Raw genomic sequence first — 144179 nt, forward strand, 5'->3', positions numbered from 1 at the left:
TGTATCACCCAAATGCCCAGACCTTAGCAACCTGTGATTGCCAAATAAGATAAAACAAAAAACACTAACTTTGAATAATAATGAAGTCCTCAGCCACCTCCCACCTTTTTCCTTCTGAAATGAAAGCCCAGATCAGTAGCTCCTCTTTCAGGTATTTTGAGGCCCATGATTTACTCTTCCTTGTCATTCATCAGCTTCTCTGCTCAGAATGGTGCTCAATTACGGCCCTGGCAGCCAGACTGCAAATGTCTGGCCAACCTTGCATCAGGTCTGGGTTCTCTCCAAAGTACGTGGTAGGACTGTGCCCTGAAAAACCAAGGCCCTGCATACAGAGCTCCCAGTGTTCTTATATAGAAATGGTTTCTCTGAAAGTCTGTAAGATGCATCTTCCTTTGAAAATAGGCACAAACTCCTCCTTTCAGTCTGAGAAGCAGTGTTGGGAGCACCCCTAGAGGTGAACTGAAACAATGCTGACATCACTTCTTTCTCCTGGTGAGGTCAATCCCTGCCCCACTAGGCTGGTCATAACCACAACTCAAAATGAGGTGGACAGGAAAGGCCAAATTCTGGAAATGAGGTCATGCCAGTTCTTGACAGTTTTAGCCTCACCCGGCTGTTTCAGATGCACACTCAAGTGTTTACAGGTGACTCCACACTCTCCAGTCCCCAGGGAGAAGACAACCATCACTCAAGTCCAGCCAGAATCCTACTGGAAGTCTGAGATGGCCCATGTCTAAGGTGGATGGGTTGGGCCAACCCATAAGACCTCAGAGTTGTCATGCCCCTTTGAAGATTCTGTGGATCCCCCACACTCTCCAGGCCTTTGGCACTCAGGGGCACTTCTGTCACTGTCAGCTGGCCCTGGGCATTAGCACCTACACTCCAGTGTCAGGTCCTGAGTTCCATTCCAAGCTTTCAACCATGCTGGCTTATAGTTTGGCCCTCTTATGTCTGTACTGGAGATCTCCTCAACCATAGAACTGGCTGGCACCCCCACCCCAAATACTCTGCCCCAAAGTAACACATCCCACACCATTTTCTGCACTCCTTTTTGGCACAGTCTCCTTTTCCTTGGCCGCAGCAAGTCACAAGCCCTTGCCAGGGACAGGCTCCAGCATGTTAGCAGGTGGAGCTCTGAGGCCAAAGCACAGCGCAACAGGACATAGAGATATCTATCAGTCTTTCAGGGAGTTTGCAGCATTTAGGGGAGGGGCTGAGGGGTCTCCATGATGAGGAGCAGTGGAAAGAACCTCCAGAGGCTGCACAGGCCTCCTTGGGTCACCAGCAGTCTTAGTGGCATAGGAAACACAGCTCTCCACTGTATGCGGAGAGACAGCTATACTCACTGCCTGCAGCTGCCTCCCCCAAGGAGACAAAAGGGAAGTCTGAAAACTTAAGGTGTGTGATCACTCTCGTGGTAGACCAGGAGTCCCTTCCCTGGGCTCCTGTGGCCCATATTCCCAGAAAACTTCAGTACCTAGAACAGTCCCTCCAAGACCTCACATGGTGCTTGACACATAGTGCACACTCAGTAAATGTCTGTCGAATGAATGCAGGATTCTGGAAGTAAAGCCTGCTCACCCACAACAACTGCTTTTATGGAAAACAGGTGCTTTGTGTATTGGGAAGGCACCCAGTTCCCTATAGTATCTCAGCAAGAACGCTCTGCGCCTGCCACAATTTCTGCCTCCCCTGAAGGAAAATAGAGTGAGATTTGGGACTCCCCATGAATCTCCAGACTGGATATAATCCTGACCTCACTCTCATCAGACTGGTTTAGGTGACTTCATTTCATGGCACTTGCACTCCTCCAAACAGCATCCTAAATGCTTCATGGCATCATCTCTGCCATAGCTCGGCCTCTCTATCCTGGGGCAGCTACTGGCTGTGGGGGAGACAGAAGCAGAGCAGATAGCACTATGCAAGGGGCAGAGGCCTTCTGAAGCATGGTGTCACACAGGTTCTGAGGAAATGTGGGCAAAGCTATTTCCCCTCTGAATCTTAGGGCAGGAGGAATAGACACCTTCCTGTGATGAGCTCATCCTTCATTCTCCTTAACCCCTGCTCTAGTGTTGTCCAGGAGCTGGGGAGCCACAGGAAACAGAACCAAGTCCCTGCTCTCGTGGACCTTATATTGTAGTGCAGGGAGATGACAATAAATGAATAAACAACATTTTAAGGTGGTAACAAGTGCTAAGAGGAAAAATCAGAGTAAGCAAGTAGAAAATGGCTGGGGAGGATCTGAATGTGGATGTACTATCTGAGGAAAAGCATTTGAAGAAGGTGGTCTTAATAGGGAATTTGAGCAGAACCCTGAAGTGAGGAAGCGAGCTGCGTATGGCTCCAGGCAGAGGAACTAAAATCACAAAGACTGTGAAGCAAGCATATCTGGCATGTTTGAGGCTCAGCACCATGTCCAATGTGGCTTGAGTGAAGGTCAGAGAGATTTGAGAGGTAACAGGGAGCTAGATCATGAAGCCATGGTAGAGATTTTGGGCTTGTTCCAAGTGACAAGAAGGGTTTTGAGTGGAGAAGTGGCATGACCCAACTTACCTTATGAAAGGAACACACTGGAAAAAGCCAGACGCAGAAAGAAAAATCTGCACATTCTCATTCGCAAGTGAAAGCTGAGAGCTGATCTCATAGAAGTAGAGAGTAAAATAGTGCTTACCAGACACTGGGAAAGGAAGGAAGGCCTAAAGAGAGGTTGGTTGACAGTTACAAAATTACCTTCAGATAGGAGGAGTAAATTCTAATGTTCCATAGCACTGTGAAGTGGATATAGTTAGCAATGATATATATGCATTTCAAAAGAGGTAGAAGAAAGGGTTTTGAATGTTCTTACAACCAAGAAATGATAAATATCTGAGGTGATAGGTATGCTAATCACCATGATTTGATCCTTATATATTGGATATGTGTTTAAAATATTACACTGAACCCCATGAATGTGTACAATTATTGTGTCAATTCAAAATAAAATAAAAATAGGGCTGGGGATGTACCCAATTGGTAGATTGCTTGCCTAGCATATATGAAGCCCTGGGTTTGGTCCCCAGTACTACAAATAAATAAATGAAATAAAAAAGAAAATCCTTTATAAAAAAGAAAAAAATCAGAAAAAAATGCAAAGAAAAGTTAGTATAAAAAAGATGTTGAAAAGTGTGAAAAAAGTCAATTCATGAATTTAAAAATGAAATGCACAAAATACCTTATCTAAAATTATACCTTAGAGTGGTAGTAACAAAAACAGCATGGTATTAACATCAAAATAGACATGAAGACCAATGGAATAGAAGACACAGAGACAAATCTACAAACCTACAGTCATCTGATATTTGACAAGTTGCCAAAAATATATCTTGAAGAAAAGACAGCCCTTTTTAACAAATGGTGATGGGAAAATTGGATAGCTACATGTAGAAAAATGAAATTAGACCCTTTCACCCTGCAAAAACCTCATATCAAAATGGATCAAAGACTTAGGATTTAGACCAGAAAATTTACAACTATTTACAACTATAAGAAAACATAGGATCAACACTTAATCATATAGGTGGTAGCACTGACTTCCTTAACAAGACCCCAAAGCACATGAAATAAAGCCAACAATCAGTAAGTAGGATGCCATTAAACTAAAAAACTTCTGCACAGCTAAGGAAACGATTAAGAGGGTGACAAGAGAGCCTGCAGAATGGGAGAAACTCTTGGCCAGTTACTTGTCCGAGAAGAGATTAATATCCAGAATATACAAAGAACTCAAAAAACTTAGCACCAAAGAACCACAAATAATCCAATCAATAAATGAGCAAAAGAACTAAACAGAAACTTGTCAACAGAAAAAAAAAACACAAAAGGTCAATAAATACATGAAAAAAATATTCAAGATCTCTAGGAGTCAAGAAAATACAAACCAAAATTACAACTAGATTTCATCTCATTCCAGTCAGAACGGTAATGATCAAGAATACAAACAACAATAAATGCTGGCAAGGTTGTGGGGAGAAAGGTATACTTGTACATTCTTGGTGGGACTGAAGACTACTACAACCACTCTGGAAAACAGTTTGGAGATTCCTCAAAAAACTAGGGATGGAAATGCCATAGAACCCAGCTATATCCCAAAGATCGAAAAAGGCATACTATAGTGACAAAACCACATCAATGTTTATAGCAGCACAATTCACAATAGCTAAATTAGGGAATCACCCAGATGCCTGTCAATAGGTAAGTGGATTAAGAAATTGTGATATATGTGTGTGTGTGTTTGTGTGTGTGTGTTTGTGTGTGTGTGTTTGTGTGTGTGTGTGTGTGTGTGTGTGTGTGTGTGTGTGTGTACAATGGAGTTCTTCTCGGCCATTAAAAAGAATGAAATTATGGCATTTGCTGGTAAATGGATAGAGAATATCATGCTAAGTAAAATTCGTCAAACTGAGAAACTCAAAGGTTAAGTGTTTTCTCTCATATGTGGAAGCTACAGTAAAATAAAAAAAGGGAGAGAGAAAGAACCAATTAAATACATATTAATAGATGAGTAAAAGGAAGTCTACTAGAGTACGGAAGGAGTGGGAGAGAATGGGAAGGAAAAGGGGTGATCATGAACTGAAATCGATTTCCATGCATGTCTGAGTTTGTTGGGATGAACCTAACTACCATGTACAGCCATAAAGATCTAATAAAAAAATAAAAGGGGATACACTGGTTGTATATGAACTAAGCTAGAATTAGGTGAGTTTGGGAGCAATGAGACAGGGAGCTTTACAGTAATCCAGCTCAGGGATGATGGTGGCTTGGATTAAGGTGGTCATGGTGGAGGTAGTGGGAAATGGACACATTTTAAAGGCAGAGCCAACAGGAATTTCTGGTGGATTGTATGCAAGGCTTTAGAGGAAGATAAAAGTCAAGGATGACTCCAGGGATGACTCAGATCTGAGAAAATAGGAACAACAAAGCTGTAGAGAGGAAATGCTTTCAACCCTGAGATCTTGTATTATTTTGAAAAGAAGATGAAAATCAGGAAGTGAGGAAATGACATGAAAAGGACCTAGGCAAAGTGGTCATTAGCTCACTGAAGCTGATAACACTACAAATATGCATTCTGGTGGACACAGTGAGGATCATACTGCTGATGGTAGGTATGTAGGTCCAAGTGCACATGAGTGTGTTGCATGCACAGAGGTGCTACTTCGGTGTGCACTGGTATGTCCAAATACCATACAGCACACCCAGAAGAATCCTGGTAAAATAACAGCCTGAAGGCAATTGCTCACCTTGTTTTGACCACTGTATGTGCTAGGCTTTTGACATGAATTATTCAGTAAGAATTCAGCTTTAATATCTTCTATGGCAAAACCTTGAGGTTTTTTTGGGAACCTTGTGTATGAAGAATTCTCTCCCTGAAGGAGAACCATAATGGGTTTACTCTAAAATCTCATAGATACTAAATTATAAATGCTATACAGAAGGGTTTAATCCAGTTTCTCCTCACTCAGAAGGAGATGAAAATCCATAAGTAGTACAGCCAATTGTATAGTTATTTCCTCTCAGGTTTCCTCTCCCTGAGGATTCTTCCAGGTCCTCTGTGGTGGGCACTACACTGAGATAGTCCCACATGGTGGAATTTGCTCTGGGATATTTATTTCTTGCTTCAAACTATTGCTCCCATGGTCAAGGATTCTTCCTTTTTGCTTACATTTATATTCCAAAGAGGCTTGGTTTCTCTCTAATATGCTCTATAAAATGTTCTATAAAATGAAAGTTCTACTTTCAACCTGAGAAGGCCACACAGTAGGGTAGTTCTATCTTCCCTGACATACTGTTTGTTTCTGGATTTAGTCTTCTCTGTGACTTGGGCAATGGGAGGAATATCTTTTCTCTCCCCCCCTCCCCGTGGTACTGGGGATATAACCCAGGGCCTTGCACAGGCTATATGAGAGCTCTACCACTGAGCTATATCTCCAGTCTTTTCTTAAAATTTTATTTTGAAACAATGTCTCACTAAGTTGCCCAGGCTGACTTTGAACTTGCCATTCTCCTGCCTCAGTCTCTTGAGTAGCTGCGATTACAGGCATGTGCCATCACATCCAGCAGAAGGGATATCTTAAATTGCTTCAGCTATTGTGTAGATAGGGTTTGAGTGTGTTCCCAAAAGATCTTATGTTGAGAAGTCATAGAACATTTACAAGGTGGAGCTTAGTGCAAGGTAATTAGGTCATTGGTGGCCCACTTTGCAAGGGACTGATATTGGTCTCCTGGATGAGTTAGTTTCCATGAAAGGATTGTTATAGAAGAGCAAGACTGGCCCTCCCCACTGTCTGGCTTCCTGTTTTGCCATGTGATCTTTCCTTCTTGCACATGCTCTCACCAAGATGCATTCCACTGTTATGTGACATGGTCATGTGATTCCTCACCAAGCACCCGTGCTGTTTTGATTTGCAGCCTACAAAACCACAAGCTAAGTAAACTCAAGCATTTCAATACAGTAATGGAAAACTGACTAATAGACAGATGCATTGGTACACACCTCTGCTCCCAGCAACTCAGGCAGGAGGCTTGCAAGTTTGAGGCAACTTATAAGACCCTCAGCAACTTAGACCCTGTCTCAAAATAAAAAAAAAAAAAAGGACTGAGGCCGGTGTGGTGTTGGTACTGCCTGTAATTTCAGCAACGCAGGAGGCTGAGGCAGGAGGAGAACAAATTTGAAACCAACCTCAACAACTTAGCAAGACGTTGTCTCAAACAAACAAACCAAAAAAAAAAAGGGCTGGGAATATAGCTCAGTGGTAAAGTGCCACTGAATTCAGTTCTCATGAAAGAAAGAAAGAGGGGGCATGAAAGAAAGAAAGAAAGAAAGAAAGAGAAGGAAGGAAGGAAGGAAGGAAGGAAGGAAGGAAGGAAGGAAGGAGCGAGTGGGTGGGCAAGCTGACTGAGAAAAGCCATTCTTATATACAGTACAAGGCGATCATGAACACTGAAGCCAAGCCTGCTGCAGAAGCAGGAAGTTTTCAGTATTTTATATATTTTTTCCCTGTAGGAATGTATCTCCAGTTTAATAACAAAACAAACAAAAAACACAAACTACTTCCAAAATGTCATTCCTAGCAATCTATGAAGTAGAAGGTACCAGTAAGTTTTCCTTTACACCATGGGTTAATGGTGATTTATTTCTTAACTTAAAAGCATAACTTGATTCCCTGACTCACCTTCTCACAAGCTGAGAATCACCTCAATGGTATGCAGGTTGTGCTCTGGGAATTTAGGAAGTGTTGGGTATGAGATAAGGTCTCTGTCAAGTTTTGCTCTTGCCTTAGAGACATTGGATAAGGTCATAGATTTCCATGTCTAAAACCTACAATCTTTATTGTAAGCCAAGAAAAGCCAAGCTTTTTGCTATGCTCAAATATAAGGAAGAGCCAGGATTTCCCCCTTGAGAAACCATAACAAGTTGGGAAAACCCACCCTATCCAGGCATGCTTGTACTCAGGGAAATGCCTCTGGCTTTCCCTCTAATATTCGGTTGGTCTCTCCTTGAGGGTCAACAGAACATAGAGGATTATAACAGCACTAGCCTCTGTAAGCTAGAAAAAAAATGTTCCTAGAACCACAACACAGATATCAGATCCCCATTGTTTTATTATGTCATGGAAGAACAACAGATAGTCCATGTTTGGCCCACAGCAAAATCTTTATTTGGTGTAGGCTTTCCTTAGAATACCATCAGAATGATAGAAAGACATTGTGGAAATTGGAAATAAAAGCTTTGGAGAAAGCTTTTATTTTGGAGAAATCCTCTACTTTAGACTGGAGTTTCACTTGAAGAAGAATAAGGTATTATTCAGTGTTGTGGAAGTTCATCAGACAATGGACACTAAGAAATTTCCTCATAATTTGGAAATGAGAAGTTGATATAAACCAAACTGCACAGATATACAAATCCTGAAGCAATCAGGCTCTGTCTTGGAAGAAGAAGGAGAGTTATGGCAGCTAAGCATTGCCTGGTTCAGCATACTTGCTTTATTTTAGTATTGAGATGGGACTCTAACATACCAGGTTGCTATGGTGGGATAAACCAAGAAGCAAAGCAGATGTCAATCTAGATTGACATCTTCAAGGGTACTCTTAATTAACAGAACATGCTGAAGCCCATGGGAATGAAATAGACCTGTGACTTGCTGGACTGGGCCTTGGCAAAGAATGTTCCAGAAGAGCTCTACTAAGATCTAGGTCCAGAATCTAGGTTCTCCAGCAAAAATTTAACTTAGTGCTGAGTAAGCTCTCCCCCCCTCACCACCACCACCACAGTTTCCTCAGGACTCAGAGAAGTAGCTGTACCTATACTATACTCAGGACTCAAATTCTAGCTCTGAAGGGAAGATACACTGGTTCCAGATGAACAAAACAACCAACAAAAAGATTTCACTTGTACTAGCTCAAAGGAAAAAGAAAGCGTGTGAGGTCTGTTCCTGCTAACTTTGATTAGCAAGATAAAAACAAAAAACAATGACCTTTCCATTAAGCAAACATACCTCAAAGCGGAGGAACATATCACACAAAAGAAAGAACGGCATCTGAAAGAAACCATACTATAAGAACAAAGGCATGCCACACAAAAACCTGTACATGAACAGTCATGGCAGCATGATTTATAATAGGCAAAAGGTAGAAACAACTCTAATGTTCATTAATTGATGAATTAATAGCAAAATGTGTAATAGCCATGTGATGAAATATTATATGGCCATAAGAAGAATAAAGTATTGATACATCCTCCAACATGGATAAATCTTTAAAAGATTATGTTAAGTGAAAGAAGCCAGTCACATAATATCACATTTTATATTATTCTATTTATATAAAATGTCTGGAATAGGCAAATTATCTATATAGATAAAAAGATTAGTGGTTGCTTAGAAATAGGGGTTGGGGAGATAGGGGAGCAATAGCCTAAAGGTATAATTATTTGTTGTTTTTTTTAGATTTATTTTTTAGTTGTAGATGGACACAATATATTTATTTTTTTTTAATGAGATGCTGAGGATCAGACCATATGCCTCACACATGCTAGGTGAACACTCTACCACTGAGCCACAAACCCAGCCCTATTATTTGTTTTTGAAGTGATAAAAAATATTCTAAAATATTTCATGATGGTTGCATTTATCTGTGGACATACTAAAAACCGCTACTAGTACATGTTAAATAGATAAATTATATGGTATATCAATTATATGTATCAATAAATCTGTTTCAAAAATAAGCATTAGCAATATCATCTAAAATAGGTTCATTTAAACAAACAAAAGATGCAGAAAATTTGATAATAAAGGTGTATGAGCAACTATTTCACCAAAAAAGTCACATTTTCTGTAGATGCTTATTGTAGAAACGAATTTAATAACATGACTTCACATGATATTATATGTGAAGACATGACTTCAATAGAAAAAGTTGGAGAAGATTATGCATTAGTTAAGGTCCAACCAGGAAAGCAGAAATCATACTGAGTACTTTAACAGAGAGCATTTAACACAAGGAACTGGTTAAATGGGCATTCAAGAACTGACAAAACAAAAAGGGTCAGTAAAGTAACAGAGTTGATAACTGCAGTAAGAGCTACCACTCCTAGAAAAACAAAGTGCAGGAATTGGGGAGACAAAGGAAAGAGATGGATGGTATCCGAATTTATAAACTTGGAGGAGGAGCCCCATGCAGCTGGGACATATACTGCCAAAGAATGGGTGATTTTGTTGCTCCTGATTGCTCAGGAGTTTAGAAAATCAGCTCATGGAATTTGGTCCTAGACTCTCAGGAGGGGTACTTCTCAGCTGCTGCTCAGCCTTCTGAGAGGGTACCATGAACTAGTTCTAGGAGTGTGCAAAAAAGTTAGACATGGTACCCAGCTACTGCAGTGGGGGTGATGTGCTGTTTGGAGGTCATTCTGAGACCTTTTCCCTGCCTTTCAATGTCTCTACGGCTGTCCACTGACAAGGAGCTAGTTGGTAAAGTGTAGTTTGCAGAATCCCAGCTTTAACATTGCCAAGTGTGGAGCTGAGACACAACAGAATAATAATCAGTACAAATGACTTGACAAAACCTCAGAATGAGATGAAAAGGATGACTACAGGACTAGGATAACACTGAAATCAAAACATTACTATGAGTTTGCACCACTGCATAATTTGGCAATGAATCATTATTAATTCACAAACTGAATTAATAACATGGAGAAAAGATTGATTTAATCATTGTAATCTCAGAAGAAAAAAGCAAAGATACTAAAGCAATTAGATGATGATCTATGTGGAGGATGAATATATTTCAAATAAGAAGAACTGTCATCCCTGAAGAAGACAATCTATAAAAGATCAAAGAAAATAATATTTGGAAATATTTTATTGGAAAATTTCTCTAAAATGATGTTATTTTTTCAAATATAAGGGTTATATTGTAACACCAGGAAAATCTGTTAGAGAATGACGAATATTGAGACACACTGTGGTTAAGTAGGGGAAAAAATCTTACGTAGGTTAAAATAAAACTAGCCTCAACATTTTCATAAGAGCAGTGTTGAAGTTCTGAGGATAATTTTTTTAAAGCAAGACCAAATAATATTTATTATTTCAATAAAACAGGAAGGCGGGCTGGGGATGTGGCTCAAGCGGTAGCGCGCTCACCTAGCATGCGTGCGGCCCGGGTTCGATCCTCAGCACCACATGCCAACAAAGATGTTGTGTCCACCGAAAACTAAAAAATAAACATTAAAAAATTTCTCTCTCTCTCTCTCTCTCTCTCTCTCTCTCTCTGTCTCTCTCTCTTTAAAAAAAATAAATAAAACAGGAAGGCATTTTCAAACATGAAATAAGTTAGTGAGTATGAGATTGTCATGAAAAATTGCAAATGGACATTTTTTTTTTTTTTTGGTAGTTCTTCCATCAAACAGTAGTCTGTTTCTTTATTTTTTGAATCAGGGCTAGATTTATGCTTTGTTTTAACCAATAAGCTGTAGCAAAAGGTGTGGGAAACCATTCTCGCACGTGATTGGGCACCTCCCTGACTGGGTGTGAGGCGTTCTGGCTAAACTGTGTCAGACTAATCCCTACCCTTTCTAGGTGCGAGAGCCCATCCGTGTGGGGTGTGACTGACCATTGACCCTGAGACCAATCACTGACCCTGACCTTGGAATGCTGTCCCCCTTGACCTTCATTGGATGGAATTTTTCCCTGAATTTCTTGTTCCCCAATAAAAGGCCATCCTCTGACGTGCTCTCTCTCTCTCTCTCCTGATAGTCTCTTGTGTAACCTCGCTGCCCCACCAGGTGGCTCGAGGCAGGAGCCAGAGGGAGAGCCATCTCAGACCTGGTCAAAGAAAAAGGTAATTTGAGTTTATGTGTGTTTATTTTGATCTCACTGGTTAACTTCTATGCTTAGAACCTCTAGTATGAAGCTAGCGTTCTGGGCGCAACAAAAAGGGACACTGTATGAATTCCAAGCCTAGGTTTTACAACTTCTATTCTCACTTTCTGCTTCCATGTAAACAAGCCTAAACTGGTCTGCTGGTGTGGGAGGTGGGGATGTGTAAGGTTCCTTCACTGATAGTTAGACCTCAACCATCCAGCACAGCCAAGCCACTAGCCAATGGCAACTGTGTAAATGAGCAAGGAGAGATCCACAGAACTTCCCAGTTGAATTCAGCCCAATTCACCAAGCCACAGAATTGTGATCTAATAAATGATTGTTGAGGTAAAGGCTAACTAATATGTAATAAAATCCATATAACCAAATCAAAATGAAGTAAGAAATAAAGAACCAGTGAAGAGCAAATACAGTAAATACTGAAATTTAAGAAATGATGGATAAAATTAAAAATAAATATATAAAGCCTGACAGAAAAAAAAATCATATAAGGAAGACTTAGAAGTCTGAGAAAGAGGTAGCAGACAGTGAGAGTGTTAATTATCTTCAGTAGCAGGGAACTCAGTACTAACCAATGTTGAAACATATAGTTTGAAGGTATTCTGTCCTACTAATGATTTTTATAATTTTGTTTAATCGTTGAAAAGTCTTTTATGAATCACTTTTTCCTGTGAAGTAACATGCATCTGAGCAGTTTCTCCAATATTTTTTTTTTGCTCAATTCAAGTAAAAATAAATTTGACACTGTATTTTAAAATAGTACTTGCAGAAGGAGCCTATGAATACTAATGTCACCTCATGTATCTTTTTTTCCATCCTTCTATCTGTATTTGTATAATAACATTATTCACCAAACATGGACAATTTAATTTCTTGATAGTAAAATCGAGATAATTTGAACTTTTCTGTATTTCTGGAACTTTTTATAAAGGGTTTATATTATTTTTATAAAGATAACAGTTGTAAAATGAGTTTATAAGAAGTTTCACAAACTGTCTCAGTGGGAAGGAGGCATTTGCTTCAGGAATATTCAAATGGCATTATGCTCTTGGATGTGATCTGTCTAAATTGCTGGTTCTCAATTATGGCTACACATTATAACCACTGAAGAGCTTTTTAAAAATCTCAATGTCTAGGCTTCAGCCCAGACCCATTAAACAAAAATCTCAGCGGGTTGGGCCTGGGAATTGATAGGTCTTAAATGTTCCCCAGGTGATTTAGATGTGCAACTCTGGCTGAGAATAACTTGACTCAACAGGCCATAGAGACACATTCCCAAAGTGTAAGGCTTATGACTGGAAAGCCAGAATACTCCATTCTGTCGCTCCTCCACCCCAAAGGAGGATCTGCATCAGGACCAGTTAGTGGTAAGGAAAAGAGAACAAATAACTACTTAGGTTACTAGTAGTCTCTGCCTCAGCCACAACCTGATTTCTCTTGCATAAGATGCCTGTCAGCAGGAACCGAGGCAACATGTGTTCATGTTTACATCTAGGAGAGAGAGAAAGATGGGCTTTCTTTCCCCAGAGGCTCCAAGTTGGCACCTCTTTGTGCCTCAGTGATTCAAAATGGATATGGCACACCCATTACAGAACTGATTTCTAGCCAAGTAATTGGCTTACTAAAGCTTCTCAAACTTTATTGTGTATAAGTATTGCCTAGGAATCTTGTTAAAATGCAGATTCTGATTCAGTGAGTCTGGCAAGGGGCCAAGATTCCCATTTCTAACAAGCTCCCAGGTGATTAGAATGGCTGTTGAGGTGTCAATTACAATGTCCACCTTAACTACTAAGCACACAGGATATTAATATTAGCCGAGGAGTACATTCTTTCTTTGTAGGTAAATCTAAAGAGAAGCCAATTATAATCAGAAGTGCTTAATGAGCATGGCAGATTGCAAAGCATATGTGAAGGCACAGAAGCAAAAACTGCTTGCAGAGGGAATCATGAGCTACAGAGATAGGGACAAGCAGAGTCAGATCAATAAAGGGCTGGGCTTTAATCTGTGTCCTACAGAACACAAAACCATGAGATTCTCTGAAAAGGAGTCTTCTAGGGTCAAATTTGGTTGGGAAGTTGCATACTATGTCCCTCACTTGGATATTTAGAAGGTCTATTTTGATTTTAAAGGTGCTAAGAGTCTACCTGCGGTAAAGAAACCTTTTCTCAAATAGACAATACTTCATTGGCAGAACAGGCTATTATCAAATTTCAGTGCAAAATGAAAATGAAGGGCTGCTTTTCCAAAAACCATTAAGACTTTTTGGATGTGACAAGAGCATTAAATCAATTATAGAAGGAACCCTTCTAATTGAGGCCTTGTGCAAATACCTATAGCCAGCCTTGCTTTTGGGGATACTGGTGGCATTAAATGACAAGTACCTGCATGCTCTAAGCATCAAATAAATAATAACTATGATGCACAGAATGGCTTTCAGCTAGAACTCTTGGTTGTAGCAGAAACCCACCTTATCAAGCTTTAGCAAAAAAGCAGAATTTGTTATAAGGATCCAGGCATGTTTTCAGATTCCAACTGCAGAGGCAGCCAATCAGGCAGAGGAACAAGTAGAAGTGAAACACTATCAGGACTCTATTATTCTCTCTCAATTCCACTCTTCTCTACAGGTTCTCTACTTATATGGTGGGGCAAGTTAGTCTAAAAGATCCCAGATTCAAGTGACTTCCTAAGTGATATTGGGGTCTCTTGGTCCCAATTCCATATTCTGAGGGATAGGTTCTGATTGGTCTACGTATTTCCACCCATACTAAACAACTGTATGTAGACTCTTCTGCTTTAGCAGCCCAATGGAAAGGGAAGAAGGCAGTCAAAATGTATATGTCCCAGAACCTCCCACACTCATTTGATGACAGGACAGCTTTTTCTTTTCCATTATTGGGGACTGAACTCAGGGGTGCTCTATCATGGAGCTACACCCCATCCCTTTTAATTTTTTCTCTTGATAGGGTCTTGCTAAGCTGCAGAAGCTGGCTTTGAATTTGTGATCCTCTGGTCTCAGTCTCCCGAGACACTAGGGTTACAGTAGTGTGCCATTGTGCCTGGTTGTGGGGCATTTCTTAAAACATCTATCACAATGAACAGAGCACACATGGGAAATTTTAGTGCAGATGTTAGAAGATGAAATGCTTGCAGGAGGTAGTGCCATGAAATGGATTTGCATATATACATGGCAGTGAGCAGAACTGATTGGAGGGAGTGAGACCAAAGACAGGAAGGCTGATTACAGGCCCACTACAGAAATTCAGACCTGGGAAAGAAACTTCTATCAGTGGGAAGACTGAGGAAGACACTGTCTCTACAGAAATATTTAGGAAGAAAAAATCTGCAAGGTTTGGCAAAGTTAATTGTGTGGAGAGTGCGGGAATAAGAGGAAGAAATAAGGCAGGTTCTGAGGAGTGATTTGGGAGATGAGTAGGTGAAGATAGTGCAAGAGTTGGGCTTAAGGGATGGGTGTAACTTTAGTTCTTAATGTGTTTTGTGACAGGAAGAAATGGTTAAATGGAAACATCTAGAAGCCTGAAATTCAGGCTGGAGATGAAGACTTGAGATGATGTTATGCTTTGCATGGGTCTCCAATTTCATGTGTTAGAAACTTAATCCCCAAAGCAACAGGGTTGGGAGGGGAAGGCCTAATGAGAGGTAATCAAGTTATAAGTGGCCTGTCTTCATGAAAGGATTAATGTCATTATCAAGGGAGTGTGTGTTATCTAGAGAATGGGTTGTTATAAAAGCAGTTGAGTTCCCATTCTCTCTTGGCCTTTGGTATTCTACCATAGGATGCCACAGCTCGAAGGCCTTTGTCAAATGGCAACAACTTAGTATTGGACTTCCCAGCCTTCAGAATTGTGAGAAAATTTTTTTTCTTTACAAATTAGTCAGTCTGGCATTCTTTTAAAGCAACACAAAACAAAGACAGATGGATTTCGATGTCAGTCATTTCTTATAAAAAAAATCTAAGTGGCACTAGGGGACATAACATGGAACAAAATGCACATGACGCTTGCCCTGGTGGAGCTTACAGTTGCCTGGTGAAAACTGTCCATTAAGCAAGGTATTTACAAGGCCCTGGATATTTATGAAGTACAGAATGTCAGACTCGGGAACTGTGCAAACCATAGAGAACAAGCTCCACACATGCGTGCCCACGCCCATGCCCCTGATCTCCCACACTACAGTTGTGACAAGGAGTGGGCACAAGTTGGGTCCAAACCGTTAACCAATCACTTCTCTGCAGATTCTAAGCCAGAAGGGCTACACCTCACCAGGGCAGGTTTGGAGTCTCCAACTAGCTCGTAAACTGGGAAGGAGAATTCATTCAATCTGTGGTGAATACACAGCTCAAGTAAGAACCAGTGAACAAGCTGGAGACCTCTGTTACCTTTGTACTTAAACTGGTCAAACACATGGGGCCCACAATTTGCTCAGAGCTGGATCCCCTTGTTCAGGGAGCAGCCACCAGGAGAGTGACAGTTCACTTACAAGGGTGCAATTTTCAACCCATATGCATCTCCAACATCTGGGTGGAGGGAGAGGTAAAGGGTCAAAACTAAAGCCTTATATTAACGTCCAGCTTTTGTGGGAACCAGCATCCCCAAGGCGAAATCGCAGTACCCCCCGAGTTGGGGGCGTGAGCGCCCACACCTACGGCAGTTGGGGGAGAACAATGAACTACAGGGGAGGCAGCTGAACTACAGGGTGAGCGAATTCGGAAATCCAGGCCCCACGCGGGCAGACAGCGGAACACAGCGTTCCGAAACTCCACGCCTGCGCCGTCCGCGTGCCCCCACTGGGAGTCGTGGCTGGGCATAGGAAAGCGCAAGTAGCCAAGGCCCAGACTCAACCGCGAGCCCGCAGGTGGAGGGCGGGGGAGCGCGCGAGCGTGAACGTGCGCACGCGCAGAGCGCCGTCGGCCCGCGCCCGGAGCGCGGGAGAAGAGACGCAGACCTCAGAGAGGAGCCGCGCCTCGGTGAGTGCTCCCCCCTCCCCTTTCTCCCGGAGTGCCTTGCGCGCGCCGGTGGGCGGGGGGGAGGGGAGGCGGCGGTGGCAGCCATGTTGTTGTGAGTCTCTGTGTCTCACCCTCGGTACTTCGGTGGTTCGGAGGAGGAGGGGGAGGAGAAGGAGGAGGTGGGGTGGGGGGGAGGGAGGTAGGAGGAGAAAGAAGACATTGCCGCCACCGAAGGCGGAGGAGGGGGAGGACGGCCAAGAGCGACGCCGCCGGTGCCCAACGGTCGGTGTTCCCGGCTGAGGCAGCGCGGCCGCAGCAGCCCTGTAAGTCAGCCCGCGCGTGCTTCCTCGCTCGTCCTTCGGCGCCGCGGGGGCTGGCTCCGGGCTTTGTGTGGCGGCCTCGGCGGGAGCAGACCGCCGGCGGGAGGGCGGACGGGGCCTGCGGGCGCCGGTGCCGACGGCGGCCTGGGCCCGCTCGCACAATGCAGGGGGAGGGGATCCGGAAGGGGGTGTGCGCGGCGCGGCCCTCCCGCCGCCTCCGCCGGCCGGGCCCGGGCCGCCACCGTTTCTCGCTCGGCTCCCGTGCGTCGGTGTCGGAGACCCCGAGTCTGCCCGCCGCCCGCCCCGGCGCTCGGGGCTCGGAGAGTGGGGGGAGGCTGGGTGGATCGCGAGCAGCGTGCGAGGTGGAAGTGAAGAGGAAGAAGTGGGTTCGTGAAAACAAGTGTGGGGATCCTCGAGGGCCCCGCCGTCCAGGAGGAGCTTGGGGCAGACCGATGCGGGTATGAAAGAAACAGTGACTCGGGTTCGTGTTGTTTAGGTGCCACTCGTAAGGAGTGTTCTGTTTTGTTCGAGGAACAGATTTCCATACTCAGAAAAATATTTAAATCAAAACCAAAGGCAAGGTAAGCGGCTTCAGGTACTGGAGCAGTAGTTTTGTGTCTGAATGGGGTCAGATTTGGGGGAAATCCATTGTGAAAAGTTATGGCCACACACGTGCAGGTTGGTGTTAACTTCTGGGAACACAGCGGGAGAAAACCCACTTTTCTTAGCTTTACATTCTAATGTTTAAACTTTTGGGGGAAGGGCATGAATCGCCGACATGTTAGGTGCAATAAGACAAATCACCTCGAGACTTGGTACTTTGAGCTTTATTACTTAAGAAAACTAGTGGCGGAATTTTTTTGATTAAAAAACTTTAAGGAAAATGCTTAAGAGAAATATAATACCAGTAAAGATATTGTATGTCAAGAGAGCAATTTTAATAAAGGGAGCTACCCTTAGAATTTTCAGGGCTTGTTCCTTGCTTAGGTTTGTGTTGCATAGGAGACTCTTCACCATGTGACCAGGAGTGTTAGTGTATAGTTGAAGAAATTCTGGCCAGGAATCCTGTTAAAAATAGAATGATGAATATTTTTAATTGGTTAGTAAGTTTTTGTTTTTATTCACTTAGTATCCATTCTGCTTTTTAAAACTATTTACTTCATGAGTAAATAAAATAATTGATGGTATTTCCCTCATGTCAAGACTGTCTTTCAAATTCCAATATTTGATGAAGTTGAGTTGTGTAGATCTATCCAGTTTTGTTTTTGGTTTGGTATTTTTGAGGGCAGTTATTTAATACACCAAAAAAGTTACACTAAAATTAAAGTTATATATCAGAAACCTTCAGACTAAGTTCAGGTTTTTTTTCCTTCTAAGTTTTCTTATTATTGGGTTCCTGTATAAGTCTAGCTATTTTTACCTTCCAGGTAGATTTGCCATTAACAAATTTAAATCCCCTATGTTTAGTTTTAACATAGTCTCCTTAATTTGTCTAGAGTTCACAATTCCCTTAAATGTTTCAATGTTCAGTGAGATTTCAAAGTAACTTTTTAAAGAATCCAAAAATTAAATACATTTAAATTGATTTTTACAAGGCTAAATTTTCTTAGGCCTTACAAATGTATACAATTCAGTCAACACAGATATTGATATTTGAATTTTGTTTTTCTTAAATTTTCCAAACTTGTTTACAAATCTTTCTGATGGTTAAAGATAATTTATCTCCCTGACTATGCACTTATTCAAGTTAGCAAAAGTATTTATGAGCAGAAATTTGGGCCAGGTGGTGACATTCAGAGCCAATCTTTGTGATCTGACAGCCAGCCTCTTTTATGCTTTCCTGGTGCTAGAAATAGAAGGAACCCAGGGCCTTGCACATCCTGGGCCAGAGCTCTGCCACTGAGCTACATCCCAACTCTGCCTCCTTTTTAAAATTAAGAAGTCACTACCAAAGTCTTCATAATTTTAAGTGGAGGTTGGTTCCTATCTGCTGAACTCAGGTTTATGTATTTTGTGGTTTAAAGATTTTGTTGAATTTCGAGGATATGAAAATATTCTGTATTTTTTCTTATTAAAATTAATGAGTACAACTAAGTTAAACAGAATTTTTTTAAAAAAATAATAAAGGACAATATCTGAATATTCAAATCTCACATGGCTTTGTTTGACTTGAATTCACAGCTTGAGGCCATTTTGCTAACAGGTGTGATTAAGATAAAAATTGTACTTCTATCTGGGCAAATTGATTTGTGACCTATTAAATAGGTTTCTTGCTGTTTATAAAAATGCATAACAAGTCCGACTTGCCTCCTATTATCCTTCCTTCTCATTCTTCCATTTGGTGAATTTTTAAGAGGGAACTGATCCAGTATGACTGAGGCCCTTCCTCCCTTTCTTTTTGGGAGCCTGCCCCTGCAGAAAACTTTGTTTTGCCTCTTCCTGTATCCACAAGGGATAGACTCCCTTTTTTGTAGAGCAGAGTATAGTAGTTGTCCAGTGCTACTCATGACTGGATTAGAATAATTAGGGGACATGATGTTAGGAAACCCACTTGGCGTATACCTAATTTAAGCCTTCCATTGTGGCTCTATCTGGAGTAAAGGAGATGCTTGCATTACCCTCAGTCTTTTGTCTTTTACTCAGTTATGAATTCTGGTTTGGTAGAAAAAAAGTTTCCTCAAATCCTATTATTCAGAAGCTAATATTTTAATAGTGATTTTTATCTCTGACAGTATATAGACAGAAAACAGTTTTCATTAAAAACTTTGTGCTTTGTGTGTTGAAAAGTGCATTTATGGAGAGAGATTTTTCAAGCTTTTACAGTAAATGAAGCACTACATTTATACAGGAAGGTGTATGATAAATGAATTTTCTTAAAGAGTTTTAGATAGCATTATGTTTAGAGACAGTTAATAGTTTTTAAGTGATTTTTTCCCCCTTCCAATAAGTCAAAAGACCAAACTTCTTTATAAGTGAAAAATTAACATTTGGCATAATTAACAAGTATCACCTAGAGAGTGATTTTAATTCTTAGTGGAATTGTAGATAACATTTGTCTTTCATTGACCTTTTTTTTTTTTAATGGAAAGTTTTGTTTGATTCTTGGCGGATTCATTTTTATATTTTGCTGTGTTTTAAAGAATTTTAGATGATTGGTCATTCAAGCATGTTGGCAAGAGGATTGTTTTCACTCTGCATATTTAGCTACTGTAATCCTACTGATTTTCAGGTTACATATCTCTGGTTTTCACTTAAATTCTTTTCACTTGTGGAAGGACATAAGACGTGAGTACTAAGAAACATCCACATATGCACACATTATATCTCCAAAAAAAGAAAGTAATATGAGATGATAAAGGAAAAGAGGAATAGTTGACAAGTCAATGTTTTGATTTAATGCAAATAAGACGGGTAGAGAAAATCATTATCTATCTACTTGACAGAATATATATTTGAAACATGGTAGCCTTGAAAAAAGAGTTGGTGGGCTTGGCTATACAATGGTACTGAAAACTATCTAGTTAATAATATCTAGGAAAATAGAATGTTAACACTCAACATCTACAATGTGTGGTGGAATGGGAAAGAAAGGAAGGATTGTGTGTGAGTGTATATATATATTCATTCCTGAAAACACCAATAAATATGTAGAGGACTTGGTTTGAGAATAGATGTTTGTGATTTCTATTTTAGTGGTAGACATTTGAAGAATACAAATTCTAGTTTTTAATCTGATTCTTGATTTTAGGCATTGTTTCGAAAGACTTATTAGGGATCAATGAGATTGTTTTAACTATGCACTATTTTTTATCCATTTAAATGTTAAAGAAAGTAAAAGACCTTTACTAGGTAGTCAAATGAGGCAAATTGTAGGTAGAGAAAATATGGTCTGTTTTGGATTTTGTTAACCACCAGGGAAACTATATACAGAAAAGGAGATAACTTGAATATCTCCATAGTATTTTACCAGAACTGTCTGTGTAATTAAATGCAAAGCATTTAAGTTTTCTGTAATAAAACTCAAAAAAATCTTTAACACCAATTCAACATGAACCAGTTTAGTTTTAACATTACGAGAGGAATGATGGCTCCAGGTTTTACCTGTTTCTTTTTCTTTTTCTTGTTTTTTTTTTTGTACCAGGGACTGAACCCAGGGGCACTTATCCACAAATCCACATTCCTAGGCTGCCCTCCCACCCGACCCTTGTTTTTAAATTTTGAGACAGGCCTTTCCTTCCTAGGTTGCTTTAGGACCTTGCTAAGTTACTAAGGCTGGCCTCTGCCTCCCAAGTTACTGGAATTATAGGTGTGGGCCTCCATGCCCTGTTCTTTTAATTTCTAAATTACATGATTTTTACATCAGCAAAAATAGAAGTACTCTAGGCTCTCACTAAAGATACATGGCCATTTTTTAAATTATAATTCTTACCGAGGAAATATTCATAGAGTATTGTTTGAAGAGCATTCAGTATATTTGTTAGTCTGAATATTGTTAAGTTGTATCTCTTCATCAGGATGGACTACTGAAACCTGCACACATATTTAAGGTTGCAGGCCTATCTTGTGCCAAATTGTCCTTGGGTTTTGGTGATAATATGGTCCTTGACCTTGAGGAATTCACAGTAAAGTGTAGAGAAAGAATTAAACTTTTAATTATAGTGTAGTACACTACCATTATATCTACACATTATATCTCCAAATACAAAAAAAAATATAAAATGTGAAAGGAAAAGAGGAATAGGTGACAAGTCAGTGTTTTGATTTAATGTAAATAAAGACGGGGGTAAAGAAAATCATTATCATCTACTTGATAGAATATATGTTTGAAACAGTAAAGGGTGCTGTTCTCTTTTTTTTTTAAAGAGAGATTTTTTTTTTTTTTTTTTTAGAGAGAGAGAGAGAGGAGAGAGAGAGAGGGAATTTTTAATATTTATTTTTTAGTTCTTGGCGGACACAACATCTTTGTTGGTATGTGGTACTGAGGATCGAACCCAGGCTGCACGCATGCCAGGCGAGCGCGCTACCGCTTGAGCCACATCCCCAGCCCCAAGAGAATTTCTTTTTTAATATTTATTTTTTAGTTCTTGTCGGACACAACATCTTTGTTTTGTATGTGGTGCTGAGGATCGAACCTGGGCCGCACGCATGCCAGGCGAGCGCGCTACCGCTTGAGCCACATCTCCAGCCCCAAAGGTGCTGTTCTTACCTTGGTAGAGAATGCTGGATCAGGAAAAGCTTTTGATAAGGGGTAAAGCTGAATCTTAAAAAAAGTATAGAGAAGTTACTTTAGCCAAAAGATGAATGAACCAGAGAGACTAAAATATAAAAGTGATCTTGATGGGGGAAATTGACAAGAGTTTAAAGTACAGATATATAAGTAGAATTGTCAAAAGGTATAGAGTGATAGGAGCCCATCAGAATGAAGGGCTTCATTTAATATGAACAGTCCTGAAGACTTGGAAATCAGGATTTAATTTAGGAAGATTTAGATCATATTCTCTTTTAATTCATTACATAATTAACTATGGAATTTCTAGATTATGTTGGGAATTAGGTATATAACTTTCTGGAGGGACTAAGAATAGTTAGATTATGAAACCTTGTATCTGTTATGGGTATGTTGTTGAAGGTATTTTCTATTTACAGCTGTATTTTATAATATCCCATATAAAAATTTTGTTTTAGTGCTTAATGCTAGGAGTAAATTTGCCTTTAGGGAATTGGTCTCATTTCTTTTTGTAGATGAGGTTGTATATAACAGTGTTTTTTTCTTCTTTTGTCTTGGATCATCAGAAGTAAGATAGTAAATTTAGAGTTTATGTACTACTTTTGTTGTTCAGTTCTGCTTTATGCCAGATGAGGTGATGCACTCCTGTAATTCCAGCAGTTCAGGAAGGTGAGGCAGAGGATCACAAGTTCAAAACTAGCCTCAGCAACTTAGTATCTGCTTTGTTATTTTAAACAAGAATTTAGTTTTTGTTTTATTGTGTGTATTTCTTATGAGGTAAGTTGTTAACATTTTTCCATTTAAATGAGTAGAGAGTAAATTTTACTTAAATTATACTAAAGAGTCTTTCTACCACAGAAACTTTAAAAAATATATATGAATATGTAGTTTGCTGCTTAATCTTGAAAGTAACCTAGATTCATTTGGTTTATTTTTCAGCCAGTCTGTCTAGTTGTTTGTTGTTTGGTTTTTTGTGGTACTGGGAATTGAACCCAGGACCTTGCATGCACTAGACAAATGCTTTACCACCAAGCTATATCCTCGGTCCTTTTTGTTATCTAAGCAACAACTTTCCCTTTTTTAAACTTAAGTGAGTTTAGAAAATTGGTTTGATTTATTGGGAAACAAAGGATTGTAAACTTGGGTTGGGGTTGTGGCGCAGTGGCCCAGTGAGGCACTGGATTCGATCCTCAGCACCACATTAATAAATAAATAAATAAATAAATAAATAAATAAATAAATAAATAAATAAATAAATAAATAAATAAATAAATAAATAAATAAAATAAATAAATAAAATAAATAAATAAAATAAATAAATAAAATATAGATATTGTGTCTGTGTAACTAAAAAAATTTTTAAAAATGATCACAAACTCAAGATTTAGTCTTTGAATAACGTGAGGAACTTTAAAAATAAAAATTTGTGCTCAGTGCAGTGGCTCATGCCTGTGATTCTAGCTGTTCTTGGCAAGAGAATTCCGACTTTGAGGCCAGCATGGTCAATTTAGCAAGACCCTGTCTCAGAATAAAAAGGGGTGGGCATATATATAACTTGTATATTCTTAGACTATTCATAAGTCATAGTAAACATTTTAAAGCCTTTAGCTGTCACAAGTTAGGAATTTTATAGACAAAAATTGAATCACTGTTCTACCTAGCCTACACGAGAAAATTGAAATACTTAATATAGGTCACATTCATTTTTCTGTAAGTTGTTTTGGGAATACTAAAGTTCTTTATTTGTGTTGTTATTTACATAAAGAGTTAAGATCATACTGGGTTAAAGTTAAAACAGTTTTAATTGGAGGCCTTCTTAGAACCTTTACTGTGATACTAACAGTGACTGGGAGGTTGAGCATGTGCTCAGCTTGCCAGAGAGTTAGGGATTCAGGGAAACAGCATATTCTAAAGGTATTGGACAGGGAACTGATTTTTTTTTTAATTGATTCTCAAAAACATTACAATGAACTTGACATATATCATACATTTGGTTCAAATAGGGCATGAATTCTTATTTTTACCACGTGTACAGATTGCAGAAAAATTAGTTGGTGTTCGTCCCGGGACATACATCTGTAATCCCAGCTGCTTGGGAGCTGAGGCAGAAGGAACTCAAGTTCAAAGCCAGCCTCAGCAACTTGTATTGTCTTGAAAAAATTTAAAAGGGCTGGAGTTGGGGTTCAGTGGTTAAGTGCCCCTGGTCAATTCCCTGGTACCAAAAAAACAAAAAATAACCAAAACAGAGTTAGTGAATAAAGACCATGCTTTGAAAAATTCTAAAGAGAGCATCCTTTTAAAAATGTATTAAAGTGCTGGAGGTTTATTTAGCTCAGTGTAGAGCATTTACCCTGCACAGAACTATCCTAGGTTTGATCCTTAGCATTGCCCGAGGGTGGGGGGTGGAGTGTGCTGCTTCAAGTGGTTTTTATTTTTTTTCCATTTATCTCTGACCATCCATTCAAACAGCCTAATTAACATTGCTTAAGTTATTTTCTGTTTCTGTGTTTTAATTGATAATATGTAACAGTTGCAAATTACTAGATAGCCAAATGAGACAAGTTTTCACTTGTTAAGCATTCAGCCTGGTACTAATAAGAACTAAAAGTAGCACAGTATTTCTACTATCACTCTTAGGTGATAAAGCTCAGAAACTGTAGTGCATTTAAGCTATGGTGGATATAGGACCTTTTTTTAAAAAAAAAAAAAGTTTTTTTTTTTTTTCCTAACATCAATGAGCCTTACAACACGAGAAATACAAAGACCTAGCAGTCTTCTCCTTTACTAAAGTTGAATTATGTATTTATTCATATTTCCCACAAGAGTCATATATTGTCCCCCTCCCTTTCCTGAATAAAAATGGGGTTCTATATATATCAACCAACATGGTATTTTTACTTAGCACCATGGACTTTTAAAATATTAGTACATATAACTTTTTTTTTAATCAGGGATTGAACCCGGGGGCACTTAACCACTGAGCCATATCCACAGCTCCTTCCCTCCACCCAACCGCGCCCCTTTAAAAATATTTTATTTAGGGATGGTGTCTCACTAAGTTCTGAGGCTGACTGAACTTGTGATCCTTCTGCCTCAGCCTCCCTCCCAAGCCCTGAGATTACTGGCCTGTGCCAGGGCACCTGGCTGAGTATTTGTACATATAACTTTAGTAATAACTTTTAATGCATGATCTTTTATTGTTTTAATATCATTTTCCTGATGTTGAGTTTAGTTTTTTAAAACCATATAAGCTGTGGTCTAGTAAATATTCTTATAATAGTCAATTTTGTTATTTTGACACTGCTGTTTGTGTGAGGTAAACTCCCAGAAGAGAATCTTTCGGGTCAAAAGATTTTATTTTGATTTTAAACAAACAAAAAATGTTCACCTGTTGTGGTCAGTCATTAATTAATGCTTTAGGAAGCAATGTATTACTTCTCTTGGTCTTTGGTAACCCTGTGAGGGAGGTTTTACTGATTGCAAATCTGGAAATATGATCAGAGGGTTTTTTTTTAAAAAAAAGAGAGAGGTTTATTTATTTATTTTAGTTCTTGGCGGACACAACATCTTTGTATGTGGTGCTGAGGATCGAACCCAGGCCGCACGCATGCCAGGCGATCGAGCTACTGCTTGAGCCACATCCCTAGCCCCTGATCAGAGGGTTTAAGTAATCCCAGTTCATTCTGCCAGAGACAGCCTTGAAACTATAATCCAGATCTTTTGATTCTGGTTTCTTTTATACCATGAGGAAAATTACCAACCTTTTTTTTTTTTTTAAGTTGAAAAACTGCAATGTTGTGTATATTTTCCTTAGCCACCTAATGATATGTAAGGGTTACATCCCTTAGTCACTCTGGCAGATTAAAAAAATTTCTGTGCCTGCCTATCTCCCCACCCAGAGTAATTTATACATGTGCCTTGGGCAGGTGGGATTTCAGCATCTGTAGGTTTTTTTGTTTTGTTTTGTTTTTTGGTACCAGGAATTGAGCTCATGGGCACTCGACCATTGAGCCCCATTCCCAGCCCTATTTTGTATTTTGATTGGAGACAGGGTCTCACTGAGTTGCATAGCACCTCTCCATTGCTGAGGGTTGCTTTGAACTCAAGATCCTCCTGTCTCAGCCTCCCGAGCTGCTGGAATTACAGGCATGCATATACCACCGCACCTGGCATCTCTGGTTTTTAAAAGCCTAGCAATCTAGATTCTGATGTAATGTGATCTTAAAATTGTAGTGTTTATAATTCTTGGGGCACATGAAAAGTTTCAAAATGTCTGCATTTGGCTTTCTGGGAATCAATTACAGGTCCTCATCTTGTGTACTAAGAAAGCCGTAATTTTGATCCATCCCAAATTTACTGTGGTATATTTGACCCAGATGCTTAAACTTTCTAGATACCAAAGGTTACCTTTCTTTAGTTATTAATCCTGTCTTATGTGCATTGCTGTGAGAAATGAAACAGAACAGCAGAACCAGGAGTATTTTGGCCTCCATTGGTATCTTCCAAATTCACATCAGTGTTAGTCATGGGTACTAGGAGTAATGAAAACATTTTTAAAATTTGCCTCTTCCTGGTGTGTCTTCAAAGAACAATACCAAAATATTTTCAGAAGTATATGAATCACATATATAATGGCATACTGTCAAATATATTTGAGTTTAAATATATGATTCATTTGATTCCATATTTTCAGTTTGAGGAATGTAACAAAAGACGAAGGCAGAATTAATTAGGATGTAACTATTCCTTAAAATTAGGTGATGGGAGAATACTTAGATCTACAGTGCGGTTTTTGCTTTGTTAAAACCAAATTGTCATGAAGGTATGGCTAGAGATATTTATGATATAATAGGTACTAAGTGTGCATGTAAATTCTTTTATATTGCCTCTAAAACTGCTGGAAACTTACAAATGAAACTAAATGAGAATATTTTTAAGTGATTATTTATTGAAGAGAGATTTTTTTCTGTCCTTTATAAGTCATGATACATGGTATGTACAGCAGTATTTATGTTAGGAAAAATATAGTCTTGTTTGCATATGGTAGTAACATACATATTCCTTTGAGAGAAACTTGTTTTTAGTGTTCAGATGTAGCATTTTACTAACTACCCTATGAGGTCGTTGATTTTCAAGTTAATATTGAAGTGGAAGCTGTGTAAATGTGTTTGGTATATATTTTAAATGTTTTCAAGAACACAAGTAGTCTGGGGGAAATAGGCTAAGATTAAAACACAGTAAAATGTAACAATCATGTATTAATTCCCAGATGTGACCTCTGTTAATCTTTTAAACATCACTGTGATTATTTTTTATGTGTGTACATATGTACATGCAGTATCCTGTTTTTAGATACGTGTTTTGTTTTTTTTTTTTTTTTTTACTTTGGTGGTACTGTGGATTGAACCCATGATAGACAAGCAGTCTACTACTGCGCTACATCTCTAGCCTTTTTAAATTTTATTTTTAATAAATTTATTTTAATAAATTGCCCAGGCTAACCTTAAACTTGGGATCCTCCTTCCTGTAGCTGAGATTACACACTTAGGCCGTCAAGCTCAGCTTCCTGAAATATTTTATCGGTTTTTCCTCCATCCTAATAATAATAATACTCTCAGTATCCTTCTTTTTGCCTCCTCATAACTATTTGAGCCAGACTTTGAGGAATTTGTGGGATTTGCATATAAAGAGATAAATAATAAAGAGCCATCCAGGTGGTTGGTACAGTGTAAATTAAAGGGAAATAGGGAGAAAGTTCTTACCACCAGTGGCAGTTTGTGCTTGGTATGGGAAAGAGCATGAGCCTTTTGGAGTCTTCATAATATTGAATCCTTTGCCATGTTAGTAGCTTTGTCTGTTAGGGTAGAGAAATAACCGCAATTTCTGTATTTGTAGAGTAGAAATACAATACCTACGTTGCTACATAGTATGAGAATTAGGTAATAAAGTATTTGGTGTGATCTCTTGGCTTAATATTGAGTGCACCATATATTTTGGTTTTTGGGGGGGAAATTGCCTGATTACAAATTCATAAAAAAAAAAGTCTGTACTTATTTGGAAATCAGTTTGTAGGGGAAAATTTCACATACTAGTCAGAAATATGACTGAGGAAGAAATAAGTGAAATTAAGTTCTTAGAACAGCTTGGATCCTGAGCCAGTTAACCTGGAGGAGAGTAGTCTCCTCCGCAAGCTGAAGTTATCCATGCTTTGTATTTAAAATAAAAAATTTAAAAAATGAATATTGTCTGAATTATGTACCTATTCTTCAAGGCCCAGTGTAAATACTTCATTCACATGTTCTTCATAATACTTCTGCCACATGTGGTTTTCTTTTGTTATTGTAGAAATTTTCAAATTTAGAAGTGGACAAAATAGAGTGAACCCCTGAATATCTATCATTCAACATTGTGTGAAATTTTTATTTCCATTTTCAAAATTTATATCCATATTTTAAAGGAGTATGCATTTTTCCATATTAAAGGAGTATTTAAAAGCCTAAGTTTTCTTACTAATAATGAGGACTTATGAAAATACAATCCTCTGGGTTGGAAAAAGACGGTAGAAAATTGGTCATAGAAAGAGATTTCTGACTTCTAGGAATGTGTATGTTGACGACACTTTTATGCCAAATTGCATTCAAAACATAAAAGTTGACTTTTCTTTAATACAGTTGAGCTAATAATACTGTCCCCCCAACCCTGTAGTGTTTTTGGTTTGCTAGTGAAATGAGCATATATTCTCTCCCCATGGAGTACACAGATAAGTAGAAAATGTAAAAACTGATGATGGGGTTCTTTTATTCTTCAACTAAATGTTAGTTAACTTTGTGTTAACTAACAAAATACTCAAGATAATCAACTTAAAGGAAAGTTTTGTTTGGGCTCATGGTTTTAAAGGTTTCAGTATGGTCAGTTAGCCCTGTTGCATTTGGGTATATGGCAAGGCAGTAGTACATCATGGCACGAATGTGTGGCAGAGGAAGCTGCTCACCTCATAGCAAGCCAGGAAGTTCACCTTAGAGCAGCCTAGAAGCAAAGAGAAAGGAAAAAAGGTACAGGAGTCCCTGAATACACTTCAAGGGTATGCCCCCAGGGACCTAAATTAGGCTTCACCCCTTAAAGGTCTCATCACTCCCCAAAACCCCACATGGGCTAGGGGATCAGGCCTTTAACACATGGGCCTTTGGGGGAATTTTCCATATCCAAATTGTAGCACTAAGTGACCTATTCAATGACTTTAGGAAAGTTGTGATTCAGTTTTTGCCCTTAGAAAAATCTCAAATTACTAGATGTTGATAATGAGTAGAAACTTCGAATGTTAAATCATTTTTATTTTTACTTTTTAAGGCAGGGTCTTGCTAAGTTGCTGATGCTGGCCTCAAACTGGCAATCCTCCTGTTTCAGCCTCCTAAGTAGCTGGGATTATAGACATGCCCCACTACACCTGGCTCTGAATGATACATGAGGTTCTGTTATAAATACCTAAATTGGATTTGTCACGTGGATAATGAATTACTAAATAAGTTGATTTTTGTTGGCAGATTTACAAAAATATTTAACATGCTGGGAAGGAAGTTTTCTTGAGGATTTTAGTAATGGATGCCACTGATGCTCAATGGTTAGGTTTATTAAAAAGTGTCCAAGGAGGTTAACTGCCAGGAATATGTCATAAGCAGCTTAAGTCACTTAGTTTACTTTTATTTTTATTCATCAGTTAGGTTTTTATGTAATTTTGTTGTTTTTGTAATTGCTTTAAAAAGTAACCAGGCTCTAGGAATAGAGGATCAGTTGGAAAGTAGTGCCAATGGGAAGTTGTACTTATTAGTCATTTGTTTTAGTAAATGTCTTTAGCAGTGCAAAAGATTTGAGGAAGAACATTGTTTATTAAGTCTTTCTATTAAAGCAAACATTGTGTATTAAATATAGTCATTATCCAGATATGAGTTGGTTTCATGATCTGAATTCACATTTTTTAAAGAGCTCATCTTGAGTTTCTTTATATATTGAACATTTAGAAGGCAAGTCCCTTTGACTCCAGAGTTTTAATTTCTATCTTGAGTATAACTAATTATATAAGAGTGATGAAAATATGATTAGTGGTATATGTTTTAATACCTTTTATTGTGACTTTAAATGCTTTCACCATTTCTCAGCTTATTTATTTGTTTATTTTAGTTTTTGGTGTGCACACTTTATTTTTTTATGTGGTGCTGAGGATCGAACCCAGTGCCCCACGCATGCCAGGCGAGTGCGCTAGTGCTTGAGCCACATCCCCAGCCCCCGTCTTATTTTTATAGTAGGCATATGGTGAAAAGTTGACAGAAAGATCAGTTTTCTCGGTGATATGATAATATTAATGCACATTCTTGGTTCTTGACAAGTTATTTGTAAACCATTTGGATTATGCTTTAGTAAGTATGCAAACTGTCACAGGACCTAAACAGGTTATTTGAGGTGCTTTATTTTTCTTACATAATCAGTAATAATCTTCCAGATAAATTAGATAAATTAGCTAATGTTTAGACTGAATGAAATGAGACATTGCCATTTCTTGTGTCAAGAAACAATCTAGAATCTCAAAAAACTCTTCAAATTTACCTCAAGATTATGCTGGGTCTTGATCATAGAAAAGTTTCTATGATGGTAAATTCTAGTTGTTCATTAAAAGAAATAATATTGGTGAATTTCAAGCTTTAATGACACAAGAATAAGCTGAAGACGATTTACACTCTTAACTCCTGAATAAATTTTCTTCTAATGAATGGTTAATTCAACATTGTGTAACCAATTACTAGAAAGATTCTATTGCTTGTTAGAAGAATTGTCTCCCTAAGATCAGCCATTCAACTTGTAAAGTCATTAAATTCATGTCCAAATTTTAACTTTGTCATTTAATGATACCAGCATTTATAGCTTAAAAGACAGAAGATTGACATTTCATTAAAATTTCTTTTGAGTACCACTTAATAGCAAATGTGTGATTCCCTTCCCCTTTCAATTTTATTATTGTCAATATGGAGATTATTATAGGAGAATTGAAAAAAATGTTTTATTCTTGTCCTACTGACTTGCCCACATTTTCTTCCTCATGATTGAAATACACAGTAACACTTTAAACTGAAAAGCTAATTCTTAAGAGCTGCTGTATAGGGAAGGCAGAGGTGTTTATTTAAAAATTTTAAAGTCATTTCCCTGTAACTACCCTGGCCATTGAAAAATAATGAAATCACCTGCATTTAGATGAAATCTGAAATTCCCATTTTTTATAAGGAAAAAAAATGGTGGGAGTATTATAAATAAAAAAGTTAAAAACCGAGCCCCGATGGTTAACGTTGGCTTGGCACTCCTGTGTGTCTGGATTATATATAGCCAGCTATCATGATTATGCCATAGTGAGCTTTGGGTCCTGTATGAGTCCTAATATGCTCTCCTGTTGTAGCATTTAAAAACAAATATTTATTTAAAAAAAAAACTATTGCTCCTAAATTAATAACTCAGAATTCATTTTAGTAATTGCTCCTCAGGAAGCTGGTGGTACTTGGGTGTAGAGTAAAAGACAGTTTTGGAATTAGTGAATGAAACTCAGATTCATTGATATCTGAGGTTGCTCTAGCATCATGGTCTGACCCAGCACTTCATTTAATTTAATTTTAGCTGTTGTAGATACCAGTATTTTTTTTTTTTTTTTGGCTTTTATCCTGTTTGCATTTCCTTAAATTTCTAGTGAGCCAGCTCCCTGGGAGTTTGATCTATCTCTAAATTCCATTGGTAACTCAACCTTTAGTAACCAAGCACAGAATAGCTGTTGCTTCCGTACATGGAGCCACCTAGAAATCAAAAGTTTCTCACCCCTCAACCTTTCACCTTTTCTATTTCCAAACCATGTGTTTCTGTAAGCCAGTGTTGTACTTGCACTTCTAACACCAAGGTATAAGCTGTAGGGGAAAAACCACATTTAATTTCCCTTACTGTACTCTCACAATGCAGAACATTATCTGTGACTCCACATATTTGGGGGACATTTCCCCATACATCAAGCAATCAGTTCTGCAGAGGATTCTTAAGTAGTTACCAGCTATGTGTTCTCCTGAATTTGAATGCTATATCAAATGATGGCTTCGTATCCCACAGGTAATGGCTCAGTCCCATAAGAATGTCCCCCATTTCTTATACTAGTCACAAAAAGGAAGTTGTCACATATACTTCTGACCAACCAGCTATAAATCAGGTTTTCTTGAACTTCTCCTTTGGTTTTATCAGTTTGCTGGAACAGCTTACATAATTGTGGAAAACACTTCATTACCCAACTGTTATAAATAATATTACCAAGGATTCAGGTGAACCAGATGGAACAGATGCATAGGGTAAGGAACCTTGAAAAATTCAGTTATCTGGAAGCCTCCAGAATTCCATCATTTTAGTTTATTGTATAAACCTCAGTTGGGTAAGCATTAATTCCTTGGCCATTGAACAGTTCAACCTTCAGCACCTCTCTCTGTTCCCCAGAAGTGGGAGTATGTAGAACTGAAAGTTCCAACCCTCTAATCACATGTTGGTCCCCTGGCTACCAGTCCCTGTCCTGAGGCCAAGGGCACCCAGCTACCACTCAGTCATCTAATTAACATACAGAAGACACTTATCCCATCATAGTTTTCCAGAGCAAAAAGCTCAAACTATATATTTCACAATCCATTCCTGCACTGCATATGGAATGACATTTTGGTCAACCACTGGCCACATATACAATGATGTCTCCATGAGAAGGGACGAATGGATAGTCAGTAGATTAGACAAAGGGGAATTAAGGGAGGGGAGGGGAGGGGTAGGAAAAGGAAAGACAGTGGAATTAATCCAAAAATAATTTTTCTTTGTACATAATGAACACACAATAGTGAATCTCATGGTTATGTACAGCAACAAAAACGGGGTCTTAGACTAAGATTTCGTGCTTACATTATTATATCAAACAGAATTCTGCCATTTATAACTAAAAAGAACCAAGATGGGGAGAAAGGAAAAAAAAACTGTCTCATAAGGGAGAAAAAATATTCCAAGAACATAAAATCAAAGATTAAGTATTAAAGAACTATGGGTGCTTATTGTATTTGCAAGAATTTTTGAAGTGTTTCTTCATTGGAGGAGAGAGAAAAATGTAAGTAAAAAAAGTTAAGAGTTCTGGGAAATAAGAAATAGAACAGGTTATAATGAAAAATCCTGCAAATTTAATTCCGAAGGGCAGTGATTTTTTTAACCAGCTATGATTTACCTCCCACTACACCATACCCCTAAAGCATATAGCAAAGTGCAGTGACATTTTTTTGGTTGTCGTACTTGGAGAAAAGGCGTGATTGGCACCTAGTGGGTAGAAGCTAAGGATGCTGCCAAATATCCTACTGTGCAAAGGTCAGCCCCATTGTCACCACCACCACCACCACAAACACAACAAAGACTCATCTCTCTGCAGTGCCAATGGTGTACCTTTGAGAAACCTTGCTGTTTAACATTTGTAATAGTATTCAGGCCTCCAGATTTTGCCAAAGATATAAGGAGGAGTCAGAATTTCAGAACAATAGATTTATGTTTTCAATTGGCCAAAGAGATTCTGTATATTTTTTCCCTAGACAAGCTATTTTATGTATGTATGTATCTCCTATGATCCTATATGCAAAATTGTTGAGAAGTGAAGATGAGAGGTATGAGGAAGTTATAACAAAGAAAAGCAACAGTCACTATTTGGGAATTAGTCTAGAAGAAAGCATTCTTACCATTGGAGATAACAACTCTGCAAGTGTTACTGCCCCTTCCACACACCAATGGGACAAGAGGTGGAAGATTCTGGTATTGTAACTGAACCTGGGTTCTTTTACTAACCACTTTGAAAAAGGTCAGTGACTTGGTGACAAGTTGTTGGGGCAAGAAAAAAGGCTTTTTAGAAAGCTAGCAAACCAAAGGTGGGAAGTTATAACCAATAAAGGCCTTCTTAGGGAACTCTGGGGGCACAAAGGGCTTTTTGGGGGGGGGGGCAATGGGCAGGAAAGCCAAGTACTGTACAGGATCTAAGTCATCCAGGGCTTGTGTTTTATATTTTAATTAGGTATATATGATAACAGAATGCATTTTGATTCATTGTATACAATTACAGTACAACTTTTCATTTCTGGGCACACAATGTAGTGTTGCACTATATATACAGTGATTTTTTTTTTTTTTTTTTCTTTTTAGGGGGATACTGGGGATTGAACTCAGGGGCACTCTACCACTGAGACACATCCCCAGCCCTGTTTTGTATTTTATTTATAGACAGGGTCTCACTGAGTTGCTTAGTGTCTTGCTTTTGCTGAGGCTAGCTTTGAACTCTAGATCCTCCTGTCTCAGCCTCCTGAGCTGTTGGAATTATATGTGTGCACCTGCATACCAACTAAAATGATTTTATTTAAGAAATAAGATTAGCTAATTCTTGGCTCATACTTTGATATTAAAATCTGAAGACCCTTAGCTGAACTTCTTGGCTCATGCCTGTAATCATAGTGACTCAGGAGGTTGAAGGAGGAAGAATCCCAATTTTGAGGCCAGTCTCTGCAATTTACACCCTGTCTCAAAATTTAAAAATGGATTTGGGTGTGTATGTAGTTCAATAGTAGAGTGCCCTTGGGTTCAATCCCCAGTACCACAAAAACAAAACTGAAGACCACCAGGTATTTTAAATTCTATAAATCTACAGAAAAGTTGCAGATAAGTAAATTTTATGATTGGTATCATTTAGTTTTTCAAAGAAATACCTAATTTTGCAGTCACTTGTTTTGGGGAGGAGGTATCGAAAGGCAACCTTTCAGGATGCTCCAGTCAGAGGTGTCATTTACAGTCATCTATGGCCAAGTTAGTGGGAGGCTAATAATATATTACTCAGCTGCATGACCTCCAAAATTAGTGGTTTTTAAAGTCAACTAAACACAAAGCTTTATTTAGATTTTTCTTTACTAACAGTATTGATCATCCTAGGGTAATGTGTTTATGTCTTAGTTTTTAATCAAATGTTTAAAATGTTAAAAAGAGAAAGGAAAACTGAAGAAAGCTTATAGGACATAAATTATTTTTGTACAGCTGTATAATGTTTTTGTTTTAAACTAAATTTTAAAGAGGAAACTTTTATTAGTTATAGTAATAAAAGTTTAATTTTTTATTGAAGAAAGGAAAGGCCATTTAGTGCAGCCCAAATTAATTTTGTTTGTAATGTCTCCAGTATTGTAAGTAATGTTTTAGGCTTCCACATTAACTCACCACTTACCTAGCATCTTTCAGTCCACAAGCTCTCTTTGTAGTTAGGTACCTTACATAGATGCATCATTTTTTTTTATCTTTGATACCATACTTTTATTATACCTTTCTTATATTTTGGTATGTCTGATGCATAGATACTTACCATTGTATCACAGTCGGCTGCATTATTCAGTACACTTACATGCTGTACAGGTTTGTAGCCTAAGAGTAGGAGGCTGTACCGTTTAGGTTTGTATATTCTGTGATCTTCCCACAATAATGAGATCACTCAGCAACTTATTTTTTTCAGAACATATACCCATCATTAAGTGACACATGATTATCACAGTCTTTATTCTTTTAGAATATTTTTACCAGATAGAAAATTCTGACTTGCATTTTTTTCTTTTTGCACTTTAAAGTTTTGTTCTGTATAATCTAGACCCCATTGTTTCTGGTGTGAAGTTAGCTGTTGCTCAAATTATTGTTCCCTTTTATGTAATTATGTTGTTTTTCCTCTGACTGCTTTCAAGATTTTCTGTTCTCTTTGCTTTTTACAGGCATACATGTGCGATTTTTTTTCTATCCTTTTTTTTTTTTTTTTTGCCAGGAATTCACTGAGTTTCTTGAATTTGTAAATTTACTTCTTACAAAATTTAGGGGAAATTTCTGGTCATTGTTTTTTCAGGGTTTTGTTTTGTTTTGTTTCTCTTATTCTCTTTTCTTTCTAGAATTCTAGTTACTTGTAAGTTTTATCTTTTAACCTTGTCCAAGTTCACTGACCCTTTCAGCTAGTAAATTACAGTGACAGTACTAGTAAAAAACTATGGAGATGTTCAGGTTATCTCCTTATCTGTGTATAGTTTTTCTGGTGGTTAACAAAATCAAATACAGCCCACATTTTCTCTACTATTTACTTTCTTTAACATCTGAATAGGTAAAACCAATTGTGCAAAGTTAGGGCCCACCTCCATACCCAGACCTGGCCTCTGACAAAAAAAACCAAAACATTAAAAAACAAACAGAAAACCTTGGAGCTGGGGATACAGCTCTGTTGGTAGAGTGCTTGCCTTGCATGCATGAAGCCCTGGGTTTAATCCCCAGCACCACCACCACCAAAAAAAAAAAAAAAAAAAAGCTATTAAAAAAACCTTAGTACCCATTCTTTATTTTAAGTGTAGACTATCTTCCGTTTTCTGGTTTTTAATACTTATTTTCCATTGCTTTCTATTGGTTTGTTTTTATTTTGTTTCTAAAATTTATAGTTAGTAGACAGTTTTGGTCTGCTGCAAGCTACTTTACCATTACCAGGCAATGTAGGAAACTACATAAACTCTTTCCGAACAGTGATCCTGTTTGAGTTCATTTTCTTCTCTAATGTCTTGCTTGAAAGTGCTTGGTGAAAGCTTACTAAATAATGGAAGAATGAATGAAATGTTTACTTTGTTAGATCTGTTAAAGAGCTTTTCCAGCAAGTTCATGAGAAAAGAGTAGCTTACTTTCTATCTACATATCTACTTTGTTATTGTATCAGTTCTGATCTTTTGCCAATTTTTTGATTCTGTTCTTTCCTCTTTTTAAAAATTTCTTTGTATGTTCTAGACATAAGTCCTTTATTAGATATATAATTTGCAGGTATTTTTCTTCTAGGATATTGTCTTATTTTAACAGTGTCTTTTGTAGCTAGTAGGTTTAATTTTAATGATGTCCAATGTGGTTTTTTATTTATGGACTTTGCTTTTGATATTGGTCTAAATTCATTACAAAACATAATGTCACCCAGCCTTTTCTCTTGTGTGTTTTAGAAGTTTTGTAATTTTAGGCTTTATATTTGGGCATGTGATTCATTTTGATTAATTTTTATGTTAAGGTGTAAGGTAAAAAAAAGTGGTTTTGTATGTTTATATCTTACTATCCCAACACTGTATGATGAATAGAAGAAAGCTCTTTTTAATAGCTGACTTTTGAATACTTAGATGCCAGTCAACATGTTATCTACTTCATTGTTAAAGCAAGTCAAGTCTGTATGGTGGCTGCTGCTGTTGTCTTCATTAGAGGAAGTTGAGGGAAAAAAAAAAATTTAGATTTCTTGTCCAGAATTGTAGAACTTCCAGGTATCAGAAATACAGTTTGAATCCAGTTCTCTCTCTTATAAGCCATAATAAGGAATTTGAGCTTTATCTTTAGTGAAAGATTAAAATATGGGAGTCACTTGTTCAGAGTACAATTTAGAAAGATGACTGACATTTTTGGAAATTAGATTGTAGGATGGAAAGATGGGAAGAGGATTTGCATTGATTTAGGTAAAGGTTGAGGTCTCAACAACCATACTTGCTAGATAAATTATGGATAGATTTAAGTGAGGTAGGAGTTTGACTTAGCAGAACTTGGTAAATGATTGGACATTAAGTGTAAGAGAGAAAATAATTAAAAATGGGAAGAAAGAATAATAAAATTGAAATTTCCTGTGATATCTAGGGAACGGAAGGAGAATAGATAATTAGAAATTTTGAAAGATTTGATAGATACAAATGGTTGGGGGCTAATATGTAGATAGCTCTCAAAGCATTGGTGGTAAATGAAATTTCTCAAAGCGTAGAGAAGAGAGTATCTTAAGCAGAATACTGAGGAACAGTAGCATTTAAAGAGTGAGGAGACAAGTGGGAGTTTGATAAGAAGCAACTGGAGACCTAGGAAATTAAAAAGAATAATTGTCATAAGAGACAAAGTAGGAACAGAGAGTAGTACTAATGGAAGGGAGGCGTGCTTTCATATATCAAACACTAGAGTTTTTAGAGTGAAAGAACTGACTGGGAAAAATTAGAGGATTTTCCCAGTAGAATTTGAAAGCTATAAATTTGTGGTGGTTTAGTCTTCAGTGGTCTTCCCACGCTCAGCATTATTAATGTGGGAGTCAAGGAGCCACTGACTCAACACTATCACCTATAAAAGGTAGAAAACACTTTTTAGACTCTCAGGAATGGAAAGATATAGAAAGAGGCTTTAGTTTGAAGAGAACGGGAAAGAATTATTCTTAAATTGTAGTACTCATACTACAACTATTTGCACAATAATTTATATGTTTCTTTTAGAACTAGGTCTAAAAGCAACACTTAAAGCAATCTATTGATTGAGTGTATTTTGCTACTTAAATATTGAGTGTACTAATTTTAACATTAAATAATAAAAAGCAGAGAATTTTTGAAAAATCTTAAAAGGATTAAGTAATACAAAATAATAATATAAAGGAAAACATAAAAATACACCAATTTCAATGTTTGAGCTTGCTTTTTCTTTGTTTCCACCTCTTTGGGGATTGAACTCAGGGATGCTTAACCACTGAACCACACATATCCCCCGCCCTTTTTTTTTGATACCAGATCTTGCTAAGTTACTATGCCTGGCTTTGAATTTAGGATCCTCCTACCGTAGCCTCCCAAGCTACTGGAATTATAGTTGTGCTTCACCATACCCAGATTTCATCTCTTGCTCAAGAATAAAGTTTTCTGTTAGCATGCAGAATAATTCAAGAACTCTTGATCTCATAGTTTTAAAGTAGATTACTCTCATGTACTCTATTTAGGAAAACCTGTCACACAGAAATCTGTTCTTGCCCATCACATGCTAATATTAGTAATAGCAGCAATATAATGTAAAAACAATTATACTTTGTTTAAAATTTTCTTTCTAATTTTTGGTTTTGTTATTCAACAGGTTTGATCTGTGGATGAAATGAATCATGATTTTCAAGCTCTTGCACTAGAATCTCGGGGAATGGGAGAGGTAAATATTTACTAATACCAAGAACTTATACCTCACTTTAATTATTTGAGCTGTTAAGACTCATTTTTTTTTAAAACTGTAATCTTGAAAAAATAGTGGTTATATTTTCTAAACTATTTGGGTTTTATTTTATTATTTTAAATCTCTGGTTGTGTGAAATTATGTAGTTGTGATTTTTCAGCTGCTTTGTTTTTAAACCTATAGCAAGTAATTTTCAGTGATTTATTTAGTGTGATTTGATTCACTTGGATAGATGTATTATATTTTGGTAATGAATCATACATCATTAGCTTTATACTCAGAAGAAAAACTTCCTTTATCCTTGTTCTGCCGTTTTATGTATGTATGCTGTGTTTGCTTATTGTTCATTATTCTCCCTTCCCAAAATCTCTCTTGTTCACCAAAGCTGTTTGCTTAATAAACTTCTAAATTCTTGACAGGACTCTACTGAAAAGACTTACCTATTGTCCCGTTGCTATCTATAGTAGAATGAATTATTTTCTCATCTGACTTTCCCAAGATCTTTATAAATACTTTTATTATATTACTGGTTACAGTTTGTATTATATTTGTCTCTCCTGTAAATTGCTAGCTTTGAATGCCTAGCATAATAGGTACTCCACATTTTAAAATTAATTTTATCATTCCTGTTAATCTGTGATTTTCTTTGAGGCATCAATTTAACCTCACCATTACATATTTTAAGTCAGCTAAAATACAGTTTTCCATACACCTAATGAAATTTTAGAACATTTTAATTATGGAAACTCTTGTGGTCATCTTTATTTTTGTCATGTTCTATACTATACTAACATAGTGTGGACTTTGGTAATAGAAAATAACAGTAAACAGACCTAAGATGTGTAATTAACTGCTTGCACCTGGAGATTATTTTACTTTGGTAGATTAGAGACGGCCATGAGACTCACTCCATCCAATGCTGTGCTCTTCAGATGCAGAAAAAGAGTCCAGTCACTCCTTTGGGCCACAAGAGGGCACCCTGCAGCTAGCTAACCCTCCCTTTCTTCAGAACAGCGTTTTCCAAAGAGTTTGTCATTTTCAGAGGACTGATTTAAGGGTGAGTTAAGGTGCTTAAGCTTAAGTATTACCAAAATAAATTTGTTAGTCCAGTGCACAAGGTAAAATTCTGGGCCCTAAGATAAATTTGAAAGAGAAAATAAGTTTTTTTTTTTGTTTGTTTAAAAAACTATACCTTCACTGCAGCACAGTGACTTGCTTAGGCATTATTTACATTATGGGAAACAAAAGAGGCAGAAAGGTCTTATATTCTTTCTTTGCCACTTGTTTCTGTGGTCTTTAGAGAAATAGAATGATGTATCTATCTTAAAAGCAGGTTTGAGCAGTTTTTCAGCCTTTTAGTCTGTGACAGACTTGAACTTCTCTCTTAAGAGCAAGTAAAGTCACAGTCCTACATTAATTCTGATATTTATACTTTACCTACCAAATGTATATTGTTTATGTGTTTACAAATAGATTCTTTTTCCCCCTTTCTAACTAATATTTGATAAATCTAAAGAGCTTTATAATTCCAAAACTTGTCATCATTAGAAATGGTAGTTAAAAGAGTATTTGGGGATGCAAAAAGGTTTTAGAAAAAGAGGAGGTAGTTTGAATGTATATTATATAAACTTAAATCCAGACTTTATTAATGGACTTGTCAGATATGCAGAACAAAAGTGTAGTCACTTAGGTGTAGATTGCTTTTACTACCTGTTGGATAGCAACCAGTCAGTGTATCTGTGACCTTTAGCCAGTAAAAATGTGTTCTTAAATAAGCTGTTTTTATGAATTTTTTTTTCATAATAGTTTACCAATTACTGTTGTTACCTCTAAAAGATAACTAAGAAACCTCAGATTTCTGTCTCTGGGTTTTCTCCCACAAGCCTTTCTATCTTTCCTCATCTCACAGGCAGCAGGGAACCTTCTGGGATTTCCTTCTTTGCCTGTCTCTCTCTCACCAGTCTTCTCCTTTCCTGACAGGTGAGGTTTTTTTGGTTTTGTTTTATCCCAGAATTATTCATTGGAATAAATAAAAGCAGCCTTGAGTTTCTGGCTCTTGTGTTTTCTAAAATTGCTTGTTTGGTTTTTGATGTGTGTTTTTTTTTTTTTAATGGTAATGCAAAATCCTTTTTTTAATGGATTGTTCTATTCTTTTTATGATAAAGTTTTGCTTATTATATTTTAAGTGTTGTAAATTTCTAATGTACAAAGCACTGCATCTACATATAGGATTCATTTCAAATGTACTGTTTTTTGTAGATCACAGTAGCTTTACAAGTCATCAGAAGGACGATCTCTTGGTTGTTCATCCAGAAATAGAAACAGATTTGTATTCATCTATTCATGCTTGCCCTTTCTTTTTTAAAAGCCTAATAGCAATTTTTGTCTAAAGTTCTGCTGATTTGCATTATGTCACATGGATTAAAAAGAGCAAAGCATGCATAGGAGATATTCAGCATTGTTAATATACGTAGTACACTTCAGAGGCATATTCCTATTGTCATCTCGAGGCTATTAGGCTGGGTACTTGTTTATTTTTTACATAATGGAAAAAAGGACCTTGCCTGAAATTTCTTTAGGGAACTCAGAATTTAACTTTAAAATCATTGAATTAGTATGTTTAATTTTGAGAATATTTTCATAGCTTAGTACGATAAATAATGCTCTTTCCTTTTTCAGATACAATAATTTTTAAAGTAAATTTTTGCATCAAGATCCTAGGTAGTATAGTAAAGTGGAAAACATTAGATAGGGTAGTAATGAAACTTCTCTTTTTTCAGATCTCTCACTAGTGCTATGAGCTTGAGTAAGATTGACTTATTTTGAAGCAGAAATAGAAATAATGTGTTGTATGAGTCATATACATCTCTCAAATGCTCTAACTTTGAGCAGTTATGGATAGCTTTTAGGGATAGTGTTTATAAAGTTGATCATAGTTTATATAAATCCTGTCTCAGTAATTCTATACTAAAAGTTTGTCCATGATAACAGGAAGAATATCACAGTATCTTAAACTGCTTTCATTTTTAACTAGTGGAAATTTTCAGAAATATCAATGAATTAGACTATAATTGAAAAGAACTCTCTGATAGTTAAATGTAAAGAGAAAGACCTTAGAATTAAATAGATACAGGGTTTCCAATCAGATTGTTGCCATTTACTAATTATATGTATAACCTTGAACAATTTAACTTTTGACTCTTTTTTTCTTATGCAGAATGTAACTATAGCAACTGTCTTTCCTAAATAATAAGGTTTAAACTTCTCCCTAGAATAGTCAAACAGACTCAAGAAAAAAAGAAGGCATATAGCTCTTAGACAAAATCTTTGTAATGAATGATGTAATTCTTTGAAATAATCAGCCCAGCCAGTTTAATGTTGCAGATGAGTAGTTGTCTCATGTATAATATTAAAAGATTTCTATTTTGAGGTTTGTAAAAGCTTCTAATATTTATGTAACTGCTGTGTGTTGGTTGTGTTAAGTGGTTTACTTATGTTATTTCATTCTAGTTTTATAACTTTTACGACCAGGGCTTATTATCTTTCCTTTTGAGATAAGGAAACAAGTTCAGAAAGAATAATTAACTGGCCCAAGGCCACACCACATAATAATACCTGAATGCAGTTTGAACTCCTGCCTGTCTTGACTATTTATAATGCTATTTTCCTTTGGAAATGTCTATATTTGTTGTTAGTTGGTTAGTATTAAGGGATATTAGGAATGGAGAAGATGGGGAAGTGATATGAATTGAAAAATCTAAAAATATTAAAATATTATATTCTTAAAAAAATGAAATCCAGAAAAGCACCATTCTTAGGTTTTAGGAAATTGCTTTCTGTTTTTTGTTCCCTGTACAATTTGGGTTTTAGCATCTGTTTTTGTCTTTTATGAACTTGTATTTTAAGTAGAGAGACCTTGCATCATGATTTGCCCAGGATAATCCAGTTACATATCTGTTACAATATAATTATTATAATAGCATCCCTTTTTTCAAAAGTGTCCTAGTTTGGATGATGGTTATATGAGCACTTAATTTAAAACAATAATGTGGGCATTTAGTTTTAAATTCTTGTAAGTCCTTGGATTATCTTTATTTGGCTGTCTTAGGATTTTATGTAACTGTTTATATTAGAGAACTCTGATGTATAAGTGTAATTCAGTAAATGCTAGAGCGGGAATTTTTTTCTCTTATAAGTGCGGGAATTTGATTTAATTTTATTTTTGAAACAATGTGCTGGGGTGCCTTTTTTTTTTTTTTTTTTTTAATGGGGAAGGCAAGCCATAAATACTCTTGAAGGAAAGAACATTGTATGTACTCAGTCGTATCTGAGATGAAGGATAGGTCAGGTTGACAAGAAATACTGAGTGTACTGACCTTAATTTAGAGTTTCTGTGAATTAGGGAATAAATAAAAAGTGGTAGTGAATAATATATTTTACAAATATTTAAGGATTTTAAGCCTTGTTTTTTATATTTCTAAGAAAAATCTCTGGGGGCAAATTTACATCAATTTATTGTTTAACCTCTAAAAACTTTTTTTAAACGGATCTTTTTTTCTGAATTATTGCCTGCTCTTAGATTTAGTCCATTTTAACCTGTTCCTCGTCAGAAGATAGTGATTTCTCGAAAAGTATTTGAATCACTATCTGAATTGCCATAGAAAGCAAGTTCTAGAATGTTTAGATCTTTGGTAGAAGTATTAAGTTTAACTACTAAATTTGTTTCCTATGCACGATAACTTGTGTTAACAAGAGAGTCGTAGTACAGTGCTTTACAAAAATATTCACACTTGGTAAGTGTTAACAGATTTTTTCCCCCATGTTTCTGTTTTTTATACCTATTTTGGATTCCTTATTTGTTATTCTTGTTTTGACACTGAAATGTTTTTCTTCATGAAGTATGGGCAAAACAATTCTTTATTTCAGGGATAGTTTTCATCCTTCTGAAATGACTTGCTTATGCAATGTTTTTAAGAGATTAATTTGGGTTTTACTATGAATAAATGTTTATTTAAATATATCAAATGATGCTGTAATATTAGTATTATCAGCTTTTTATTTTGTTTGAATGTTTACGTGAATCTTTTATAGTGATTTTTTTTTTAATTGAAGGAATGGAGCTATTGTAGTTTAATTACTGTGAACTTTGGTAAGAGTAGATGATTGTATAAAATATCTATAATTATTCATAGCCAAGAAGATCCTAAATGCAAAAACTTTTCTATTTTAAAAAACAGAATTTTGTTTCCTTTAAAAATTTGCTTATTTAGCAAAAGATCTGTGAAATGGGAACGAGGCTAAATTGATATTATCCCCCTATCTTCAGAGCTGCTTCTCCTGATCTACTCCAAACATCACCACAAACTCCTCCACCCCCCTAATTTTAGTCAATGACACCTATCATTATCTTTTTAATCCAGCTACTAAGGTTGTATCCCTTTTATCCACCTTTTCCCATTATCCATATTCAGGTCCAAATTTGACTGTCTAGAATGCTTCTAAGATCCATTTTATTTTCTCAGTTCTTTCTGTTAGTAGAACCCTATTTCAGTTCTTGCTGCTTTGACTCTATTGTAATTTTCCTAAACTGGTCTCTTTGTCTCTAGTCTTTCCCCTTCTATCTCTTATTCCTTACAACTTGAGTTGTTTTTCAAAACAACTGTCTTGCCAACCTGTCTTGATTTCTCTTGTTATTAAGTATAACATCCAATTTACTTAACATGTCTCCTAAGAGTCCTCATAATTGACCTGTTAGCTTTACCAGTATTAAGTCTTGGCCTTCCAACATCTGTTTCTCTTATATGCTGTTCTCCACATGTTACATTTTCTAAAGTTTTGCCTTCGTTTGTGCTTGACTGTATTTTATTTATGCTTTTTTTCCTTACCTTGCCTTCCCACTTTCAACCTCTAGCGCCCCCCACGCACAGTATATTCTCTCTCAGACCTCAATTCAAGTATTAGTTATATTTTATCATAGTCTATATGTTTATGAGCTCTGAAGATGTGAGCATGCCCTTAAAGGAGCACACATAGGTAATTTAGTATGATATGTATTTTAGTAGAAGTCTACACATGTTTGATTATTAGCACTGAAGGACTGGGCACCTAATTATGGGCTGAGAGTGTCTTATTTATTTAAAATATCAAATGTATGTCTCAGAAAGATTGTGTATTCAAACAGATATGCCAAGGCTGTCTCCTGAGCATCACGTATAGTAGCAAAGAAAGACCTGAATGGATATTAAAGAATAGCTAGGAATTATACATTTTGATTAACTCAATTTTTACATGGTGTATATGTCACCATGTAGACTATCTAGCATAGGGCCTTAAGATTGTTTTTTCAAAAGTATCTTAGGTTTTTTTCTGTGTGTGTGTTTTCTATCATCTATAGCTTTCTGATTTGGAATTGGTGGATTCATAGTATTCAGAAGCTAGTAAGAATTGTGAAATTCACTGTCATTGAATGGCTGAAGTAAGAAAGAAAAAATATTTTCTATCCTGGATGTTGTAGGATAGGAGGTTGTCCAAAGACAGTTCTTGAAAGTAAAAGAAAAATGTTAATCATTCTTTTAATGATCTCTTTTTGAGTAAGAAGTTTAATAGGCATTTTGAAGAAATTTACATATAAAGAAAACCACATAAGAAAAATGTTTGAAAAACAGTAGTCAGAAGTGGACTTTAATTTATTGTTTAGATTCAGAATTATTAGAACCAGTATGTAAACATAAACAGGGAGTTATTTTACTGTTAATGGAAAATTTAGAAAAAATCATTCTCATTTTCATTAGCATCAAAAACTAATGTGTACTATTAGTGATATGTTTGCTATTCCCTTTGTATTCTTTGTAATTTGAATAAAATTTAAATGTGAATTTTTCCTCCCAAATAGCTTTTGCCTACCAAAAAGTTTTGGGAACCTGATGATTCAACAAAAGATGGACAAAAAGGCATATTTCTTGGGGATGATGAATGGAGAGAGACTGCATGGGGAACTTCTCGTAAGTTATTGTTGTATGCATGAGAATTATGAATAAACTCAATGTTTGTTTTGTGTTTTTCCAGTCCCCACCCTGGCCCTGGCCCTAGGGTGTCACCTGCCTTTCCCCCCACAGCCCTCCACCTCAGTGTTTTTTAAAACCTTACCTATCCCTAAATAGTATTCAGAGAAAAATAGGATCTTGTAAGTCATTATAATTCACATTTTCTTGTGGTAGTTAACCCTTGTCTGTGGCATACTTACTTGATTAGTATGGTTAATTGATTAGATGTGTTTATCACATTAAGGCCTTCTTAAGGTTTTGTTAGTTTTTTTTTTTAATTCACTCTGATTATAAAATTTGAGTTACCACTAAAATAGAGGACCTATTTGTTGAACCATAAGAAGTTTTACTTTTAAACGGTCTTGTATGACAATGACTGATTTATCTAGTTGTTGCCCAGTTAAGCTTTATTAGACATTGGCCACATCCAGAAAGGAAGTTAATTGTCTTAGTGACATAAAACTCCTAGAAAAGTGCAGATGAATGTTTTTGATTTCCAGAAGGAGTGAGGAGACAGTTTGAGCTAAGAAACTCTTAAGGAGAAAAGGAACTGGCATGTAAGGAATATAACTTGTAGGAGTTTTAGTATTTATTGGTAAATTGAAAAACATAGTTGTAAACCATTATATATTGGAAATGTTTTTGATTAGTGAAATTTGAGAGTTGTACAGACAGAACTGTTAACATAAATTTTACAAATAAGTTTTCTCTTTTTATTGCTGGGTTTAATGCAGCTTGCTTTACCTATGCAAAATGCCCAAAGTAATAAAAAAACAAATTCTCCAATAAAACTATTGCCTAAAAGCTAAAACTCAAAGGTTAGGAAGATCTAAAAGAAGTTTTAATTTCATTTTCAATCAAATAGATCAAAAACTTTTGGTAATAGCTAATTTAGGCTGGTATTTCCTTAAAATATTGGAAATTTTCTTTTAGTTTAGTGCTAACAAACAGGTAATATGCCAGGTTTGGGGAACAGAAACATAATAGACCCATAATGTATTCACATGCAAAGCATTCTGAGCAGAACATGGAAATGAAAGATTATTTTCAGGATGGAAGATAGAAGAAATATCAAATTTATCATTTTAGTCAGTTCTTCTATCGCTTCTCCCAAGTTTAGTTGCATAGATTAAAATTTTGATGATGAATACTAGTCTTTTAGCAAAAAAACATGAGAAAACTAGAAATGAATGGAATTTTATTTACCTAACAAACATTTAGTAGATTTCAAGCACATACAAATATGAATAATACATTCCTTGTTTAAAGGATTTGTCATTCTAAGATTTTCCATGAGTGCAGGAAACCTACTCCTATACCATACTCATTCTTTGCTATTTTAGTCAGCTGATTCTCTGCTGCAACTAAAGAACCCGACCAGAACAACTTTAGAGGAGGAAAGGTTTATTTGGAGGCTTATAGTTTCAGAGGTCTCAATCCATAGACCACAGGCTCCATTCCTTGGGGCTCCAGGTGAGGTAGAACATCATGGTGGAAGAATGTGGCAAGGGAAACAGATCACATGGTGATCAGAAAGCAGAGGTCTCCACTTTCCAGATGAAAATATAAACCCCATAACCACACCCCACCTGCCTCCAGTTATCACTCAGTGAATCCCATCAGGGAGTAATTCACTGATTAGGTTAAGGTTGTAGACCAATCATTTCTCCTTTGAACTTTTTCATTGTCTCACATGTGAACTTTTGGGAGATGCCTTACATCCAAACCATAACATCAGCTAAATCGATATACTTGTGATTATCAGTTTCAGTGTGTTCTCCTGGTACTTTCAGGCCTTTGAAAAGTGGATTTCTGTAACTGAATTGCTCTCACTTTCCCCCACACTTTAAACTATTTACCCTTCATATTTGGCTTAAATATAACTTCCTTTGAGATTCACTCAAAGACTGGGAAGAATCAAAGCTCCATCTTTTCTATTGCCATAATATCCTGGATTATTTTTATTGAAGCACTTTTATCCTATTATGATTGCTTTCTATTAAATCTGTGCTCTTTGAGGACAGAGATTATCTTGTTTGTTCTTGAATTTTCCGAATGTAGCATAATGCTTAGCATACAAGGAGCAGTAAATCAGTATTTTAAACTGTGGATGAATGTTTGAATGAAAGGACATAATGGCTAATCTCTCCTGGATATACATAGTGAAATAGAAATGTTTTTTAATATAGTTCAACAAAAGTAGCAATCATTGAAAGTTATGAATTATAGTTAAATGAAATGATAATTGAATACCACAGTGATGCTCAACCTGGATAGTTGAAGAGCAAGACATAACATCCAGTATTGTACCTGTTTGTGAGTGAACCAGAAGTAACTAGTAACTTACTGGTTCCTTTGAAAAGATTTCAGCAAAAACTATTTGAATGTTGCCTCCCATGTGTTAATTTTATTTGTGTTCCGATAGCTTTTATTATTTTTCTTTTCATCATAGAAATAATGTAAAAATAGAATTTGTATCAGGTGAATAATTTTTTTTGAGAATTACCAGGGAATAACCGAGGAGTGTTTTGTTGCCTCGACTGGCCTAAAATTAGTGAATCCTGCCTCTGCCTCCCATCGGTTATAGTCATCTGCCCCTGCGCCCAGCTAGAAAAGATTTTTGTTTTTTTTTTTATCTTTTTAATTTTGGGGGTGGGTTGGGGGTATCTGAGCTTGAACTCAGGGGCTCTCAACCACTGAGCCACATCCCCAGCCCTATTTTGTATTTTATTTAGAGACAGGGTCTTACTGAGTTGCTTTAGCTAGTGCCTGCTGTTGCTGAGGCTGGCTTTGAACTCTTGATTCTCCTGCCTCAGCCTCCCAAGCTGCTGGGATTATAGGCTTCCCCATGCCCTGACTGTCAAAAGAGGTGTTTTTAAAATAAAAGCTTAAGGTGATATTTAGCCTTTTCACCAAGGAAATACTGTGGTATTATTGGTTTTTCCCTACTCATTCATGTTTCTAGTGTGACAGCAGTATGAACTATGAAAATGCTGCCAGTTTGGAAGGTGTTTTCTGTTTTTTCCCTTAAAAATAAACAAAATAAAAACTGATTTCATAGGACTCACCAAAAGAATATTAACTTTTTGACATAGTGCTTATAAGCAACTTTGCTTTCAGATTAATATTTCCACTTCCATTAACCTTTTTGGTTTGATTTTTCTTTCTATAGGCTTTTCCTATTTTTTTCTAAATTGTTCTTTTCATTTGTATTTTCAAGAGATGTGCCCCAGCCACTGACTCTTAACAGAATGAAAAGCTGTTTACAAGATTATAATAATAATAATCTTCAAAATAAAATGAAGTGCTGATTTTTCTTACTTTAGTATACTTGTGAAACTCCGTTTTGTTTAACTTGAAAGTACAAATTTATAATTCTAATCTTTATTCCAAAACAGATCATTCAATGTCCCAGCCTATTATGGTACAGAGAAGATCTGGACAGGGTTTTCATGGAAACAGTGAAGTAAATGCAATATTGTCTCCTCGATCAGAAAGTGGAGGCCTTGGCGTGAGCATGGTAGAATATGTACTAAGTTCTTCTCCTGCTGATAAATTGGATTCTCGTTTCAGGAAAGGAACTTTTGTAAGTATTTTGAATAAAGTCTTTTTTAAAATATTTGTTTGTTATTTGGTTATATTTTATTTTTAAGTCAGTTTATTTTTCCCTACTTCTTAAAGGAAATTTTAATAGCTGTTTGGACCCTTGTTTATTTCTCGATCTGGAAGTAACTAATGATATTGCGTATGCGTTAAATATTTTAATCTAGTTTGTGGTGTTACTGCTTTTCTAGCACCGCTATAGTTAAGGTTGCCTTAGCCCTTCTGTTATAAATCACTAGCTGTACTCAAATTTTTTGCTATTTGCTAAAATAGTTGACTATGAACTTAAAATATAAGTTTCAATGCTTTCTCTCGTTAACATGCACAATAGTGTAGTTTTAGGTCACCAAATGGTGCCTTTTTTGTGTGTTCTATTAAGTATTCAGAATCAAACAGATTCTTTTTCCTCAGGGCACTAGAGATGCTGAAACAGATGGACCTGAGAAAGGAGATCAAAAAGGCAAGGCTTCTCCATTTGAGGAGGACCAAAACAGAGATCTTAAACAAGGAGATGATGATGATTCTAAAATAAATGGCAGAGGTTTGCCAAATGGAATGGATGCCGATTGCAAAGATTTTAAGTAAGACTTTAACTTTTTTGAGAAGAAAAGGTTATCTCTTTAAGGATTATTACTATTAGTTGATGTGACTGATTTTGACATTTTTCCAACTTCTGTTTATTTCCTTTGTACCTGGTGTTAATCTGGACAATTATTTTTTCATAAGAAAAAATAGTTAATGATTATGAACAATTAAAAATAAATCTTTGAAGCAGGATCTAAAGCAGTATATTCTATTGAAGGATTAGTGTCAGAAGCTGCTGTTAATTTTCTGCTGATATAGTCTAAATTTGAACTTTTTCCTCTGTTAGAATTTAGTGAGACTTGAGACTTCAAAAGTTAGCTCTGGGCTGGGGTTGTGGCTCAGTGGTAGAGTGCTTGCCTAGCATGTGAGGCACTGGTATTGATCCTCAACACTGCATGCATATAATATATATATATATATATGTATGTATATATTTATGTATATAAATTATATATGTATATGTACGTATATATTTATGTGTATATATACACATAAAGTTGTTATGTCTATCTACAATATTAAAAAATTTTTTTTAAAAGTTAGCTTCAAACTCAGAATTCTTAACACTTTTTTAGTGTTTTCTCTGTCTTTTTCTTGTGCATGGTACTAAGGGTTGAACCCAGGGCCAAATGCTAGGCAAGTGCTCTATCACTGAACTACATTCCCACCCTTTTTAAAATTTTGCTTTTGAGACAAGATTTTGCGTATATGCCAAGGTTGGCCTTGAACTTGTGATCTTCCTGCCTCAGTTTCCCTGCTAGCTGGGATATTATAGGCATGTGCCACCATATCCAGCTGTAGTTGTCTTTAGGCATTTAGTACTTCTTTAACCTTTTACACTAAATTAGACAGTGTATCTTTATCTTAGGAATTGTTACTTCATACTGATTTAATATACTTTTACACTATAGTAATCAGATATTTTGAAGACTTTACCTGAAAACGAACAGTTCCTTTGAGATCTTGTGAACCGTGGAATGCTAGATAACAAGAGTTTAGGTCAACGGTTGGTTGCATTTATTACCTTAAATTACCAAAGCAGAATAACATTGCTTCTTAAAAGCAGCAGTGTTTCTATCTGTTCAGAGTGTAAAAAAGCATCCAAAACCTATAAACCTCTTTAATGCGAAATTTTGTGCTGTTTGTTTAAAACCTTTTCATTTTCTGATTTTGTTCTTTTCCTAAGTTTTAGTAAACAGTCTGCACTTAATATTCAGTTAATTATAAACCCTTCAGATTAAACATTTATAATTGAAGTGTTAATACACCACTAACTATAGCAAGAGCACCACTTGATAGTACAATGATTTTTTTTTTTTAATGCCCTCTGCTTTTGGTATTTGAGTTGTTTTGTGTGGAAGTTTTTACTTTTCCCCTTAAAATATTAATACCAAATTTATAAGCATTCAAATTTTATTTTGGATATCTGTTTAAAATCATTAATTAATTTAAATACAATATTAATCATTACTTGGCAATATAAAAAAATGTTTCAAAAAATACTGTGGCCATCACGATCACTATGTCAGCATGTCATGAATCTGTATGTTAAATGATGTATCAACATACACATTCCTATAGTAGAACTGAAATGAATGAAAGACCCAAGGAAACTTGTTTTGTTTTTAATTGGCTGGTGTTAAACAAAATCCTTTCAGTTTTGTTTTTTTTTTCCTGGTATGGTCCAAATGAAAAAATGAAACTTTGAAATTTTCCTATGCAAGTGGATATGGCTAAAGAGGAAAGGAGTTTAAAATCATCTAATATTGCAAGGACAATGCCTGATTTTTAAGTAAAATGTATATTCAGTTAACTATCTGGAGAAGAGTTCTTATAGTTGGGTATTGGCTTTGCAAACTGCTCTCTGCATGCTAGCATATTTATGTCATTGTGGAGCACCTGAATTTAGGGACAGAGTTAGATGGACATAACAACTCGCATTAAAAGCCAGGCAAAATACTTATTGCCATTAACTTAATAACATTTATGTTTGAACATACCATGAATGCATGGTTCTCAGAACAGTAAACTGATTGTTTTTTGTAAGTGAAAGAGTTCTGTATAAATATTTATGATGAAAATACAGACTATGAATGAAGATTAGAAAAAGGTAAGAATAGAATTGAGACTGTGAAGAGTGTTTTTGCAAAGAAACTGATGTTTAATTTGTTTCTAACTTGAATTTCTTGGGGAAAATTAAAGAGGCCATGGTATAGTAGAGAAAGGTATTGTGTTTTTATTTTAAAATATTTTTGTATGATAGGGTTTGAACCCATAGTTTTCTAGAATTAAGCTATATATCCAGCCCTTTTTTGAAACTCAGATTGACTTTGAACTTTCAGTCCTCCTGCCACAGCCTCCAGGGTTGCTGGGGTTAACAGGTGTGTACCACCATGCCCAGCAAGAGAGTTTGTAGGGGGATAATGAGGGTTGAACCCTGGGGGCCCTTCAACACTGAGGTACAGCCCCAGCAGGGTTTTTTTTTTTTTTTAAATTTTGAGACAGTGTCTTGATAAGTTGCTGGGTCTGATCTTCAACTTGGAATCCTCCTGACTTCTGAGTCTGTGGGATTATAGGCATGTTCTACTGTGTGCCCTGCCTTAATTTTTGATACATATGTTACACATTTACATTTCTTTCTGGTGATTTAGACTGAAACAATTTGGTATGATAAAGATGGTCTCTGGATACCTGTCATAGAGGACTTTCATAAACAGTTTCTTTTATTCTTGTTATTTGGAACCACCAGGTCCATCATTTATCATCCTTTCTCATCATAGAGAAATGGACCTGAGATAAGAAATGATTTACTCAAAAGTCACTTTAAAAGAGTCAAGAGGGCTGGGGATTTGGCTCAAGCGGTAGCGTGCTCGCCTGGCATGCATGCGGCCCGGGTTCGATCCTCAGCACCACATACAAACAGAGATGTTGTATCTGCCGAAAAAACTAAAAAATAAATATAAAAACTTCTCTCTCTCTCTCTCTTTAAAAAAAAAAAAAAGAGGAAAATTATTTTAAAAAAATAAAATAAAAGAGTCAAGAGTCAGCCTTTTTGGTCTTCGTTTGGTTTCATTTTCTGTTGTCTAGCAAGTTTCACCCTCTTAAGTCATGAAGACCATAATGGTCTATGGCCAGGTTTTTTTCCTCTAAATAATAGTAAGCAAGATGTTATGACAAAATTACATGCTGGTGGGCAGGATAGCAGAATGATGGATGAGTTTTGATTTTGAATTTTCCCACATTTGCTGCATAATAATTTGATTTTCATATCTACCATTCATTTTGTCTGTGATTTGAGGCCAAGGTTTCAGATTGTATTAGCCTAGATCGTAATTCTATATAGTTTTTCCTACCGGTAAAATTGAGTTGGTCATTAGAATATTGAAATTGAGGAGAGTGATTATTAATAATATAAAAACTACTAAAACCATGTCATCCTTTTTGAGTGGTGAGTAGTGGGAATAGAACTTCGGGGTGCTCTTATGACTGAGTTACTTCCCTAGCCCTTTTTATTTTTTGAAACAAGGTCTTACTACCTTGCTCATGCTGATCTTGAATTTGTGATTCTCCTGCCTTAGCCTCCCAAATAGCTGGGATTATAGAAAATCTCACCACACCCGGCTGAAACCATGTCACCTCTCAAGTTACATTAGGGGGAAAATGGGATAGAGTAGAATGTTAGTTGTTAGTTGGAACCACCAGGTCCATTATTTATCATCATTCCTTATCATCTTTCCTCGATAAGGAAGTGGACTTGAGATATAAAATGATTAGTGACTCAGAATGCCTTATTTGCTTTCATATTTTATAACTATTTGTTTTTGATTATTTTCATACTTTCTCATTTTACCTTTTGACTTGTATTTACACATAATGCTTTTCTTCTTTTTTTTTTTCCCCAGTCGTACTCCTGGAAGTCGTCAAGCCTCTCCAACTGAAGTAGTTGAGCGCCTCGGCCCCAATACTAATCCCCCAGAAGGATTGGGTCCTCTTCCTAATCCTACAGCTAATAAGCCACTTGTTGAGGAATTTTCAAATCCTGAAACTCAGAATCTGGATGCCATGGAACAAGTTGGTCTGGATTCCTTACAGTTTGACTATCCTGGTAACCAGGTACCCATGGACTCTTCAGGAGCTACTGTAGGCCTCTTTGAGTACAATTCCCAGCAGCAGGTAAAGCATACACCTTCTTTCTTTAAGAAAGTCCTTGTAACTATATAGTGGTGTATAACCAATGTAGTATGAGGCATTGATATGAATGGTGGAGTTTCTTGAACATTTAATGTTTTATTGATTAAAAATGTCCTTGCATTTGAGTGCTTCTGATACGTGTTTAAAATATTTTATTCACATGTGAAATATTTTGAAATTAATATTTGTATTAAATATTTTTCCTAATAGCTCTTTCAGAGAACTAATGCACTAACAGTTCAGCAGTTAACTGCAGCTCAACAGCAGCAATATGCATTAGCAGCAGCTCAGCAGCCACATATAGGTGAGTCTGTAAATTGCTTTTTTTGACTACAGTGTTAGAAAAATCTTGTTTAAAGTTATTAGACTGTTCCTCTTTATTTTCCCATTTAACAATTGGTGCTATTTTGTTTATTTTTGAAACATCCCATCATCCTGTTGATATCAACAGTAATAGATATTACATGGCAAGAGTATTGATTAGAGGAAGAATTATTTCTAGTTTATTTTTGTTTGGCATTACCATGGATTGAACCCCTGGTGCTCTACCACTGAGCTACATCCCAGCCCTTTTTATTTTATTTTGAGACAGGGTCTCACTAAGTTGCAGAGGGCCTTAATAAGTTGCTGATGCTGGCCTTGAACTTGTGATCCTCCTTTCTTAGCCTCTTGAGCTGCTGGAATTACAGGTGCATACCACTGTACCTGGCTTATTTTTAATTTTGAGACAGGGTCTCACTGAGTTACCCCTGCTGGCCTGAAACTTGTGATCTTCCTGCCTCAGACTCCCAAGTATGTAGAATTACCAGTGTGCATCCCCAAGCCCTACTCTGATTATAATTTGCATCATTGGTTAAATAAAGATCTCAAACTTGATAAAAGTTATCAGTGCTTAAGTGTTGTGTTGTCTCCCTACCCCTATTCCCCATGTGAAGGCTAGAGTTAAATGTCTGGACATTCAAGTGTGGTTATTTGTATTCACTTTCATGTAAAAGTGTTCATTTTAAAAATTGTTTAGAAATAGGAATTCCAAGAAAATTTCTCAAAATATTTTTTTTATTAAGTTATGTGATCTCTGACCTTTAGATTTGTGAATTATTTATTTGTAACCTACTAGAATTCAAGCTTGGCACATATTATGTTGTTTATATTGGGATTTTGTTGTTCTCCCTACTCCACCCCCCCATCAAGTACAAATCTTTACTGCTTATTAATACATATAAATCTTGTTAATGCATATAAACCTTACTAGTAGGGGATTTTCCTTTTTATTTTTAAATAGTTATAAATTCACAGGGAATTTACAAAGAGTGCAAAGAATCCCATACTCCTTTGTTTAGTTTCCCTTAATGGTTACATCTTATAATTACAGCACAGTATCAAAACCAGTAATGTGACACTGGTACTGTATATAATTTAGTCATTTTATTACATGCGTAGATGTTGTGGAACCATATTTATTTTATCTGACTTTAACTAAACTTCAGTTATTTTCTAGTTAAAGGACTTGTGAATACTGTATCAGAATCTGTGGAAGGAAGGGTCCATAATGCTAAGTTTGTTCTCTTCCCTTAATTTCTTATTGTTTTGTATCAGTGCAGTAAGGTTTCCTAGGTCCCACATTTCTCTTTTGTTTTTAATCAAAGGTGTCCACATTTGTAGTTGACCTTTAATAGCAACATCCACCCAGGCCTTGTTTTCTTTTGTCTTTTTTTCCTAAATTTCTTTTATCCATGTACTTAATCTTTTCTTCTTGTAATGTTAAAAATGTACTGATTCCTGTATGTTCATGCCACACACAGTTTATATTACTTGGGGCTTTATGATATGTATGTTTTAATGTTGCTCTTTGGATTCTTAAAACTTTTTTTCATCATTTGCCAATTTACCATTGTGGGGTTTTTTTTTCCCCACATAACAACTTCAGAATCAACTTATCTACTTATATAAGATCAGATTAAGTTTTTTAATTAACTTATGGAAAATTAGTATCCTTATATTAAGTATTCTTATCCAGGGCATAATGTCTCTTTACTTGATTATTCAGGTCTGCTTTGGTGGTGTTCATGAGTGCTTTAAAGTTTGTCATATAAGTTTAAATATTTATTCTTAATATTATATTTTGCCATCAAATAACCTCCTGTCATTCATTAAACATGCATGAAAGATCTTGAATATCATATATTAGATTTAATGAATGGCATTTTCTAAAATTAAATCATGCTTTAATTAAAATAAAAATGACTTGTATACATTCATTTGTTCTTTTAATGCACTTTTTCAATTTCTAATATTTTAAGATTTTTGCATCATTTTATTTTTTTTAGTTTTAGTTTTAGGTGGACACGATATCTTTTATTTTTATGTGGTGCCGAGAATCGAACCCAGTGCTTCACGCATGCTAGGTGGGCACGTTACTACTTGGGCCACATCCTCAGCCCCTTTTGCATCAATATTAAAGTGACTTTAGTCTCTCTGTTTTTGCTGTTTTTTTTAAGTTTTTGTATCAACATACTGCTTCATAAAAAAAATTTCTAGAGATATTCTATTTTTTAAAATCATGTAATGCATTAAGTAATATTAGATTTACATGACCTTCAAAGATGTGGCAAAAGAACTCTGAAACCATATAGATAATTCAAATGAATTTGAAAACCTGACTGAGATAGAATTATTCTAAGAAAGCATAAGTTATCTAAGATGACCACCACATCTTAGTTCCACCCTTAAAAAGGACTGATTGTAAAAATTAATACATTTTATCAAAGTTTGCTCAGTCATGTCTTGGCTGGTTGATGGCTCATTTAGCATTAACCAATAGAAATATAATATGTAGTTTTAAGTTATTTGGTAGTCAGATTTTAAAATCTAAAAATACGTAAAATTAATTTGAGTTGTTTGTTACTAATGGATTATTTTAACCCATTATATCTATTATCATTTCAAAAAATAATCAGTAGAAAGCTTGTAAATGAGAAATTTTGTTTTCTTCAAATTAAGTGTTTGAAATCAGATATGCATTGTCCTACTTAGAGCTAATCTCAAGTTACACTACACTTGAAATGCCCAGGGATTATATTGGCTAGTAACTGCCACATTTGTCAGTGCAACTGTAAAGATTATGTTAGGATGGGGGTTGATAAAACTTTTTCATATATTAAGGGCCATCTAACTGGTAACTATTTTTAGCTCTGTAGGCAATATGATTTCAGTCACTACTACATTGTGCTGTTGTAGCATGAAAGTGGCCATAAATGTTTCATGAATGAGTATCATTTACTGGCACTAAAATTCGAATTTCATATACTTTCCTTTTAGCAATTTTTTCCTCAACCATTTAAATATGTTCAGACTGTTCTTAGCTAATTTGTAAAACAAGGAAAAAATTAATGGATTAACAGGGCGCACTTAGCCCATAGAGTGGGCCAAAAGGTGATATAGATGCAGTATATTTTTAAAAACAGACATTGACACTCTGCTCATCTGCTTATGAGCTCAAAGAAAAAGATAAGGTTTTGTAGACAGCTGGGAATTTTTACAGCACAGGACATTGAATGAAAACTGATAGCAGTAATTGGCAATAAAGCCTGTGAAGACCTACAAGAGAAATAAACTACCAGGATTAGAGTTTGAGTAATGCTAATTATATAAATTAAGAATCCCAAACTATTAATAGAATGCTTGATTTGGAGGTTAGTTTCTAGGATGTAGTTGAGGCTCTTTTGATACCAAATGTCGACAGGTGAATGCAGGAAAAATTCACAAAAGATAGTATTTCAAACAAAATAATAATAAAAATAAGGAAGATCGGCTACAACAGTCATGCAACAGAGTTCACACTCAAGGTATAAAAATAAAGGGACTTTAAATTTTAAAAAGAACTTTGAAAACATTCAGAACATTAAAAAAATAAAAGCCTTAAGCTGTCAGACATCCTTAGAGGTCTTCACATCATAAAATGATGCAAAATGAACCATTTCTGGATCTTGGAAGTAAAAACTATTGGAAAAAAATAGTTCTATGTAGACTGCATAACTATGTGGCTGTTATTATTTAAGACAAAATGAAATAGGAAGCAAAACTTTAAAAATCTTCCAGAACACTGAAGCATTGCATAGTAATAAGGATATGAAAATAACAAGCTATAGAGTGAAATAGGGAATAACTAAAGATACATAAGGCATTTGTAAGGAAAACTACAAACTTTTCCAGAACTCTTGAAAAAATGGAGACACAGGCTTTTGGGAGAAAACTCGGCATCATCATTGTAAAAATGTCACTTCTCCCAAAATTGACTCTTATTTTTATTTATTCTAATTTGTTATATATGACAGCAGAATGCAATTCAATTCATATTATACAATAGAGCACAGTTTTTCATATCTCTGGTTGTACATTTAATGAATGCTTAGTCAGAATTCCAACAGGATATTTTTGTTTGTTTGTTTGAAACTTAGAAATTTGATGTTTGTGATAGAAAATTAATGGAAAGCTAAAATTGTGGAGCAGGACTTGCTTATTGTTATTTATAGTAATTAAAACAATGTGGTATTAGCCTAGGAATATACAAGTAGTTTAGTGAACGAAAACAATCTTAATTTTGTGTGTATGTGTATATGTGGGTGTGGGTGTTTGTGTGTTTAGAGTATCATGATGGCATGAATTTTAATCTGATTGACATTTCAAATCAATAAATAAAGAATGTTTATTTGGAAAATAGCTTGGTAGGATAATTGAGCCTCATTTCTTTTGGATTGGAAATTTAATGAGAAAAAAGTATAAAAAGATTGATAACAATTTTGCTTTATTGAGAATCAGAACCACAAATTAAGACAAAATGATTACTTTTGTTTATTTTAATGTTTTACTTTACCTATCTGGTTGGAAATTGTTTAAAGTTTATTTTGGTCTTATTTTGGAGTGTGAGTGGCATCCTCCAATACTCTTAATAGAAATGTAAATTGGTACAATTTCCTGGAGGATAGTCTGGAAATGGATTAAGAATTTATGTGTTTTTGCCCATTTAAATGAATTTTCATAAGACTATAATACTATAGAGACCCACATAGTTTAAAAAGAAAACTATTTATAGTAAGAGATTATGAATCATCAAAATGTATTTTTTAGTAGGCTATTTATGTTTCTTCTATACAATAGCATAAATACTTTGTGGCCATTAAAAAAATGAGCTAGATATGGTCTATGACTTAAAGATCTATTATTATTTGGCAAGTGGAAAAAGCATATTAAAATATTATAGACTACAATATTAAATGTTAAAAATAGAGAAGGGTATAAACCAATTATTTTCTAATTCATAGACTTCAATAGTAATTTGAATGTTTTAAAACAATGATTTTTATGGTAAACCATAAAATATTTTTCCATCAAGGATGGCCTAGCTTGTAGAATTTTTTTTAGTATTAGTTTTTACTAATATAGAATTCTCTATTATGATAAATTCCTGACAGATGAGAATAAGAATATGACTGAGCAAATGAAGGGGATTTTACTGAGCCCACACTATAATTTTTAATTCCTTTATAAAACAGTTCTTGAAAATGGCTGTTTGTACTTGTACATGAAATCACTGTTGTGGGTTGTGGCCTATATTTTTAAAAAATCAAATAGATAATGTGGAAAGTAATAAATTAAGAGCTGCGCAATATAGAGTTTATTGGGATTGCAAAAGGTAATTTTTGTGGGTGTTGGGAATTGAACCCTCGGCCTTCCATGTGCTAGGCAAGCAAGCACTTTACCACTGAGTCTCATCTTCAGTCCCAGTAAAATCTTTTCTGCTGGACTTGTTTGTGGCATTATTCTCTATGTATAAGTTGATCTGAAATGTATTTTGTATTGTGGATCATAGTCATAGACACTTTGAAAGCTAATAAGGTTTTAAAGTAATTTCAGAATCTTGATTTTTTTTTTTTAAGGCCTAGATAAGATATATTTTACATTTTTTTCCCCTTTGGGTAAAATTAGTTTACATTCATCTACTTATACCCATATCCCCCATTATCTTTTAAACTTGAACAAACTTGATCTCCTTAAGCTTTGAATACATCCTTATTCACTATTCCCTTACTATTCACTTATCTCAGTTACTTTCCAGAAGAGAAAACCCTGACAACCCATTTTCAAAGAATTTAAAAGTTCTGTAGGGTAGTAGGACATAATAAATGTTTAAAGCTAAAACTACTACTGTTCAGTAGTAGTTTTTCATTCAGTCTTTAGTAAGCTATACTGTGGCTTAGGAATTCAACACAGGAAGGAGGATTAGATCTGTCCTGACAAAGCACTCTATCCATCAATAAAATTACCAATTAGAAAACAGTATAGAAAGTCCTATGGACATAGAGAGGAGGGATATTAAATTTGGGAAAGGGTTAATGGGATGAATGAGCTGTAGAATAAAATGAAATAAAACTGGTGTTATAACCAAAATGAAGTCTGCCAAACTTCCTGATTCATACTAAGTGGTTTTGACTTTGTCTTCAAGTTAATAGGGAACTAAAGAAGAGTTTAAATAAAGTGACTTTAAGTTCACTTTTATATTTAGTAAAGGCTAAAAACAAGCAAACAAACAAAAAAAAATGTGAACATACACTTGTAGTACTCCTGAGTATTCCACGGAGTGGAATTAATTCTCACAAAAAAAAAAAAAATACAGGGTAATTGATGGTATACCGGCACCTTAAACAAAAAACTTTAGAATCAGTTACTGTTACATACACAGGGTCACTTAGTAAAAAATTGAACCATTATAATGCTGCTTTGCTTCCCCCTCTCAGATTCAGAATAGAAATGTTTTTACTTGATGAAGAAAATATACTTTGCATTTTTATTCATTATTTCTCCTCCTTTTAAATGTAGCTGGTGTGTTCTCAGCAGGCCTTGCTCCAGCTGCATTTGTGCCAAATCCATATATTATTAGTGCTGCTCCTCCGGGGACCGATCCATATACTGCAGCAGGATTGGCTGCAGCAGCAACATTAGCAGGTAATTTATTGTTCATCTTTGTTGTTTGTTATGAATTTAGTTTTAATTTTGGATTAAGCTTTATTTTTATCTGTTTGGGCAATTTGCAATTCCTAAGAAAAACTGAAACATCCAGAATGGATTGAAATTTTCAGGGAGTTTTTTGGTTTTGTTTTTATTTTTTTTTTTTAATATGTTGATGGACCTTTATTTTTTTATTCATTTATTTGTGTGCTGTGCTGAAAATCGAACTCGATGCCTCTCACATGATAGGCAAGCTCTCTACCACTGAGCCACAGCTTCAGCCCCTCTGGGAGTTTATTTTTATTCAATTGTAATGTCACGGAAAGTCCTAAGCAATAACCCTTTTATTTTTCTTTTCTTTATGTAGTTGTTTTGCATTTTCATTTTTTAATTTTAGAAATCTTCTATTGTTGATTGTGAATCTCCATTTTAATACCTACAGAGACAATGGAAAGTAACGTATTAGAGGTGTAGGTAGTGTGAATATCCGAGTCAGGGGTAGTATAAGATCTTTAGAAGTCTTGAGAGAATATAGATCTTAAAGTTGAGTAATGTTAAAATGTACAAGCCAGCTGGGAAAAAAGTGTCGGACAGAGCTGGGTGCTGTGACGCACACCTGTAATTCCAACAACTTGGCAAGATCCTATCTTAAAATTAAAAAAAAAAAAAATCTTTTTTAAAGGTTGGGGGTATAGCTCCATGGTAAAGCACCTCTCTGGGTTCAGTTCCCAGTACCAGAAGGAAGGGGAAAAGAACTTCCTGAAAATTTTCAAAGCCCAAGATTACCATTCAAAATCTGACATAAATTTATTGATTGATTGTATATCTTCTGAGAAGTGTCTGTTCAGTTCCTTGGCCCATTTATTGATTGGGTCATTTGTTTTTTTGGTGTTAAAATTTTTGAGTTCTTTATTCTAGAGATTAGTGCTCTATCTGACATTCGAGTGGTAAGAATTTGTTCCCAATTCATCTCACTGATTGTTGCTTTTGCTGAGAAGAAGCTTTTTAGTTTGAATCCATCCCATTTATTGATTCTTGATATTCTTGTGCGATAAAAGTCTTATTAAGGAATTTGGGGCCTAATCCGACATGATGGAGATTTGGGCCTACTTTTTCTTCTAATAGACGCAGTGTCTCTGGTTTAAATTCTAGGTCCTTGTTCCACTTAAGTTTTATGCATGGTGAGAGAGAGAGGTTTAATTTAATTACCATAAGTACGTGTATAAAAACACGAAGGATGTGACTCTACTTTGTGTACAACCAGAGATATGAAAAATTGTGCTCTATACATAATGTAAATTGTAGTGCCTTCTGTTGTCATATACAACAAATTAAAATTTAAAAAATTTTAAAAACCTGACATGAAAACTAGTGTATTGAGGATGGGGATACAGTTGGTAGAGTGCTTGCCTCACGTGCACAAGGGCCCTGGGTTCAATCCTTAGTTCGCGCGCACACACACCTAATGTATTTGTTACTTATTTCAGTGAGAAAGAGTTGTGAGGTGCTCAGACACAGTCTTAGTGAGCAATGCTATTTGCTGATTTTATGTAAGGTTGTTGGGAAATGTTTGTTTTAGATTAAAATGACTTCAAAGACAGAAATGAGTTAAGCGTGGTTTATGTTGTTTTTAGAAGCAAGAATGGGTTGCTGTTGGCCTTAGAAATGTGTTTGTTGGAGTGAGTCTGCTGATGGGCTGTATTCCAAAACTTGAGACTGGGGCTATTTTTTTTTAATTTTTTTGCTTTCAAAGATATCATCTCTGAAGTGATTATCACTTATCAATCTGATATTTTTAATATAATACCAGGTATTTATTTATTTGTTATCATGCCTGTTGAACAGTCTGCTTTTCCTGGGAAGTTGAACTTTCAAACTCAAGATCTTTTTCAAACAGTGAGCGAAATATATTAATTTCAAAATCTTGCTCTATACTTAACTAGTAGACTAAAACTAACTTCTCATAGTCAGTGACTTTTGGTGTAGAAATAATATATCACGCAACTCAATAATGTGAGCTTTTCTAGTGCCGTTTAACTGGATGTTAGTGCATAAAGTGCTGGTATAATGCCATACAGAGAACCATTTACTTATGAAACTGAAAGCAACAACTTTAAGAGGTCATTTAGTTCGGGAATAGGCATACCTCACATTCTGGACTCAGGTAGCAGTGCTATATAATGAAATGCAGTGTAAGCCAGAAAATGAACTTTAAAATTTTCTGGTAGCCACACTGTAAAAGTACAGAATAGGTGAAATTTATCTCAATAATACATTTGATTTAGGTCAACAGATCTGAGATATATTTGAGCATATAATGAATATTTTTTAATAATAGATTTTTTTTTTCATGCTGTCTTCAAAATCCTGTGTAAGTTTATACTCTTAAAGCTCATCTTAGTTGGTCTTTTCTTTTAATTGTTCAGTACCCACAAGTGGATTCTGGCTATGTTAGCGAGTTTGGATCTAGGTAGATGTGTGACTATTGTTTTTACAGTGTGTACTTTTTTTTTCTTAGGAGTTTGAGGATTTTGAAACTTAAGATTTTTTTTTTTAATGTTTTAATACTCCATGCTATAGGTTGTATTCGTTAGAAATACTTTTTGCATTTAAGTTCACATAATTTTTCATTTTAGTTATTTGGTCAGTACTATTTGGCTTCATTTTCTTCTATAACAAATGGAAAGTGAGAGTTTGACTTTTTAAAAATATACAAAGCAAATGTTCTAAATTTTGACTAGTAAAGTTTTGGAGTGTTGTATAAATTAGAAATCGTGATATTTTATTCATTTTAATGATATCTTTGAAAGCCAAAAAATTCATCTTATTGTGCATATAATTCTATTTGCTCTTCACAAATCAAATATCTTGAACAAAGTAGAATAGAACAGGACCAATTTCTTTTGTATTTTCTAATTTGCTTTTTTACCTCAGGTTTTCTCTGAGCTTGTATCTAGTTCTTATCTTGACTCACTAGTCTCATTTTTCTAACCACATAAACAAGGATGTCTCATTTGTTTTCACATAATTTTCTATTGCTTTGTGAGAATTGTGGCTAATTCTGTTTCAAATATGAAAAATATTTTTAAATTGAATGCTTGCAATTCAGATACTTTTGTAGCAAGCTTGGTACCCAAATATACCCTAGTTTTATGTTATATTTGGAAAAGCAAAAGGCGGGGGGGGGGATGTAAATGTAATTCATTTCAGTTATCAGAAAGTATTTGTTTTCAGAGAAGTAACAAATTGACCATAAGAAATTCTAACAAGTTTTGTTGTCCAATGTTCCCTGAATGTGTTATCTGTGTTCATCTGTATCAGGCCATAATTGGCAATATGTATATGTTGAATATAAGACTAAGTGTCCTATCAGTTTATTGGTAGTATTTAGCTGTGCTTCACATATCTCCATTAAAACCATAGCTGTCATTCTTGAATACTTTCCTTTCTCAATAATCTGAACCTGAATGATATTTGCTTCCTAATAGAATCAGAAAAAGGAGAAAGGATATAGCTCATGTAAGTGGGTAGAAGAGTCTAAGGACATATTCTGCTCTTAAGTCTTATACCTGTTCCCTTTTATAATCCAGTGGTAATATAAAATCTAGTTGTTGGGTTTTTTTGTTGTTGTTTTGTTTGGATGGGGTTTAGGTCCAGCCGTGGTTCCACCTCAGTATTATGGTGTTCCATGGGGGGTGTATCCAGCCAACTTATTTCAGCAACAGGCTGCAGCTGCAGCAAACAATACAGCCAATCAGCAAGCAGCCTCACAAGCTCAGCCTGGACAGCAACAGGTAAGCCTTCCTTCATTAAATAATATCTGAGAATTCTTTGGTGTTGAAGGTGTTTTTTCCTCTCTCTCTTTTTTCCTCTGTGAAACATAGTAGCTGTTGTATAGTTGGTATACAACTATTTTTGCATATTTTCCTGATTAGTATTATATGAATTCAAAGAGTTGGTTATATTTCATTTCTGTTATTAAAATATCTAGCAATTTTTAAGTTTCATCACTTAAAAGTGCGGTAATAATTTTACTATCAAAATAATTACACCTTCATTTTTATCCAGGTATTTAAATTACAAGTTTAAATATTAGTATGTTTCTAATGTAAAATTAGATTATTAGGTACATTGTTATTTTCCCCCCTCCATACTGGGGATTGAACCCATGGATGTTCTACCACTATATCCTTAGCCTTTTTTTTTTTTTCTTTTGTAGTTGTAGATGGACAGAATGAATGCCTTTATTTTATTTGTAAATAGCAAGCCCTTTGCCACTGAGCTATAGCCCCAGCCCCTCCTATCCCTTTTTATTGTGAGATAGTTTTGCTAATAAGTATCACTGGCTGGCCTCAAATTGCTATCTTTCTGCCTCATCCTTAATTTCTTAAAACAGAAAGAAAATGTTTATCATGAGATTTTTTTTTTTTATATCAACCTCTTTCTTAGGTAAATGCAAACAAACTATTTGGAAAATATCACAATTCTGACTGTTAACATTCATCATATTTATATCAAAGAAGCAACTTAATGCAATGGCATTGCTTACTTGACTGTTAATTTTTTATTCTGAATTTTCTTTACTATATTTTTATACTGTATTGATGCTCTGTTGGGTTAGTCCTTGTACATCATATCACAACATTATTTAACACACCTGTGTGTATTGCTGACGAATGTGGTAAATTTACAGTGAACCTACTTATCTACTCTGTCTTGAATTGTTTGTGAACTTTATGATTAAGCTCATCATGCTTGTATATCAACACTAAAACAGCTGTGCATAGCAAGTAGTAAAACTTGACCTGCCTCCAGAACTTTTCACTTTGTTTTAATGTTATTTTGGTGGTTTTTTTCACTTACGTTTTATGTTTAGAAAGCAGCTGTTTTTTGTTTTGTTTTGTGTTTGTGAATTTTGAAAACTTGATTTGAATTTTTTGCTCTGTATCATAATCTCATAACAGATCACCAGAGTTTCTTCTTATAAGCTTCCTGTGTTTCAGTTTCAATCTTAGAAAATAGTTTTAATTTTTTTAGTCTTACTCATTCATTTTCATTCCTCCCCGCTCTCAAATCTCAAATATCCATATCTCCCCCACCAACAGTCACCACCTTGGTAAGAATATTGATATTAGAAACAATTTTTACCCTCAGACCTTCTAGAACCTCCATGTTGCTTTATTGATAAAGTTGTCAAGAGCCAGTGATATTTTTTATGTGAAGTATTGTGTAATTTTCATGCTAAATATAAATTTTCATTGTATAAAATGTGTTCACATAATTGTCTTTGGTAAATTGTTACTATATGATAATGCTTTTAAGAAAGCCATCTGTCCTTTATAGGTTCTTCGTGCTGGAGCAGGCCAGCGTCCTCTTACTCCCAATCAGGGTCAGCAAGGGCAGCAAGCAGAATCACTTGCAGCAGCTGCAAATCCAGCTTTGGCATTTGGTCAGGGTCTTGCTACAGGCATGCCAGGTATATAATTGGTTAATTGTAGTTTTTTGGTTTTGGTTTTTTGGGTTTTTTTGTTTTGTTTTGTTTTTTGTTTTTTTGCAGGGTGCTGGAATTTGTAGATATTTGAATAGATTTAAAATGATATTTGTGGTCTGTCCATCCTGAAGAGTGAATAAATCAGAAGTGTCTTTGAAGTCTTCCCTACCTTCTAAAAGATTATTTAGAACTCACATGCTAATAGTTTAAATCAATACTGAGATCATGAGACTTAGTGACTTGAATAGCAGATATGTATATCAAATTCTTTGTAACATGAACCACAGCATCTTTTCAGCTGAACCTAGCCCAGAATTTTTGGTATAATGCTTAGAAATTAAAACTAGTTGGTTAGAGTTGGCATATAAGACAAAAACCTATTTGCCATTCCTACCTTGTGAGAATAACCATTTAATTAGTCAATATTGAAAAGTTTGCAACTAATATTTCTAATTTCAACATTGTCTGATCATGTTTAACCTATTTATACCCATTTAAACTATTGTTATTTATAATCTGATAGCAACATTGTCTCTAATATGCTTATGAAGACCTAATGTATAGAAAATCACAGTATAAAATTTCTGTCTATTGCCACTTACAACTTTTTTTCTAAAAGGGCAATTAGAGTGATTTGTTTTTGATTTGTTTTTGGTGAAACTAGATAGAAGATTACTGTAATAATAGTGGAGGAAGGAAAATGTTTTCTTTAGACCAAAATGCATAATCAGGATGTTTTGTTTATACTGTGATTAATTTGGGGGGGATCCTGGGGATTGTACCCCTTGTTTTATTTGGGGAGGTTGTTTTTGTTTTTTAGTTGCTACAGGTCAGGGGCTCATTCACTATTGTTAAGGTACATCTCCAACCCTTTTAGTTGTAAAGGTAAAATTTAAAGGCCACATTTGAATATCAGTAAGTGTGCTAATTTTCACTTTTGACATATGAGTGGTTACTTGTGTGTTAAGGATTACTTATTAATGAAATGTGAATTCCAATTTCCATTAATTGTAAGATTATGACATTTTCTATTCAGATCATTTAGAAAATGTGTTGAGCATTGGAAAAGATCTTTAATAATATCAAAAGTTTCTTTTATGCAGACACATATTTCTATGTGTTATTTTAAGGATGTATATATTAATTTGCATTTATTCTGTTCTCTAATTCTGAGTCTAACATCTCGTCTAGTTCTCTGGATAAAAGATAGTTTCATACTTTTTACCCTTGAAGTACCAATAATAGTAGACTAGGGGGCATTCTTGAATTTTATTCTTTTACCACAGCTATATATATTTCCTTCCTGGGAAGCTACTGTTGTGGAGCCATTGTAGATTAGAAACCTTGGCACAAGCAACCTATTGGGAAATGGACTGTGAAGCTGACATTATTATAGGCATCTGGAATCAGGTCTTAAAAGAAGTGAGTCAGGAGTTTTTGAAAACTATTAAAACTAAGACTACTATGGTTCTTCTTAGATTTTAACTATCCATAGATAGGGGAGTCATAGAGAACAATAGTGCTTCCTGTCTAACTAGGTTCTCAGTGGATCCTGGAATTCAGAACATGCTTCTGTCCTATGTATATTTGCTGCTGCCTGTGAACTATTACTGATCAGTCTAGGTTCTTGATGCTGGTCCTATACTTATTTCTTATAAATGTCTTTGTTCTTTTTTCTTCATATTCAGCTAGCTGATAGTCTTTACTTCTTTCCCTTTTTAAAAAATTTTTATTAGTTATTGATGGATCTTTGTTTGTATACAAGTGGTGCTGAGAATCGAACGAAGTGCCTCACACATGCTAGGCAAGCTCTCTACCCCTGAGCCATAACCCCAGCTCCAATCTTATTTCTTCTCTTATTTATTTGTTTGTTTGTTTATTTATCTTATTATTTCTTATCTACTTACTTATTATTTCTGTTATATTTTATCAACTTTAATCTTAGAATTTATTTTTATATTTACTTTTGTTCTTTCTATTCTATGAGAAACCTCTTTATTGTTAACTTTTCTTTTGGTAGTGTGAGGATCAAACCCAGTGTTTCATTCATGTTGGACAAAAGCTGTACCACTGAGCTATATTCTCAGCCTCTGCTTTATTTTTTGTTTTGTTTTGTTCCACAGTGAACTCTGTTGATAATTCTAGAAGAAAACATTCTTTTAATACTGATATCTTTTTGGAGTAGTGATAAAAGTTGGTAAAACTTGTAGGATATGTCTTTACAGTAAATTATTTTACTTAACCTTTTGGCCTACCACATTTAGCCTTTTTAGAAATAAGAATATAAAAATCATGAGAAACCTTACTAGATTTAGTATTTGTATGTCTCAGTAACTTGTGGGCTGTTCACATGATTCCCACACTCAAAGCCTTTCTTTAATGCCTTCTATATTTCCATTCTGCATGAAGTGTCTCCAGCTTTCCATATTCATCTACAAGTATAAAGCTATTAAAAAGAGCTCACTTGATATTTCTTCAAGTCTTATTCTTAACTCTTCTGCCTTCTACCTTTTGCATTTATCTTTCACATTCTGATCATTGTCTTCTATTTAATCTTTCTGCATAATTATTTGTGCCATCTGTATTATCCCTCTTTGATCTCTTCTTCCCTTTTTTTACCACTCATACAATCACAGTTACAAAAGGATAATACAATGGAAATTAGAGACTTTTGAACTGAATTACAGTAAATTATTAAAATTTAAACTTGTGGAGTGCAACTAAAACTACATAAAAGGGAAATGTCTAGATTTAAAGCATATGTCAGACTAGAAATCAGTGAACTGTGTATCCATTAGAAAACTAAAAAGAGGAGAATAAAGCCAAAGAACATAAGGAAGAGCATAATAAAAATAGATGCTGATGTGAATGAAATAGCACACATACAATCAAAAGGATCAATTATCTCAGAACTATTTCTTTCAAAAGACTCAGAGTTGTAAGCCTCTGAACGGCTCATCAAAAAGAAGGGTTGGGGATATAGTTCAGTTGTGGACTGAGCTATATCTTACAGGGAGCTGCTGGGTTCAGTCTTCAGTACTTGGGTAAGGGGGCGGTGGGATGACAGAAGCCATAAGTAACTAGTGTCAGGAAGATTAAATAATCATAAGATACTAGGCAGAATCTCATTAATAAATTACAAAAATGTAGACTGGGTAAATGCCTTGTGTTGTCCATCTCCACTGCATAGTAAATAGCAACTCCATTGTTTTAAAACTTAGGCCAAACATAGGAAGAACAGTTCATTCCTTTTTTTCCTAACACTGCAAGTCTAGTCTCATGTCTAGCTGCTGGGTCTCACAATCTAACTCTTCCCTCTTCTCTAATCTGGTCACCATTACATCTCTCACCTGGATTAGCTTTCTGTCCAGGTTCTCCTATTTCATATTGTCCCCTGATCAGTCATTTTGATTAATCAGCTTCTATCACTCTATCATACTGGCTTATTTTCTCTCTTCTCCAATTTTTCTTCATAAATAATTTTGTTATAGAGGTTCTTCTTTAACCCCAGTTTACAATTATCAGAACTTCTATGACTACTCAGTACTTCTTTTCCACTCTCCCTATCTGATTTTCTGTAATACTTAACATACTCTTTTGACTTTTTTTTTTTTTTTTGGTCTGTTTGCAGTAGAAAGTAATATCAAGAGTAAAGATATTTCTCTTTATTGTTCTTTGCTATATCCCAATACTCAGAAGACTCCCTGGTATTTGGTAGCTACTTGATGAATATTTTGCAAATGAATGGATGTATAAACAATAAATTAAGCTAAGTTGGGAATGGGAGAGGGAAAGAAAACATCTATGGGAGGGTTTCAATACACTGAAGCCCTATGGTAAAAGGAAACAAGATGCCCTTGAGAAATTTGAAACTTCCTTATTCCCAGAGTGTAAAATGGTATGAACGTGAAACTAGAAAATGGCCAACATACCAACAAATTCATTGTGGGTTGGATTCAGAGTTGTGATTTTCATTTTAAACCCATTGAAAGATTTTGAACAGGGTGTGATATTAAATAAAGATTGCTCTGGAGATTCCTGAAAAAACTATGCATGGACCATCATATGACCCAGCTGTACCACTCCTCGGTATTGAAGTCATTATATAGCGATACTTATATACTCATGATCATAGCAGCACAGTTCACAGTAGCCAAACTGTGGAGTCAGCCTAGGTCTCCACAATTAACAGATGAATGGATAAAGAAAATGTTACCGATGTTTGTACACAATGGAGTCTTATTCAGCCATAAAGAAAAATGAAATTTTCATTTGCAGGAAAATGTATGCAACTGTAGAACATTGTGTTAAGCAAAATAAGCCAGACTCAGAAGGTCAAGGGTCATATTGTTTTCTCTCATGTGGAAGCTAGATAGGAAAAAGGAGGAAGAAAAAAGGTGGGGGCAGGGTGTCATGAAAATCGAAGGAAAATCAGTAGAGGAAAAGGAACAGGGAGAGGGAGAAGAGGGAAAGTACTAGGGAATGATACTGGCCAGATTATATTGTTATAACGTAACATCAGATCCCACCATTATTTTCAACCAATTAAAAATACTGGGGGGGGGCAATCACTCTTGAGAATGGGGAATAGAATTGGGGCAAAAGAGCACATAGATCTAGTTGTATAGGGTAGTGGCAATCAGGAGAATGAATGGGTTTGAGAAAGATTGAGGAGGTCAAATAAACTGTCTTAGGGACTACAGGCAAATTCCTTTGTTTGGGAATTTATACTACCTTGTTAAGTAGAGTATTTGCAGTCAAATGTTCGTATGGATTAACTTTTATTTCTTAATTAGGATTTAATAAACAATGATACTTTTTAACAAAAGTTATTTTCTTTATGTCGTGAATTTAGGACTAGGACACGTGTACCCCTTGAAACTATCAATTGGCATCTACAGTGTGAGATTACTAGTAATGTGGATATTAGCATTGTGCTAATGCTTTATACTTGGTCAGAATTGCTGTATTTACTTAAAATGCATATGAAAATGTCAACCTTAGTGCAGTGTTTATCCCAGCACAGTTTATTATTATTGAATTGAATTTATCCCACTGTGTTTGAATACATTTTCATACTGCCTTATAACTATAATTTTACAGTGACTTGCTTCAGCATAGTGTTCACAAAATAAAATTCAAGAATTGGTGTTAGAGTACAATTGAGTATATTCTGTTTTTGAAAACTTTTATTAGAAATTGCCAATACATCAGGTGTGAATTATTACTGTGTAAGGCGCCCTTTTTCAACCTGAATTCCAGGAGAGAAATAAGCTTTATTCCCCCTAAAGTAGCCATCATTATTTATAGCTCCTCTAGAACTGTACTTGTAGTGTACTTACAAAATAGTTACTTGAATAATCTTGGGTTCAGAGGAGGGATTTCTGTGAGAAGGGCTGCTAAGAGGTAAAATTGACTCTCCTAATAAGAATTGTTACCTGCCTTGTGCTCAAGCCTACAACGGAACTAATACATGTATGATTTTATTCAAACTTCAGTTGAGAACCTTTACATATAGACTTATGATGGGGGGGGAACTGGGGATTGAACTCTAGGGCACTTGACCACTGAACCATGTCCCCAGCCCTATTTTGTGTTTTATTTAGAGACAGGGTCTCACTGAGTCGCTTAGTGCCAAGTTTTTTCCTGAGATTGGCTTGAATTTACAATCCTCCTGCCTCAGCCTCCCAAGCTGCTGGGATTACAGGTGTGCACCACTGTGCCCGCTAACAATTACGATTTTTAAGGTATCTTGTCAGTTTGTATTTTAGGTTTTTGGAGAGATGCTTACAAATGAAAATCTAAGGGAATGTTCTCAGTGAGGCACTTAGTTTAGAGCTTTTCTGAAATTTCATAATAAACATTTTTATAGTGTTCCTCTACTCTTCCTACCTATGCTATCACAAGTGACTAAATGGTTATATTTTTCTACTGTCAACCCTTGATAGCCTATAGTTTCTGTATTAAGGAAAATAATTCTTTTTGTGGTTCATAAGTGAAAGGCATTTTTGCTGAAGGTAGCTCTTAAAAATTTAGAGAAAAAAGGTTTAATTACATTCTAGTAATTTTCTTTAGTAACACCTTCTTAAATGTGTTGTTTTTCGTATGGTAGATATTTAAGGGTTTTATACTGATAATACAAAATAGCTGTTGTGGTTGACAAAAAACAGAAATGCAGGGGAAAATAAACATATTTTCTGTAGTAAGTGTTTTTATTAGTAAACATTTACTTTATGTTATCTAGGTTATCAAGTACTAGCTCCAACTGCCTATTATGATCAGACCGGTGCCTTAGTGGTTGGCCCTGGAGCAAGAACTGGCCTTGGAGCTCCAGTTCGATTAATGGCTCCAACACCTGTTTTAATTAGTTCAGCAGCAGCACAGGCTGGTAAGTATAACTAACATCTTGAAGGATAATCGTTTTCTGGTTGTTTGAGATATGATTTTTTAAAATAAAGAATGATTTTCTAAGTAGTTTTTTGGAAATTTGTTTTACAGCAGCAGCAGCAGCAGCAGCTGGAGGAACTGCAAACAGTCTTACAGGCAGTACAAATGGTCTGTTTCGGCCAATTGGCACACAGCCACCTCAGCAGCAGCAGCAGCAGCAGCCAAGCACTAATCTGCAGTCTAATTCATTTTACGGGAGCAGTTCTTTGACTAATAGCTCCCAGAGCAGTTCTTTGTTTTCTCATGGACCTGGTCAACCTGGAAGTACATCTCTTGGATTTGGAAGTGGTAGTTCTTTGGGTGCTGCTATAGGCTCAGCTCTCAGTGGATTTGGTTCATCAGGTAAGTTTGTAAGTTGAGTTTGCTCTGCTAAGTGGACATGAGGTATTTGTGTTTTTAATATTAAGATAAGCAATAATAGCATATAGTATAGGAAGGACACAAAGTATTTGATTATTGATTTGATTTTATGAAAGAAAAATGTCTGCTGCACGGCTTTTAAATACCTTGAGTGTTTAGCTCATTTATAGCAGCACATCCTTCACTCAAATATAATACATTTCCTTTTCCCACAGCTTTAAGAATTTATTACTGTATTTTTCATTTTTAGTAAGGTTTGTTTCAAATGGTGTTACATGCTAATTATTACTCTTCCTTATTCTCCATGTAATGTTAATGTTTGAGGAAATACGTTACCATCTTAGAATTTGAATTATAAAAATAATAATTGTGTGTTTATGGAATGATTCCTTCTAAATGCTTGAGATTCATGTGGTTTACTTTATTTGGCATAATGCCTAAAATATATTTGATATAGTGAAACATTCTAAATAAGCCCCTAGAAAGTTAACAGTGAACTGGGCATGGTGGTACACATTTGTAATCTCAGCTACTTGGGAGACTGAGGCAGAAGGATCACAAACGGAGGCCAGCCTCAGCAACTTTGGGAGACCCCGTCTCAAATTTTTGCAAAAGGAATGGGGATATAGCTCAGGGATATATGCCCCACTTCTGCAAAAGAAAAGAATCAAGCAAACTACCAGTGTACTTACCTTTATTTTAAATTAAAAGTTAGCATTTGTCACTAAATATTTATTTATTTAAAACTACATCTTTTAGCTTTAAATAACACTCAAGAAATTCTAATTTTAAATGTCTTCACATAAGGAAAAAACAGTTTACCCTTAAAATTGACAGCCTTCACAAGGCAGAGAGATTAAATTTGGACCTTCAAAGATTTTCTATTTCTGTAACATCATGTCGTAGATTTTTTTTTTTTTTTTTTTAATACTGAGGATTGAACCCAGGGGCACTTTACCACTGGGCTACATTCCAAGCTCCCCTCCCCTTTTAAAAATACCTTTATTTATTTTTATGTGGTGCTGAGAGTTGAACCTAGTGCCCCACTTATCCTAGGCAAGCGCTCTACTGCTGAACTACAACCACATGTCCTAGAATTTTTAATATCTATTTCTTATCTATATTCCTACCACATCAAATTTACATTCTTCTCTGGTGTGGAAAATGACAAACTAATACAATGTCAGTCATCAGATGCTTGAGGAAGTGTGTTCTGAGCTCTTATTTATAGGAGAGGTGGCCTAGAACATCTGTAAACTTATAGGTACAGAATGCTTACTCTCTAATAATAAAACATATTAAGGAAATATGGTCATACTTGGCCTGACAAAAAATTTTCTAAAGAATGGGCTTAAGAACTTCTGAGGGAAAATCCATTGAACTTGGAGGCTCTTCGTTCTTTTAATTTATCTACTTTTTTCGTTCCTTTTGGAGTTTAGCAGTACAGCTTGAACATTCCTATAAAACTCATTGTAACACAATTGGTATGTTTTCCCCAAAGAATTCTAAATATTCTGATGAAAACTGAAAGAACATATAACTTCAAAAAATAAATAAATAAATAAACTTTGTGGAAATAATTATTTCCTCAACTTGAGTTTGTTGAACCAAAATAGTCCAGGGGGTAAAGCGCTGTTAAAAGCTCTGTGTTCCCTTTCTTATTAGTATGTCATTGATGGTCTGGTATAGGTTTGAAGGTCCCCCTATTCAATTCTTCCAGATTCTCATTTGTTAAAAGTCTTTTTTCCTCTATGTTTTGGAACTGTTTGGCATGAACATTTTGTCCCCTTCAGTTGCCTCTTTTTCGAAAACTTAACTTTCATGCCTTCCTTATTTGTAAGCATTGCTTACTCAGTTCCAGTGTCCAGGTCCCGAAAGGTGCATTGTATCTTGTTTGAAGAGGGCTTGAGCAGTTGCCACCTCTAACAGTCACTTAGTATGCTGTGTATCATCTTCTCCTTCCTCTTGGATTTTTTTCTGAGAGTTCATTTAAGTGCTGCACATATGTCCCCTTATAATAAGTCCACTGCCATTTCACATTGCAGCAATTGTAAATTTATTTTTGAAAGCTAAAATATAATAGGGTTGTGTGCATATGTACACACACAATCATTTTTTTACCTATGATGAAATATTGTTGAACAGTGTTCCCAAGTTTGTAATATAATTGGCCAAGAAGCTTAGCCATTCTAATATAGGAATTAAATCATCATCCTATGACCTTTATTTTTAAATTACTATTAATCAAAAGTTTGTAATTTAACATCTTATACATAGTTAATGAGTGATTAAAATTTCCATCATGTGTCTAACCTTAGATATTTTAGGTAGATTTTGTTTCTTATGTAATGAAGTTGCAGATAATTTAGACATAATAAAACCTGAAGAGCCAATTTTTTAATGTGTAAAGTAATTTTCAAATTATGTTTTGAATGCTTGGCTTGACTTTTCCCTTCTGGAAGAAAGAAATACTGCACATGTCAAACTGGTTTCTTTCGTTAGTTGCCAGAGGAATGATAATGCTGATGCTCTCATTAGAGAGCTGATATCTTTTTCCTCATAAGTTAAATTATTTTTTGAAATAAATAGGAATTTAAAATAGTATTTAATACAGATGTTTTTGAAAAATTGCTTTGACAGTGTCCTTTTAAATTAGCATAGTTAATGTATCATACATTGCCAATTTTGCCAAAACCAACTCCAGAAAAGCTATATTAAAGCACGATCTGTTTTGCAGAGACTGCATTAGCTGATATAAAAGGTTGAATAGCATTATATTGTGCCTAATATGGTAGGTAGCACAAGCCTGGTTTTTTTTTGTTGTTGTTTTGGGTTTTGTTTTTTGTTTTGTTTTGTTTTTTCCTTTGTCCATTGTAAAATTTTAAACTTGGCAAAACCAATGTAATTTTGGTTCCTATCTATGTTATAAACTTTAACTTGGTTTACCCATCATGTACTCGGCTAATTGTTTTCTTTAATTCATAGTCTGTATGACATATATGACTTGTGATTAGAAATCCAAGATTTAATAGAAACTTACAATTCCTTGAAAAGAATTGCCATATTGGTCCGAATATAGAGCTTGTCCTTCAGAACCTTATTTGGCAGGTTAAGAAGTATAATAAGAAATTCTTTAGATGTAAAAGACATTGAGTTAAAAGAAGCGAGTGCATAGAAAGAGGAAGGAAGGTATACTTAAATAATGGGCTCTAGAGAGGACTTGAAAATTGGAAGTTTGGAACAGCCCTCAAACACACCTGCTAAAGAAATTGATTATCCAAATATATGTTGATTAACAATCAGATTTTGGGTTGATCTTCTGAGTGTGCATAGCTTACCAACGCCTACGTGGTAGGTGGTAGGGTGATTTGTGGTTTTATTGTGATTTTCTTCTTTTTTTTTTTTTTTTTGGTGGAATGGAAAAAGGAAGAAAATTAGGTTAAGAGAAGTAAAAGAATTTGGCATGTAATATAATGAGGAATATGAGATACAATAAATTGTATTTCATCTTATTAAAAAAGAAAAAAACATGACAAAAAGCAGAATTTTTTGAGTAAGGGACTAGGTAGACCCTTGGGAATGATGAGTCCTGGAAGTGAAAGTATGTCTTTGGTTTGGTGACAGTCATGAGAATTGTTAATTTCCCAAGAGAATGTTTAGCAGTTTCATATATATACTGTAATATTAGTTGTTGAAGAATATGGAGAATGTATAGTATGAACAGTACTCAGGGGTTAGTTCCCATCTGGATTACATACTGACTAATATTCGGGCCAATATGGGCTTATAAAGAGCTATGTTTTGAACACAGCAGCCAAATCAAATGTAAATGGTGAAGGAAATGTATTAATATTCCTTTTGTTAGCATAATCTTTTCTTGGCATTGAGTTAAAGTGTAAGAACCAGGTTCCATAGATTAGGATAATACCAAAAGTTAAACCTTATTTGAGTTTATTCTTTAGTGTGTCCTAAAGCAAACAACTTGCAATTTCAGGGTTTATAAATCATACTAGGGTATTAAAGCACAGTAATCGTACATGTCAGTGCTGAATGTGTGAAATAATGAAACATTACTGCTCTGTTAAGTATTTGGTTACTTTATTGGGGTGCATTTATACCCTTTTATGATTAATAACAGCATATCGTTATCACAGTAATTATCTTCTCCAGAATGTTTCTAAAAATAATTATTGTGATCACATCTGTTATTGCCCAGCAAGAGTTGGGGATAGGTTTTATTCAGTTAACACTGTATGTAATTAGGGTTTTTTTTATTTCTTCTTCAGTTGGCAGTTCTGCAAGTAGTAGTGCCACAAGGAGAGAGTCTCTATCTACTAGCTCTGACTTGTACAAAAGATCTAGTAGCAGCCTAGCACCCATAGGGCAACCATTTTACAATAGTCTGGGATTTTCCTCCTCTCCAAGTCCAATAGGCATGCCTCTGCCAAGCCAAACTCCAGGACATTCACTTACGCCACCGCCATCACTTTCATCACATGGATCCTCATCCAGTTTGCATTTAGGTAAAAAAAAAACCAAAACCCTTTTTATTTGTATGTATACATGTATGTGTGTTTGTGTGTGTGTTTATAATATATGTGAAATATTTGATGTTGGATAAAACATGCCAAATTGCTTTTGCTTTTAGATATTAGCCTTTTGAAAAAGTTCTACTTTCCTGAAAATCCAAAATGAGGGTCTAATGTACAGTAAGGTAAAGACCCCCTGTTGTATCTTATGTTCCTTTTACAGAGTACAATGGTGTGATTTTTTTTTTTCCTTGTCTGTGCTTTTGATTTGTGTGTTTTAGAGCATCTGAGGAGTTGTTTCTACATGATAGTGAAAGAGAAATTTCACTATCAAAGGTTTTGCACACCATAAGAAAAGTAGTGATTGAACTACTTCACACAGAAATTGAACTTAAATAATTTAGTTTAGTGCAGTGGTTTTTGCTTTGTCCCTTAAATGCTCAACCATTTTTCTAAAGAGTTACATCAAGGGATATGATTTTAATATGTTTGTTTGTTAGAGAAGTTGATGGACCCTGGGCCATGTACTTCTCTTACTTTCAGTATGTTAAAGGAAAAAAGTTTTAGGCTTGTTATACCCCTGAAACTGGAATATATACAACTTTCTATTTTTAAATTGTCCCCACTCCCAGATTATCAAGTTTACGGTTACCTTTCATCCCTCTTTGGGAAGTGTTTATCTGTCTAGATAACAATGTATTTTGAAGGGTTTTTGGACATTAGAGGCTCTGTATGAATCTCTCCCTCATGAAAAAAAATTAGATTTTGAATTCTTTTTTTTAACTCTAATTACCTCAACTGAAACTGAAAGATTCTGTTGCTGAGTTTTATGTGCTTGGAAAGATTTAAATTACCTTATGGTTTCAAAAATAATGTTGCTGTTTTAAGCAGATAGAATCTAAGTTAGAAAGTCAGTCGAACCTGCCACTCCCAATCATATGGGTATAACTTTTTTTTCCTTAAGCTCTTAATGCAATAATTGTCCATATAATAAAGTTATATGTTACCATAATCATCATTTAAATTTATTTTATTGCACAGTGAGATAGTTTCATTCGGTCCTTCCTTGCTTTCTTCCTTTTTTTCTTTTTTTAGGCTGTGGTTCTTCTTTTCCAATTTTGGATCTTTGTTCTTTGGAGATATTGAATATATACAATTAATTAATCTATTGAGATGGAGTCCTAAATCATCTTTGCTATACTATTTATATGGACTTAACCAAATGTGACTGGGTTTTAGCCTAATATCTTTACTTATCATCTGTTCTTCTTAGTCACTGGAGTTGCTCAGTCTCTGCTCCTATTATTACTACTGAGACACTCCTACTCATCCCATAATACATGCCTTTAAAATGGATCAAAAATTTGGAGCACAGGAAATCTAAGAATAGATCTTCATACTAGTTTTGTGTTTTATTGTTAAATTATATCTGTCATGTCCTGTCATCTTTTCATAGATAGGTTTCAGATCAGATTCCCATTCGACTGTTAATGCTTGTGTTGTGCTTCAGAGCCTCTGTAAATGGCATTGTTCTATATATTGGATATAAATTATTTTTTTAGATACCTCGTTAGATCAAGCTGAATCTAGATAAGTGCTTCTCTGCTTTTCTCTAAAGAATCTAGCCTACTATTTGCCTAGAAAGGAATTCTAGTTAATTTGGGGAAATAATCACCACTTGAACCATCAGTTCTTTATTACAGATTAGTACTTTTTAATATCCATAGTTAAACTCCTTAGTTTACCTTCATCTTGAAATTCAGTATTCAAACACAAGCTCTGATTCAAATAATAATTATCTGTATTATTTATTTTCTTTTGTAATCCCCTAATTTCCCTTTGCTTTAGTTGTAATACAGCTGGCAATATTGTTAACAAAGAATAGTTTGTCAATTTAAAAATAATTCAGACTTCATTTATTTTCTCTTTTCATACTGTTCATGATAGAAGGCATCCACACTCCCTAGTCTGAAAAATATATATTTAAATTTTATATCCTTGAAATGGATTTCTTTTTGAGTCAAGTCTTAAAATTCTGATGACTTTTTGAGTCAAGTCTTCAAAAATTCTGAGACATAAAATTATACTAGAAATGAATTCACATTCATTTTGTAAATCATTTTACTCAGCCTACATATGTATGACATGCATACAATATAGAAGTTCTCTGTCTCATTAGAATTGGTTGGAATTCTAGTACTTTCTCTTATGAGATTTTAAGAGATGAACATTATAATCACTATAATTTTCAGTAGGCCTTGAGATCTGTATTCCCAAAGTATATAATGAAACTTTTTTTTTAAACCCAGCCCTCCCTTTGATTGTCAGTTTTTTGAAATTCATAGAAATTTCTAATAGCAACATTCTGTCTGACTTTACAAAATAGATGATTCATTTTTTCCCAAAGAGTAGATATTTTCAACATATGTTATTATCAGGAAGACTAGTAGTCACTTTTTGATTGAGGAACAATTATTCAGCTTATAAATTTTGAGTGTTAATTTTTTATAATAACCTAGAACATTTCTGTTGAGACTTGCAACCCTGTTTTTTTTTAAATTCTAATTTGTTATATATGGCAGCAGAATGTATTACAATTCATATTACACATACAGAGTACAATTTTTTATATCTGTGGTTATACATAAAGTATATTCACACCATTGGTGTCTTCAACTCCACTATTAATCAGCCTCCTTATATCAGAGAAAACATTCATCATTTGGCAACCCAGTTTTCTAATGTATTGAAGTATTAAAAAATAATTCTAGTCTTGTACTTTAAAAAAAATACACCTTTTAAAATTAATTTCTCATTAACTCTCTGATTTTCCTAATTTACTATCTGATTTTCCTAATTTAGTTAAATGTATTTTTTTCTACAGTTGTTTTGTTTGCATCAGAGTCCAAATAAAGTATATACATTGCATTTATTTGATTTTTTTTTTTTAATCTGCAATTGTTTCTTTTTTTCTTTCCATTTATTTGTTAGGGAAAAATTAAAAACTTTGTCCTATTGAGTTTCCCACATTTTTGAGTTTGATGACTGCTTCCCGCTGGTGGTGTTTAATATGTGCCTGTCGGTCTATATTTTCTGTAAGTGAGATTTGATCTAGAGACTTGGTAACATGGTTGGTTGGTTTATTTTGGCAAGGTGTGGTTCTGTGTGCGTTCTCTCTTACACATTTGTTTGTGTCCATTGTAAAATTGCCAGCCAAATCTTCTGATCATTTTAGCAACTTCTGATCATTCTCTAAATATTTCTTCAGAGCTTGCAAATTGGTTATACTCTTAATTTTGTGCTTAGTATCTGCAAATTTTGAAAAAAATTAAAAATTTTTCTTATTAATTATGAGCTTAACCTGAAAGACAATTCATACAGGACTGAGGATAATGTTTGATTCTTTTCCCTTATTTTGTAACTTTCAGAATAATAGTCGATGTTCTGGCAGTCTCTAAAGATGACTCATGGGTTTTTATCCTTATTGTTACCTACAGATTAATAGTTTTGGGGGAAATTGTTTTAGTCCATTGTGTTCTGAGAAACACCCTAAAATTATACCATCTTTGGCCACTTGAGCCCTCTCTGAATGGTTCCCATGTTGACTACTTTTTAAAAAACAGCACTTAAGTTACTGGAGGTCAGGAAAGAAGCAGAAAGAAACAGAGAACTTCAATGATTTAACCTGAAATGCACAAGGCAATGTAAAATTCTGGGCTTTAGGTTTAACATTCAACATTAAATGAATTGTTTTCTTCTTGTATTATATTGAACACAAGAGATTGAGAAATCTTCTGCCTGAAGTTATTTTTTTAGTCATCTTCTAGCTGTATAAAAGTATGCCTACCCATACTTCCATTCTGTTTTTTGCTTTCAGTACATACATGAGAGATTCAATACTTTATTATGAAGTCAGCTTTATGTTAGTTGATATTGCCCAAATGAAGGCCAGTGTAAGTGTTCTGAGTACATTTAGCATGAGCGAGGCTAAGCTAAGGTGTTCACATAACCTGTGTGTTCAAATGCATTATGGACTTAGTATTTTCAGCTTATGGTCGGTTTGTTGGGATGTAACCGCATTATAAATCAAGGAACATCTGTACTTCTTATGAAGAATATTGAGTATTTCCTAACTCAATGAGATTCATTTATTGAAAGGTCACTGTCAGTTCAGAAGATAATCTCATACATACAGTAAATAAATAGTGTGTTTAAATTTGCTATAGATTGGAAAATTTTGTAATCTGTTTTTAATCCTAATCAGAATATTTTATATTAAAAATAGAATGTTAACTCTTAGTATCACTTTTTCTATTAAAAATTTTTGTTATTTGTTAAAATGCTGGCCTTGTGAGCAACTTGGTTATAAGGCCGTGTGCTGGTTTTCGGTTCTATGTATGTTTGTTAATTAAAGCAAAGAACAATATAAATTATTTTGAAGTTATCACTGAAAATGCTGTTGTCCTTCAAGTCAGATTTCCTGTAACTCCAGAGCACATAGTAGTTTTCTGAAATACCTTCGTATTCATTTCATCCTAGATGTGGACATAGATTGTCTCAGTGATGGGATCAAAAATCAGATCCTGAGGGACTTGCTCAGACAAAATTGAGGGTAGCTTGCAATTCTGGCTCCTGATATTATCTTCACTTTTTCTATTATGCTATTCTATAAGGAATTGAACAATTTTACCAAGCACTTAAGTAGTATATTCTAACCAGCCTTTCAGAAACCATTTATCTTCTTGTAGCCTAAGTTATTTTATTTATTAAAGTATATATATAATTGCTAGGCTACTATGTCTATTTTTTAATTTAATTCTAGAGATTTATGTAAAAGTTCTTATCTGAGCACCTTTGAAGTCCAAATATTTGTTCATCTGAAATGGGCAGCTCAAGGATTGGCACATCCACATCTTTTTTTTTTTTTTTTAATTTATTTTTAGTTATCGGCGGACACAACATCTTTGTTTGTATGTGGTGCTGAGGATCGAACCCGTGCCACACGCATGCGAGGCGAGTGCGCTACCACTTGAGCCACATCCACATCTTAACAGAATATTGTTTATAGGTTCCCGCAAATTAAAACACTTCTACAATTCTTTGATAGATCTAACAGTCATTTATTTACTGATTAGTAGGAAATATGTTATGAAGAAATTGAATTATTACTTGAATGGAGGAATTTTTGATGATTGGTTTTCTGCCAGTGATTAACAGTGATTACTTTTTACCCTTGTGGATTTTTTTTTTTTTTTTTTTTTTTTTTTTTTTTTTTTTTTTTTTTTTTTTTTTTTTTAGTGAGAGAGAGGGGGGCACAGAGAGAGAGAGAGAATTTTAACATTTATTTATTTTTTCTTAATTCTTGGCGGACACAACATCATTGTTGGTATGTGGTGCTGCTGGGGATCGAACCCGGGCCGCACGCATGCTAGGCGAGCGCGCTACCGCTTGAGCCACATCCCCAGCCCCCTTGTGGATTTTTTGTTGTTGTTGTTGTTGCCCTTTAATCTCATTATCTGACTCTTTGGTTCAATGTCTAAGAATGTTGTCACCAGTGATTTAGTTAAGGTAGTCACAAACTTAAGACTAGAAAACACTTGAGCTAACCCTGTAGTTTGGCATCAGAGTCATGTTTTGAGCACGGAAGTGGCACTCAAAAGTTATTCTAATATTGGAGTATTTCATTCAAGTTTTCAGATTTGGGATGATAAAGCAGTAAATTCCATACAAATATTCCAAAATATAAAAACTCAGAAATCTGAAACATTTTTAGTCCTAGGCATTTAGGGTGAGGGGATATTCTTTTATATAGATATCAAAAGGAAGTGAACAGTTTGTAATTGTGTAGCAGTAGCTTTTGCTTGTCATAGTGATTTTGTGCATTTTGTTGGAATGAAATGCCCACCTAAAGCTACACTTTTCATAATACAGAAAAAAAAGATTGTCACATGAAAAGACACCAAATGAAAAAAAAATCATAATTTACATACAACTTGACTCCAGTGTCTGACTTGCTGTTTAGCCTGAAAGTCCAGAATCCCATGTATTTTATATGAGTCTCTGACTTTGTTCTCCAACATCTCCCTAATGTTTTTTCTTTCTTCCTTCCTGCCTTCCATTAACATGAACTCTGTGTACCACTGCATATTTTAAATAGGGACAGGGTGTAGCTTATGTGATGAAAAGTAGAAAATTTAAAAAGTGCAACCTCCTTTTATGTGTGCTTTGAAATGTTGCCTCCAATATATATTTTGCAAATTGGAACTTTTTCTTAAATTTTGCTAACCTCAGTACTGTGTATCATTAATTGTCATTTTATTGTTTACATTTGCATTTCATCTTCTCAACTTTTTATACTTTCACTAAGCTGCGAAGTAAATCTATATATCTTACATGGAAAATTTTAACTGTGATTTACCATTTTTATCAATTTTTGCAAAATTTTACATTTTATAACATATCTTAGGTACAAACTGTAAATTTGATATATGAGTCTTTTCAAAAATGGGATTCTTACATACAGGTTTATGTTAAAAATTTATGACTTCTAAAAACTGATTTTTTTTAATCTACCAACAATTCACAGACCAGTTTATATCATTGCTCTGTACTTGTTGTACACCAAGTAAACACAGGACCAAAAAGTAACTCCATTAAAAAAAAAAAAGTGGATTTGCTTCATAAGGGATTTGTAGCCTCAGCAAGTAACTTTTTTAAATGAAAACAGCATGTGTCCTGAGATGACATTGAAAATTGTATCTTATTTGTAGAGAATATATTCACATAAGATTGTTTCTTTGTGATGTACCTAGGAATACATCCAGTTGAAGAAGGGCAAATTCTTTATACTGTAAACTTTTAAGAAGATTTAAATGGAAGGACTTGCCATATGTATGGGTTGAAAGACTAGTATAAAGATTCCAGATTTCTTCTAGTCTATATATATATATATATACACACACACACACACATATATATACATTATGTATAGTACTGCCTCAAAATTTTTTCAGATATTAAAAAAAAAGCTGATTTTTAAAAATATAAGTGGAAGTTGAGCGTTGTAACTAACATGCCTGTAATCCCAGCTACTCCAGAGGCTGAGGCAGGAGGAATGCAAATTCAAGAATAGCCTTGACAAGTTATCGAAGACCCTGTCTCAAAATAAAAATTTAATGGGCTGGGGATTGCAGGGATTGTAGCTGAGAGTTTGAGCACACCAGGGTTCAATCACTAATACCATTTAACAAAAATAATTAAAAGGTGTAAATGGAAAAGCTAAACCAAGAATAATCAAGAAAATCTTGAACGTTCAACTTAGGGAAGTTAATACTGCCAAATACCAAAGCCTATAAAACTATGGTAACTAAGATTATGGTATTGATTCAAGGATAGATAAATAGACCAGAGGAACAAAGAGGATCTAGAAATAGATCTGCTCATTTAATTACCTGTTTTGTAACCCAGGTCCCACTCCAGTGTATATGAAAAATGTGGTCTGAAAAGCATGTTGGACTGGAGCAGTTGGTGTCCAGATGAGAGGAAATGAACCTTGACTTCTGTTTCTCACTACAAACCATCACATACATACACAAAGTTCATTCTTAAAGGAAGTGACTTGCTTTTTATAATCATGAAATTATTGAGAGGCAAAACAAAAATTGTGAGCCCAGGCCAATCTTGCTTATTCCAGGTGCCTTTCTGTTTCTTGAAGGATGGTTTTGTTTCAGTCTAATGTCTGTCTGAATGAGTTAAAAGAATCTTATTTCCTAATTTTAGAATCTTTCTGAACTTTTTATAACATTGTAGTAAAATATAATTTAACCTCTTGTGACCTGATGCAAGAAGTGAGTTTGAATGTTGGTGTGTTGTCTTCTTGTTTTTTTACTTGCTAATAATTAACCCTTAATCCAGAATTAATGGTTTTTTTTTTTAATCTTAACGAGCTCTTAAAATACTTTTTAAGTATAATTTTTAAATTATTTTGGATTTCAGATTTCAGATTTTTCTTAAAGATGATAACCTTTATGTGATTTTTTTAAACATTGTTAAATAGAATCTAAATAGCAAGTTTTATTCATAATTACTGAGACTCATTGCTGTTTAATGTATTCATCTTTTATGTGGCTTATTGCTTACCTTTTTAAAACATTTATGTATGATCAAAGTTTTTACTTATTAATTCAACCAATATCAAATGCCTGCATGCCAACCTCTCTGCTTGACTAGAAAGAGAAATCACTATTCTTATGTATTATGATCAAGTTTGTAATTCGATAGCATATACAAAAACAACAGCTACATATAGTATATAAAGTATACTTTAATTTCAGTAATTCTTTCCATAAAATTATTGTCTTTCTTTCATGGTTTTTGTAGCAAATTTACTGCCAATTGAATTACATTAGAATTGTTCTAGATTTATTTTTCCTGCCAGGTTAGAAACCAGAAGTCCCAGACCTTTCTTTGCAACTTCAAGAGAAGTTGAATTCAGGTGGTTTTGTTTCATTGTTTTATTAACACATCTATTTTTTATCAAAAACACTGGCTACTTTTGTTTTTACATTAATGGATTATTGGTTCTCAATCAATATACTTTCTCTCAGAGTATGTCAGACCATATTCTTCAGATAACAGTCTTGATTTTTTTTTCTTTCAGATTTTAGCATATTTACATAGACATAGTGAAAGATCTTGGGGATGGAACCTATGTACCTTTTGCATGCTTTTTGACGATACTTTTATATATTATTTTTAGTGTCTGCATTTTAACTGAGACCCTTCATATGCAGTCCCAAGTGGAAATACAAAAATTTTCCACCTGTGGCATGATTTTGGCACTGTTTTGGACTTCAGATTTCTGGTTTTTTATTAGGGATATTGAATTGTTGCACTTAAGAAAATGAAGTTTTGTGCCAGTGGTGGAACTGTGTGTGTGTGTGTGTGTGTGTGTGTGTGTGTGTGTGTGTGTGTGTGTGTGTGTGTGTCAGTCAAGTGGTGAGGTTAGGTTTTTAAAGTGTTCTCATGTTCATCAGTCACAAAAGTTATAAAATCCAGACTATTTTTAAAACCATACAAAACTCTACCCCTTTTGAGAGAATAATGGAAATTGGCAAGGAAAGTTATTGATGGAAATGATATAGTACTAGACTGAAGACTATATTGTTTTATATTAAAACTTGATCTGTTAAACATGATCTTTGATGAATGAGGGAAGAGTATATTAAGTATCTTCTGTAATGACGATCAAGCTTTACCTTTGTTTTTGTGCTTAAGTTCAACTACTTGAGACTGTAAGGTAAGGTTTCTTAATTGCTTTTAGAAGAGAATCATAATAAGAATAGAAGCAATAAATTTTTATTTTGAACTCTGGTTTATAGTTTATATCTTATGTTTGCTTATATATTGTCATTAAGTTTATATCTTAATGACATGTTTATGCTTTTAATAGTAGCCTATTAAAATGATATGAAAGATTATACTTGAATGAGGATTACTTTGTTTTTTGAAGGCTGTACCCTCAGCCTTTCCCTGAATAAAATTTTGGTTTCTTGACAGGAACAGTGGTGCACACCTATAATACCTACAACTCAAGAGGCTGAGGCAGGAGGATCACAAGTTTGAGGCCAGCCTCAACAATTTATCAAGGCCCTAAGCAACTTAGGAGACTCTTCTCAAAATAAAAGTAAATAGAAAGGGCTAAGGTTATAACTCAGTAGTTAAACACCTAAGTTCAATCTGCAATACCAAAATCAAAATAAAATTTTGGTTTCTATGTGGAAAATATCTAGGTAACAATATTTAGAATTTTTATGTAGATAAAATATCTCTCTAAGCATTTTCCAGGGGTGGCATATGACATTAAATATTTTTCATTAAATACAGCAGAGTGAATCATTCAGACATTTAAAAATTGTTAGTGTAGTCCAGGTATGATAGGGCCTGCCTGAAATCCCAGCTATTTGTGAGGCTGAGGTAGGAGGATTACACACATTCAAGGCCAACCTGGGTGACTTTAGTAAGAACCTATCTCAAAATGAAAAGGGCTGGGATTTTAGCTCAGTGATGGAGAACCCTTGGGTTCAATCCCCAGTACTGCAAAAAAGAAAAGTAAATAATTTTCAATCTACTACATAATGCTTCCTTGAATGAGTTATTCAGCTCATGTAAAATGGAGATACATCTGTCTCAGGTTTATTAGGAGAATGACATTCTTGTGTAGCAGTGTTACCTTAAAGCATCATAAAATAATATTACCAATACTTGCCAGTTTAGAGAAACATAAAAATAATTGACTCAGGCGTATGGTTCACCCCCCCCCATTTTTAAATTGAGGGGGACCATACGCCTGAGTCATTTGTATATTAATCTGGAAAGAAATACTGTCTTTGTTTTAACTTTAATCAGTCATAATGACTTCAATATCTTCATTTAAGCATTTGTATTTTGTATTATATAAATATTCTTAACATTAAGTATTCAAGCTAATACATGATTTTTTTAATTGAAAAAAGAATGGCATTTGTATTACTTTTATAGGGCTACTGTGACAAATTACTATAATTGGGTTGCTTCAAACAGCAGAAATTTATTTCACAGTTCTGAAGTCTAGAAATCTAAAATCAATGGATAGGTATAACCATGCTCTAAAAGTCTCTGGAGAATAAATCTTTTCTTGCCTTTTTCCAGCTTTTGGTGGTTACTGGCAATTCTCTTTTCTATGGTTTGTAGATAAATCACTTCCCCTCCATTTCCATAGCACTCTCTATGTCTCTGTTTGTAAGAACACCAGTCATCGGATAGAACCCATACTAGTCAAGTATAACCTCATTTTAACTTGGTAACACCTGCAAAGACCTTGTTTCCAAATCATATCATATTTACAGGTATAAGGGATTCGAACTTAAACGAACATATTTGAGAGGAGGGACAAAACAACACTATGGAATTGGCCATCTGGTCCACCAACAAACTCTTAGCCATCTGGGTAATGGATAAAAGGTAGAAGAACTTGGAAGTTTACTTTAGAACAAGTTGTCACAACTGAGTGGCTTAAACATTTTTAAAAATGACTTTGGAGGACACAACAACAGTATAGCATTTTATTCCAAATTTGTCTATCACAGTCTTATAGAGAATATTAAGTAAGTGGTAGCTGCCTCTTTAAAACAATTATGTACAGAAGGATAAAAAGGCCATGTATAATGTCCAGAGAGTATATTGAATTATACTCTAAAGAGTTTTTTTTTTCACAACAAAGTAATAATTTTTTCTTAACAAAGTAATAAATTACTATATGCTATGGGCCCAAGGTCTACTTTATACTATAAACTACAAGTATTTAGAAATATGTTACCATAATCCCAAAGTCATTTGTGTGCATATTGAGAAACACTGCTATGGAGTCTTTTTTTCCCCCACTCCTCAACTTTGAGTTTTACCACTAAAACCAAGCAACATGCAGACAGATGTAGCAGAAAGTCAGATTATCCATGGTTGTTGAAGTCTACTTTAAATGTTTCAAATACTTCTTTTGAAAATTGATTAGAGAAAAAATACTGAGCTAAAAGTATTAAATGGACCTCCATAGGCTAGGCATGAAGTTAATGTAGACTACTTTTAGGTTTTTTTTTTTCCCCCAGCTACCCATTTTGTGTCATTGATTTTTTGCTTATTGCAACTAAACTAGTTATGTTTCATTATTATCTTTTTATTTATGAAGAATTCTAGAGCCTTGCCTTTATAAAACATACTCTCCCTTTTGGTCTATATGGAGTTGTGCCTTGTGCAGGACTCCAAATCTACTTGAATAGCCATTTTTATTTCAAATTAGTAGTAAAACATGTTGTAAACTTAGCCTTTAAATAAATTATTTTGATCTAATTCATTGTTCTTCAGATTGTTCTATCAGAATAGCCATCCGGTAGATTTTTTTTAAACTAAGAAAGGTAATTCTAAGACTCAGAAGTCCGTTTTTCTACTTATCATCAATTGGTTGTTAAAAAGAATATAATGATTTGTCGCACAGATTGAGGACCTGCCTTTGCAATCCCAAGAGGTTAGAAAACAAAGGCTAATCAGATTCTTTTTGTTTCTCAGTTGTTGCATTGCTTTTCTCCCATGTTTTTCCCTATATTTTTAAATATTTTTGGCTTCTGGTGTTTAATAGAGAAAGATTCTAAAACAGTAGATCTCTGAAAGAAATTAATGAAAAACTTGTGAAGTCTTATTATTTCTACTAGTAAAAATGTAAAGTGTTTATTGTCAAATTATGAGTGAACTTGAAAGATAGCCTATGTAAGGGGCAGCACACTAGACTACGAACATTAGAAGTATATATATGGGTGACTGGTTTGTGTGTTTTTAATTTGGGGATAATTTCAGCATCATGGGAAAAGTATACAACTTGTGTTTTAAAAATCCCAGGATATCCTTCATTCATATTCTCCAAAAGTTATCATGTTACCATGTTCATTTTATCGTCATCTCCCTATCCCCTCCACACCAAACACAAATTTTATTTTTCTGATTCTTTGAAGATGCAGACATAAAGTTCTGAATTTATAAATTCATCAGTATATATTTCCTGAAAATGAGGATAGTCTTTCGTGTAACCACAGTTATCAACAGTCAGGAGATTGATGTGAACAGTACTACTATCAAATCAGCCAGTTTTAATGCAGTGTTATAAAGAGAGGGAGGGAAATTGATTTGGGAGCCTGTATCCAATCAACCAAGATCCCTATCCCTAAGTGATTTTGTATTACATTTATTTTTCATGGTTCTCTAATCTTGAACTGTTTTAGTCTTTTATACCTTCCCTTTGTTTTTGAAGAACATGAGTACATTGTTTTGATAGAATGTTCCTTAACCCCAAGGTTTTAGATGATCTTTTTTCAATGCTTAAACTACTATATTTAAAATGTTTAATGAATATTAATTGGGTTTTAAATGCTGAGTAAAAATTAATGTAAGGCAGGTATCTTACTGGGTAAAATAATTTTTCTTATTTTATAATTGAGGCTAGTTTTTCTAGACCTGAAAGTCTAAGGTTTTTAAAACTCAAGGCAGCTTAGCAATCGCCTTATAAAGATTACATCAGGAGTTAGGTGTTAGGAGCTGATAGAACAGAATTAAAGAAATATAGATATGGGAGACATTCCTGGTAGATATTGGTAGGACATTTGAAAGATACCAAATAAAATTGGTTTGGTCATTTCCTGGGGTAAGTATGCATTTCTTCATTTGGTATTGAAAATCTTAGTAAAGAATAAGGTATGCCAGGCACACACCTGTAATCCTAATGGCTCAGGAAGCTGAGGCAGAAGAATTGTGAGTTCAAAGCCAGCCTCAGCAACTTAACAAAGCCCTAAGCAACTCAGTGAGACCTTGTCTCTAAAAAAAGTACTGAAAGGGCTGAGGATGTGGCTCGGGCAGTTAAGCGCCTCTGTGTTCAATACCCAGTGGGCTTGGGGGCATGAAAGTGAACAGTTAGTGTACGAAAAGGAAATAGTGTATTACAAGGAAATTTGTATGAGAAATAGGTTTGAAATAGATTTGAAAATTTGGTTTGAGGGTATATTCAACAGGATGCTGTAGATTTTTTACCATATCTTCAAAATAGCCTTTGAAAGGAGAAATAAAATTCATGTGTGTAAAAACATTGGAAAGTAAACTACTCTACTCTACAGAAAGGGCCAGGATGCTAGAGCAAACCCGGTGACATGGGATGTGATAAAGACCAGATTAAAGTAGGGTTTTTAAATGTCATGCTAATTGCATTGTTAAAGGATCAGGTGGGCTAGTTATTATTTATTGTTATGAACATTTCGTGAAATTATGTAAGCAAGTAATGGGGACTAGAAGAGTAGGAAGTAGTGATAAAATTGACAATATTCAAACACTGAACTCTTAGTTGCATATTTTATCTGGTTACTGAGGCTAGCATGTAGAAGAAAAAACAAGAATTTGTTATTAGTGATGTTGTATAAGATGAACTATTCATTACACACATTTTAAACAAGATATGCTACAATGAATCCTTAGGCAGTCTTTGCTACATAAAATATTTATGCTTCTAGTTGTCATTCAGGAAATATTTTGTACCCACTTGCTCTATGTTAGACATTGTTCTATGTGCCAGGTTATATAACCTCTTGATCGATGTAATTTGACGCCACTTAACATTGGAGGAGTTGATTCTAATAAACAAATGTATAATATGCTGTAGAAAAAATTAAAGCTAGGGCTGTAAGAACAGAGAGTCAAATAAGAGTGCTCTAACCCTATTTATTCTCGAGGATTTAAACTCCTATTTGCTCCCTACCTTCATAACACCTTTGGCCTTTAATGTTTCTGTGTGGCTTTGCACTGACAGTGTGTCCTTAGGAACATCTTTTCCCCATGGTTCCAACTGACTGACTATATCGCTCTACTCTAAACAGAGTTGGTATATAATAATAGGTGATGATGGTTTGATTTTTCTGAACTACTAAAATCTGCATTTTGCAATGGTCTTTGCATTTTCATTTTTAAAAGGACACTGTCAAGTATTTATAAATTGTTTATAATAAAAACAATTTCCTTCTTGTATTTGTTTTTGTTTCTATTGACTGCCTTTTAATTTTCTTATGTTGACTAGGACATGAGTTACCAGCTTTTTTATTCATCATAAGTGATTAAAGCTCTGGGAATAACTACTGTTTTTTACTACTATTTGTCTGCAAAAGAATAGTATTTTATGGAGCGTATATTTAAATTAAAATGTAATAATCTCTTAAAATTGTGTATACTTTGAATCATTACTTAATATTGTGTGGCTTTTTTTTTTAAGCTCCAAACATTGAGTTAACAAAAGGTGTTTTGTCTTTACTAGAAGTATATATGACAATGTATTTTTAATGTTTTCTCAAAGAGTACAGACTTAACACTCAGTGCTATTCCATTAATACTTCAAATAGATTTTAATCTGTTTACTAGCTAATTACAAAAGTAACTTTTATTTGAGAAATAACTTTGTCAAAAATATCTGCTGACCAGCTGCTTTGTTGTAGGAGGACTGACAAATGGTAGTGGACGATATATCTCTGCAGCACCTGGAGCAGAAGCAAAATATCGAAGTGCTTCAAGCACTTCCAGTCTATTTAGCTCCAGCAGCCAGCTCTTTCCTCCTTCTCGGCTTCGGTATAATAGGTCTGATATTATGCCTTCTGGCCGCAGTAGATTATTGGAAGATTTCAGAAACAACCGCTTCCCAAACCTTCAACTTAGAGACTTGATTGGACATATAGTTGAGTTTTCTCAAGACCAGCATGGTTCTAGGTAGGTATTTATAATTTGTGATACTTCCTTCTTTATTTTTGCTTTGAAAATTACTATCTTATAAAAATGTAAATTTTTCTTGTCTTGGCTTAGCTAACCTGCATTGACAATGGAAGCTCTTAAAACCAACATGGATTATAATTTTTCTTTTCACATTACTATAGAAATATATATGTAGTTAAATACTTTTGTTGCTTTTTGTTTGTTCTGTTTAGTTACACATGAGTGTTGCTTTATTAGTTGGTATTCAGTGTGACTTCATTAAAATGCAAGTATGTTGAGTATTATGTGTTGAGTTAGCATTCTGAAGATAACAAAAAACGGAATTGAACATTAAATTTGAGAAGTATTTTCTTTTTGTATCTTTTAGTTTACGATGAACCTGTAATTTTAAACATCATTTTATTTTGTTTTGTAAGAACTTTTTTTAACATTTTTTTTTTGTTAATATTTTTGTAGTTGTAGATGGACAGAATGCCTTTATTTTATTTTTATGTGGTGCTGAGGATCGAACCCAGTGCCTCAGGCATGCCATGCAAACATTATTCTAAAATAGATGTTTTTTAGCATTTATATATATTGAAAAACAAATGACCAGCAGTCTTTACATTTCCTTTTCATTGATTATAAAATAAAAGAATTAAACAAAGATTATTTTAAGTTCATTTTTTATTCATCTAATAGTTTTTTAAGATGTTATAAAGAGATACTTTATAATATTTATATTTTGTTACAAGCTAGCTATATACATATAAAGTGTGTTTATTTCTGAAAATGATTGGAGGGAAGTATAATACTCAAGAAATAGATTTTGCTGAGCTTATTTTCAATTCATTGTCGTGATGTTTAAAATTTTTCCCAACATAGGTTCATACAGCAGAAGTTAGAGAGAGCTACTCCAGCCGAACGACAGATGGTATTTAATGAAATTTTACAAGCAGCCTATCAATTAATGACAGATGTTTTTGGCAACTATGTTATACAGAAATTTTTTGAGGTAAGCTTGCATACATATTTGTATTCAATTATAATCCACATACTTAAAGCTGAGAAAGGCTCGGAACATAGATAAGTCACATATGAATTTGCAAGACATATTTGATAATGATTTATATCTAAATATAATATAAAGAAGTCCTACCAAAAGGACAACCCAGTTGAAAAATGAATAAAGGATTTGAATAGACATTTCTTCACAGAAAATACAAATAGCCATTAACCCATGAAAAGATGCCTAAACATTCTTAATTACTAGGGATACGTACATCAAAACCACAATGTGATGCTACTTTATACCTACTAAAATGGCTATAATTTTTTTTTAAAAAGAAAGGAAAATATCAAGTATGGGTAAGGATGTAGAGAAGTAACACTTATACACTGTTGATAGGGATATAAAATGATGCAATAAATTAAAAAAACAGGAACTTGAACAGTAGTGTTCATTGTACCATTATTTACAGTAGCCCAAAGTTAGGAAATAATCCACTATCCATCAGCAAGATAAATGGATAAACAAAATGTTATATACAAAACAATAGAATATTATTCATTCATAAAAAGAAATGAACTTCTGGTACATGGTACAGCATGGAAGAACCTTGAAAACATTAAGCTAAAAGTAAACCAGACACAAAAGGACAAACATAGGGTTCCACCTACATGAAAATCTACAAAAGCACATTCATAGGAACATAAAGTAGATGAGGGCTGGGAGGAAAGGGAAATATGGAAAGTTATTGTTGAATGGGTAAGGCAGTTCCATTTGAAGATATTCAAAAGGTTTGGACAGAATGATTGATGATGGTCGTACAACAGAGTGAGTATAATTAATACCACTGAATTATACACATTAAAATGGTGTACTTTATGGGCTGGGTGTAGATGTGTGTGTATGTGTTAGTTTTTTAAATTTTATACATGTGGACCTACTTTAAAGTTTGTTAATTCTTAGGATTGTAAAATCTTAGGAATAAGTCTTAGGTGAACCAGTTAGTGAATACCACTGTATTCTTTATTTGAATTTGTGTGTTCTATTTGGTAATTTACTTAAAACATCTGTTGTAGGACAGCTTAACAGGTTTTTCTCTTCAATTGTATCAGAATACTATTTGAAAATTACCTGGATAAGAAAATTTTAGTGGTCTGAATGAATGGCTCCAAAGTTCACATATTAAAGATGTTGGGGGTGTGTTAGAAATGAAGATGCGTAACTTTAAAAGACTAATGTTACTTTAAACAGTAGTTAATGTTGATAGTAACAAGAAAATTTTAGATAATGCAACTTAATAAAAAACAGGGAGGTATATTTTAAAAACAGATTGAACAGATTTTGCAAAGCATCTTATTAAGATTTAATAATATGGTCACTTTATATTAATGTTACTTTCTTTTCTGTCAGTTTGGAAGTTTGGATCAAAAACTAGCTTTGGCTACTCGTATTCGTGGTCATGTTCTGCCTTTAGCCTTACAGATGTATGGCTGCCGTGTTATTCAAAAAGCATTAGAGTCTATTTCTTCTGACCAGCAGGTAATTGTAAGTTAAGAAAAAAATTTTGATATTTTATTCAATTTTTAGATATTTCTAAAATTACACTAAATTTTTTTTGATAAGTCTAAAATAACTCCTTATTCTTTCAAAGTTACAGAGCAGATCTTTGATCTCTCCATCCATTCCCTTCTATATCTTTCCATCTTTCATTGAAGATATTTGAGTGCTTACTAGGTACAAGAATAATGATAAATGATGCATGTTTTTTTTGCTTGTCATAGTTGCTACTTATGATTGAATCCAGGGCCTTCTGTGTTCTAGGCAAACACTCTTGTCACTGAACTACAGTGCCAGCCCGTGATATGTTAAAGAAAACACATATAAATTAAATGAGGAAATGGGTGGAAAATGTAAATAAGTGTTAATGCAAGTCTAGTCACATACTCCTGGTACTTTTATTGTAAACATCAAAATAATGTTTAAAATTATTTGAAATAGAAAAGAATATTGAAAGTAGGGAATAAGAATAAATGCTGATTCTCCGAATTTTAAAATACTGTGAAAGGAGGAGGAAAGGGAAAGGGGGGTACTGGGGGACAAAATTGACCATATTATATTGTTATGTGCATGTACAGGAATATGTAAGGAATATGATGCACCAGTAACAAAATTTTAAGTATGTGTGTATTTGTACATATATGCATGTGTACCCTATGAAGTGACCCTGAGTGGGATTCTTAGATGAGATTAAACATACTTTTACTATGACATTAATTGCCACAAACACTCTTATGTAGAAATGATTTCTATATTACAATGAAAACATAGTTAAGGAAATTTTTTTCTTAGAAGGTAATGTTAGTAAGTTTAGAAAACAATTTTTATGTCATGTAATAAAAATAAATTTTAGAATCAAAAATAATATGGATAAATGGGTGTGTGTGGATATGTGTATACAAATACCAACATTGAAAATATATAAGAAAGCCAGGTTTGGTGGATCACACCTGTAATCCCAGGTACTTGGGAGAATGAGGCAAGGGGATATAAAGTTCAAGACTAGTCTGGGCAATAAGTTGCTAAGGCAAGACCTGTCTCAAAAAGGACTGAGAATGTAGCTCCATGTAAAGTGTCCCTGGGTTCATCTCCAGAACCACCACAAATAATAATAATAATTCCTTTTTGAGGACTGCAGAGAGGCTAAGTAGGACAGAACTTTTGAATTCTAAACATGTGTTTTTACCAGCTAAGAAAGATTAGTGGAAGGTATATACAGTGAAGATAGTAGTTTGTCTACCATGCAAATTCAGCATCATTAGGTTATATTTCAACATGTATCATTAGCATTACAGTCCTCCAGTATGTTTTAATAATTCTCAGTTTTAATGGTTTCTTCTAATTATACTTCAGGGAATATTTTTTAATTTTCATATATTAAAAATTATAAACAGGAAATATTTTTGAGTATAATGTTTTACTCACCTAAGTATTTCTAATCTTGTTATGTTGTTTGATTAGTTAATTTTAAATGGCATCATCTTTGCAGAGTGAAATGGTAAAGGAGCTAGATGGTCATGTACTCAAATGTGTGAAAGATCAGAACGGAAACCACGTTGTACAAAAATGTATTGAATGTGTTCAGCCACAGTCACTGCAGTTCATCATTGATGCTTTCAAAGGACAAGTAAGATTGCTTTTGGCTTCTGATTTGTTAGCGGGGCATTATTTTAGATTTTGAATATTAACATGTTTTTTTCTTGAGTCTCAAGATAATACCAGCATGTGCATATAAAAATAAAGAGACAAGACAATAGATGTACATTAATTTTTGCCTCTTTTGTAGTCATTAGATAGTGTTTCTCACTGCCCTCCGCCCCACAAGTTGAAAAACTTAGTAGTTTAAGAAGTTAAGGTAATCACTATTAAAATTATAAAGCACATGTTTTCCAAATTTCCTGGCGAGAGGGAGTTAAGGAGAAGTCTCAATGGTTTTAAAAAGAAGGTACACACTCAGCTCTAAACTACCCTTCCTCCATTCTTCAACAATATCACATACCCTCAATCTTCTGGTTAAGTTCCTTTCAGTCAGAATTATCTTTATCTATAAATTCAGTACTCTCTCCCACAACCTCCCAGTCTTTGCTGTCATCGTAGGGGTTGTAGTAAACATGAATCAGAAATCTGTCTACCTTTTAAAACTGTTAAAAAATATCAGAAGTTTAATTTTTACTTATTTTGTTTTAAGGTATTTGTGCTTTCAACCCATCCTTACGGCTGCAGAGTAATTCAACGTATTCTAGAGCATTGTACTGCAGAACAGACCTTACCCATCTTGGAAGAACTTCACCAACATACAGAGCAGTTAGTACAGGTATGAATTCTTTAATAATTTGAAGTGTGTGTGTTTTAAGAAATATAATTTATTATTAAACAGTAAAATGAATTTATTGTGTTCTTGATTCTCTAGACTTGGGGGCAATTGTTTAACATCTTTTTAAGGAATCATAATTATTCTAAAGAAACAGCTAATAGGAAATAATTTTAAAATATCTGTCTGTAGGATCAGTATGGCAATTATGTTATTCAGCATGTACTAGAACATGGTCGGCCTGAAGACAAGAGCAAAATTGTTTCTGAAATCAGAGGAAAGGTGTTAGCTCTGAGTCAACACAAATTTGCCAGGTATTGTAATATTTTCTAATTTCAGTTTTTTTCACCAGGAATACATAAAGTATGTATCATTGAAGGTTCATCTCTTGGTGACTTTTAAAAGAACATAAAGGCAGGCATGGTGGCATATACTTATAGACAAAGTTATTCAGAATGTTGGAACAGGACAGTGGATAGAGCTCTCATAAGCTTGAAACTAGCCTTGGCAACATAGCAAGATACAAGTCTCAAAAGAAAATGTGCATACAGAACATTCTTTTTTTTTTTTCCTCTCTCCCCTTTTTAAACACACATAACTAATTGCTTTTATCCGCATTTATTCCACTTTTGAATCTGTATTTAGAAAATATTGATCCCCAAGACCAGTAAGAAAATGCAGATGTATTCAGTGCATGTTTTTGAAAGTCAGACTTTATTATCAATGTAATTTTCTTTTTTGGATTATAATTTTAACACCCATAATTAAATTTGCAAATGTCAAAAGGTGGGTTATTCTATGGTGCCATTTTCTTGGTGGTAGCAAAAGGGCGGGGGGTGTTTTGGGTTTTAGTGCCCAGGATCAAACCCAGGGCCTCATGATGTCAGGCAAGTGCTCTGCTCTGAGCTACATTTCAGCCTTTTTTTTTTTTTTTTTTTTTTATGTTTTAAAAAATATTTTTAGTTATAGATGGACAGAATGCCTATATTTTATTTACTTATTTTTACATGGTGCTGAGGATCAAACCCATTGCCTCATGTGTGCTAGTTTGTACTTTATTTTGTTTTAGGACAGAGTCTTGCTGTGTTGCCCAGGCTGGCCTGGAGCTTGTGACCCTGCTTCAGCCTAAAATAGGTGTGCACCACATGGCCCAGCCCAAATTCCTGATTTTAAAGTAATTGTAAAACAAGAAAACCCCATCTTAATGCCTCTTCTGTTTTCTAATATGTTGGAGCAAATTCTTTGAAAAGTCATAGACATCTAAGAAAAAATAACAAGGTCGTTTTGTTTCTAGCAATGTGGTAGAAAAATGTGTTACTCATGCCTCCCGTGCTGAGAGAGCTTTACTGATTGATGAAGTTTGCTGCCAGAATGATGGTCCTCACAGTGCCTTATACACCATGATGAAGGATCAGTATGCCAATTATGTGGTTCAGAAGATGATTGACATGGCTGAACCTGCTCAGAGAAAGATAATCATGCACAAGGTAATACATAGTTTGTGTGACTTTGGCTACATGTTTAAACTTGCCTAGGTATAATTTCTTTGTGCTATAACTGGAGAGGGGGAAAAAAAATATGGATAACCTTCCACAGATGATTTTCTTTTTATTAAATTCTTAAGGTAACCTGTTCATAAAATCCACATGAATGCTGTTACCTATGTTTAACATTATTCTTTTCCTCCCCTTTCTTATTTAGTTCATAGTCATGAACTGAACATTGATCTTTAAAAATGTAATTAGGTTTTCCTACTAACTGGTCAAGTCTTTCCAAAGAGAATTTTGGGTTAATATGATTTTTTACCTCATGTAGAAATACCTCCTAATACTTTCTGAGGTTGTTTTCTCCCTAGAATCTAATGACTGTTTAAGAAATTGTTAATGGCTATAGGAAAACTTTTTAAAAAAAGAAGAAGAAATGATAGAAGCAAATTTTATATCCTCTTTGGATTTCATCATATAGAGGGGAAATGATCTCTTAACCCATTTTTTTCCATTATCTCAGATGCAGAGCACCTATAAAAACCTTAATTGAGCAACAAACATACTGCTGTGATAACTTGGAATTGAAAACTTGGGACTTAAAGGCTTTAGATCCCTTCCTGCCATAAAAGTGTTTGGGAGTCAATTAGTAGCTAATATATAATGATTAATTACTATTAATTGTAGTGCCAATTTTTAAAATCTATCCTTTAACTTGTACTAAAGTTCCTGTTTTTTTACTTCAGTGTTTCTGCTTAAAATTATACAAAAAAAAATTTGATCTTATTTTTAACAGCTACATAATTTATTAAGCCAACATGGTATTTAAAAACTCAGATTATTTATTATAAGTATGTATTTATTTTTGTCTCTTTTTTTCATAATTTTTATTGGTGTTTTATAAGCCAACATCATGTTTAAAAACTCAGATTATAAGTATTTATATTAAAAACTTGCATAATTAAATGTTTGGGTGTTTTAGATTTCTGGATATGGAGTGACTGGGTCAAAGCATGTAAACATTTTACATTTTAATAGATACTGCCAAGTTGTACTCAAAAAATCTCATGCAAGTTATGTGTCTGCCTATCTAGTTATGTGAGAAGAATGCCTATTTTACTATAGTATGCTCATCAATCCAGGTATTATATTTATTTTTAGCCTTGCCAATCTGGAAGGAAAGATAGAGATAGGGTTTTTAAAGAATGTTATTACTCCCTCACATTACTTTCCCACTGTATTGTGTATTTCTCTATTTGCATGTGACATCCTTTTAAAAAGTAGTGGTTTGTTTATTCATTTAACAATTTTGAGAGCAGATATTTGGAGAAATTGAATGGATCAGAACTGCTTTGAATTTAAAATTATAAATTGTGATTATTTCTCTGAATTACCCAAATTTGAGGTTGTGGCTCGGTGGTAGAACACTCGCCTACCACATGCGAGTCAATGGGTTTCAATCCTCAGCACAACATAAAAATAAATAAATAAAGGTATTGTGTCCAACTACAACTATATATATATATATATATATATATATTTTTTTTTTTTTTTTTTTTTTTTTTTTTTTTTTTATTTTTTTTTTTTAAAGAGAGAGTGAGAGAGAGAGGGGGACAGAGAGAGAGAGAGAGAGAATTTTAACATTTATTTATTTTTTCTTAGTTCTTGGCGGACACAACATCTTTGTTGGTATGTGGTGCTGCTGAGGATCGAACCTGGGCCGCACGCATGCTAGGCGAGCGTGCCACCGCTTGAGCCACATCCCCAGCCCTTTTTTTTTTTTTTTAAGAACAACAACAATTAAGAACCTAAAATAACTTAGATTTCCTAAGCAGATATTTTGTTTTTCAGATTCGACCTCACATTACTACTTTGCGCAAATACACATATGGGAAGCATATACTGGCCAAGTTGGAAAAATATTATTTGAAAAATAGCCCAGATCTAGGGCCTATTGGAGGACCACCAAATGGAATGCTGTAAAGGAAAAAAGAAGGAAGATGATTTAACTATGTGAGAAGAATATTTCTTTTGTGAATTATCAAAACACAACTCAACTATGAATCTTCAATTTTTTTTAATGCAAAACTATTTATTGACTTTATTCATCCATTTGTAAATTTTTTAAGGTTCTTGTGTATATTTGGGGGGTGGGGGTGGTGAATTATAAATTATATTCAGCCCTGAATGGAGACCTATCAGATTGGATTGCTGGCAAAGCACAGAATGCCTGTATATGATGTAACTGTATCAAAAAAAAAAAAAAGTTGTCACATATTTTGTAAATTTTTACCTTGTAAAGTCACAAAAATAGTTTTTAAAGGAAAAAGTACAGTATTCTTTTAAAAAACTGGCTTGCAGTCTGGTAGGTCTACAACCCCATAGCACAACAGGTTTATAGAGATGTATATAGAATTATAGTCCTTATTTTTTTTTCCTTTGCGTGAAGCCTTTTATAACAGATTTAACAATCAACTGCATAAATATTATTAATATTTTAAAAAGAAAAAGTTAAGTTGTATTTTGATAATTCACAAACTATCATGCAAATAAAAACTCAGCAAGTAAGACAAGAATAAAATGATTTGAGATAAAAGGAACTTAACATTATTTACGGTTGATGTGGTTTTTAATACAAATACTGCCCTATAATGTCTCTGGCAATGTACAGAAGTATTGTATATACTTACATATGTAATTGTTGTTACGAGTTAGGAAACAGAAGAAAAAAAAAATCATGGTGACACTTCCATCCAGTTAAGTGCACTAAATGAGAAGTTTCACATTAACTTTTCAGTTTGGTTTGCAATGAGAAAGAGTGGAAATTTGTATTTTGTTTTGCTTATAGAATTACAGACATGTTGAGGACGTGTTGAGCTTTATTTTGCTTTTTCCTAGTAGATGCAGAAAGTAGGAAACAGAGGTGAAAAGGGGCCACTGAAAAGTGAATTTGATAGCTCAACATTTAAGCATGATTACATATTCAGATAGCTTTTTTTGCTTCCTATAAATATATGCATTGTGTGTGTAGTAATAGATGTAAGTTTACACTTTAAAAGCAAATCTTGTTTCAATGTTTATTATAAAAGCCTTGCTAATTTAGTAGTAACACTTTCCTTGGTTGTACAGGTGTACATTTGTAAACCTTCATGCTGTAAATGGAATTTGTTTTATCTCTTTGGGAAGCATTTGCATTTTAGTGTACATTTATGTCCCTGCCCTCTTTGACCTGGCAATATAGTGTTGTATAATGTAAATTTATTTCTCCAAATTGAGAGTGATTTTTTAAAAATTTTTTATCTTTATATGGTTTCAGATGTATGAACCAGCTTTCTTTTTATTATTGTGAGAAACATTTTGTTTTATAACATAGTTGTTGACTCTGTTAATACGGACATGCTAGGATTTGGATCATTTTCAATTGAAGTCAGGGTATTGTGCATAATAGAAAGTATTGGACTGAGATATTTGCTTACCAAGGAGGCCAATGCTTTTTCCATCTTATTAAAATGTGATGTGATTTTTTTTCTTTGTACAGAAGAGTACTGTATTTTTGAATAGCCTACTCCCAAGTAAGAGCAAATCTGTATGATAACGTTTTTTTCTCTGGACATAAGACATTATAACAGTAACATGATGTACATTTACAAGCGGCCTTATGTACATTTCCCAACAATCTTTTTAAGGCAAAATTGTGACCATATGTGTATAATTAAAATCGTTTTTAATCCTTTGCCTATGAAAATATTTTGGAAAAAAAACTTGCTTTGTATATTCAGTTTCTGAAAGATAAAGAAAGTGCTTTGTATTTTGTTGAAGTCAGTATTTTGTATAAACATTTATGTTGACCCATTTATGTTTAATGCTGAAAACTAAAATGAACATGCTATCTCTGTCATGAGTTGAACATGGAAAGGATTTTTTTTACTAGAGGTCTGCAGAAGAAAAGCAATTTTCTGAGCACAATATTATTGAATTTAAAGATTTTATCACTTAGCCATTCATATCTTGAACCTTAAAATAATAGCATAAACATTGGGGTGCCAGGAATACCTTTTATGTTGGATGTTGTTATTCTAGTTTTCTAACCCGACATTCCTTGGTGAGGCCATTAAATCCAACCACTTGTCATTCACTGTTCCTTCTCAGTCACACTGGCTCATCAGCATGTCCTTTTCATAGTTATCAGTATTCCCCAGTCCCTTAAAAAGCTGCTCTCTTCATCCTTTCCTAATTTTGTTTTGCCAGCCTCAAGAGTCTCAACCCCGTGTCAAACCTTTCTTTCCACTTTAAGCCCCTGGTCTCAGGATCAAAGCTTTCCTTGTTGGAGATTGGTACTGACTTTCCTGTATTAATACAGTTATTCCTAGTTTGCCTTTATCCTTACCATACTCTGTTGGCACAGCAGTTATCACTGCAGTTTTAAAAATTCCAAGTCCTAGAGAATGTTACATTGGGAAACAACCCTCCTCTAGGGGTCCTGTTGTTTCCATCTTTCCCAGTGCTAACAACTCAACCCTCCCAATACTTAAGTATATTCTGGAAAAATTCCTGTTCTTGTGGAAATTTTATGGTCTGCCATTTTTGCTGCCCACCCCAATTCCCTATTCTACCTTTTAGTATGTTGGCATGGAATTTTAGTAAAGTCTGACATTTCAGAATAAAGAAATTAACTGGGCAGAACCACTTAGGCTCAACTCTTTGAGTGTCTCCTTTTGATATAGGTTGTTTCTGGACCAGTTTGTCTAAGTCCTGGCTCTTATTGGTTCATTTGAAATGTTATCTTCACTCCTTTGTATATTATGTATAAATTAGAAAATGAAAAATGTGTGAATAACATTGTATGAAATAAACCTGGTCTTGTGTTTTTCTCTAGATAAAATAACCCTCTGCATCTCAATTATAATTAAGATTGCCCATTCAAGTTTATTCTGACTTAAAACAATATTTTTATCCAGTGGATGGTGTTCTGGGGTCACATCCTTCTAGTGGTGTTAATCCCATCTTTTGATTGATATATTAGACCTAACAATAATTGCATGCAATAATTAGTTTCATTCTTCATAGGATGAAACAGAGCCTGTTTCCTGATTAGGGAAATGATACATCTTAAAACCTGTTTTGAGAATTAAATCCCATACCTTTACACACAGGTATGTACTTCCTTTCCCCATGAACCTGGGGCAGAGGTTAAAGAAAATACAAGTTGGGTTCTTCCCAAGTTTAGTTTTATCTTGATTGGGGTTTATTCTTAGCTACCCCTTCTTTCTACCCTAGCTTACCAACCTAAGAAAGATACTGTCCACTTTTCTAGTGTCCTAGGTAGTTGTGTCAGGACGTTTTCTGTCGTGCTGGGGAAGAGCCTGGAGCCTGACTGCTGTGCACAGAACTTCAGAGCTGGAGAGGACTCGACCCTGGGGAACCCAGTGTTGGTGTGTGGTAGTAAACTTGAGTACCTCCATAGGGCATTTCTCCAGTTCCTTGGTTAACATTGCAGTATAAATTTTATGTTCACCAAGGAAGCCTTTCATTCAATTCAGTGTTTCCTGAGTGTGAAGAGCTATCTCTGATGATTCATTAATGTGTTTGCAGAGTTGAGCCACAAGTTTATAGCTAAGTTGAAGAACAACCTTCAGTATGTGTCCATCTACCTGAAGTAAACCACAATAACACTGCTCAGAAAAGTTATGCTAATTTGACTTCTAGGCAAAAAAAAGCACTGAATTGAGAAAGATCTGCCTAAACCATTCCTTCTCAGCATCTGCCTGAACAAAGTGAAGATGTACTTAAAAATCACAGGTGTCACCTTCTGAGTCAGAAGATTATTAAAGAATGTTGCCTACTAATTCCTTAGAGCCCAACCATCAATGACTTCTATGGCAAGTCAAGGACTGCTTGAGGTGATTTGCTCACACATGTTACAGGAGTGGCCTGGGTCCCCAGCAGTGACTGGAAAGCTGCTGAAAATCGGGGTAGGGCCTTGCCTTCACTGTAGGCAGTGCAGCTCAGGGCCAAAGCTAGGCGGAGCTATAGAAATAAACTAGGATGAGACAACTGGGAGGCTGGAATCGATTTATTGAGCACCTACTTTGTGTCAGGTGGTATTCTAGATGCTTTGATACAGCTCCAGAGCATGCAGCATGCAGACAGAATGAAGTTCTGGAATATAAGCAAGTCTGTAGTTGGCAATAGGGAGGCATCCCAGGTTCTTGAGCAGGAGAGTGAAGGGTGCAGTGCTGCAAAGAACCCACCAGCAGGGTGGACAAAGCAACAGAATTTGGAAGAAGGGGATGACCGCATAGTTGGCACTGAATCACCCGTGCAGGCCTCTTAGGGGAGGAAGCCTTGAGAAGCACCTGCTGGGCCTCTCCTACACCAGGGATGGGGTCCTCCTGGAGAAGGAGAGTGGCTCTGTTCCACACCTTTCAAAACGGGTTCTGGTCTGAGGTTGAGAGTCGGGTATGGAGGGCACCTGAGATTTTAGGAGGGAGAGGGTCGCCACCCGGAATGGGAGGATGACTTTGTATGCCAATTCCACTCCCTTTCCGGGTAGGGTGCAGAACAAAGAAGGGACCTGGAGGTCCAAGCTGTCAGGAAAGGGCTGTCTCCAGGTGGCCCAGAATCCCGATACCCCACAGCCAGGTGCAAGCATCGCCTTAGACACCCTCAACCCTTGTGATTTCAGCTTGCTCATCAGACTTGACTAGGCAGGTCTGCCCGGGCGGAGGTGCCCCCTGCCGGCCGGGCCTGAGCTGCGTTGCCCTCCCACCATCCTGCTGCGGGTTGGGGGGGCCTTCCCAAAGTCAAGATGCCCTGCACCTTAGGGAGTCTCTCAAGCTCCTTAAGTGTTCTTCCTTTAATTACTTGTAGCCGATTACTCCTGGGCATTACACACACGTGCCCTACCTCCCTGCACAAGGAAAGAATCCCCACCCACCAACTCGGTGGCTTCAACAGTCATTTCGTGACTGCCCCCAACTCCATCTTATATCCTAGCAGTCATACCTTAGCCAACCCAAATCTCTTTCCTAGGACCCAGACCCTGAAGTCTTAAAAATCCAACATCTCCAACTGCATCTTCCCCAAATATGTCCCAAACTGAACCCATCTTCTTAACCCTCTTCCTCATCCTCTTTCCTTCCTGGATTAATTGGCACCTAAAGCCATAGGTGGACAACTAATTTTATTATTATAAGTATCTCCCCAATATTACATGGGATATAGTAATACTAAAAAATGTACCTGTAATTTAACTGTGTGTCCGTGCCTTCATTTGCTAATCTGGAACCCTACTGCCTCTCTCTGATGAGCCAATTTGCCCCACTCTTCTAGATCATCCCTGGAAGTCCCTGGAGACTTCTTTAGACAGATACAGGGGATCATGACTTCAGGTAAAATGTGTTGATTCTCTGATGGCTAAATACTGCAATCGCTTGTTTTCGTGGGTTTCTCCAGCCAGATTGAACCTCTGGAAATCCAGACCAGATGCTTTTCTCTCTGCCTGAACCATGATGTTAGGTACTTAGGAAATGCTTCCAAAAGAAAGAGCCAAGGACTGGGGATGTGGCTCAAGCGGTAGCGCGCTCGCCTGGCATGCGTGCGGCCCGGGTTTGATCCTCAGCACCACATACCAACAAAGATGTTGTGTCCGCCGAGAACTAAACAATAAATGTTTAAAAATTCTCTCTCTCTCTCTCTCTCCCCCCCCCCCCTCACTCTCTTTAAAAAAAAAAAAAAAAGAGCCAAATTCAAGAATGCCAGGTTTAAGTGGTCTGTCTCAATCAAGGGCCATTATGGGATTCATCAGCTGCTCTGCTCAATGGTCTACACTGGGCTGGGGGGTGTGACTCAATGATAGAGCATTTGCCTAGCATGCATAAGGACCTAGGCTTGATCCCTGGCACTAAAAAAAAAAAAATGTGTTATGCTTGAATGAATTCTTATGGTTAAAAAAATTCAATCAAAACCACACAAAGTACAAAAAACCCTCACCTTACTTCCACTACCCTTCAGTTCCACTCCCCCACTCACTGCTAACAGCTGCTAACAATGTAACTTTTTCAGTGTATTTATTAGGCCATAATGAAAAGGCTAATAAATTCCAAAAAGCTGAAATCATACAGAACACATTCACTGAGTAGAATACAGTAGAATTAAGGGGATCAAAACTATATTCTAGAGAGAGAACTGTATCTATTAGAAAAGTCTATATTTTAGAATGAACTAGAAAAATAGCTTAGAAATTTTTAAAATAGCCTTTTTTATTTTAAGTTTGAATTTATGTTTTGAAATAAAAATGCAATAACAAATTTTTACAAAACTGTCACACAGGAACACATCATAAGATACCATTACATGCTACATTGTCTTAGAAAAAGTCAATAGATCGAATCAATTAGCTGTAAATTAAAACATGAGTTCCTTTCTTTGGGCAAAAAGAAAGCTCATGTGAAATGCTGGACAAAAGCCAGTGAGACCTGCCAGTACAGTCAGTAATGGCTCAATGTTTCCAGCTGTGAGGAAGCCAGGATTCTGGCCTCCAGGTTCCCTCTGTGCACAGGACAGGCTTCCACCTGATGCTTCTGAAGTCCTGTGTGCATGGTCCTTTTATTTCAGATAACTACATACAATTTTGCCACTAGTTTACTTTGTAAACTTCAGAAAATAACATTTACAAGTTTACCACAAGGAATACCATGATTTTTATTATGACTCTCACCACCTTGGAAAAATATCCATTTTGTAAGTTTCTGGTTTGGTCCATCTTCTTATGACATGCCTAAGAAGCATCTGCCACACGCACACCTGTACAAGTAAGAAACCAGGGGGGTGGTGCTTTTCTGAAGCCCAGTCTATGGCTCTGCCTACATTGAATAGGCTGTCCCACATCTTAGGCTCAAACTATTTTCTCTCAAATTACAGAGTGCCCAGCTGATCATTTATTGTTCTTTCCTTATATTTTCACTATTTATTGTACACATCATATTTCAGTATGTTCCTGTAGCAGTTCTTTGTTTAGCCTAACAATCAAAAACTGAATTTTTTAATATTAGTTCTTTACACATTTTGTTGGTCTGTAAAAAGTTGATTTGCATAAAAACAAATGAGAAGAAACATATGCTGGTAGATCTTAGCACCTTAGAGTTACGATTCTGTCTGTCCATTAATGTTGCAAGTTAGCCTTAAAAGAATCAACTCAGCTTGCTCATACTTTCTCTAAAATATTTAGTTCTCTTCAAGTAAACATAATTTTTTTATAATAGACATGCTCAGAACAAATAGCACAAAACCATAAGCTATGACAACTGATGTAAAAATGCAGTTGGCTGACTTCCATTTATCAATTCTAAAATAAAGGCTTAAGCCTTTGAACACGCCAATGTCCCCCAAGTTCTAAGGTCCATAATTCCACATCATCATTTATATAGTTTGACAAAAACTAGAATGCACAGTCTTAAGTGTGTGGAGGAAAATATTAAAATTCATCATTACTGAAACATTTAATCTTCATAAATTATTGAAAATTTCATAGCATGGCATCACTAAATCTTGTGAATTATGAAATATGTAAATTTACAATAATTTCCTCTCATAATAATTGCACCATTATTCATATTTATTTATTCCTAATTAAATTCAAGTCCAACTACCTAATTTTGAGGTAGCTTCATTGTGGTTCTACTGCAGAAGTGGTATGTTTCAAAGTACCATCTTTAGATAAAATTTAAGTGGGAGAGGAAACAAAGTATTATTTATATTGTTGTCTCACTTGGCATACAAACTAACAAAATCAACTATTTATTTAGGGATAAAAATACAGTTCTTTTGTGAGCATGGACACAATACATGGAATCTGTTTCTTTGCATGAAAAGTGGAGTCAAGAGAAAAGAACTCAAATTCTGTTGCTACCTTCCGGTTTACCCGAGTGAGAATATGCATAAACTCAAGCTTATGAGCGTATTGTTTCAGCAGAGCACACAGTGACTGGATGAACTAGGATCCATCCTTGGAATTTCGCCAGGAATAGTAACCTGGTGCTGTAGAATATGCATATAAGAAGTCGGCCTCTACTGGTATTTTGTGGCATGCTATGTCATCATCAATGCCACTGTCTGTCTCAATGCCACAGTCTAGTTCTGTACCCCGGCAGGCCTGAATAATGAAAAGTTTGGGTTTTCCAATTAAGACTTCTGCAATAATCTCCTCTGAAGAAACTTGTTAATATTTTCAGGTCAACAGGTCCATTTGTTCCAAATATTATTCCTTCATCACCATGGCTTAGAATTACACAAATAAAGCTGCTCCTTTTGCTATGATCTTCTTTAGAAACATTGTGCATTAACTCCACAATTTCTTCACGTGTAAGGTCATTTTTATTCCTGACTTCATATTTCAAGTTCATGAATATTTCTCGGAGGTTTGCTGCATCTACATCTGTACCAGACCGAGAGGCCATTCCAGTGCTTTTATGAAAGTTCTTATTATTAATGATTAAACATAAACCCATTTCAGGATAATCCATTTTGTAACGATTGTCCAAGGATATTCCAGAGTCCATTGATTTGTTTCCATGTATTGGTTCAAATTTTTAATGGATTTTGAATCCACTGAGTTTTCATTGTTCTCCATGGTTACTTTTCTTAAAGCGTAGCTCTAGCGAGCGCCACACGGCACACACCGCTCCCTTCTGGGACTAAAAAATAGCCTTCTTAATAACTCATAAATTAAAGAACTCATCTAATCTGGAATAAATATAAAGTAATTTCAAAATTAATAACAGTGAGAGTCTTATCTATCAAAACCTGAAGGATTCAGGCCAAAAGCTATTCAGAGAAAAACGTTTAGCCAAGGAAGTCTGAAGAAACCTGAAGATAAATGAACTCAAGAAACTACTAGAGCCAAGCGCGGTGGCACATATCTGTAATCCCAGCAACTCGAGAAACTAAAGCAGGACGATGGCAAGTTTTCAAAGCCAGCCTGGACAACTTACCCAGATCCTGCCTCAAAAGAAAAAGAGACGGGGGGTGTAGCTCAGTGGTAGAGTGTCCCTGGGTTCAATCTCTAGGACCATCGAAACAAATGAACACACTCACACACTTAAGTGGCTCGAATCATCTGACAGCTCACCATCATATGTCCAGCATTTGATGTTGACCGTCAGGTGGGACTTAAGTTAAGAGCTGTCAGTCAGAATGGCTTCTCGATGTAACCTGGGGTTTCCCAATTCTTGGAACCTAGGTTCCAAAGGCCGAGGGAACAAGATAGGTGGAGGGGGCAAAGACTAAGCAGAAACTGAATTGCCTGTTTTGGCTTCGTCTCCAAAGTCACACAGCCTCAGCAGGGAGAGTCACTAAAGTGCACTAAAAGGGAAGGGAATATAGACTGCACCTCTGGATGGAGGGTTGGCAATTACATGTTGTTAGAAAAGCAAGTGGAATAGGATATATTCGTATGTCTAACTTTGGAAAATTTCAACTACTAAGAACTCTGTGGGTCATGTCGAAAGAACCCAGAATATAAACTGAAGGAGTACCACTGGCCAAAACTAGGAACTTTGGCCACTGTTAAGACTAAGAATCACCAAATAATCACTGCAAATAGATTGAAACACATCAAAAGTCCATGAGTTCATCAAGATTTTTGTTTTAATGGATCATTTTTAGAGATGCTGGAGAAACAATTAATTACTTGTAAAATAATTAGATAAGGAAAAGAGCAAACATTTAGACCAGACTTTCTAGTATAGACTGTAACTCAAAGAAACCAAAGAGTTGATAAGTTCTCTTTATAGAAGTATTCCAAATAATGAGTGAAGAAGGAATAATAGTACCCTCTCATGATAATAGTAAATGTGATTCATGGTGTGTTGGGTTGAATTTTGGGTGCCTCTGCCCTGCAACTAATGTTCACTTTGAACCTGTAAATCATATCTTACTTAGAAGTAGAATTTTTTTTTTTTTTTTTTTGGACCAGGGGTTGAACTCAGGGGCACTTGACCACTGAGCCACATCCCCAGCACTATTTTATATTTTATTTAGAGACAGGGTCTCACTGAGTTGCTTAGAGCTTCACTGTTGCTGAGGCTGGCTTTGAACTCAAGATCCTCCTGCCTCAGCCTCCGGAGCCACTGGGATTGCAGGCATGTGCCACAGTGCCCAGCCCTTTGGAAGCAGGATTTTTGGAGTGAGATCACACTGTATTAGGGTGGTCCCTAAATCCAATACAACTAATGTTCTCATAAGAGGAAGTTTGAACACAAAGACAAACATGCAAAGAAAGCCATGTGAAGACAGGGCTAAATATTAATAAATATTTGTTGAGTGAGCGAGTGAATGAATGAGCGTTCTGGATGAGATCAACCTTGTCCTTAATTTCCAGTTATTGGTCAAAGGACAAATATACATTATCACCTAATAAGTGACGGGCCCCTCTCAGTCCATTCCTTCACTGTCTCTATTGGCTCGTCAGTGCCCTCCCGGCATGGTCTGGGGGCCCAGGGTCAGGCCTGGGTTCTGGCCAGCACAGCCCGGGGAGTGAGGGAAACCTCTCACCCACCTTTCAGGCTATTTCTTTTCCCTGACATCTCTCAGGGTCTTCTGAGGGGTCAGCATTCCTGGGTTGGGTGGGAGAGATGTCAGACTCAAAGGCATCCCTCTCAGCCACAGGTGACAGCAGGTCAGGCTCCTAACTCATTCCAACAACAGGGTCCAAGTTAAAAGGGAGGATTTTTGTAGTGAGACATCTCCCCAGCTCTGACCACTGGCCACCGTTCTAAGTGGATTTTACACCGACTGGCCTGGCGTCCACAGGCTGCGTTTAAATAGGTCATTTCACCTCTTTCAATTTATTGACTTAGATCATGTGGGAAAGATATACTGACCAGCTCCTGGACCACCATCGTGGGACAGTCATGCCCCAGGTAGGATGTTACTTTAGGCCAGGGCTGGCTCTCCTGAGCCCTCTGCCCTCAGCCTCTCCCTGTGTCCCCAATAGGCTCAGCTCTGCACGCAGCCTATGTCCTGCATACCCTTGAGCTGTGTCTCCTCCATCTCCTCTGCCTGGGGGTTCCACTCCTAAGGCCACCAGGCAAGGTCCCCTCTAACCTGAATCTCCTATCCAGTGCTCTCTACCGAGAGCACACACCTTACGCACAGACATGTCTCAGAGTGAGGTGTGACTTCCAGAAGTCAATGCAACCCCACAGCTGAGGTTCCCTGTCTATGTACTTCCTCCGTCCTGGGAAGGCGGGTAGTTGTTCCACATCTTCCTGGTGTGGAGCCTGAAGGAAGTAACTTATATTTCCAGGTCACACATTTTCCTTGTAAAATATGGTCAGTATGAGATTGGGGGTGGGGCCAAGGCAGTTTCTCCGTGTTATACGTAGTTCCACTGTTGGACCTTTTACAATGCAAATGCATTCACTATATTATGAAATGAAAAGGGGATCTTACCATGTGACCCCATAATTCTGCTTCTTGGTATTCATCCAAATAAACTGAAAATTTGTAGCCATGTAAAAATGACATATACTGTTGATAGCAGCTGCCATAGTTTGACCAAACAGTCCAGGCAAGATCCCATCCCCCCAAAAAAGGAGAAACTGTGTTGGGGGAGAGGTTAGGGGACACTCACTGTACCTTCAGTTCAATATTTCTAAAAACTTAAAAGTGTCCTTTTAAAAAAAGTAGCCTATTAATTAATTAAGGAAGGAAGAAAGGAAGAGAGAGAGGGAGGAGCACCCCTCCTCAAACGGGGCCCAGTTCCTGGTGGGCACTTGCCCGGTATGAGTTCCTGACACCACCCACCAGCACCTGCCCTCTCTCCACCCCACTCCTGGTTCAGACTTCCTCAACTGAATATGAGCAGCCATGATCTCTAACAGCCTGCTACAGTGACATTCACAGGTGACAATGCCTTAGCTTGGCATCGAAGGCCCTTTACCATTCAGGGACATCTTGGCATCAGTCTCACTCTCTGCTGTGCCACTCTCCCTGGCCCTAAGCATGAGGGGAACACTGTGACTCAGCAGTGAGTGGATGGTCCTGGCCCTTGCGGGGCCCTGGATGGCTGACCCTCGTCCACCTGCCACGTCCTTTCCCACTTGCTCCTCTGCCTGGCCAGTTGCTCCTCTGCAGTCAGGTTTCTACCTGGATATTGGTTCCTCCCAGAAGCCTTCCCTGAGCTCCCTCTTGCCCCAGTGTTGGGCCCCACCTCCTGAATCCCCCTACATCACCTGGTGACCTCTCTTCTCAGCCACGAGCCCTTCCAGGCAGGGCTCTGCTTGAGTCATGGTGCACCTCCGGGACCTGGCTCAGAACAGGCACTTGGAACAATTTAAAAGCACAGCCTTTTGAGAGAGCATTAGCAGAGTTCTCAGAATCTCCTCCAATGCAACCTGTCTATTTTGCCCTAAAAGGTTTTGTACGCCGTAGGCAGGAGTTCACATGAGAATGTTTTGCAGCACTGTTTTGATACCAAAACATTCAAAAATGATGGGGCAGGGGTGGGAAGATGGCGGCAGTGCTGGGAGGGTTGAGTCCATTCTGGATATAATGAGGAGGCGGGGAAGCTGGCCTAGGGGGTCATTAACAACTGGACACCCTGTGTGGGAGTAAGTAAGCAGATACACGTGTAAGAAGAGAGGAGGTTCAAAATCCTCCAAATATGAGATCTCATCCCAGAAGAGGTCTAGAATCAAAGCCAGGAGCAACTAGCGCCTCTATTACCAGATTATGATCTTGATAAACAACTTCCTATTTAAAAGATAGGCTGGGAGAAATGGCTGATGGCAGATGTTGAGTAGAAACCCTACAAGATGGGTAATAAACATCTGGTCAGACCAGAAAGCAAGGAAGCTTTCAGAGGACCTGGGTCATGTAAAAACCATGTGGATGCCCCCAGAGGCCCAAGATGAAACAATCCCAGCATTCATAAGGGTAATAACTGCAGAGGGTGAAACACATCAAATATGTTTAAAGGCATGAGATCAGAATGAAACTTAAAAGGGGGAGGGGAACCACAGCGATTAGTTACCATTAGAAGATACAAGTAAGACAGTTTGTTATTTTGTAAATGAGTGAATGAAGAAAAAGAATCATGTTTATCATCATTTCTATACAAATTGTATCACTGAGTGGTTAAGTAATAGGTGAAGGGAAGTTAGATTTCTATGAAGTTGGTACTGAAAATATAGCATAATTATAAAAGCATTAGTTTGTAATCCTTAATAAATTAATGGATAATGGAGGCATGGACCTCCTGATAGAAAAACACCAGGAATCATCCAGGAAACAGTGCTTCCCACCAAAAAAAAAAAAAAAAATGAAGTTGAATTGATCACATGCTGAGATTTAATACAGGAAATGCAGAGAAAAAGGAACATGCTAGATCATATGTTAGAGATACGCTCAGCAAGATCCAAGGCGTGGAAAACTGTACAGGACAAACAACCCATTGTGTCCAGCAAATAAATTACATGGGCGGGGGGCGGGGGGGAAAGACTCGAAAAGACTACAGATTAAGAAACAAGAAAAATGTCAACTGGATTCCATGTGTGGATGATTATAATTTTAAAAGTATGACAGTATGAAGCGACTGGAAATTTAAACACCTACTGGGCATTTTATTCTTGTTAATGAGACACTTAGTGACCTATTTTATGGATAAAATCATACAGTCAAGGAGATTCACTCCAAAATATGATGGGGAAAAGTAAAAGCTACATATAGATAAGGTTGACCATGAATAATTGTTGATGTTGAGTGTTGGATACATGGAGGATCATCATATCATCTACTTTTGTGTATGCCTAGGTGCATTGAAATAAAAAGTCCCCCCCCACACACACACACATACACAATGACATCCATCAGAAGGGAAAGGCTAAATAAATCAAGAAACAGCCCAAATAGCCCAAACCCCCAAGCAGCCATTAACATATTTAGCTCTGGCCTATAGATGACCGATGTTTCTAAGACATATTACTAAGTCAAAAATACAAATTGCAGAAGACATTAAAACACACACAATAGTACATTCACATTGGTACCATTGATATATATAAATGCAGAGAAAAAAAGTCTAAATAAGCCCCCACCAATAGGACACAGTGGCACATGCTTGTAATTCCAGTGACTCAGGAGGCTGAGGCAGGAGGATGGCAAATTCAGAGCCAGACTCAGAAACTTAGTGAGGCCCTAAGCAACTTAGAAAGGCCTTGTCTCTAAAAATATATTAAAAAAAGGGCAGGGAGTGTGGCTCAGTGATGAAGTACCTCTGGGTTCAATCCCAGTACCAAAAAAAAAAAAAAAAAAAAAAGGAGGAGGAGGAAGGAGAGGAAGAGGAAGGAGAAGGAGAAGAAAAGGAAGAGGAAAAGGAAAAAGAAGAAAGCAATTTGGAAGGCCTCAAATAACCTGACAGCAGTGGTCACCCTGAGGAGTGAACTTGGGGGAAGGAACTTTCAAGTTTTATTTTCTATGCTTTGGTACTGTTTGGATTTATGATAAGCAAATAGTAATCTTGTTCCTAAAACAATGGGCCTATTTTCTAAAGAAAGTTTTGAGTGAGTGAATGGACGGGTGAATGAGATGGAGATGAGGAGACCTTTCTGCAGGGGCTCCGGCTCTCCCGCTGGCCTGCCTCCCCAGACAGGAGAGTTTGTCTGGAGGAGTGGAAGGCAGCTGGGCCACCCCAGCTGAGTCAGGAGACCATCACTGCCCTTCTCCCTACTGCCTATGGGAGTGGTCATCACCCAGAGATGGCTTTTACAGCCCTGTGCGACCCCAGCTCACGCCACCTTCCCAGCAGGGGTCCAACAACTGGTGGCCAGTGAAGCATGCCTGCTGCCAGCCTCCCTGTGCTGCTCATGCTGTGCCCTCTGCCCAGAGTGCCCTTCCTTCTCTGTTCTACTGGACAAGTCATCGGAGTCTCCCTACTTCTTGAAGGCCCCCTCTGAACCTGGCCTGATTATTGGCACCCATTGGGCCCAGTATCTTGAATGAGGTTCTGTCTGCCTAGCAGCATGTCTCACATAGAAGGTGGAGGGCAGAGACTATCTATCTCCTGGTCCAGCATCCCTGCAGCTGAGTCATCACACCCAAAGCAATTCCCTCCCAGCTTCACCCACACTCCATGCCACAGGATTCCAAGAGGAGGATGGGAAGATGACCAAGTCGGGTGCCCATAAGAGCTCACGGGGGCTCTGTGTCAGCGATGGCACTGCTCCCCATCGGGCCTGCGAGCACAGGTGCATTGGTGGTCAGCATCCAGCCAAGGGGAGAGACATCAGGGCCAGGAGAGACTTCCAGCACCCACTGTGGTCTTCAGGGATTGTCAGCCAACAGAGGAAGACCCGAGGAGGACAAGCTGAGCCAGCTGAGGAAGGTTCCTTGCACCCTTCAATATAAGAGCAAAAATAAACACGATAAAATAATAATAAATTCAGATAGAATAGAAATATAGAATCCGTCAGAAGTGCAGACACTGAGTACTGTTCCTATTCAACCCCGTGCACCCGGGCTGTGCTTTGACTGTGTCCCCACAGTTCTTCTGCTGGAGACTTGATCCCTGGCGTGAAGGCATCGGGAGGTGCGACCTTTGTAGGTGCTAAGGTCATCGGGGCACCGCACTCACGCATGGGATAAAGTCTTTTATCTCTTTATAAAAGGACAAGCTGGGTCCTCTCTCCTCTCTCTCTCCTCTGGCCTTCTACTATGGAGGACACAGCAAGATGCTTACTAGATGTTGCCCCTCCATCTTGGACTTTCCAGCCTCCAGAACCATGAGCCAAATGAATTTCTGTTCTTTATAAACTATTGAGCCCGTGGTGTTCTGTCATAGTAGCAAAAAATGGACTCAGACCACTCCTATTACAACTCTGTGAGTCATGTGATATTATTATGCCCATTTTACAGAAGAAGAGACTGGGCTTTAACAAGGTTGTATGACTTGATGGCAGGGCCAGACAGTCTGATGCCAGAGCCAGTACACTTAACTGTGATTCCAGGCTCTGGGACTCATCCCTGAGGGCCCAGGAAGTAGTGATGAGCTAATGACTCGTGACTTCAGCTCATCCTTGCCATGGCAAGATGTGGTCCAGTGTGCTAGTTCTCCTGATTCTGCTAGACCACAGTTAGAAGTCTAGATTCTTTTTTTTTTTTTTTTTGCACTAGGGATTGAACCCAGGGCCTCATACATGCTAGGCAAGCACTTTATCACGGAGCTACCTCCCCTTTTACATTTTATTTTGAGACAAGTTCTCTTTAAATTGTCTCACAAACCTCTATCTTGTGATGTTCTGCTTCAGCTTCTTAGTAACTGGAATTATAGGCCTGCACCACCATGACTAGCAGAAGTCTGGATTTTCATGTGCAATTCCTATATGGAAATACCCTCCTGCCACCTTCTGTTTTTTATCACTGTAAGGGCAAAACACTTCGATAGGGCAAATGTAGCTTTGAGAGCTGTCACTTTGAAACCTCTGCCCCCTATGGTCTCATCAATGAAATATACAGTCACCATAGGTTGGAGGATCTCAGTCACTTATGTGTTACGTAAATTTGTATGTGCATCCTGGGGCTGGAGGTGAGGCACACCTGATGTGTAAGTAAAGATGTGCACACCTGTGCTACAAACAGGTACATGCACCAAAAAACCACCAGAACTTATACAACCCAGCTGGTGAGCCCAGGGATCCTTTTAGAACCCACCTCATATCCTCCGACCCCTGACGGGCTTTAGAACACTTCTGTTATTTCTAGGGTCCCACCTTGTGCGGGGTACAATGCAAAGCAATTTCCATGCAAGATGCAGAATGCATTCAGATGCTTCAGGAACTTGCTCAAGGTCACAGAGAGAAAGGGCAGTGTGGCTGAGATGAACACACCCCCCCTCCCACTGTGGACAGCTACTACATCCTTAGCAGGCAGGGAACATCCACAGGTGTGCCGCACCCACTCCTCAACTCTCTGAGGGCGGTACTAACCCTTCCCCTATTCAGAGGGTCAAATTAAATTGCAAAGAAGTTGTACTTACCCAAAGGAAATTACATACATGCAGGGACTTCGTAAAGCTTACCCCTAGCTCTGAGGGTGGGCGGGACAGACACCCCTGCTCCCCTTCTCTCCTCCACCAGGGTGCTGAGTCAGGGGGAGCCCTGGGCCTCTCACACACCCATCACTGATGACACCTCAGCCTTGTGGGGAGGCCTGGTGGGGGATGGGGGCCAGTGGCCTTACCTCAGGAAGTGGCTCAGGGTGACGGGGCCTGGTGCACCTGGGAGGGTGGGGCTGCCCTGGCACACCTACCTTTCAGAGAGTTTCCGTCCACGCCTCCAACGAAAGCGACTCCTTGAGGCAACCTAGACTGAGTCACAAGCCTTGGGTGGTGTCCACCGCCTGACTTCAGTACCCAGCGCTGCCCCAGCCTGGAGGCCTCTTCACATGCTCGCTAGGCCCCTCTGGAGCTAGCCAGTTGCACAAGCCGGATGCAAATACGGAGGATGCCCAGCAACTCCAGCCGCACAGCATCCTTTACCTCACGTTATTCTGACTCTCCTGCTCCACTCCATTGCCACCATCTGTGTCCCTCTGGTCTTCCCGAACTCCCTCCTCCAGTCTCCCACCCTGCAGCCTGAGCTCTACACAGTGGCCAGAGGATCTTTCCAAAATGCCACTTGGGCCTGTCTCTCCGTCACGAGAGGTCAGTGGCTCTTCTTGCCTGGGCATGGCCTGTTAGTGGTCATTAGTGTCAGCAGCACCGCTCTTGCTGGGTAACCTGAGCCTGGGTCCAGGCCACTGCAGACTCCCTCCAGGTCTGAAGCTGTGCCTTGCTTTCCTGCCTACCTTTTGCTCGGTGACCCGCAGGAATGGCCTATGCCTGCTCTACCTGCCCAAGGTAGACTGCATCACAGCCCTTAGAAGGTAGCTACATCATGATTCTATAACCTGGGTGAGTGTTACCAAATAGGACAAAAAGAAAAGAGAAAGAAAGTAAAAAGGGCGAGGAGAAGGGTATTTTTACAGAATTGTCAGACGTGATTAAGTGTGTGTGTGTGTGTGTGTGTGTGTGGGTGGGTGTGTATATGTTTGGGTGTGTGTGTGTTTATACCGGAAATTAACCAGGGCACCCTACCACTGAACTGCATTCCCCAGCCCTTATTTTATTTCATTCTTCAAATTGTTCTTAATTTCAATGTGTTAATATGACAACAAGATGCATTACAATTCATATTACACATATAGAGCACAATTTTTCATATCTCTGGTTGTACATTTTATTTCATTTTTAATTCTTTAAGACAGGGCCTTGCTAAGTTGCCCAAACTGACCTTGAATCTGGGATTCTCCTGCCTCAGTTTCCCAAATCACTGGGATTACAAATCACTGTGCCTGGTTTACGTTAAGCATTTTGAGATGGGACAATTATCCTGGATTATTTGGGTGTGACCTAAATGCAATCACCTGGGTGTTTTTTGTTTTTTGGGTTTTTTTTTTGCCCACCAGTTCTACTCCTGGGGATTGAACTCAAGGGTACGGTACCACTGAGCCACATCCCCAGCCCTTTTTATTTTGAGACCTGGTCTTGAACACGTGATCCCTCTGCCTCAGCCTTCCCATTCCCTGGGTTTACAGGGCTGCATCACAGACTCCAGCAGCCTCTATTCATGTAAGAGAAGGAGGCACACAGACGAGAAGGCAATGTGAAGACAGAGCCGAGGGAACCAGAGATGCTGCCACTAGTTGAGAAATGTTGGCAGCTGCCAGAGGCTGAAGAGGCCAGGAGTCGCCCCTAGAGCTGAGGGTGGAGCATCGGCCTGCTGACAGCCCAGTGAAACCCATTTTGGACTTCTGGCTTCCAGAACTGTAAGAGAATAACTGTGTGTGATTTTAAACCACCAAATCTGTAGTAATTTGTTACAGCAGCCACAGGAAGTTAATATACTACCCCAGCCTCTGCCTTCATCCAAACTCAGGGGGCTAATGGCTTCCACCCACCCCTGCCCCTGACCTCATGTGTGAAACCTTTTGGAACCTTGTCCCTGCATTTGGAATCCATTGTTTCCTCCAGCTGCTGGTAAACAAGCTAGTATTATACACACTGCTTTGTTTTATAAGGATCGTTTATATCTTTTTATCCCCAAAGACTGTGAACTTCTAGAAAATGAGAACCTTATGTTTTCACTTTTGTGTCCCCAGTAACCAGCCCTGGACCAGGCTCCCATAGGTTCTCTGCAGCTGTGGTCCTGCAGGAGGGTCCACCCACAGCACCATTTCTGCCAGATGCCAGGAGACGTGGACCCTACAGCACAGGCCCAAGGGATGCATTTACATGGGAGGCACTGTGAGCCTTGCTTCCTGGGGTGGGATACGCTGAGGCTCTAGCACACTTGTCAGATGAATGGACTGTATGCCACCCTTCTCCGCCTCAGAAAAACAAAAAAAAGAAATCTATTCCCATAGACAAAAAAGGGTTTTTAGGTCTCCCCAGGAGGATGGGCAGCATCAGGTAATAGGTGTGGTCTCTTGAAAGGAAGTAGATATTCTGATTTGGCTGTGTGAATTCTGATGATATTTACAAAAGGCATGCTATTCTCTTTCTCTCTTGCTGAAATCCTATCAAATATCGGAGGCAGCTTAGCAAGTGGGGGAAACTATACATTAGAAATGGTTGGAACTGTGGCTGGGGTTGTGGCTCGGGGGTAGAGTGCTCACCTACCACGTGTGAGGCCCTGGGTTCGATCCTCAGCACCACATAAAAATAAATAAATAAAATAAAGACATTGTGTCCAACTACAAATAAAAAAGAAAGAAAGAAATGGTTGGAGCCTGGAGTGAGGAAGGTTTCAGGATGGCTTGAGGCACATCCAAAGAAGAAGATGTAGTCCAGGCCTAAGGAAGTGTCTAGGTCCTCCCTCCTTCTCCTCTTCTCAGGAGCTGTCTTCCTACAGTCTCCTAGGATTACCCACTTAGTCATGTGTCGAAGGCTGAACTGATCTGTGTATTAGGATTAGATTTACTGGCAAGTGACAGAAAATCCAGAATAACAGTATTTTATAGAAAAAAGTTTTCCCTCTAACATGTACAAATTGAAGTGGGATTAAGTGGGCAGTCCAGGATTGGTGCTGGGCTTCCTGGGCCAGGGACCCAAGCTGCTTCTCACGTGTTTCTCTGCCCTGTTGCCAAGTTTACTTCATGGTCCAAGATGGCTGCTCTAGTTGCAACCTCTATATCTGCATTCCAGTCAGGAAGAATGATAAAAGGGAAGGAAAACAGCATACCTCCTTCTCTTGATACTCCTCTGAAGTTGCATGAACCACTTCTGTTCATGCACCATTGGCAAACCCTAATCACAGAGCTACACGTGGCTATGAGGGATGCTGGGAAACGTAGTATTTATTTACTATGAGCCCGGCTGAAACTTAGGGATCTCTACGGAGAAAGAGGAAAAGAACAGATGTGAGAAGCAACCAGAAAGTCTGCCCAACCAGTCAGCAAAAAAAGACTTCAGCAAAATGTTTCATGATGGGAAGGGCATTCAAAATCAAACGACAGTGAGATACCACTTTAAACTGCACCAGGTAGGCAAAATATAAAATGTCCAGCCTCAGAAGAGGGAGAAAATTGGCAACTCTCCTAACTGCTGTTGAAAGCATACTTTGCTATAAGCCTTTTGTAAACTAATTTGCTTAGAGAAATTGCTTAGAATAATTCCTAGCAAAGTTGAAGATGTTTGCACTTCTAAGCCATGACTCCATTTCTAGAAAAAGTCTCACACGGGCATGAATAAGACAGGTTTAAGAACTGACTTCAGGACTCAGTGGTCGAGCATTTGCCTAGCATGGGTGAGGCCCTGGGTCTGATCCCCACCTCTGCAAAAACAAAAAACAAAGAACTGACTGTAGAATTGTGTGTCCTATCTTAGGGGAAAACAAAACAAAGCAAACAAACAAACAAAACAAAAAACTGGAGGGCTGGGATTGCGGCTCAGCGGTAGAGTGCTCGCCTAGCACGAGTGGGACCCGGGTTCGATCCTCAGCACCACATAAAAATAAAAGGCATGTGTTGTGTCCATCTACACCTAAAAAATAAATATATTTTTTTTAAAACAACTAGAAACAACAAAATGTTCATGGATAAGTTGTGACATTTTTTTGTATACAATAATTCCATGAATTATTATACAGCAATTAAAATAAATGAATCAGAGCTATATGTGTTAACATGCATAAATCTCAAAACATAATCTAAATTGAGAAAATCCAATTGTTTTTGTTTAAGGATTCTCCAGAGAAGCAGAACTAAATATTTATATGAATAAGTTTCTTATGGGAATTGGCTCACAAGATTGCAGAGGCCAAAAAGTCCCAAAATTTGCTGTCTATACGCTCAAGATGGAAGCAAGTTGGTGGTGTCATTTAGTTCCAGTTCCAGAGCCTTCGAACCAGGAGTTCCAGTGTCCAACGATAGGAGGAGATGCATGTCTCCACTCAAGGAGAGAGAATCTGCCCTTCATCCACACAAACCTACTGGGGCCTTCAATAATTGGATCATGCTCACCCACACTGGTGAGGGTGGATCTTCTTTACTCAGTTTCCTGATTCAAATCTCTTCTGGAAGCATTTTCATGGACACACCCAGAAATAATATTTTACAGCTATATGGACATCCCTTAGCCTGTCAAGTCGACACATAAAATTAGCCATCACAATCTGCCATGCTTCATTTCATTCAAAAAAAAAAAAAAGAAAGAAAGAAAGAAAAAAAAATCACATTAAAATTTTATAAACTGGGTGGTTGTGGTGTTCATTATATTAGTCTTTATTATATTTGATATGGTTCACAATAACTAGCTATCCTTTCAAATGCCTCACAATGGGAAGAAGTTGGTATGAAAGAAGCTGTGTTTGTGTTATCTTGAAGTCAGAAGGCCCTCACATGCATCTGATGATTTTTAGGAAGCTGAAACATTTTGCTAATGTGGTATTGGTTCTCCCAGATTCAAATCTTGAAAGGATCAATCTAAACCCTTATTGGGGAGTAAACTCCCCTTGCCAGTGATTGGTTCAGGAGAGCATGGGACCCTCTTTGAGGGGCAGTGTGGTGGGAGAAAAAATGGAGAAGGAGGGATTTTGTGAGATATTTCCTCACTCGCAGGAAATGGTCTCGTGTTTGAACATGGCTCTGTTAGCCATGAACATGTGATACTGGATGGAATGCCGCCATCTTGCTGCCCTCCTGAGGATGAAGCCACACAAGGGATGGTTGGAGCTTCGTGTGGGAGGAGCTTGGTTCTGAGGGGTGCGGAGTTTTGGTTGTATGGTGAGTAATGTGGGTATGGGTATTAGTAACAAACATCGTTTTATTTAATGTGCTTGAGGAGGGTTTATGGATTGAGATTGGAAACATCTTAACTGAGTAAGTAAATAACTTTAAATTTAAAAAGTTAGACGATATATATATGTACATATATATATAAAATAGTCTCATTATAAACACTTAAGAAAACAGAACAAACATGAAAGTTCTTTTATACTGTTCTCATTCCATCTTACACCATTTACACCATGACTTTCTTTATTACATGTATACACACATATATTATGTATATATGTATGCATACATAAGTAATACATATATATAATCATATATTTATCACCATATTTTTGTTTTAAGAAAATTTTGGCCATTAATAAGAAAATATATATCACTCTTTAGTTATTGTATATTATATAATTTATAATATATGCATTATATAATGTATATGTATATATTATATCTTTATTATATGTATATAATATGTGTATTATATATGTATATATTATATAATATACATTAACATATATATAATATACATTAATATATTAGTATATGTATATATATTATACATTTTATATAGTCTCACTCTTTTCACCTAAAAATAGATTTTGAAGAACCTTCTCAGGTCGGGTCTTAACCTTATGGAATAGCAGTATGGGAACGCTCATGGTTATTTCACTTTCCCATTTCCCTTTAGGGCAGGGCACTTATACATGGCTCTCTGGACACTGGAAATTCTTGCGAGGAGTAAAATGCACTGAAGGAGACCTCCTGGATGAAAAGGGCCAGTATGCGTCCAGTTTGATAGATGCTGTCTGCCTGCCCAGAGAATGCCTGATCAGGTGGATGCCTATTGCATGGATGGGGTAGTTCTGTAGCCAGGTGCTGGGTGCTTTTCCTACACACTTGTCACCAGCAGCCACCCCTGTCGAGAGCATTTCTCCCAGAATGGGGTCCTATGTGTCCACAGGAAAAACAGGAGAAAGGAGGGGAGGAGGCTGGCCTTGCCTTCCAGTAACTTTCTTTCTCTTACTGGGAAAGGAGCACAGTGATTCACCAGGGATGGTGGAAAACAACCCATGGTAAAGACACACTTCAGGATGGATACCTTGCTTAGTGCCAGGGAGGGAAGCTAGAGGCTCTCTGCTGAGCCAGGCATTGACCCCTTAGTGGCTAGATGAGGTAAAGGCTCAGGATCTCTTGGCAGAGGGTGATGTGTGGATTGTGTAGACAGGGAGGGACAGGGCCGCATTTTATGGGCTGGAGGAGGTCTGAGGAAACATGGGATTCTGGGTACACAGTCCTTTGAGAAGGGTCTTGGAGGAAGACCAGTGTGGGCAGGGGGAAATGTGAGCTGGGCAGGGGTTAGCAGGCCAAAGGCAAGCCCCAAACCTCCGTCATGGGGCCCTTCTGTGGTGCCTCTCCTCTTCTCAGCCTGCCCCTTCAAAACAGATTGATCTGGGAAAATTTATTCAGTTTGTAAAAAAGACCAAACTGGTGATTTTTGAAATATGAAAAGACTGCCCATCAAATTCTCTACCCCAAGTTTTCCTATTTTGAGAAGCAAAGATAAGACATGGAACTGATCCATTTTTCCTCCAAGTGGGGTTGAAGAAAATATAAGCATGGGGTTGAAGTAGGAAGGCCCTCACAAGCATCTGATGATTTTCAGGAAGCTGAAACATGTTGCGGATGTGGTATTGCAGATTCAAATCTTGAAAGGATCAATCTAAACCCTTATTGGGGAGCAAACTCCCCTTGCCAGTGATTGGTTCAGGAGAGCTGACCTCAGACTGGGAGGACCATCCTCTGGGAGATACATTCAGGGTCTGTTTCTAAAAGACATTTTTAACCCACCAGGACTTCCTGAGCTCCAGGGCAGGCCATTACTATGAGGTCCTAGCCAGCAGCGAGATAGATGATCCATCATTAAGGATTTTCAGATACCCAGTGTCTGCCCCCCCAGAGTCCTGATGAGTAACTATCACCACCCATAGGCCTGGGGATACTGAGACCCCAAAGGGAGGGTTGCCTGAGATCAAATAGGTATTCAGGATCAGGGACAGAAGCAACCTAATTTGGAGGGAAAAAGTGGGTCAGTTCAATAGCTTATCTTTTTCTGCTTCTTCAAAATAGGAAAAATGGGGTAGAGGGTTTGATGGGCAGTCTTTTCATATTTTAAAAATCACCGGTTTGGTGGGTTTTTGTATTTTTGTTTGTTTTTCCCCACAAACTGAATAATCCTGCCCAGATCAATGTTGTTTTCCCCTCACGATGTAAAGTGCTCTAAGGTGGTCGTCACCTTTGAAGAGTGTGGCAGGAGGCTGCCTCACTCTAGGGAAACCTGCTCCATGGGTGGAGGGATATTTAGGGTCCAGAGGCAGTTTCCCTTCCTGCATTACCTAGAACCCAGAAGGTTTAGTCCTTTAAAAGGAAACACAGGAGACTTTCTGAGACGCTAAAGAGCCGTTAGGAGAACCTACTGGTTCTCAATGCAGGGGGACAGGAAGAAGCCTTTCCCTCTGCTTGGGGAAGATTACTGTGGAAGACGCCATCTTTAGTCTCCAGGTCCAGGTGCAAAGGTCACTTGGCACCCAGATCGCGGGCAGAGGCCGTTTGGTTCTTTCCCTTTGCTCTCAGGGTCATTGGCCCCACACCTGCAGGCTCTCTGTGGCCTTTTGGTCCGATGCGCCTGATGGGTGAAGGAAACACCGAAAGGAACAGCAAAGGAGCAGCAACTTGACCGGTGCTTCTCAGATGGGCATGCCTAAAGTCATCTGGGAACAAAGCAGTTATGTATTTTTCCTTTTAGTTCGGAATACGAAGAGAGAGGCCATTGTCTTCTATAGAAAGACGCTGAAAACTCCTTTTTAAAAAACAGCCCTAAGAGTGTTCAGTACTTTGTGGATGTTGGGATAACGTGAATGCTTGTGAACACCTGTGCTGACCGGGCGCAGGGAGTCCCATCCTCGGTCAGGAGAGAGGTGGGGTGTGTGTGTGTGTGTGTGTGTGTGTCCAGAGGATTAAAGTCTCATCTTCTTGCACCCCCCACCTCGCCCCCGAAAACGAAAACGTTCTCACTGTAATCTGGGAGTCCTGCTTACCTGGAGGGCGCCACCAGTCCACGCCCAGAGGGCGCTGCAGACTTGCGCCCGCAAAATACCAACTACCGCCCCTTCCGCCCTTCTCCGGGGTAGCACCTCAACACCGGGGCCGACGCGATAGTGGGTGCTTCCCGGACCCCATCAGCCCAGGATCAGCCCAGCCCCGACGCTGGGAACCACAGATTACCCCGGACTGTGGCTTGGAGAGGAAGGCGGGGTTCTGACCCTGCCCGGTGGGAGCTGGGCGGGATCGGACCTTAGGGGGCGGGGACTGTGCGGGGGTGGGGCGCTTCAAGGGGCCTGGCACAGTGGCTCAGGGGCGGGGTTTTAGGGGGTGGGACTGGGGCTGGCCCGGAGACCTGAGGGAGCTGGGGGTGGGGGGCTAGTTTTTGCAACGGCTAAAGGCCTGCGGGTTTATTATAAGGCGGAGCTCGGCGGGAGAAGTGAGGGCTAGAGCAGAGCCGAACGCAGAGGAATCGGCTATCTGGAGCGGACTCCGGCCGGTGGACCCTGCAGTCTTCGTCTAGGACAGTAGTGCGCTGGGCGGGCGCCCAAGGGAGCAGAGCACAGCGCAATCGGCAGAGCCAGCCCGGATCTCCGCTTAGTCTCAGCCCGGACCCGCGCAGCCCGCCGAGCTCCCGCCGCCGGTCTGGACAGCATGAGGCGCGCGGCGCTCTGGCTCTGGCTCTGGCTCTGCGCGCTGGCGCTGCGCATGCAGCCGGCGCTGCCGGTGAGTGCGGCGCGAGGCCGAGCTGGGAGGCGGTGGGTAGCCGGAGCTCACCACCTAACGCTGCCGGCAGCGGCACGTGGAGGGGGAGGGGAACGGGGACTTCTAGCCCGGCGGGTCCTGGGACGGTGAACCCCGAAATCAGTGCTCGCGTCCCAATTCCCTCCGCCGTCCGTTGGCGCCACTCGGATCCCGCGCTCCGTGTGCCCCGCGTTCAATTATGTAAAATGTCTCCACATGTGTTGGAGTCCCCCTGCCCGCGGCGGCGTCCGGGCCTCCCACTCCCACCACCCCCGTCGCTCTCGGCCCCGCGGCGGCCCGGCCTCCGCCAGTGACCTGGAGGGATGTTGTGACCGCGGCCACAACGTCCCTTCTGAAGATCCTAATTCAAACCAGATCAGGGCTTGCGCGCCCGGTGTCGCCGAGCCCAAGCTCAGGGTGGTTTGCGCCGAGGCAAGTTTGGGCTCAGCGAAGCCGAATAGGAAGCTGGACCAGGGTTGCGCCGGGACTCTGGCGGGTAGCCGTGGGGTCCTTGGGCTTTCCCCTGGCTGCCGGAGGTGAGCTCGACAGAGCTGGCAGCGGGAGGTTCCGGGAAGTTGGCCTCGGAACGCTGCAGATCCGAGGAGCATAACTTTTGAGCGGCTGAAGTTGTGTTGCCCACGGAGAGCGCGTTCCTGTGCCCGGCACGGCCGAGGGCCAAGAGAGCCTTCCACGCGAGTGGACCTCGGATCCGTTCTCCCCCTCCCCCGATTCGGCTTTGTGCTGAAGCTGCGCGGAGGGAAGGCGGGTCCCTTGGCCCGCCCAGTAGAGTCGCGGGGAAAGAGGGACAAACGTGGAGCTCGCGGCCGAGGGAGGCCTTTGGATGGGATGCAGCGTCCACCTTTGGTGGAGGTCTGTCTTCTCTAAAGAGGGACGTGGCCGACAAAGAGCTGCCAAGGGTCCCTAGAAAGTGGCTCTCCCGCCCCAGCCGCCGGCCGCTAGCCCGCCTTCCCCAATGGGGGCGCTTTGTTCTCGGCCCCTGTAACCTTTTGCTGGGATCCGCCCCGCAGCGCCGGCTCCTGACGTGGGCTGGGTGCTGGGTCGCCGCCAGGTGTCAGCGCTGGCCGCCGGGTGCCCACTCCCCCAGCCCTGGCACAGGGTGCGGGAGTCCCAGGGGTCTTCAGGGAGGGCTGGCTGGGCCACCCCCTGGGAGGCAGAGGGGTGGGAGTTGCGGTGCCAGCGGTTCTTCCCCTTCCGGAAGTGGCGATCTCTCGACACCACATCTGGACAGCTGGACTTCCCTAGCTCTTGAAAGGGAGGCACTTGGACAGGGAATGAGGGTAGGGCACGGGGTGGGGACCTGTGCCCTGTACTTCCAGTGTGGCATCTGTTCAATATCCTCTCCCAGCATTTCCCTCTATAATGTTAGTAGCCGCCAGTTAATAAGTGCTTCGGGGTTTGGCTCCCCAGGTAATGTAGGTACTGTCGTTTTTGAGGCTAACATGTAAAGCGTCTTGGTAGCTTTCCAGGTGACTTGTGCTTTTGAGCACTCTGAAGTCTAAGAGAGGTCCAGATGCCCAGAAAAATTGCAGATATGAGTTGGACTGTGTTGTGTGGGGTGCTGTGCTGGGGGAACTAGGGAGGGATAATGGTTTCCAAGCTGAGTCTCTAGCGCACTGCTTTCAGGTCCAAGAAGTTGCTCTCGAGGGTTGTGGTTTTGTGGGACTCAGAGTACGCCTGGAATCATAGTTGCCACTCCAGAAAAGAAGTGGAGGCGCTTGGTATACTTCCCTGACCCTCCTGGCATTACCTCCTGCTTCTCTCTCCAGGCCCAGGATGGGGCCTAAGTAGGGGCTGCAAAGGTGGGATTCTGTGCCAGAATTGTGAGGGGTGGTTCTTTTCCGCCTGCCTTGGGTTGAGGCAGACATTCCTGTGAGCTGGCATCTCAGGGCGCCTGTTACTACTGGGGAGGCAGCTGGAGATGGTGACTCCCTATGGACCGTGTGTCCTGGAGTTTCCTGCTTTCTGAGTAGGGGCAGATGCTGCAGTAGGAGACAGTTTTCCACCCAGAAACTTCAAAACTGTAGGGAGACACCAGGCCCAGGAGGCAGGAGTCTCAGGGGAAAGGAGGGAGGGAAAGTCCTTAGAACTGCAGTTCTGGGAAGGCCTCTTGGAGGAGGAGTTTGAGCTGAGCCCCAAAGTACTGCCTGAGTTTGGGATCAGACTCCAGCTTGGAGCACAGGTGTTTTTTGTTTTTCTTGTTTTATAAAGTTTAGTTTGTTTTCTCTTTCCCAGCCCTGCTGCCCTCTCCCTTTTACAATGAATGTCCATGTTTGGTTAAAAGTGGGTGCATAAAGTGTCATACCTTCCCTTAGGCCCCACTTTCCCATAGTCCCCTCTTCCTTTTTCCTGAAAGAAATGAGAGAGTTGAGATTTGCTTAAAACGGGATAAGTTGCCTAGACCTGGCCCTCTCCAAAGGAAGGCTCACTTTGGCTCCTGTGGGAAGCAGGTCAGAACCCCCCAGGGGACCAGTGAGGTGGGGAGTGACTGACTGCTGGGTGTCTTGATTTTGAATGGCCAGGGGAGGCTGCTGGGCTGGCGGTAGCTCATAGCCATTCCCCAGGGACCGAAACAGGTTTGTTTAAAAAGTCCATGTGTGTGTGTTTCCCATGATCTTTTGTTTCTGTCGTGTCAGAAAATGGCTTGTTCTGTAATAGTTATTTGCTATTTTTCTCTTTCTCTCTTCTCCTCTTGAAAGGCATAAAATCCCTTTTGCCTTAATTATGGGGACCAGTAGAGACATTTCCCCACAGCCTGGGAGGGGGCGGGGGAGGCACTGGCTGCCTTGCCTGGGCTCAGCCTTGTAGAGGTGATGTCACCGCTGGCTGGCTTCAGCTCCCCCGGGAGGGTGGGGCCAGTTTAAGTTTCTACCTGTGGCTCTTGATGGGTTCCCATAAAATCTTATTAACACACATTGGTGAGGCTGGGGGAGAGGAGAGGGGCCTGGAAAGAATGACTGGAAAGCCTGATTTTTGCAGTGTTTTATAGAAGGATCTTTTCAAATGCAACAGAATTTTGGATTCCTGAAAGCCCTTGAGAATGAGGTGCCCTTGAGATCCAGGCTTTTTCAGTGATTTAAATCACTTTTTCAGTGATTTAAAACAAAATATTCTTAGTTTGGGCAGGACTCTGAAATATGTATAATTCCCTTCCTTTATCAATAGCAACAACAAAATGTTAGACATAATTTAATCTCCTCTGGATGCCAGGGAACCAGGTTGTGGCACAGTCTCCCGGGCCTACTGGTCTCCAGAGGGCACTGTGCCCTGGTACCTGGTGGCCACTAGTTGCTCTCTTTTGAATTCTGATCTGGTCTTTTTCTTTTTCAACCCCTGTGTGATAGCCAGAAGTGACATTGGTATGCCCGAGTACAGCAGCTTTTCTGTTCGATTCTAATTCGTCACTTTTTTCCCAGGAGTGCTGGGAAATTTATCAGATTAGTTAGAATTATATCCAAGACAGAGGTTGGAGGCTCTTGAGTAAGGGTCTCACCTGTGAGTGACCTCCATGAATTCAATGTCCTTCCTGGAACTCAACTGGGATCTCTGTAGAGCAGTGACAGACGGCAGAAAGAAGGTGTTACTTTCCTCCTATAGGACCACCCCCAACTCCTGCAATCTAGAGCAACAAAGAGATGCTGATTAGGTGAGGAACTTAGGGATCTCTCTTAGAGATGAATGGATGAATGGTCTCTTGGATCTGCCTCCTCTGATTTAATCAGTTTGTTAAATCAGATATTGTCCGTTTTGTACTGGGAATTAAATCCAGGGGCATTTTACCACTGAGCTGTATCTTCAGCCCTTTTTTAAAAAATTTTAAAAAAATTCTTGAGACAAGGTCTTGCTAAGTTGCCTAGGGCCTCACTAATTTGCTGAGGCTGGCTTTCACTTTACCATCCTCCTGCCTTAGTCTCCCGAGTTGCTGGGATTATAGGGGTGCACCTGGCAGCCTGGTTTAATCTGTAAGTGAATTGTCAGTCCCAGGTAGCCTGGACTGGTGAGGCTAGCTTACTTTATGTCCTGATGAACAAGGGCCTTTGTCTTTTAGCTTTGACTGTGACTCTTAGTTTTGATTCTGTCTCCATCTCCTTACGTTTGTTTGAGTTTAGTTTGTTTCTATATAATTTGCACCCATAGTGTTTTGGCCAGGCCCAGAACAGTTTGGGACCGGGCCGAGCCCCAGGACCCAGTCTCAACTCTGACACTAATTTACTACATAATCTTGGGTGAGTCACTTTCCAAGTCTTGTCCTAATCTCTAACACGGACATCATAATACCTGTTCTCCCTGTCCTCATTCTGTCATTTGTGTGTTCATTTCATAATGGATGTGTGAAAGTGCTTTGTAATAAAAGTGCCCAAGGAAAGTTAGCTGTTGATACAATTAAGGTTGCCTTTTCCTGGGTGCCTATTGGGGAATACTTGGTTCTTTTCCTAGATTCTTATTTCATCTTTCCCAAGCCTTTATAATATATGTCATTGCCCCACTTTTTGGATAAGGAAGCAAAGGCCTGTGATGACGAGACCCTCCAAGGAGCAGAAGAACAGAACTAGGATTTTTATACATGTGGTCTGGAATGGGGTGCTGGAGCTGGGGCCTACACAGGCTTATGTCATTGGTACCAAAGAGCCTGTTTGGATGGTGCCCTCGTGCCTGTCCCAGGCAGTGCCAGCATCCTGGGTATGGGGAAATAATTGCAGAATTAGTAGGTCTCCTTTTAAGGCTGGGAAGTGGATACCATGGCACAAGTGGGGTGACCAGAATCCAGGACTGTTGGCCTCTATACCTCATTCACTTTTGGTCCCTTCCAATGCCATCTCCCACTAGGGGAGTAGCCACATGAGGAACTGGTCAGGATTCCCTAGTCCTGGAACCGACAGATTTCTGACTGTTCATTTGTTTTTCAGCCAATTTTGGAATCTTGGGTTGACAGTCCTCTGAGGCCCTTCCTTCAGTGTGCCCAGGGAGAAGTAGTAAGAGTAAGGGGTCTATGGAAGAAGGGCTTTGGGCACCAGGATCATGAACCCTGGAACAAAGTCAGAACAGTGTCAATTCCTGCTCAGCTGTTCCAGTCGAGGTTGGGTTTGGGGTGGAAATGTGCATTCCGGAATCTTCCACAGAGTGTGACATGAATGCCCTGACAGGTGCCAGGAGAGGGCAGGAGTGTGTATGTCCATCACCACGAGGAGGTGTGTTTGGGGTACAGACCATAAAAATGAGGCCCCAGAAGTGAGACTCTGACTCAGGGTCACTTCAGTAACCAAGCAGTCTAGCTGCAGGCGGACTTTGGAAGCCCCTGCACAGCTGTCCTGAAAGGGCTGACTCTCTGTGTGATGTGCTGCTTCTGCCTGCCCTCAGGAAGCTTACCGTCAGGTGGGGCAACAGTACAGGCCCAACACAGGCACACCAGGTCGTCTCTCAGTGGTCAGTGTGGGGGTGGCCCAGAGGAGGTGTGGGCACTGTCATGCCCTGCCTGGGTGAGGGGTCGGAGGTCTGGCAGGGCCTATGAATATGGAAGCCAGGTGAACACGTCCCAGGGAGCATGCAGTGCTCACTGTCTTGGGACACTCACGGAATTAGGAGAGGGGCAGGGTGGTGGGTCTGCTCCTCCATGCAGTCGTTTGCCCACTTCCTGTTGACTCGTGAATTCCCAGTCTTCTGGATATGTCCCTCCTACCCTTGGTCCCTCTTCACACTGGGAGCCATTAAGGGTCTCCAGCCTCCTGACATTTATGGCTCTGTGGGCTGCCTAATTATATGTAGAGGGTGCGCCTCCAGCCCTGGGAAAACTCCTCTGCCTAGTGACTCACCTGAGGCTGCAGCCCCACCAGGGGCCTGGTGTGCACATGTGTGTGTGGGGGCTGCAGCCATGCTGGCCTCTGCCTGGGCAGTCCTGAGGCCCTCTCCCCACTGGGCTTTCCTGCATGTTCAGCTGTGGTCGGAGCTTTGGGGGAATCTGGTCTTTAACTTCTTTCCCAGAAACCAGGACGCTTGCTTCTCTCTTGCTCCCTGCCTGCTGTCTTTCCTCTTTTTAATGGCAGCTCTGACACTCTGTGTCCCTGGCTTAGAAGTCTGTGGAAGTCATTCCAACAGAGAAGGGCAGCTGGGACACCTGTCCTTCCTAGTTCCAACTTTGCCACCGACTCTGTGTGGCTAGGGCAGGCCATTGCTCCTCTAGGCCCGTTTCCCAATGTGCTCAGTGGCTTCTTTCCCTCCTTCAATTCTGAGAGCCACATGGTTGCAGAGAGACCTTGTCCTGGAATGGATGAAGGTGACACTGAAGAACTTGATAGTTCTCTACCATTATTCCTTCTGGGGACTCAAGAGGGAGAACCAGCTGCCCCAGGTCTCTGTAGCGTGGACTGTGCAGTTCGGCTGCTTGGAGGGGTGACTTGGCGCTCAGCGTGGGAACCAGGATGGACGGCAGCCCCTGAGCAAGGTCAGGCGGGGGCGGGGCGGGAGATGTTCTCTGCACACGCCCAGGCATCCTGGCACCTGCCCTGAGGTCCGCTCATCATCAGGAATGAAAGCAGTGCCGGGCAGGTTGGGGCAGCGGGCAGGCGGGCGTGTTTATCGTTCCACTCATCAGCTGAGTCATGGTGCCAGGCCCACGAGTCCTCCCTGGAGACTCACCCATCCAGCCTTGACCCACTGGAGCCCACTGTCCTGGGAGGCACAGTTGAGGGCCCCGGGGCTTGGCTTCCAGCCTGGCCCTGCTTCTCCACTGTAGAGTGGCTTTGGACGTGGGTCTCTTTGACCCTTTGTGTGAAATGAGGAAGGGAGGCCGAGAGGCAGAGGAGAGGTCACGATGCTTGTGTTCATGACCTCTCATGGTTATGACATGTGACTGGTGGCTGTCTGTGGGGGCTACTTCTGCTTCTTCAGGAGGAGTCTGCTCGGTACTGGGGGGTGTTCGTGAGCCCTGCCTGATTGAGCCAGATGTAGAGTCCCACCTGCGCTGGCCACGCAGCTTCACACCTGGCCCAGGGCATGCACGAGGAGAGGGTGCTTATCACTGGAACCCAACGGGACAATTGGCCTCTGCAGACAGGCCTGAAGGGCATGGCAATGAAGGACACTCTCGACTCAGCCTCTTTCCATGCCAGAGGAAGGATTTTGTCCCAGAGCCCCACGAGATAACAGCTTCCACCCAGGAGCGTGGGCTGTAAAGCAGGTTGTTTGTTGAACCTCAAACGCAGGCTACTTTCTGGCCATGGAAATGTTTGGGTAGGGGTCTCCCTGTTGGGGGCAGCAGGAGCTGCAAGGTGGCCAGGCCTACTTGGGACTACTCCTGGACACTACTGACTAATCCTGGGCACCACTGATCTCCATGACAGTAAGAAAACCCTCCCAGCCAGTGATGGCAACTGGAACTCACAGTCTCTTCCACTTGGGGCTACTGGTGCTTCTGTGGCCACATGGGACCCCCTGTCTTCTCCACTAAGGTAGTTGCCTGGGCTTGGATGCTTTGAAAGCCCAGTCTGGGGTCCAAATGCCTTGGAGCTGGGCAGATGGAGGGGACCTAGAACTGGCAAACTAAGGAGACAGAATTCGGGCTGTAGGTCCAGCCTGAGTGGGTAGGGTGAGGATCACCCCTGCCCCCCAGGGTGGAATGTGAGAAGGAGGGAGGAAACTTCCAGAAGCTGGGGTTTTTGGTGTCCATTTGTGGCATCCAGCATGTGCTGGAACCAGGAGGTCCTGGAAAGACTTTTAGGCCCTGGGCTCTGGATTTACTGTTTCCGGGGCCACCCATACCATTGGTGGCTGCAGATGCTTCAGAGGCCTGACCTGGTTGAGGACTTGATTGTGTTATCCCCATGGCAGAGCCACACAGTGACAGTGGCTCTACCCTCCTCTCCAGCAGCATCTCAGTACTCTGCCCAGGAAGCTCTCTGGGCCTTGGAGATTCTATTGCCCAGGAGTGTTCTAGAAGAATATGGAGGTGAGATTCGGGCTTAGGAGGCCCTAGGCTGCCGGCTGTCTCAGGAGCTGCTAAGACCATGTGGCAGCTGATGTCATTCCAGCTTCCCTGTTGCAAGCTGAGGGGGTGTGGTGCTGCTGTCGGGTGACCAGTTTCTTCCAGGATGAGAGTGGGGAGGACCTGGGTCTGCAAACCTTCAGGCTGGCCAGGGCCTGCCAGCTTGGCCGGATGGCCCCCTGTTTGGGCTGCACAAGTCCTCAGGCTGTCTCCGCCTCCCTACCCTAATCTCTGCAGGCACTCTGTGGGGACCTGGGACTGTGGGGCGAACAGAGGTGATTTTCCCAGGGGTGGGCCTGGGTGTTGTGGAGCCGGGGAAGCTGGCCTCCTAAGTCCCCGTGAGTGAATCTGAGGCAGGACTGGCATCCTGGCTCAGGGAAGTGTGAGGAACAGAGAGCTCTGGGACTGGACACACAGTGGTTGCTTGGGCCACGTGCTTTTCCTGCAAAGAGCAGTCACCTGGGCCTGGCTGCCTATGGCTGCCTATCTTTGGGGATCCCAACCTAGGGATTGGGCAGGTGAGGGGACCAGAACTACCTTGCTACTTTGCCTTGGTTAGTCCAGACCAGGTTGGGTGGTGAGAGGTGTTGGGTGGAATCTGGCTCACCTGGGTGTCTTCCAGCCTCCTCATTTCCTGTATAGTTTTGGGCATAATTCTTTTCCCTGCTAAGTCTCAGGCTTCAGTTTCCTCATCTGTAAAATGGAGTGAGTTTCTCATATCCTGCCTGAGAGGGTTTTAGAAAAGATTTAAAGAAGTAACACAATATGATGGGCAGCCCCTTCCCTGCCTGGAGCAATGGGGGAGGTTGAGATTCGCCTGCTGTGAGGAGAGCCGCTGTGGCTGGTGGCAGGGGGGCAGTCATTCTGTGTGAATGGCCTGCTGGTCCTGCCCCAGTGGTGCTGATGTAACAAATTCTGCAAACATGGCTTTTGCCCCTTCTCGGAAAACCTGAGCCTGTTTCCAGGACTGGCTCCTGACCTGAGCCATGCAGGCCGGGCTGGCAGATGGGAGGAGGCCAGGTAAACCCAGAAACTGGGGCACCGGGGCGGGGGCTCCGGCCAGCCCAGCAGGGCCCCAGCTCTGGGGCATGGTGGCCTGTACCCACAACTTCGGACTAAAGTCTGCCCTGCAGAAGAGCCAGGTTCTCTGTGGACGCCTTTGTAGCTGGCCAGCCTACCTGCTGGGAGGGCCCTCCTCTGTGCTGCTCCAGTGCAAATGACGGCTGCTCTCCTCCAGCCCTGAGAGAGAGCGGCTGGTTAAGAGCGAGCCTGCCTGAGCAAGCCTGCCTGGCCTCTCTCTGCCTGTGTGGCAGTATGCCCTTGAAGTGACAGTCCCCTTCGCCTTAGCTTCCTCATCTGTAAGATAGGTGTGGTACTAGAGTTGAAAGTGGTTGTGAAGGTAATTAATTCAGGAAAGTGCTTAGACCAGTTCCCGGTACATAATACTCAGTAGCCCAGGTTAGACCCTTAGGATCTTCTCCCACCTGCTGATTGACCTGGGGTCCTGGGCAGGGCGTTATTTCTGATTTTCTTTTCTGGGGTCACTAAGCTGCTAAGACCAGAGCTGCCTCCCCACCCCCCATTTCAGCCATCTCAGCACTGAATGCAGATGCAGGGGGCAGGTGCGGGGGGTGCTGGGAGTTCAGCCTGGCCATGTGAGCAAGTGCAGACCCCTCAGGAGGGCGAGCTGCTGGAGGAAGGGCCCGCACCCCTCTGTGCTGTGTCCCCCGCCTCCCACTGCATAGCCTCCACAGAAGATCCTATTCAGTCTCTACTACTCAGGCCAGAAGGTGCCAGCCCCACCCTGCTGTGAGGTCCCTTTGAGGATACTGTGCCCTTCTGTGTCTCTCAGCAGCCTTCGTACCTCCACTCTCTGAAGTGTACTTTATCTGAGAGGCCGAATCCCAGACGAGCCTAGTGTTCTTCTGCACATGGGAAGATAAGCCATAGACATGTGGCTCAAAGGGAATTGAGGCTGTCATTCCTGGGTGTGGTGGTGTTGTCATCCACATGCTGATAAAGGTTAAAAAATTTGCACTTGGCATCTTCTAGCCTCCCTTTTGTTATCCTTTGTGATCTTCCAAAGCTCCTACTCAGTCCCAGTGCCCCAGTTCCAGAATCACCCCTCCCCCACAGGGAGCTGATTGATGCTCCAGTGTGAACAACTAGCACCCCTCAGTCTCCCAGAGACACCTTTGTTTTCCAGGGGATACACTGAGAAGACGGATTTTGGTGATCAAGTTGAAACGTCCCCCACCCCCTGGCACACACACACACACCCCTAGAACCCTGCTTGGCTGCAGGTGTGTTGAGAACTGCAGTTTCTACCTCTGTGAAACTTGAGAGTACTTTATTTAGCCAGTGCAGGGGAAGAATGTCCCTAGAAGTCCACATGCCACAGGTGTTGGTCCCTAAGCCCTGTAGAACCTAGGGACTGATCAGGTAGATGGCAGTTCTTGGGGCCTTCCTGGGGGCTGGTTGGCCTTGGTTGGTTCGTCAGGACAGCCACGGCTGGGGAGGGACTGTGCTCTCCAGAGGCCTTGGCAGCCCCTCTTTCCTTGTAGGTTGCCAGTTGCCACCCCCGAGGCTCCTTTATTTGGGACACCTGCAGTATCCTTCCTAGGCCACAACTCTTTTGGGGAACTGAGAGATAGGATACCGAGTTGGTGTCTCTGCCCTCTACCTGTCCACTGTGCATCTGCCCACCGCTGAGCACCATATTTGTGTTTTAATGCCCCTGCGGTGGCTATTGTGCCTGCCTGGCTGCCCCTGGAGGGTGAGTCTGGACCCCATCTGGAGAACACTGGAAGAGTAGAAGCCACTGGAACCTCTTGCCCCCATTTGACCAACCCCCTCCACCCCCATTGTGTAGATGGGCAACCTGAGGCAGCGTGTTCAGAGGTCACCCATAGGTCAGGACATAGCCCAGACGACAGTCCCGTTTTCCCTGTGCTGGTTCTTAGTCTTTCCCTGGCTGTCCCCTGGTGGTCAGTGCCAGGGGTCCCTGAGGGAGGATGGCCTGGGGCTCCCTCTCAGGAGCCCAGCAGGCGTTCTGCTGCCTGGGCCTGGGCCTGGGCCTGGGCCAGGCGGCCTTGTTCCCTGCCAAGTGAAATCTCGCCCTGCCCTGCCTGGCCTGGCTGGGTTCTGGCAAGCGGGGAGCAGCCGGGGAACTGGTCTTCCAGGCCCGCAGCTCCACACCCAGCTCTCAGCTGGGCCTGTTCTGAGACTAGTCCTGGCACGTGGGCTGCACGGAAGGCGCCAGCTCCACAGAGGGTGGGACCAGAGGGCTGGGGACCACACTGGCCTGGCATGGGCACCAGGGCTGGCATTGGGCTGCCAGGGTCACCTGCCTCCCCAGACGGCCCTGGCCCCTCAGGGCAGCCGAGCAGTGCAGGGGAAAGGGCCAGGGCCTTGACCTCCCATCTCATCTCACACCGAAGGGCAAATGCTGTCAGCAGGGGGTCTTTAAAATCCAGCACGGAGCTTGTCCCTCCACCCACGGCCCTTCCAGGGGTCTTGCAGGACAGTGAGGTATCTGTCTCAGAGTGGCAAGGCAGGGACGGCCAGGTGTGGGGAACTGGGTGTGAGCCCAGGGAGTCCCCAGAAAGGTGGTCCTCCCAGTGAAAGTGCCACTGGGGTGGGGCCTTGTGGGTGCCAGTGTCCCGCGTTCTTCAGCGCGGCTGTTGACGCCCTCCCTGTACCTGTCTACCTGCTCCCTGGCCCCCGCCCTGGGCCGGGCCCATCACTCCTGCCTGTCATCCTAGGCAGGCCGCAGCTTGACTGTGGTGGAGACAGTGAGTTGATAAATCCCTGTGCCTGTCAGCCGGAAGTGCTGGTGCTGCCTTGAGGCACCCACAGCGTCCTGCCCTCCTGGGTGTGGCTTGTGGGGGTGGGGTAGGGGTCTTGAGGCCCAGGTCAGGAGACTGGCCTCAGCAGGCCTCCCTGGAAGGCCTCCCTAGCTCCCAAGTTAGAGACAAACTTCTCCATGTCTCTGGGGCCCTGGGTTGTGGTCCTACCCCGGGCAGGTCTGTGGCCTCCTTGTCACCATCCACTGCCCTGCCTGGGCTGTGAGAGCTGGGAAGCAGTTTAGGATTATCCAACCAAGCCACTTCTGTTTCTCACCTGGACAGGGGGTCCAAAGACGAGGCTGCCCAGGGCACCCAGCCTGGAGCCGGATCTGGCACTTTCTCTGAGACCCTTGTTAAAGATGCTTTGGAACCAATTGCTTCAGCCAGGACTAGAGGAGAGGGTGCAAGTGACCCCACACAGAGGGAGCGTGGTGACCAGCCCCAAGCCTCAGGACACCAGGGGCCTGGAGGGCCGCAGTGGGGAGTGGTATTTTGCAACATTCTCTGCCCCCACCTTGCCCGTGGCTCTGAAAGGCCACCCCAGGGCCTTGCAGTGGCGCTGTCCTTGGGGCACAGCCCTCTCCCTTGGCCCACCCGGGTCTGTTCACTCAGTGGGGCTCTCTTCCTGGTTCCAGCTGGGTGGCTGTGTCAGGGCAGCAGGAAGGTGGGCTGGGCAGACAGCTGCCTGGGAGACAAGGCTGACCCGGTCGGTCCCTGGTGGACACGAGTCTCAGCCCAGCTTCAGGACAGAGGTTCTTGCTTTCCTTTGTGGGGGCCTGTGGAAGTGGGTCCCTGCCGCCCGATGGTGAGGGGCCTGGGCTGGCCCCACGGCTCTGTCGAGAGGGAGGTTGTTGGAAGTGCAGAGGGCGTGCTGGGGCCCTCCCAGGTGGCTCGTCTCCGGCACTGGTTTGTGGGTGTCCGCCACCGTTTGTTGCCTTGCCTTGAACACTGGTCTTGGTCAGCAGAGCTGAGTGGAGATGGTGCCTCCTGCGGCCCCCGGCCTTGGCCCTCTGGGTGCCGCCTTTCCTCTCTAGACTGCTGTTCTCAAAGTGCAGCCCACGGAGCCCCTGCGGGACCCGGGAGCTTCTTAGTCAGCCTCTGGGGTTGGAGCTCAGGAGACTTCATTTGGCACCGTCTCCTGGAGACTCTTAGGGACCCTGGACACAGGTGGGGGTTCAGTGTCACCCTCAGCCATTGTTGCTCTTGTGAAGTGTGTGTGAGGGCGGGTGGAACCACCTCAGACACCCCATGACTGTGAAGTCTGGGGAAAGGGGCAGCTGTATCTTAGATTCCCAGATCTGACCAAGAAACTGAGGTAGCTAAAAACCACTTCTAAAACATGAGTCTGTTTGAAGCCTCCTGAAGAGTCTGCTGTGTCGTGGAGTCTCCATGGGGCGGAAGTGAGGGCTGCTTATTCTGGGGTGATGCAGCGCCCACCTGCCTTTTGACCCTGAAGCCTGGGTTCCTGGAACAAGCCTAGGGTCCCACGAGCCCCAGAGCTAGTATCACGTCCACAGAATTCAGGCTGCTGGGAATGACTGTAACCCACTCCTTTGACAAGGGCAGCTCTTCGTCCCTGGTGTTGTGACTAATGGGACTTGTTGAGTCAGTGACTCAGCTCCCACCCACAGAAGCCGGGTTTCATTACTCCACTGGGGCAGTTACGGCCAACCCACTTAGGATGCACGGGCTCCCAGGACTGCCTACGTGAGCGTCTTGCACTGACGTTATCTTATCCTCTCCTGGGCCTGGTTGGAGGCCCCGGCTCTGCAGCTCCCTCTTCCTGAAGCCTCTGGAGTGGGACTCCTACGTGTGTGCTCTGCGGGGCTGGGACCTCTGCCAGACTGGGACCAGACGTCTCTTACCCTGTTTGCTCCCCAGAGCCCCTTGGATGATGGTCCTAGGTCTTTGAAGTTGAGAACCCTATTTAATATCAAAATCCGCTTATCTTCCTACATGCCGTTGTAGATTTAGGACACAGGTTGGAAAAGGAGCACAACCCTGTGAAATGATTGGTGCTTTTTAAGGAATTTGTGTATCATCCATCACTTAAATCAAGTTGTAGGTGACATGTTAGTGTTTGAGGATGCTGGCTGGAAACCACAGGCCTTTGGGCCTGGTGGCTGCAGGGTGATAGGGTGGGAGGTGGATGGGCAACCTCTGTAGTTAGCAACTGTGTCCACCAGAGTCCCTTGAACGTCTTGGAGACACCCACTTGATACACTGGCTTGTGACACAGCTCAGGTGCCTTCATGCCCAAGATGTTCTGGCAAGTGCTATAGTACAGACTGCCCCTCTGCCCCGGGCACCCAGGGCAAGGTGTTCCCTATACTTGGAGATTGCCAAGGAGGGTGGTCCTCTTTCTGGCCAGTGTGGGGGTGGGAGCTGGCAGGAGATGGCTTCAGGCTGCCTTCTTGAAACTTCCTTGCCAGCTCTCTACCCACGGACTCCGGATGTGCCCTTGGGCATGGCTGGCAGCAGGGATGAAGACTCTCTCCGTGACCCCAATCTGCTCCCCACCATCCCTCTGCACCTCTCAGGCGTGGACTGGTACCTGGGTGGGGGACTGGTATTGAGGACTGAACCCAGGAATCCAGGGTGCTCTACCACTAACCTACATCCCCAGCCCTTTTTATTTTTAATTTTGAGATGGCCTTGCTAAATAGCCCAGGCTGGCCTTGTGCTTGGCATCCTCCTGCCTCAGCCTCCTGAGTAGCTGGGATTACAGGTGTAATGCCACCGTGCCTGGGAAGAAATCTTGGCCACGTGACCTTAAAACTATTTTGCTCTCCTGGGGAAGATGACCTTTAGGGCCAGAGAGCAAGAAAGATGGCAGTGAGAAGAGCATAAGTCACACCAAAAGTGTGTGGACACTTGCTGGCTGGGTGGCCTTGGGCAGGTCCCTCCTCCTTTCTGAGGCTGAGCTCCATTATCTGTCGGAGATGCTAATCTCAGTCCTGTAGGTGAGTTGTAGAAATCAAAGAGTAATGGGCGGGAAGTGATTCCAGCCGTAGGCAAGGCCTCCTGCCTTCACACCCTGTGTCCTGCTGGACCCGAGCCCTGCCTGGGCCTCTTGCCAGTGTCCTTCCCACATAGCCCCGGGGTATGGCCAGAGCCTGCCTGGCTAAGACAGAGATGGGCCCACCATTCCCTCACTGCCTGTGGCCCGGGTTCCCTGTGTCTGCCCTAGGATTCCCCAGTTCCCAGGTGATCCAGACCTCCTGGCTTTGGGTTTTCAAGCCAGTGGGCTTCCAGGGGCTGCGCTGTGCTTTGAGAGATCGGAACGTGTGGCAGCCCACACTTTCCTCACCGCAGAGTTGGGTCTGTGGACGACTTGCTTCCTTCCCACAGAGGTGAAATATTAGGCCAGCTGGTCTTTTTGCCTCCCCAAAGAGCAGGAGCCCCAGCTGAGCCCACCTGTCCCCTGGGCAGCAGTCAGGTGAGAGGTGACGCGGAGGAGTCCCTGGTGAGGCCTTAGTGGTGGGGGTCTGTTGCAGGCTGGGGATGAAACCCGAAGTCACACCCCAAACTCCAGAGTTAGCCCCACCTTGGTCGTCCACATTTAAATTCGGCATTTTCTGCTAATTTCCCTCCCAGGGGGGCGGAAATCTCCCCTTTTCCTTATCTGAGATACTGTGGAGAAGGTCCCAGCGGGAGGGGACATGGGTCATTAGGGAGCCCTCCCCTTAATGAAAAGTGGAGGCCCAGAGAAGAGATCAGCTCCCCGCCAACCCCACCAACCCCAGGGAGCTGGTTTGCTGGCTTCAGTGGGGAAAAGGTTTGCTTAAGCACTTGTTGTGTAAACAAGATGGAAGAGGGATAAGCCAGGAGAGCCAGAGGAACAAATTGTTGCTAGACCCAGAATCTTATCTGGCCCTAGTCTCTTGGGAAACTGTTAACCTGTTGGGGCTTCTTGGTGTAGGTGAGAGGCTGGCCTCCCTGGGTTCCCCTGGGCTCAGGGCGGTGCCTACAGGGTTGTACTGGGGCCACTGTGTGTGTGTGTGTGTGTGTCTTCTTGGCCTGCGCTACCTCATCTGCTGAATGGGTCCTGGGCCCCGTGACTCTGGCTTCTGCTGGAAACTTGCCTCTCTTTACAGTCAGGCTCGTCTGCTAGGAGCCCTGAACCTCTCCGCAGTCTGGAGCTTTCTCTCTAAAGGAGGGAATCAGGGCATCAGGAGAGGGTGGGGCAGAGGCTTTGGGTGAGGGTGTAGCTGTGATCTCCACATCTGCACCTGCCTGGTGGAACGGTCTTGAAGCACCACCTGGG

At 38.7% G+C, this 144179-nt stretch overlaps 2 protein-coding genes and 1 pseudogene across 10 annotated transcripts in view; 2 read left to right on the top strand and 1 right to left on the bottom strand.

Annotated features, from left to right (window-relative positions):
* The first annotated feature begins 16377 nt into the window (after nucleotides 1–16377).
* Nucleotides 16378–104754, top strand: Pum2 (pumilio RNA binding family member 2). 9 transcript variants are annotated; one of them, XM_013357389.4, is made up of 23 exons: nucleotides 16602–16698; nucleotides 38894–38962; nucleotides 39916–40040; nucleotides 40893–40963; nucleotides 45876–45984; nucleotides 49425–49612; nucleotides 50041–50210; nucleotides 54117–54387; nucleotides 54616–54709; nucleotides 61282–61407; nucleotides 65062–65204; nucleotides 66754–66886; nucleotides 73146–73289; nucleotides 73400–73690; nucleotides 77995–78231; nucleotides 93291–93558; nucleotides 94426–94555; nucleotides 95960–96094; nucleotides 97596–97733; nucleotides 98295–98420; nucleotides 98610–98731; nucleotides 99712–99904; nucleotides 101753–104754. In XM_013357389.4, exons 6-23 carry the CDS (start codon nucleotides 49433–49435, stop codon nucleotides 101882–101884), a joined length of 3033 nt encoding a protein of 1010 aa, XP_013212843.1. In that variant the 5' UTR covers nucleotides 16602–16698; nucleotides 38894–38962; nucleotides 39916–40040; nucleotides 40893–40963; nucleotides 45876–45984; nucleotides 49425–49432; the 3' UTR covers nucleotides 101885–104754. The 9 variants fall into 9 exon arrangements, with proteins under 9 accessions (XP_040127288.1, XP_021580333.1, XP_005322661.1 ...); XM_040271354.2 differs by lacking the exons at nucleotides 16602–16698; nucleotides 39916–40040; nucleotides 40893–40963 and adding an exon at nucleotides 16378–16396; XM_021724658.3 differs by lacking the exons at nucleotides 16602–16698; nucleotides 39916–40040; nucleotides 40893–40963 and adding an exon at nucleotides 16469–16487.
* A 4232-nt stretch (nucleotides 104755–108986) lies between these two features.
* LOC101955278 (caspase-3 pseudogene) lies at nucleotides 108987–110581 on the bottom strand (annotated as a pseudogene).
* Nucleotides 110582–127681: 17100 nt separating this feature from the next.
* Nucleotides 127682–144179, top strand: part of Sdc1 (syndecan 1) — a 21885-nt gene continuing 5387 nt past the window's right edge. The window contains exon 1 of the mRNA XM_005322611.5: nucleotides 127682–128050. Coding sequence (XP_005322668.1) covers nucleotides 127979–128050 — 72 coding nt within the window. The 5' untranslated portion in view covers nucleotides 127682–127978. The remainder of the gene's footprint in view (nucleotides 128051–144179) is intronic.

The sequence above is a fragment of the Ictidomys tridecemlineatus genome, chromosome 12 (genome assembly GCF_052094955.1).
Source record: "Ictidomys tridecemlineatus isolate mIctTri1 chromosome 12, mIctTri1.hap1, whole genome shotgun sequence".
NCBI lineage: Eukaryota > Metazoa > Chordata > Mammalia > Rodentia > Sciuridae > Ictidomys > Ictidomys tridecemlineatus.

What these genes read in the sequence shown, in the direction of transcription:
- Pum2 (XM_040271354.2), top strand. Translation starts at nt 38,912, where the DNA reads ATGAATCATGATTTTCAAGCTCTTGCACTAGAATCTCGGGGAATGGGA. An exon ending in GCCGATTGCAAAGATTTTAA is followed by an intron (nt 50,211 to 54,116) that starts GTAAGACTTTAA and finishes TTTTTTCCCCAG; the next exon opens with TCGTACTCCTGGAAGTCGTC. An exon ending in CAAGACCAGCATGGTTCTAG is followed by an intron (nt 93,559 to 94,425) that starts GTAGGTATTTAT and finishes TTCCCAACATAG; the next exon opens with GTTCATACAGCAGAAGTTAG.